Source organism: Marmota flaviventris, chromosome 8 (assembly GCF_047511675.1).
Source record: "Marmota flaviventris isolate mMarFla1 chromosome 8, mMarFla1.hap1, whole genome shotgun sequence".
In the NCBI taxonomy this organism is placed as follows: Eukaryota; Metazoa; Chordata; class Mammalia; order Rodentia; family Sciuridae; genus Marmota; species Marmota flaviventris.
This window is the reverse complement of record NC_092505.1, coordinates 9,399,135-9,542,915: the sequence shown is the minus strand read 5'-3', so window position 1 is coordinate 9,542,915 and position 143,781 is coordinate 9,399,135. Positions and strand designations below refer to the sequence as shown.

The 143,781-nt window shown below is 46.3% G+C and overlaps 5 protein-coding genes across 5 annotated transcripts; 2 read left to right on the top strand and 3 right to left on the bottom strand.

Annotated features, from left to right (window-relative positions):
* Nucleotides 1–82,497: 82,497 nt before the first annotated feature.
* Kcne2 (potassium voltage-gated channel subfamily E regulatory subunit 2) lies at nt 82,498–83,571 on the top strand. Its single transcript, XM_027929146.3, has one exon. It carries the CDS (start codon nt 82,505–82,507, stop codon nt 82,874–82,876), a length of 372 nt encoding a protein of 123 aa, XP_027784947.2. The 5' UTR covers nt 82,498–82,504; the 3' UTR covers nt 82,877–83,571.
* Nucleotides 83,572–85,688: 2,117 nt separating this feature from the next.
* On the top strand, nt 85,689–95,637 carry Smim11 (small integral membrane protein 11). Its single transcript, XM_027929144.2, has 4 exons — nt 85,689–85,796; nt 89,629–89,741; nt 94,565–94,742; nt 95,451–95,637. Exons 2-3 carry the CDS (start codon nt 89,730–89,732, stop codon nt 94,727–94,729), a joined length of 177 nt encoding a protein of 58 aa, XP_027784945.1. The 5' UTR covers nt 85,689–85,796; nt 89,629–89,729; the 3' UTR covers nt 94,730–94,742; nt 95,451–95,637.
* Nucleotides 95,638–103,422: 7,785 nt separating this feature from the next.
* Nucleotides 103,423–104,178, bottom strand: C8H21orf140 (chromosome 8 C21orf140 homolog). Its single transcript, XM_027929046.2, has one exon. It carries the CDS (start codon nt 104,176–104,178, stop codon nt 103,423–103,425), a length of 756 nt encoding a protein of 251 aa, XP_027784847.1.
* Nucleotides 104,179–118,584: 14,406 nt separating this feature from the next.
* Nucleotides 118,585–121,562, bottom strand: Smim34 (small integral membrane protein 34). The gene is made up of 2 exons (XM_071615770.1): nt 121,532–121,562; nt 118,585–118,970 (listed from the first exon to the last, which is right to left on the bottom strand). The coding sequence occupies exons 1-2, from the start codon at nt 121,560–121,562 to the stop codon at nt 118,585–118,587; spliced, it is 417 nt and encodes a 138-aa protein (XP_071471871.1).
* Nucleotides 121,563–143,368: 21,806 nt separating this feature from the next.
* Kcne1 (potassium voltage-gated channel subfamily E regulatory subunit 1) lies at nt 143,369–143,758 on the bottom strand. Its single transcript, XM_027929005.1, has one exon. The coding sequence runs from the start codon at nt 143,756–143,758 to the stop codon at nt 143,369–143,371; it is 390 nt and encodes a 129-aa protein (XP_027784806.1).
* Nucleotides 143,759–143,781: the final 23 nt, after the last annotated feature.

Genomic DNA, 143,781 nt, shown 5'->3' with positions numbered 1-143,781 from the left:
GTTAAGGTGGGGGGCAAGAGGATAAGATGCCACTGGAGATGGCAGCAGGGTAATGACGACAGATGGAACCCTGGTCAAGCAGGACACACCGAGGGGGTGGTAGATTTGGTCCCAGCACCCAAGGATAGGAAGGCCTATTTTTAAAAAAATTTTTAATTGATTTTTTAAAAAAATAAATGACAGTGGAATGCATTACAATTCTTATTACACATATAGAGCATAATTTTTCATACCTTTGATTGTATATAAAGTATGTTCACATCAGTTCGTGTCTTCATACATGTACTTTGGATAATGATGTCCATCACATAGGGAAGGTCTATTAGACACAGCAATAATAAGAATATAAATATTCTTACTATATGCTCTTCATGGCAGAAGTACATCTTTCCCAGTTATGCTCAATGAGAATTTTTGATCCTCTATCTAGTTCACTTTCGTTAATGAACTATTAAAAGAGGAAATTTTGAATTTCTCAATCTTTGAAAGCTGTACTTTTGATTAACACAAAAACATCACATTTTTTAAACATGATATTCAAGCTTCAGATTAAATTCTTTATAATCACACACACACACACACACACACACACACAGCATTGTTTTTAAACTATGGGTGCTTTCCTTTCTTCCAGCTCCAGTTGTAGGATTTAGTAAACTGAATGGTAGATAACAAACAGACCCCTCTAAAAGGCCAGGTAAAATGAAAGCCTAGGAAATTCAGGAAGTAACCGCTACACCTGCACTATCTATCACACACCTTCCTCTGGAAGCACGCGACTTGTACCTTCCACTCTGGGCACTGGTCTGTTTTCTACTCTCCCCACTTTGTTTCGTGATCATCTCTATCATTCTTCACTCCTACAGTGATCACTTCTTATGCCATGATATTAATAGAGCACCGTTTGTCAAACTCATTTCCTCCCAGTTGGGTGCTTGGGCTGTTTCCAATTATTCCTTTTAATATGTGGCGCAGGGCTCAAAACATCTTTTTACAAATATGTTTGTTTCCTTGGAATTATTCCTTGGGACATTTTCCCCCAGGAGGCCTTACTGGGTCACAGAGCAGGATAATTTTTGTGAGTTGTCACATATTGCAAAACCACTTTGAAAAGTATTTTTTTTTTGCCCAGTTCATGGTGTAAAATTTAGGGTGTCTGTTTCCCCAAAGCTCTGCCAACAAACGGTTTTGTCATATTTAGACATTTCTCCTGTAGTTTCCTGATTGCAGAACAATCCATGTAGCTAAGGAGATGAAATCAGGGGGAAAAAATAAAAACACTTCCCCTAATTAAAGCTTGGTGCAGTAATATGTGGGTGGTTTTAATACATATCATAAAGAGCTAAGAAACATTTTATCATTCAAGTAAGAAAATGAAAAAAAAAACAATGAGGGGACATGGATTGTTCTTTTAAAGAGTTAGAGACAAAAGAAAGAATAAATACAGAAGCCCACACCAGAGGGAAATGATGAGATGCATTGGAAAATAAAGCAGGAATATAAATATTCTTACTATATGCTCTTCATGAAGCAAAGAATTGCTGGAATTACTAAAATTTGGAAATAAACCTGTAGAGTAAGCTTTGTTTTTATTTCTGTTGAGTATGTTAAATTAAACACAATATGTGAGGTATTATCTTTCTACTTGGCTTGGGAACTGTTTTCTCTCTCAATAGACATTATACAAAATAAGAGCAATGAAAACGCAATTGAATTGGCTTTTGCACTTTTAGGAATGCTCACTATTTATGCAGTGGTCTCCAAAGGCTGCCTGTAGGCATCTCTGGTGTTGGTGACAGACAGTGGACATTACAGCACATTCCTTGAAGAAGACTGTTGTATTTGTACTGTATTATTTTTGGACATTTCAAAGACATCTCCTCTAAGGAGGCAGACTTGTGTTTTTAGGGTCTTCTCAGAGGAAACGACTGAATCAATATGGCCACCAGGTGATTTCACAGGGTGCCATTTCCTGTCCCTGGGGTACAACCATGTCTCCAAGGCTGCCTGGGTTGTCCGCCATCTCTGGTTTCTCATATCTCAGGTTTCACTTGTCACAGGACGATCTTCTAACCCACATTTACACTGACTTCGCAGGGGCCTCTCTCTGGGTCTACAAAAGCAAAGTGACTTGGAATATTGACCTGTTGAGGCCTGTTCCATCCAGTTTCCCAGGCCAGGAGAGGGATTTATTTCTCTTCATGGGGCAGAATTAAATTCCATTACTATTTCTCCTTCTTTCCAAGAAATAACTTGTTATTTTTTTTTTTTTCTATTTTAGGCTACTTATTATCTCTACTTCTTTTCCTTTGGAAACTGCCCATCTTAGTTCTGTGACCTTGATTCTCCCAGCTCTGCTTGAGGCTTCTCATCTGGAGTCTTCTGTGTCTTCTTTTCCTCCTCCCACCTTCGAGGTGATGGTGTGTGCCAAAGCTTCAGCCTTCTTTCCTGTGTATTTCTCCAGGGGGGCTCATTCATCTTAAGACTTCTTTCTCCAGCTCTGGACTGAAACTCTTGAATTGGTATTTTTTAAAAAAATATTTTTTTATTTTTTAGTTGTAGTTGGACACAATATCTTTATTTTATTTATTATTATTATTATTATTATTATTATTATTATTATTATTATTATTTGGTGCTGAGGATGGAACCCAGGGCCTTGCACGTGCTAGGCCAGCGCTCTACCACTGAGCCACAACTCCAGCCCTGAATTGGCATTTTCTATCCCGTTTCTCTCTCCCAAGCTCTGGCCCCACATCTCCCTATAGGAGATTTCCACTGACACCTCTCCCTGGCTGTGGGCTGCATCCTGCAGGTTCAAGAGGTCATCTTCCTTCCCCGTGAATTTAGGTCCACTCATTCTCTCAGCTTCAACTCTCTTCTCAGTCACCCGGATGGACCTTGTGCATCTTTGGTCCTTCTCCTGATATGCAAATTTGAGCACCAAGTTGTGCTGGATTTATTTCAAAATGCCTCCCACAGTCCTCTGCTTCCCTCTTCCCTACCTCCCAGTCTTGGAGTGAACATAACACAGTGGTCTCCCTCCTCAGACTTCCTGCCCCCTCACAGCAGCTGGCTCAAGTAGTCAGCTCTTCTCATGTCCACTGCATTCCATCTGGATCATGTCCCTTGTCTTTCCTGGTGTTTATAATCTGGTTCCATGAGGTGAGTTTACTTCCCTCTGTTCTCCATCATGAACAATCCCCATGGGCTTAGTCTCCCTGTTTTAGGTACATGCAGTAATAGTGTGCTGGAATGCTCTTGTATATGCTGGCAAGAGCCCATGCGAAATCTTCCGTAAGATTATGAGGTACTGTGAAACACAGTCATTATTTAAAAATAAATTATATCAACTTACAACTTAAAAAGTCATATTGAAAAAGTTAATAAATACTTAAAATTCATGGCTTCCTACTTATTTGACTCTTATCTGTGTTTCTGAGATCACTTGTCTGTGTCCCTGGTGGGAATATATCAGGGTGGCATTTGATGCCCAACACCCCATTCAGTGATGTCATTCTATTAATTTGAACCCATCATATTAGGACTATTTATATCATGGGAATTAGCAAATGCTACATATAGGGGCTTCCCTGTCCCCCAGGAGAAGGCTGATGAACATTTACCAGCGTACATTGTACCATACAAGCTCCTCACTTTATGAAAAAGTTTAAAAAAAAAACCCCATCATAAGTTGAAAATATCTTAAGTGAGATGTATCATACATTTAACTCCCAGACATCCCAACTTAGCCTCACCTAACTTAAATGAGCTTACATTGTTAACCTACGGTTGGGCAAAATCATCTAACCAAAGTCTTTTAAATAATAAAGAGTCAAATATATCATCTAAATTATTGAATACTGTACTGAAAGTGAAAAACAGCACCATGTTAAAGTTCAAAACTCAGAAACCGTAAGTCAAACCATCGTAAGTTGAGGACTCTCCGCATATTTCTCACCCTGATTCTTTGTTCTTTTCTCCCTACTACTAAGCGTATCTTCATCTTTTCCCTAAATATAAAATTTTTGCTGATCTATTAACAGCCAGTTAAGCTCTCATTCTCCAGGATATTTCCCCTAACAATATTCACTTTCATTGATTTTTTTTCCTACTCCTATGTTTTTTATTTTCTGAACCATAATAGAAAGTTTCCATTAATTAGTTTTAGACAGTTAATTCAGTCTCTCATTATTTCAGCATGTTCCTTCAGTGTCTATTGGATGCCATGCCCTCTGCCCAATTCTGGCCCAAATTCCATTGCTTTTCCATATATTTGTCTGGTTTCTGCCAATAGACTCATAGACAGTGGCAGCCATACATCTCTTTACTTTGACATCTCTTTGGACCCTAGTACAATGCTGAGTCTCTAACAGAGGACCAACATATTGGTAAATTGATACAACACCCATAAGCCCTGAGTTCTCAGGGAACAGAGATGGCGACTAGTGCTGAATTTCAGAAAAATGCCTTTATTGGAGGTGCATGAAATGTTTGTTTCATGTACTGGAAATTTCAATGCCAAATCTGGTACCACGGAGAGGAAGAAACTAGGAAATGCACAGGAGATTTGAGTCCAATCCCACGTGGCCAGGGCACACCATTCACCAGTTCCTTTCTGCAGTCTGCATAGGTGTGAGATGTGATTTGTCCTGTCCCACAACTTGGTAAATATGGAGATTAAGAGAGAAAAGGATATCAAGTGTTTGGCAAAGTGCCTTTCTAACTAACAGAGCAAGAACCCCAAAGCACTACCCTCCACCAGGTTTATACCACCTTCCTTCCTCTCATCATCTGAAAGCAAGAATGAAAGGACCAATTTAGATCTTTCGGATTGTACACAATCCTCACCCACTTTCTTTCCTGAGATAAGGAAGCAGAGAGGCCTGGATTGAGATCCAAAATGAGACTAGGAAAAGCAGGAACCTGGCCACTTTGCACTTATCGGATTGAGTAGTGACAGTGCTGCCTCTCAAGGGCTGTTGGTGTCCACAAATTCTTCCATAAATACAGCACACATAGATGCTTATATTTGATGTCTTCTACTATCCAGCAATTTCACTAGGGCAGATATGATTACTACTCCTATTTTATGGACAGGGAAACTAAGGTTGAGAGGCATCCTCCAACTTAATGACATCCTCCAACTCATGTGGCCACTCAGTGGCAGAGCAGGACAAGAACCCAGGCTCTTTGTCTCTCAGTCCAGCACACATCAGTAGAATCCATCGCCTCTTTCTAAACCATTCAGCAGAACCATTCAGCTTGCCACCTTTTGATGAAGCTTATGTACAACTACCTATTTTGATGCAGTGGAGAGAACCTGCTTGGGGAGACATCAAGATCTATTTGACGCAAATAACCTTGAGCTTTCTCAAACAAGTGCTTGGTGCCTGGAGGCTGCCGCATCTGTCAAAGGAGATGACTGCACTTACTGCACCTAGCTCACGGGCCTTTGAGAGGATAAAAGGACAGAGTAGATGAGATGGTCCTTTGAAAATTAAGTTGCCACATAAACGCAGGAACATCATTGAAAATAACAATAGTTCTGTCCTTGTTAAGTGGCTCCTAGAGAAGTCAGTGATAAAACCGTTCCCATGTAGCTTATCTCTGGTTTTCCCTGACTTTCCTGACTATATTCTCCACACAAAGGGTGTTGAGCAAGACACACGGTCACCTTCCCTCCTGTACAGTCCCTAAAGGAGTTGCAGCCATCAGTCTGGACATCTTTCCATCACGTGGCAAAAGAGACCAGCCCTAAGTTGGTAATGTTGCAGAAACATGAAGTCAACCTCTTCTGTCCATCTCTGACCTTGAAAAGAGATCAACTTGTCCCTGAGAGCCTGTCACAGCAGAAGTACCTGGTTTTCTTTGTTGTGGGAGCCTGTTGATGGCAATATGTCTGCTGCAGTGTCTTACTGGAGAGTCAGAGGAGCAAGAGAAAAAGCATTAGTGAATATCCAGCAAAGACAAGAGGCAGAAAGGTTTGGGGCCTCAAGTGGACCCATTCTTACCCCTCAAGTATTTTTGTGACTCTTCTGAGAACAAGAAGTACATAGGCGGAGGATGATTCTCAATCAATTTGACTGATTCTCAGTAATGGGTTTATGAATTGGGGATAGTTTAAAAAATTTTTTGTTTTCTTACGCAAGCTACTAATGTCCCTTTGCCTTGGCATTTTTGTGGGCAGAACTTCCTCCCAGTTCCTCTTCTGCAATTGGAGCCATCTGTTGCTCCTCAGGGGAAGGCTGGGAAAGAATTGGAGTTGTTATGTCAAGATGCAAAGGGAAAGGAAATTTCTCATAACCAAAATAGAATTTTGCAGTAAGGATAATAGACTAGCATAGAATAGAATAGAATAGAATTCTGCTCCAAGCCTTGAAATCCAGATTTGAAGGAGAAGAAGAGGGCTTAAAAATTCTTTAACATAATAAAATCTAAGGCTAGAGGGTTGAATTCCTAAATTTGTTCTTAATTATGGAAGAAATGGACTTCAACTAATGACAAGTATCCTTGAGGCTCGTTACTCCAGGGCAAAGGCAAGATACCAGAACTGGACCTGGAACTGTGGGTGCAGATAAAGAAAATATCTAGGTGGGATCAGGGATCTTGATCAGACATCTCTGTCCCATGGTGCCAACAGAAACACTCAGTCAGCAGGGGAAACTCAAGACATCAAAGCTGGGGTCATACTTCCCTGGAATTAGTAAAGGAGGCCCTCAGACCTCTGGAAGAAACCGTGCTCTTGGATACTTCCAAAATGGCGTGGGAAGATTGACAATGTGTTGACAGGAATATGGGAGGCAAGAGACCAAACTTCAGGACCAATATCCCTTCTTAGGGTCATGATCCCAAAGCTGATGGTGGTGGTGGTGGGAAACTGTTGGGAAAACTGAGGGAACACAGTTGAGGACTCGAGAGGAGACTGTTTCACCAGGCTGTCCCAGCACCAGCTTGGGCAAGACACAGAAACTCAGTGGGTCAGCCCTTGTCAGCTGTCTTCAACATCAGTTCAGCCATTAGATGCCCAGGAGGGGGCAGAAAGTATGGCTAGGGAAAAATATGCCCAGGGAGCTTTCCAGTAGGGGGCTCAGGGGTGCCTTTTCCTGCCCTTTCTTTTTTTTGCAGTACTGGAGATTGAACCCAGGACCTCATGCCTGCTAGGCAAGTGCTCTAACACGGAGCTACACCCCTAATCCACTGACTCTTTAAAAATGATGAATTTCCTACCTTTCCTTCAAGTACTTGGCTGCCATATTGAAAAGTAGCAAGGCAACAAAGGACAGAAATTTGAGCTGTTCTAAAGAGACTATTAGGATCTGAGCTACCCTAAAGGGAATTGAGCTTTGAATAAATCAACTGAATGTTTAAATTAAAAGGAGACAGTTTAAATTGGCAAAGTTTGAACTATTGTTAATTGACCAGCAGCCTGGGGGGTCTCATGTGAATATCAGATGAAGTTATGAAGAAAATAAAGAATAGTTCTTAGCATCTTTGAGTAGTAATGTGAATAAATTTGAGGCCTCAAATATTTGCATTTATGTTCCTTCTCCTCCAGCAAACATTTCAGATAGGGATTCTACCCTCCTGCAAACTTCTCTGAAAAGTGAAAAGTGACCCATGTTGTTTTTATGGTTGATGTTGTACCAGGATGAAGTGAGGCTATTGGTTAGTTACTGGCTCTATCTAAGGTTTCAATTTTCCTTTGTCTTCCAAAGGTTGGCCAGGGTGACTGAATTCCTCACTATGAGAGTCACACATTCCCTCAGGGGTAGAAGAGAGGTGATCTCAAAACCCCTTCACCATGGTTTCATTCAGTGGAGACTGCCATGAGCAAGCCCTTCTGCTCATCCTTTTATCATCTCTTCCCTGATTTGTTTGGTTAAGACTCAGGAGATTTGAGAGTCAACCTTTTACCAGCTGAGGACATTCCTTTGCCTGGGGGAGCCATGGTTCTATAAGGTCTATGGTTTCTTTACTTCCTGTTTCCCTAGGTACTTCCTGTTTCCTAGGGAAGCACTTCCTCTGGGAAGGTCTGCCATTCTCTTATGTCCTATCCCTACAGCTGGGTAGGTTTGACCAGGGGCCCCTCTTGGTCATGGACAACTGTTCTCTGGGGTTGGCAGTGGAAGTAACTAGGCTGAATGGCCCAGTTTTCAGGAGCATATCAGGAGTTTGACAATCTCTGGATTTAAGGGAGGGTAGGTATGACCCTGAAATCATATGAAGGAAGTCAGTTTTTCCCCATCAAGAACCTGTTGTTTTCCCTCACTGTGCTCTTCATGAGATGTAATTTATTATTTGCTTATTTGTTTAGTTATTTCCCATGTAAACTCTATGTGTGACGGACTTTGTTATCTATTTCATACTATGACCCAAGTGCCTCCCACAGTGGTAGTACCACAGTTGGTACTCAGTATAGATTGTTGAACTAATATATTGAGGAACAAATAGACTGACCGAGGGTACCAGGAAGTGGGGTGGAAGAGGGTGTTGATAGTAAAGACACACGCAGAGGAAGGGAAAAATGGGAGGCAATCCCTGAACTACAACTTCTCTTTGCATATTTCTAGCCAAGTTCTCTGATCTAGGGCAGGTTACCTCTCCAGTCCCCAGTGAGAAGAGGACACTCCTGTCATAGTATCTAACACATAACAGATATACACAAATGCATGTACAATAAACAGGGTTGACTGACGACTATGTAATAGTTTCCTTTCACCGGCCGGGGCACAGGCTGAGGGCACTCATGGTCTCATGGAGCTCCCCCTACTCCTGCATCCCAGCTGCTGTGCGTCTCCACACCCAGGGACTTCCTCATAAGCTACCGGAAAAGAAGAAATCAGGTGTGGTTCTTATTGCACTATTGGTGCCTCCCACCAATAGTGGGAGGTTACTTGGCCAAGGGATTTCTGGCAAGAGGGCTGATGGGGGTGTGGCAGGGGCAATGTGAAGATGGGATCACCCAGATCCTTTGAATCTGAGGCAGGTGAGTGTTTTGAGTCCTCGTCTGGTATCACCACGAGACTTCCTCAGAAGCCACTGTGGCATCCATGGAACCCCAGGTTAGAAGGCTGTGTGACTCCGCCCTGCTTCCAAGACTGGCACTTCAGTGACAGCTGGGAAGCAGGCCATGGGGACAGGTGAGAGGTGTCAGTCTAACTTGCCTTATGATGCCAGGAGGTGTCTGAGGGTGGGGAGAGGCAAACAGGTCTCCTGCTTGTGTGCTTTAGGTGCCAAGTTTCCATGGAAGATTCTGTTTGAAGATGGTTTCCTAGAATAAAACACAACTGACTTTCTAAAGCCCCAGATTCATGTCACCTTTAACATTCCTTCTGTCTTTGACATGGAATGGCTCTACAGTCCTCACACAACTCACACATCAGCCACAGGGGACAGGCAGACTTTCTGAAAACCATTACGGTGCCATCTAGGTCTTGTGGCAATGATGCTGCTCTCTGAGCTCCTAAGAGTTTTCTTACCGAATGACTTTTCTATTTCCCCAATGCTGCATGCCAGCTGTGGGGGAGGCTGTAACCCCAGGGCTGGCTAAACTAGAGCAAAGGCAGAGCAACCTGTCTACCCTCTCTCTTTCCTGGGCCCTGACTATACTTCTAGGAAGATCCAGGGTAATGTCTTGGCATGGTTGCTCACCATGAGCTCCAGAGGCAGCCGGCAATGCTCTGTGATGTGAAGGTGAGGGAAACGGAGTCCTGAACCAGCAGACAGCTACACACTGCAGGAAAGACTGGGGTTGGACAGTCTGGGTTTGGTCCTTAGACCTGGGATTGTCACCACAGTGTTCAGGGTGGAGTGATATTTCCATGGGGTCCCACAAGTTGAGCATCCAGAGTGACATGGAGTTTTAATGTTGGATTTTGAATTTTTTTTTTTTTTTTTTTGCCTCTGGTAAAATGGAAGTGTCTTTCAGATTTTGTGTATTAATGCATAAAAAACTTTTAGAACCTGACTTTCCCATAACTTTATAAATATTAGTAACATATATTTCAGCCTTAAAAGGTTTTTGCTTGGGTTGATGTAGTATGGTAGTGGATTGGTAAGCATCACTATTTACTTGTAAGGCCAAGTTGAAATGATTCCCAGGTACTGGCGACCACAGGCTTGAAGCACTTTCTTTATGATCAAACTATATTCCCTTTGGATGAATAAGTGGGAATTTGAGTAAATATTTAGTGTATAGATTAATTTATGTGAGGCAGGAGTCACTGAGTTGAGGAATAGCTTTAAATTATGGCCCTCAAGCAAATATTTTAGAAAGGGCCCCTTGCCCTTAATTCATGTCAAAATATATTCAGAAATGATCCAGCCCTGTCTCTTGCCAAAGTGCAGGGGCTGCTGTGAAAATATTTATGCCCCTTGGGAGTGTCTGCCAACGCGTGCAGTCGTCTCTGCCGGGCAGTGAGAATACCACAGCCCCTCCATGACGCCAGTTCTGGTAGAGACAGACGGGCCTGTCTTCTGCCTCGGAGACTCCTGGGTCTCAGCCAGAGCCTGGGGTGAGTTGGGGAGTGAGGGTGGGGTGGGGCGAGACTGCTTGGGGCTGGAAGATGAATGGTTTCATCAGTTTGACAGAGGAGGAGGGAGATGGGCCTTGGGGCTTGCAAAACATCACATCTTGGCAAAAATACTTTGAAAAACAGGAGATTCCTGGAAAGCAATAATGCTGACAGTGGAGAGTGAGTTTGGGGCCTGCCAAGATGCAGAGCAGGGCTTTGGTTCAGATGCAGAAGAGGTGCTGAGTCTGAGAACAGGCTGGCCTCTCGCGTTGTCTGTCTGTGGGGCTTTTCGGCCACAGGAACTAATTGCCTTTAGCATCCCCACATCTGTGTTTGGAAAACTTGCCTTTGCTTGGGTCAGCACAGGGTTTGGGCCTCAGCCTCTGAGCCCTGAGCACACCTGGCTCATACCTGACTCTGGTCCTTGAACAGGCTGAGTCCTCTACTCCTGAGATCCTCTCCACCTGCACTCAGGCCCAGCTCAATTACCACGTTCCCAAGTCTTTGTCATCCAAGCCTCTGGCCTGACCATCCTCTTAACTGTTGATCAAGGAGACAGACACCTTTAGGGGAAAATTCTTACATTATTCCACCTTCAAAATGTCCTTTCTTTTGTTTTAGCTAAAACTTTTTGGAGAAACTTATGAAAAATCAGCCATAATCTCTAAGATCACAAAGCTACTCTTTAAGTTTTCCTTTTAGGTTCCTAGAGAAAGCTTGGCTTATTATATCATTGAATTGAGCATGCTCAGAAACATTTATGTCTGTCATCTTCATGACCTTGAACTGAGCATGCCCAGAGTGGTCAGGCCTGCCTGTTTGCTATTTTACCACTTATTATGTGCTGTGTGATCTTCAGCTCTGTATGCCCAAGAATGTATCTGACGTCTTTCATTCTTGAAATGTAATCCTGAACTGAGCATGCTCAGAAATATACATTCTAAACAGCATGCTCAGGAGGGTTTCATGGTCTTAAAGTGAATGTGTTTAGGCTCCCAGAATAAAACACCCATGCTGGCTTTATTCAGGGAGAGCATCACCTTGCAGGTAAGTGCAGTGGTCTTCTTACCCATCTCAGGTAAACAAATCTCCATTCTTTTATCTTCTGTGGGCTCATTGGCTTTGCACTCTCTCGAAAAGAAGTGAACCCTTTGGTTCTGTTTCATAACCTGTAACACATTGCCCCAGCTTGCAGTACTTGCCACAAACTGCAGTTCTTCTGTTCCTCTGTTCCAGGTAGATGTAGTTGTCTTTTTCTTTTTAGAGTAGATTTTGTGAATTATTTTTCTTATCCATTGTAAAGATTGAGATCATTCTCTTCAAAAACCTGCATGAAGCCTCTAGCAGGTGCTGGTTGGTGCCTTGGCCTTTGTCCACCTGGGGCCCTCCAGGTGGCCTCCTCTTATCAGATGAAATCACAAGTGTTCAGAGCCAACCTGGAAGGAGTGTGTGGTGGCCCTCCAGTAACCAGACACCGCAGGCACTAAGTGACATCTGTTGCCTGGCATATGTGTGAATCCTCTGTGAAAGATCCTCCTTTAAAGTCTGGAGGCCATAGCTACAAACCAGAGTAGCCAGGGTGCACTTGGAGGGAAAGGTGTTTTTGTGACTCCTGTGAACAGGGAGATGGGACTCCAAATAGGTGAGATCACCAGCTGTTCACTTCCAATGCTGCCCTCCAAGGAGCTTTCTACCCAAACTATGAATCAGAAGCAACTGCCTTTATTAGACTCTCTCTGGTCTCCAACCCACTGCAGCTTGTGAGAAATGCGATAAGGGGCAGACTGATAAGCAGGCAAGGAGTAGGAGGGGTTGGACTTTGGTTGGGGACATGCTGTATGACTGTAAGGGCTGCATTGTGCTTCCCTCCAAATTCATACGTCAAAGCATTAACCCATTGTGCCTCAGAATATGACAGCACTCAGAAGCAGCATCTCTAAAGAGATGATTCGGGTGCAATAAGGCAGTTAGGGTATGCTCGAATCCAGTCTGACTGATGTCCCTTTAAGAAGAGCTTAGGATACAAACATATAAAAGGATGATGGCGTATAATTACCAGAAGATGCCATCTACTAGCCATGGAGAGTGCTCTCAGGATGAAACCCACCTGCTGACCCTTGATCTTGGACTTCCAGTCTGTAGAATTGTGAAACAATAACGTTTTGTCATTTAAGCTGCCCTGTGGTAGTTGGTTATGGTGGCCCTAGAGGCAGATGTGTATGTCAATATGAATCATCCTGAGTTGCCTTAAGTAATCACATCCTCAAAACCCTGTAAATGACACAAGTGCTTCTCACTAAACCTTGCTCTTTCTTCTCATTCTCTTGGGGGGTCTAGAGCTAGAAGAATTCTAAAAAGAAGCACACTGTCCATGATTTATGATCCAGCATGGGGAAACAAGGTCGACACAACCTCTTCCTGTGTGCCTAAGAACCCTTAGCAGGAATGGAGGCCCGGGTGGGCTTGGCCCTGGAGGGTGCTGTCCTCCAGAGGAGTTGAACTTGGTGGATGGGAGGGGAGGGGGTGTGTATGTAAAGACCTCAGTCTCAGGAGCTGGCTCCCCTAAGGCAGAGGGAAGGCCTCCTGCAGGTCTGGGGACTATTCCCAGGATTGTTTTCCTATAGCTTCTGCTGAGTTTCCTGGGGCTTAGGAAGACCAGGCATTGTGGCTTCCTTCAGAAGGTCAAAGGGGGCAGCTGTGAGCCTTGAAGGGATTTCTCTCCCCATCTGTTCCCTCTGAAGGATTCCAGCCTGGAGCTCGCTCAAGAGTGAACAGTTTGTGGCCCTAGTATGACACTGGCAGTTCTTGTACAATTTGCAAAGATTGAGGCAATTTATTTTAATTGAAAACCTCTAGATGCATTTCCGGCAGTGATGTTCCCCAGATGACCCTCCCGGGCAGACTAGAAGCTAAACAAGAAAATGTGTGTGTTTTAGAAAACCTGAGCTCCCCTCAGCCCTCCTGCCCCTCCCCAGTCCTGCATCTGCTAATGTGCAGATGAAAGGCTCTGAGAGACTTGGATCTACAGAAACTGTCAATGCTAAAAGGCTGCCTTTTGGTCTTAAAAGGTGTCCTTGAAATTGTTCCCAGGCTTTGGCCCCAACTGGCTTTGCAGGCAAATCTAATTGGCTGGGTTTAGAATGCAGCTGTGAGGATTTTGAAACTGCCTTTGAAAGTCAACTACTGGTGAGTGATCCCAACAAGGACATGCATGGAGACACCATCAGAGCACAAGAGTGATAATAATGGGGTGCCTCTGGAAAATGCTGTTTTGGGGTAGCTATAGTAGAACAGGACCCTGGAATTGATTCTTAGGTAGTGAGACTGGATCCATTAGTACCCTCCCCAGAGCTTCCTTCCTTTGTGTGACTAATGGCCTAATCTGCAGTTGGTTGTTGGGCGATGGGTGTCCTCTCTGTCCAGGAGCAGAGAAAGCTAATAGACTCCCAGAGGACCTGGCCCCTGGCCTGAGCCTCATTAGCGTCTTGAGGTTTTCAAATAAGCAAGTCTGTCATAGATGTGCACTGCCACATGGAGATTTGTAATGACATATCATTCCACATGCCCACTAGGCTGTCCTGTCACACCTCAGCTTCAAAGTGGCCAAATTCAAACATATATTCTCTCCCTGAACATTGCCTTTACTCCTGCCTCCTCTTTTCTGTCAGTGATGCCGTCGGCCCCCACCCTCTGCCATCTCTGTGCCTCCCTATTTGTGAAATCACTCACTCCAGTCTAGATCCACTCCCTCCCACTCATTCAGCCCTCAAATTTCCTTCCCTACCATTCTAGCGCATTCTGTCTCTATTTGGAGAAGATCTCTGCAATCTCCTAACTGGTTTTCTTATTTTTAGTTTCTCTTCCTGCTAATCTGCTGGGTCTTGAATTTCAGCAATTAAAAAGAAAAAATCTGAGATTCCTAAATTTAGTTGCAAGCATTGGAAGATGGAAGGAGGAAGACAGGGAAGTTAAAACGTTAACAGCTTCCGGGTAAAACGAAATGAAACAAAACACTGCTTCACGTTCCAAGATAGATGTCGACACTGATCTTAATCCCATCACGGCGAACCCCTAGGGACATTGTACCAGATTCCATATAAGCTTTTCAGACTGCTGCCCTCAACCAATTCAGAAGCAATAAGTTACTTCTCCTTAGGAACTTCCCACCAGTCCCAAAGCTTCCCCTGCTTGGGGTTATCCTGCCCCTCTTATCTATAGCTAATGTAGGTTCAATGTAAACAACTTAGGTTTTCCTTCCCCAGAGTTTATAAAAAAATGTTCTTAGCTCCAGGTCTGGCAGACATGTCCCCAACTGCTACCTAGCCTCGATGTTGGTAGTTTACAGAAACTTGTCCCAACACCTAGTCCTTTTACTGTCTACCATCTGTAGCAGCTCAATAAACCCTTTACAGTAGAGATATTTTGGTTTCAAGAGTTTGGGCCTAATGTCAGTGTACATTAAATCTGAAAAGTGGTTCAAACTGTAGATGCCCCTTTCCCAGAATTCCTGACTTTGGAGCTGGGGAATGGCCTGGGAATCTGTATTTTAACACTCCTGGGGTATCCGGCCCAGTCGTCAGGAGACCGACCACCTTTGGAGGAGTTTTGCTGTCATCATTCCTGACCCCTGTGGCCAAAGAAGCCTTCCCATGGCATAGAGGTAGTTGAGTCTCTCTTCCGTTTGAAAGTTACTGTTGGGCTCAGAGAAGGATAGCCCCAGATATGGCATGTTTTGGCGTGCCAAGCATTTGGCCCTAACAAACGCTTAGACTGTTTTTGTCCACTTTAGTGTAAAGAGAGACTCCGGAGTTCCCTTATCTCCCAGACTGCAGAAGGGACCACACATGCTCCATTGCCACCCTGACACCCATTCTCCATCTTGAGAAGACAGGAACCCAGCCACCCCAGGCCAGACTCCCAAGACAATGCCTGCCCCTTGGCTCCTTCAAATCCCAAAGAGACTGCCTCACAACCATGGCCATTTATTCTCCTAAGGGTCACTTACAAGCCCTCTGAAATGTCCCCATTCTCCCCTGTATAAGGGGGGGGGCATATTAGTTTCTGATATTGTTAAGAAGGTGGGTGTTCTGACTCCTGTGATCCCCTACTCTGCTCCCAGTGCTATGACATTTTCCCCTTTTGCATGTTAATAAATATGTATGCATTTTGTCCCATTTAATCCATGAGAGTTTGTTCCTCTGGACCCTTAGAGACTGGAGGGCGATTTTCTCTGTGCCTCTTCTAGGGCTTCTTGGTGCATGGAGTACACCAGCTGGGCCAAGTTTTGGTGCCTTGTGTGTGTCAAGCCCAAGAAACATTTCTAACTTCATTTCCTGACCTTCCTACTTGAAAGGCTAATCACGTAGCCCTATTTCTACAGTGCCTCTCACACTCAGGAGATAGGGTCGATTGAAGTAACCGTATCATTCATACAGGGTCTTATACTAAATTCTAGTTTAGATAAGTGGTTCCAGAGGCCAAAGCTTTTTTTAAATTGTATAGGGTACATATGTAAAATTAAGAAAGGTCAGTTATTTACTGTGGTTAGGAAAAGAGTAGTACTGACATTTTTCAATATTATGTGACTAAAGTGTGGTCCAGTTCTTGAGATACTGGGATTCAGGAGTTGTCTGGTTTGGGGCACGTGGTCTAATTGACCGTGGCTATGTGGTTGTGATGGGTGCCCAGAGTCAACAATATTTCCGAGAGTGTCTGCGAGGGATGAGATTACCATTTGAATCCATGACTTCAGATTATTCTCCCAAATCCTCTGAGGCAGAACAAATGGCAGAAGAATGGGGAAATTGACCCTTTTTGATGCTGCCTACCTACTTGAGCTGCGACAACTCTTCTCATCTCCTCTGACCCTTGGCCTGGGGTTTCCACCATCAGCTTCCCTGATCCTCAGGGTCACTTAATGAGTCTAGAGAGGGAGGCTAGTGGTTGGTAAGAGAGGGGTAATCAGCTGCCAGTCTCTGGTACATAACCAACTGGCAATGTGGAAAAGGTTTTAAAGGGACAGGCTACAGCAAGAGACCAGTTAGGAGACACATAGAGCCCCACCCTCGAGACCCTTGAGGTCAACCAAGATGGTGGTAATGAGCCAGGTAAGAGAGGAGGGCTTTGGAGAGAGGATTTAAACCATTCTTCCTCCTGTGAATGCTCAAATTATGGCAGGTCACTTAGTAGGTCACAGCTGTTAATGCAGAGGGAGTTCATGTCTCCTGATTGCCCCCTTAACTCCTATTCTCTCCTCCAGGTGGAATCTGTTCTTCACAAACCCTAAAGTGAACATTTTGTAGCACAAATCTCACGGCCAGGCTTTCCTGTGATCCCCTTCCTGGGGCAGCCCGTTGCCCACAGGATCACATCCTGTCCTGTTAGCTGGACCTGTATGAAGCCCTTTATGACCTGGCCCTCTAGCTCCCGCCCTGGCCATTTCTCTCACAAATGTCCTTCTCCTAAGCCACAGCCACACACAGCTACTTGTTCTGATCCTTTGATGCCTTCAGGATTCTGCACGTGCTTTTCCCCTCTGGAATGTCCTTCCTCCTTCTTTGCAAACTTCCTTTTATCCTTTAGAATGCAGCTGAAATCCCACCTTCTTTTAAATGGCTTTTCCTTTCCCTTCAGAGAAATTAAAATATTTCCTTTTGGCTCCCATGGTATTTCCTGGGTGCTTTTACTTAAGCACATCACAAAGTTCTGTAAACATCTATAGGTGCGTTGCTCCTGCCACGAGTTAAGGCCTCTTCAGCATTCAGGACTTAGCACAAGCACCATTTCTTCAAGTCTCCAAGTCTCAGTTCTAGCCTTTGCGATGCTCTTTCATAGAACTAAACCTTTCCTTCAGAGCTCTCATGTCACTTAAAATTGCACGTTAATGCCATGCGTGGTGGTGCACGCCTGTAATCCCACCGGCTTGGGAGGCTGAAGCAGGAGGATCACAAGTTTAAAGCCAGTCTAAACAATTTAGCAAGTCCCTAAGGAACTTAGCAAGAGAAGTAAAAGGGCTGGGGTTGTGGATCAATGGTTGAGCTCTTCTGGGATCAATCCCAGGTGCCAAAACAAAACAAAATTTCATGTCAATGAGTAAGATGATCTGACTAATGCCCCTCTCTCCATGAGGCTGTAAGCATGAAGGGCAAAGCCTAGAGTCATCATCAAATCCTCAATATCCAGCGCAGGATACATGCATGGCACATGATTGGGGTTCAGTAAGTATTCTTTGAATGAATGAATGGTTGGAAAAAACCCTCCTTTCAGGAGATAAGAAATCCTCTCTTTTGGAGCTATTGTCTTCATTAAATAGAGTTCTTTTGGTTGCATTAAAATTAAGTTTAAGAATAAGGGAATTTAATTGAATATGACTTGGTAATCATGTATTTCAGAGAAGAGTTGAACAACTCAACAGAGATAAATAACTGGGCTGCCTTAGTGATATCAACCTCAGGAGTTAATAAAGATTCCCTGTGGAAATTTGCTATTAATGTGGCTAGTTCTCCTTGGTGGTGGGTGTTGCTCTCATCCAAATTCCAACTTTCCAGAAGAGAGAAGCTCTTTAGGTCAGGGATTTACCCCAACTTCAGTCAGCCCTGGGGGTGGAGGGGAGCTTCATGCATTGAGGACCTGGCTGCTGGGAGCTCCTTCTTGTGGTTCACAGAGAGAAGGGAATCACCACCAGCAAAAGATGTGGAGTCACCAAGTGAGGTGTGCAGCTCCGTCTCTTGACTCCCATCTAAAATGCTTTCTTCTTCCTTTCTCTCCTACTCCTTTATAGAATATAGAATGGTGGAGTCCCCAGTGACCAGCAGGGAAGAGGTGACTGTTGGCCTGAAGGGAGGAACAATCACCTCTTGGAGCTTGGGAGCATTCTGAAAGTCTGCCTTTAGCATTATCCTCTGCACTAGTTAAGGTGACACAAGCTGAAAAAAACCAAACCAAAACAAAACAAAACCCAAACCAAGGATGAATCAGGCCTCAGGCACAACACACGTTTATCTCTTTTCCTCCTAAATCCCTGTATTCCTGTTCTCTCCTCCAAGAAGTGATTCAGGGATCCAGCCAACCTTCCAGGCTGGTTTTTTTTTTTCTGTATTCAATAACAGAAAGTGCCCAGGCTGCCACATCATGTGCATCATCTGCATAAAGTCTGTGAAGGGGGAAGAACAAAGGGCATCAGACCTGGAAGTGATTCTCAAAACTTCTGCTCACATGCCAAGTTGGATCTAAAGGAGGAAACGATGTGGAGTTCTTTTGTGAGCCCAGGAAGGAAAGGAGTCCATTAGGTCAACTGCTAGGCTGTCTGTGGACTGTCAGCTGGACATGCCGTTAGCCATTTCTCCTCGGCAGCAGGTGAATCCACTTGTGCCTGTTCTCTCTACTGTGTTCCCCAGAAGCATATCTGGGTGCACAGAAGGTTAGAGTGTGGGGGAGGCTGAGAGCGGGTCTTCTAGGGACTTGTTCAGCTGCATGATGGTTTCCCTTCTCTAGAAATTACCCACAAATCCATAAGATCAAGACCCCACAGGTATTCCTGATATTATATGACCTGCCCTGGCCATGCTGGGTTGGCAGAGGGTTGGACACCTGGTCGACCAATCAGATTCTCTCATCTTGGGGTTTGAAATTCAACGGGGAAGTCAGATGTTGGAGGTGGCTGCGGAGTCCTCTTCACAGCAGCCAGATGGATGAAGATCGAGACTTAGAGGAGCTATGGCTTTGGTCCTCCTGAGGCCAGTGGCTGCCTTCTTGGGGAATATGTACTACCAAATTATTTTAGTTTACATTGGTGGTTATTTCTTGCAACCCAAATAAATTTTAGGTTAATAAATAACAAGTTAATTGCTTGACCTTGGGCAAATCACTCTAACAGCCACAGATTTCTCTTTTATAAAGTGAAGATCATTTTCTCTACCCTGCCTACCTCTTGGGATGATTGCAAGAGTTAAACAGGATAAAGCACATGGAGTGCTTCAAAAACAGCAAAAAATCCATACAAAGTGGAGCAATTTATCTATAGCAAGGCAAGTTCTGAGAGTTTTCTCCAAGTCTGAAATAGGTTTTCTTTCTTTCTTTGTTACTTTAATTACTTGTGGTCAATCCCTCTCAAGTTCAGGAAGGCTCCAGAGTTAGAGGTTTACTTTCCTTTCCTTTTTCTTTTTTTGCTAGATATTTAATACTCTGATTATTTCTGACACCGAAATTACGCATCACGGTGTTGCCTTTGCCAAACCAAGACTAATTTTTGCATTATTACTGCTGTTAAGGCCTTTTTCAGCAGCTCTGTGGAGTGTCTGAATTGAGCAGTTGTTCTCAATCACATCGTACCCAAAGTCCTCTTTTGAAACAGATTTCACAACCCCTTACTTTTCTGGAATAAAATCATATTAGTTTTCTAGGGGTGCCATAAGAAAGTACCCCAGGCTGGGTGTCCTGTACAACACAAATGTATGGTCCCACAGTCCTGGAGGCCAGGTGTCCAAATTCAAGGTGTGGGCAGGGTTGATTTCTTCTGAGTGCTGTGGGGAGGATTTTGTGTCAGGCCCCTGTCCTTGGATTGCCAAAGGACCATTTGCATTTGCATTTGGGGCCACCATAATGACTTCATTTTAATTTGGTTACCTCTGCAAAGACCTTATGTTCAAATAATTATGTTCTGAGGGAGTGGTGGGTGGGTAGAAACTTCAACATCTCCTTTTTAGTGTACATGTTCAGTCCTTCACAAAAACTAATCATGTAATCTCCCTATATACATCATTATTTTAAAGGTCAACATAATTCTCTGACTTAAAAATAAGTAGAAATTAATGTATAATTAAGAACAATGTGTTTCCATGGAATGCCTAGGTAGAAGTGTGGTAGAAAATAGCACTACCAAGTTGGATATTTGGGCCACTATGCAGCCTCTGGGAAAGGAACACATACAAATGCAGTTGTGTTGGTGACTCAAACATTGTGGGGCACTGCTGTTGGTAGCTGGTGTCCCAAATGTTGGTCAGGTCTTGGTAAACACAACAATTTTCCCTCAATTTAATGGAAATCCTTTTAATGAAATTTCCTGGAAATGTCAAGATTTAAAAAAAAAAAAAAAAAAAACTTCCAAGAAGTACTTTGTGTTTATATGTAACAGAACAGAATTTTTACCTATGTGAAGCTCTGGTTGAATATTGGAAAAATAGACAAGATGTGGGATGACGAGTCTTTGCAGGGGACCATCCCAGGGATTGTGGGATGCCAAACTTCTTTACCCCACCAAATTAATATCATCAGGACACCCTTGATCATTGTGACAGAAATGCCACACAAATTTCTAAAATGGTTCTGGCCCATTGAGAACTGTGGGAAAAGAGAGGACTTCAAATAACTCCAAGGAGCAACTACAAATATAAGACCCTAGTGGAACCACCATGCTGAAGAGACCATGTCCACTCTTCAGCCAAACACTTGGTACCTCCCAGGTCAAGACAAGCAGACCAGGACACGGCCACTAGAGCTCTCCTGTCTGTCACACAATGTGGAAGCCCCAACTCTCCTCTCTCTAGGACAAAGCATACAGGCTGGTGCACAGTAGGCATCCAACAAGTGCTCTTTGGGTGCTGTTGAATGGCAGCCTCCAAGTGAGGCTGAAGGAGTGAAGGGGGGAGGTTCCTTCATTTCTTCATACACATACTCATCTGGATGATGAAGAGTTATGGAACCAGGAGTTGAAGATTGGGCTAACCTCTTGAAAAGCCCACCAGCAAGAGACAATCCTTGATTTCAAAGAGTATGCAGGTTAGTGATAGAGCGAGAAACACAAGCAGGTGGACCCTAATACTGTTCCGGTTAAGTGGTGGGTAATGTGGATGAGGAGCACTCCACTGAGCTGAGATGTAGGTGTAAAAAGGGAATGGTCAAATGTGGAGGGGTAACGGGTTGATGTTCTATTGCTCTTCTCAAAGGGGACAGAAGATAATATAAAACTGGGAGAATGCAAGGGGAACCCTAGTTCCATGGTTAGATGGAAGGATGTGGTCTAGGGAAGTACCCACTGGTACCCCATTCTTTATATCACTTGAACTCCAGCCAGACCCAGATTTCCCCAAGTCTCCTTGCCCAAGATACATTCCCATTTACCTTCTCCTGTTGTCGCCCTTCCTAACTCTGTCTTCTGGGTACATACTCGACCTTAATCAGTGAAGAGCAAATATTCAATATTCAAGGGTCACAGATCTTGGGGGCTTCATTTGACTTAAGCCTTGGAGAAGGTGAATACTCTTGGGAGTCAGCATGGACTACTGATTTCCTAGACCTTCCCCCAGATCCCTCTCCCTGGGTCTCTCATGCATGAAGATGCTGGTCTCATGTGCTGTGTCTCTGGCATCCTCCTTGGGCTTCCCTCTGCCTCCCATAAGTGCTTTCCCTGATGCACGTGTTTCCAGCTAGGCTCTCCATCATGGACATTTTCATCTATGTCCAACATTCTAACAAGGAGCTCTGGATTCTGGCCAGAATATGGGGACGGAGGCACGTTCTATACACTCCTGTTGTCAACAAGAAGAATCAAATTAAACCAAAAAGCTTCTGAGTGGGGTCCAGAGCTCCAAGAAACATCTTTGTTCTAAGGCTTGGAAGAAGACTTTGATGAAGGGAACAAATGGGGGAAATGTGGTCCTTGCTTACCCTCTGTGGAGGCAGCATAAACACTTCCAGGCATTATTCAAGCCAAGCAAAGAGACTGGGCACTTGTCTGGAGCCAAAGACTACCAGGAGTAATAAGAAAACTCTTTAAGTATGCTTTTCCCATCTGTTTAATTTCTTATGCTGAAAAAGGAGAAAAAAAACATAAATAAGTGATTCAGAGAAATGTCACATGCAATTACCTCCACTAGGGAAAAATAAACAAGGCTCCGCTTCATTAGGAAGATTCTCCTGTGGCTGGTGCCTTCTGGTGAGGTACCCATCCCGGCTGGAGGTCCTCAGCCTCGTGAGCTTCCAAGTTGAGTTGCTCAAGCTCAAATTAGTCTGAAACTTTGTTCTAGCACCCTGGCAGGGCCGACTCTTTGAGTAGCCCTCCCACAGGTCTCTCTGTCTCTCCTCAACCACATTGTATGGAGATGAAATTAGATTAAAGGAAGCATCTGCCTCCACCTCCATCTCCACCAGATGCCCACACCATCATCTTTCCAGAAAAAGCCAAGCCATGGAGGCAACCTCAACTTCTTATCGATGCATCATAGTTTTTTTTCCCTAGATCTTTTCTTCTGTTTTTCTTCATATTCTCTTTTATCTCAGAAGAAGGGGAGAGGGTCTTATCTTACAGATAAGACCCTAACCTACATATGTTTGGGTCTTGGTGTCATCTGGGCTTTTCTTGCTTTGATACACACACACACACACACACATGAGATTGATTGATATATATGTGTGTTTGTGTATATCCCATATATATCTTATAGATATATATGTTTTTGTTTGTTTTTGCCATGGTTTATCCCACTTCTTAAAATTTTCCCTCTCTCTCTCTCTCTCTCCTGCCTTCCTCAGCTTTGTCTGCAAATGTCTCTGGATTTCCCTTCATACCTGAAGCTTGGCTTACCTAAAAATGCTAATATGTTTTGCTTCACAAAACCATAATCCATCTTCCCAGGAAAAGAATGTTTGAAACGACTGAGACCAAACTTGGGAGTTATTTTTAATTTATCTGTCTTTCTTGCCTATCTCCTGCATTCAGCCCTCTTTTTGTTATCACAGCCACAAACCCAGCAGAGGTGCTTATCGTCTTACACTGGGAATATAAATGACAATAAGATTGTAAACACAGTGGGGTTTATTCACCAGGCACTCTGCCATGTGCTTTACACGCATTATCTCACTGTTCACATCAATCATGCTAAGGACCTTCTAACGTTATCCATCTTTTGCACAGGGAGGAACTGAGTTAAGAAACTCATCCAAGATTAGTCCTGTTGACAAACAGAAGAGCTGGGTTTCATAGGCAGATCAGCCAACCCCATAGCTTGAGCTTTAGACCTTCAACATGAGATGTAATACTATGGCTTCTCCCAAATCAGTCTCATCAACACAGGTCAAATTGTGCTCAGTCCACCTTCTTCCCTCTTGCCAAGGATCTCTATGAAGTACCACTGGGACTGTATCTTCCCATCCAAGTTTTCTCATTGGCTCTTGACTGCCTACAGGATGAAGTTCTAGTGCCTTAGCTTGCTACTCAAGGTTCTAGTTCCAACAGCAAGCTCATATCTCTTTGTTTGGAGAAGTCTCCTGCTTACTTCTGTCTATTGACTTCTCTCCTCCAAAGTTCATTGCCAATGTAGAACAATTGTTCTCTTTGCTTAAACTTCCATTGTGCTTAATTTGAGCTGCTCTCATGGTACTTGCATCTCTGGACTGATTGATAATGTGATCATTCACATACACATCAGTTATATTATTGAGATGAGGAATATGTCTGTTTATTTTTTCAGTCCTCAAAATATCTGTGAAAATGTCTTTCATAAAGAAAGTCTGTTAGTTAAGGGTAACATTAACTGCTATGACAAATGGACTCCCCAAATATTAGTGTCTTCACACAATGTGAATTTATTTCTCAGTTCAATTAGTGATAGAGGGGTGAGAATGGTGTTCTGCTCCGCATGGACATTCAGGGGCCCAAATAAATAGTGGCTCTGTCACCTTCAACATGTGGCTTCCAGTTTTGCTTTTGGCATTGACATGCACATAACAGATGTGGTTAAAAGGAAAAGGCAAAGGAAGATTTCATGACTGGGTCTGGGAGGGACACATTCCATTGACTGGAACTCAGTTTATGGCCTACAAGCCACAAGAAAGACTAAGAAATCTAGTCACTGTGGGGTAGGAAGGAGAAGAAATGGGTTAGGTGAAGAGCTGATTGGTCTGCATTTGAGGAATGAATAACTAGTACTTTGCTATTTATTTATCAGAGAGGTGGGCAGAGTAAGAAATAGTGGTCTCCTAAAGCCAGACTTAACGGTATACAAAGTGATCCACTGATAGCAGAAAAGGTATATTAGAATATCTTGTTTTACAAGGAAAAAGAAGAACTTCAGTGTTGCTGACAGTCACCTATGGAATGACACTGGTATCCGCATTTGGTCCTCATATCAGATGGTCTCCTGGCTCATCCAACCCATGAGTTATTCCAGGAAGAGTGGCCACCCCCAGTATGCAGGGGTTGATGGTGGCCCCTGCAGCCACTCATTTGCATTTAGAAAGTTATGAAAAATTTCAGATTATGTGAATTTAGATAAGTGGCTTGTAGTGTCTTGGTTGAATGAGAACAACCTCTGCGGAGTGGACAAGTGGTTTTCAGTGAACCTGTAAGGAGAGGGCTGGTTGCAGATGATACCAATAATGAAAGCAGCAGTGAATCCTTAGGAAGATGTCAGGGCTGACCTTCTCCTGATGCAAGCTTTTTCTTGGCCACACTCTGAGGCAAAACAGTGATGATCTAATCTGTCTGGCAGCAAGGTGCTCCCTCAAATTCAAATGACCAAAAAAAAAAAAAAAACCTGCTTGAAATATTAATTTACATTCTCTACCATTTATAACAATGAATCTCAAGTTGAATACATATTGCAGCTTGTGTTATCAACTAAGGCTTGTGCAAAGCCAACATTATTTGCAAAACATTTAGAATATATACAATATTTGAATGTTTGGAACCATCTATTACTCAATTCAGTACTTTACAGAAATCATAATAAATTTGACAAGAAACATTTGAAAGACTCTATTGAGATTTCTTACTTAATGGTGAATGGGAGCTGTATTTGGTGGCACACTTCTGTGATCCTAGCTACGGGCGGAGGCTTAGTAAGGAGGATCACAAATTCGAGGCCAACTTGGGTAACTTAATGAGACCCTATCTCAAAATTAAAAATAAAAAGGAGTTGGGATGTAGGTACTACTCAATCCCTAGTATTACCCACTCCCCCAAAAAAGTAAATGGGAAAAACTACAAATTATGGAGGAAATCTTTGTTGTTCCAATTGTGGTGACAACAATTGGAAAATAGTGCATGGAATACAAATTGGTAACTAAAATAAGATGTATTCCTTTGTCAGCAAATACTGTCAGACAGTGCCTTGAAAACATCACTGAAGACTTGAAGAAATAAGTACCAGGATAAATCAGATAGTGGGAGTTTTACTATATAGTTGGATTGAAGGACAGATGTTTCTAACATGTCTCATCTTATGGAATCTGCTAATTCTGCTCAGTTATGGAATACATCCAGGACTACTTTCCTTGTAAACCTCTGAAAGAAAGATCCTGGAGAAGATGTTTCTAATGCCAAGTGGCTTCTGTAATAAGAACAACATTTCATGAAAAAGCGATTCTAGTATAACCCTGATGTTGCAGACAATTTGACCAGAATATAAATGGAATCTCAGGATCCAGAGGTTGAATTGCAAGTACTACTCCTTTCACAGGCAAGCCATTATTAAGAAGAACTTGCCCCCACAGGGTACAGACTTTTAGAGGATGAGGGTGATGAGGTTAACTTTCAAGATAAAATAAAACAATAAAACAAACACAAAAAACTTTAATGTGTGCAAGAATATTTGCAGCATTCTGAATGCTGGAAGGGGAAGGCATCCTGAAGGTATTTTGTACTCCACAGAGGTTTGATGATTATCTGTTGCAAAATACTTAAATGGATTTGTCCAACTCACAGACCAGGTATCCAATTTCTATTACAACGACAGGACTAGTGTTGCAAATTCACAGACACTAACTGTGGTGTGAGGCTATCAGGAGTTTACCAGCTTGTCTGTATTTTTGATGTAATAAAATACTCTCATAATTTATAGAAGTAAAGGTGAGATTTTAACATTGAGTAAGAAAGTTACTTATTTTCAAGAGTAAATCATGCTATGGAGAAAGCATTTTGAAAGTAAATGGTTGGGAGTATTTCCAACCATTGTTGGTGAAAATTATGTGTCACCCATGAAAATTTATCATCTGCACATTATAAAATTTGGAAATTGGAATTGGAAACAATTTTTAACCCATTCAAAAAGCTTTCAGAGGAAGTATTATGGAAATTTTTAAATCTACACACTAAAAAATTCTAAAAGTTGATAACCTTTGACTCAATTTTCAAGAAAATTTTATTGAATCAAGGAAAGAGAAATTCACAATCCAATTTCAAGAAAAATTCATTGTGGATAAGGGATTAAGTAATGAATATTCTGATTCAATCAGGACACGTTGATACACATCTTCCCTTTGGGTCTCTTATTTTTGTCACAGTCAATTTTTTAGCCATAGCATCCAGTAAAAAACCACATCTCTGACTTTTGTTGTTTTACAAAGAATAAAACTAAGACTTGCAAAAATAATGAAATGTATTGAATTACCTCTCCCTGATTAAAGACTTTTAAAATTATTCTTGGATTATCAGCACATATTCTAGGAGAAGTGAGCGAGGATGCTTAGTCAGTTTATAAAACCCTTCCAAGCACATGACCACACATCTTCTTGGCATTTGTTCACAGTGGACTTGGTGTGGGGAGGGGAGTGTATTAGACTCTGAGTGCTGCTGTAACAAGTCATCACAGACTTTGCACTGAAAACAACACAAATATATTAACTCACAGTTCTGGGAGTCAGAAGACTGTGATCAGTTTCATCTGGATAGAAGTAAGGTGTTGGTAGGCTCTAGGGAAAAATGTGTTTCTTTGCCTTTTCTGATTTCTAGAGGGTCCCTGCATGCCTTGGCTTGTGGCCTCTTCCTCCTCCTTTAAAGAGCTTCACTCCAACTACTGCTGCCATCCTTCCGTCTTTTCTCTCCATGATCCCTCTGCCTCCTTCTTATAAAAAAAACCCTGGGGATTATGTTGGACTCACCATGATTATCCTGGAAATTTTCCCTAGTTCAAGATCCTTGATGTAATCAAATATGCAAAGTCCCATTTACCTGTAACGTGTTCATAATTTCCCAGGGTTAGGATGTGGACATCTTTGGCCATTATTCTGCTATCCACAAAAGTGGGGAAGGAGATTTGGTACTCTGAATCCTGGGTCCCCAAGCAGACATTTCAGACCCTTCCCATTTCCCATGGCTTTTCCAAACAGCTCAGTCTCCATGGGAAACATGCACCTTCAACAAAGGAGAGATGTCTTGGATGGGAATGGGACACTGCTGCGTGTTCCCTACTGCCATGGGAAGGTGACAACTTGCATCTCTGAGTGGATTGTGAACATTTCTTCCTCTTGCTCCTGTAATCTTGTGCCTCCCCACTGGAGAAAAATGCTTCATATATAGCAAATGCTGAGTTGTTCTTAAGTAAAAGACTTTAAAGAAATTAGTGTTTGAAACCAATGTAGTGAGAAAGTAATAACAAACCCCAAGGGATATTATTTTTTTAGGAGATAGTATGAATAAGAATTCAAAGACTCTAGATGTAGGATGGCCTTTCCATAAAACAGGAAGGAACAGAGAAGCACACAAATGCAGGAATGGCTGCCTGTTTTACCTCCTCTGGTTCCTGAACCTGGCCTAGGCTGGGCCTTGGAATCACTGGGAGATTATTTACAAAGAATCAGTGCCAGAGACCCTCGGCAGAGCAATTAGGTCAGAACCTCTGGGCATGGGGCCAGAGCAGGGCAATTATTTGTAAGCTCTCCTGAATTATGCTCATGCTCAGCCAGGCTGAGACACTGAAGCTGGTCAGTTTGTGTTCCATTTCCCAAGATGAACTCAACAGCTGAATTCCCAGTCCCCGGTGGTCACACCTCTAGGATGTCTATTGCCTGACCTAACCTGTGGGCAGACCCCCAGTCTGCTCCTGTCTTCTCCCCCATAACTTCTTCATCAATTGCCCTGGGGATGTAACAGTGCTTGAGAGAAAGTCTGGGGGAACTCAGGTTTATGAACGCGATGGTCTGGGTTTCAGCCCCAGAGAACAGAATCCTGGAGCAGCTGCCAAGGGCAGAACTTAGTAGTCTCCCATGGACAGGTCACTTGACAGCTGACCTCCCTGGTATCATGCAGAACCAGTATGCAGCTGCTTCCTGGCCAGGCCTGGTAGAGGGCAGCTCCTTACCCACCTTCAGCTCTCTCCTTACCCTGCCCCCCACACTGGCCATTCCCCCACCCCGACCCAGTGAGTAGTCACTGCATAAACCCTGGACTCCCCACAGCTGTCCCTAACTCCTCCTTAGACTAAACGCCTGTCTCAGATCACTGTTCTGGACTGGGGTTCCTGGTCTTCTGGTCTGGAGTCCCTAAGTGGAGGGAGACCTATGGCTTCCCTGACCCTGGACTCTGCCTGCCTTCTGGTTCCAGTTTTCTCCAACCTCCTCATTCCTCCTGCTGCCCAAGAGTTGCTCATGACAATCATTTTTCTCAATTGCCTCACTCAAGGTTTCCATGGGGAACCAAGTCTGGTCTGCATAAATGTGTGGTGAGCTTTAAACAAATACTCAGAGTGGTATTACAATAATGTCCACCAGATAAAGCCCCAAGGGAATGGGTGAAAACTCAGAGGAGATGAGAATGTGGTTTCTAGCATAAGTCTTTTAAGTGCATAAGTATCTTGGTGAGTGGTTAAAGAACCCCAACTGTTTATTTTGCTTCTCTCTCAACTCAAGTTGAAGACTTCTTGCCTTATAAACCATGAAGATGCAAATTGCTGTGGCCATTTTGTGGGCTTTCCTATTATAAAAACCACTTGTTTTCATGGTGGTTCAACATTATGCTATTTTGAAACTTTAGGTGAAGAACTTGATGAACTTCCAGCATTCCTCAGTGGAATTTTCCAAGCTTGGGGAACGGCAACCAATCCATCCACTTGAGGAAACTGTAGAGAATCCCCCTTGAGCATGTCCTCTTGTCCATGGTGGCATGCTTTTGTTGCCAGCCACTAGAGATGGTAGGATGTACCATCCTACCATGGTGGGATGTAGTGTGGTAGGATGTAGTGAGAAGACCCTCTGTTGGGTCCTGAATCTTGGACGGTGCTTTACATTCTTGCTAAACAAAATATTATTGGAGGATCAGCATCATCAACTTCACTTGGGAACTTGTTAGAACTGAGAAATCTCAGATTTCACCCAAATCAACTGAACCAGCATCAGCGAATTAAAGGATCCCCAGGTGACCTCTGAGCTAGTTTGCAGTTTGAGAAGGACCAGCTGCATTGGCATCACTCGGGAACTTGTTAAAAATGGCAACTTCTTGTCTTCTGAAAGGGTCTAATGCATGCTGATGTTTGAGAACCACTGCTCTTGACCATGACCTTTTTTTTGGTCCCTTCTTCCTTTCTCCTTGGATTTTGCTATTATCTATCAGAGAAGTGCTTGGTCCAAAGCATCTTTCACCTAAAAGCCAAAAAGATAACGATGACTTGGTGTCACCTGGTTCTCAGGTTGTGACCTTCTCTGCCAGGAGGATTACTCCTGCTTGGGTGCTTGTAGATGAGACTGACATCATGAAGAGGCATGTCTTTTACCAGAAGTCATTGTCATGAGGAATGAATGAGAAGAGGATGGCCTTCCTCCTCTAGTCCTCCACATCTGCAGGAACTTTAGTGTGCACATTCTCTCCCACTCGCCTCCATCTCATGCACCTACGCTGCTGAAGACTCTTTGGGCTGAGGTTTCTTAACCTATCAAATCTCAACCCCTTCTCAGTTCCATCATCCCTTGTTGGTGTAGTCAGGCATTACCAAAACCCTTCATCGTCTCAGGATTTTTTTTTATAAAGACACAGATTGTTCACAAAGCTCATTTCTCTACCCCTTCAAATGACTTGATATTTGGTTATTTCACCAATAATTGTTCATCTTCCAGGAAGGATATGAAAGGAAGTATGTTAGTCAGGCTTCACTACTGTGACCAAAATACCTGAGCAGAACAAGTCAGAGAAGGGAAAATTTATTTTGGGCTCATGGTTTCAGAGATTCAGTCCATGGTTGCCAGACTCCATCACTCTGGGCCTGAGGTGAAACAGAACATCCTATGAAAGGAGAAAAACTTCTCAGATCATGGCAGCCAAGAAGCAGAGAGAGAGGGAGGGAGGGAGAGAGAGAGAGAGAGAGAGAGAGAGAGAGAGAGAGAGAGAGAGAGCATAAAGAGCCAGGGACAAGATATAGCCCCCAATGGCACACCCCCAATAAACAACTTCCTCCAGCCATGCCCCACCTGCTTACAGTTACCACCCAGTGCGTCCATTCAAATTATTGATCCATCAGTTGGTTTAACTCATCAGATGGATTAATCACCAATGAGGTCAGAGTCCTCATAATCTAATCTTTTCACAGCTGAACATTGCTGATTACTTAACTCATGAACTTTTAGAAGGATGTTCCAGATTCAAACCATACCAGGAAGGGAAGGTTATGTCTTAACTTTGGCTTTTTAGGTGTTTCAAATAAGTTGGCAGAACAGTCCTGCCCAGACTGTTCTTATTTAGTCTTCATAACCAACAATACACGACATGGACAAAGTTTTAGGAATTTGTCAGATTGTCTCCATGTCCATTTCACTAAAAATAAAACCAGGGAGGTAGCAATGTGTAATGTCTCACCCCAGCGAAGACTGGACTCATATGGGGAGCGTTTTCAAAATGCCGATGCCCAGACCCCACTCTGCACCTACCAGGTGGGAATCTTTGGGAGCGAGACCAGGCAATCATGTTTTTTTAAAAGCTCCTCAGGAGAGCGTCATGGGGAACTGTTTAAACCAACAGAGGGTTGGAAACCTCTGGTTGTAAATTAGTCAAGATCAGAAGTTCTTTATTTTTCCAATATCTCAAATGTGACCATGCACCAGAGCCCTTCAGAAGGCGGGTAGCACTAGAGAAGCTGCCTTTTTAACAAGTTCCTGCTAAAGCTAAAGCTTCTGATTCTAATTCTGGGCCCAACCCTGAAAACCACTGGCCATGAAATCTGAGATAAAATTCTAGCAGTGCGAATCACCATAAATTTGAAAATTCACTTTGATCTTCTAGAATGGGGTAGACACACAGGTTTTATATGGGTCCATATAATAAATATGTTCAGCTTTGAAGGTCATAAGGTCTCTGTTTCAACTTCCTAACTCTGCTGCATAGCATGAATGAAGCCATCGACCACCCATAAGTAAATGGTGTGACTGTCCTCATAAAACTTCATTTAGGGTACAGGCAGGATTGGGCTCATTGGCCATAATTTGCTGATCCCTGTTCTATGATTTCAGATGTATCTAAAGTCTTCTGTTTACTATGTAATTTGATTTTCTTTGGGGTTTCTGAGTCTGAGATTGAGTAGCCTTCATCAGTTCTGAAACTCATGGTTATTAGCTCTTTAAACATTGTTTTTTTCCATGCTATTTCTATTATCTATTCATGAAACTCTGTTTGATAATATGTTTAACTGACTCACTGTGTCCTGCATGCCTCTGAACCATTTTTATATTTCCTACCTCCTTTTTTGCTGCATTCACATCTGTTTTTCATTTCTAGAAGTGCTTTTGGGATCCTTATCAAATCTGCTTGATGTACTTTCTATTATGTCTTCACCATCTAATTTAATCACCTCATTTTCTCTTGAAGTATTTTATGTATTCTGTGTTGATTTTTCCAATATCTGTGATCTCTGTGGGTCTGATTTTGCAGATTGTGATTTCTCTTGATTTGCACTTGTGGGGCTTATTTCTTCCTGAGTTTGGTGAATTTCAATTCTGAGAGCTTTATCTGTGATAAGGTTTTGAGGTCTAAGTTCAAATAAGGTGCAGCTTTTTTGTTGTTGTTGTTTTTCAGATGCTTGGAGGTACTTAGATAAATGTTTGGTTTTAGAGCTACCCAAATATGGATTTTTGCTTGCTATTAGAAATTCTCAAAGGATTTTTTTTTTTTCTTGCTCTGCTCAGAGTAAAGATGGAGACTCACAAGTTTCTTGGTTCCCTCTGAAGGGCAGGTCCACTTTCTCTGGACCATTTCTCTAGGGTGTTGTCCTTCAGTGGTCTTGTTTTATATGATGGGGCTCCCCGTCATTCCTCACTCAACCTGTCTCTGGTGCCTGAGTAACTCAATAAAACCTGGGCCAGGCCACCAAGATATGGCCATGCCCCTAGCAGTCCCTGGCTCTCACATGACTCCACTGTCTGGATCAAGGTTTTCTCAGAGTTTCTGATTTCCTAGCAACCCCTTGTTCTGATGCCAGTTCAGCTGTACTTTTAAAAATTAGTTTTTATTAAATATCATCCTTAGCATTTTAAAAGAGCCGATTTGGGAGCGATATCACCATATTGCCAGGAACAACAGTAATCAGCCACTTATTTCTGCTTGTCTCTAAATGGTAAAGCTCACAGAACCAGGGTTACATACTTAAAAAAAAAATGAATGGATCTGTAATTTTTATATCATCTCAGCATCCTTATTGTGATCCTGTCATTACAGTATTGTGCAATTTGAGAGACAGGCTAATAAGCTGAACCCTTTTCATAGATCTTTTAGAAAAGGTTCTGAATAGAATGCATGGACCTAAAGTTTTGACTTTCCCTGTGTGATTGAGGAGGCCCTCATTTTGCTGAAGGACTTATATGAACAAATAGATCCTGTAACTTGTACTGGGAACAAATCGCTGGCTTTATTAGCGTGCCTTACCTGCAACCCGGCATCCCCACCTCATTGCAGTCGGTTGAGCTCCTCTCCTTGACCACTACAAAGCAAGTCTTTAGAAATTATAAAGCAAGTAATTTTCATGCATGTGGAAAATGGTTTTCAACTAAAAACAACAAGTTTTGTGAAAGTGGAAAGGTCAGTTAGATTGTGGTGTGTGAGATACACAGGAAACATTTAACTCCCAATGGAAATGGGATTCGGGAAGTCGCCAGGAGCCTGAACACATTTCCCACATTCTTGAGTTGGGGAATTCTGGAAGAATCAAGAATGTCATCCCATGAGGACTTCAAGTGCCTACTGTGTATTACTGCACATTAATAAATAGCTTTGTGAAAAATAAAGTTAGGCAGAAATGCTAAATTTAAAACAAGTCTGCGCAGCTTGGCATTTTGTTACAAAGCTAAACATACTCTTATCATACAGCCCAGAAATTGTGCTTCTTAGTATTTACTGGGAGGAGCATAGAATTTAAATCCACACAAAAACCTGCACCCAGATGTTTATAGCAGCTTTATTCACAACTGCCAAAACTTGAAGACAACAAGATGTCCTTCAGCAGGTGGGTGGATAAATAAAGCATGGCTGGTCCTGAATTTTATTCAGGGATTAAAAAATGAGATCTTAAGCCATGAAAAGTCATGGAGGAATCATAAATGCCTGTTCCTGAGTGAAAGAAGCCAATCTGAAAAGGCCACATCATATGTGATTCCCACTGTGTGACATTCTGGAAAAGGCAGGACAGGGAGAAAGGGAGTAGATGGCAAAGGGTGGGAGGCGGGAGGAAGGAATGGAAGCAGGGTGGAGGGCGGACTTGTCAGGCACAGCAGTGTGTCTGTGTGGCACTGTAATGGTGCATACCTGCCATTACGCACTTGTCCCAACACAGAATGTCCAACAGCCAGAATGGCCCCAATGTAAGCCGTGGATTTTAAGTGAGAAGATACTGTAGGATCACTGATCGTCACACATGTACCACTCTAGAGGACAGTGCTGGCACATGTGCAGGGCTGAGGGCATATGGGAATTCTTTGTATCTGTCACTCAATTTTGCTGTGAAACTAAGTTGCTCAAAAAGGTCAAGTTTATTAGTTTTTTTGTTTGCTGTTTTTTTTTTAAAGCGTTCACAGAATGCAACGAGGTTGTACTTTAGCTGTTCTTAGGAGTAGCTATTACTCACTGAGAAAAACAACTTGCTTCAAGTCACACACAGGGCCTAGGCCAAGTGCCTGCTTTTGTGTGTCCCTGCCTGGCCAGGGACATGCTCCTAGGTCCTGGGATGGAGACAGGAGCAATATCCTGTTGAATTTTGGAGCGTGGTATAAAGTGAGGACCTTCTCCCTCAAGCCTGGAGCATCCTCACTGCTGAGGAGTGAGAAAGGAATTCAAACTGTTGGGCATTTCCTGCCTTCACAAGCATTCATGGGGCCTGGTGGAAAGGCTGGTGTTGGCCAGAAACATGGAACTCTGGGAATCTCAAAGACAGCTGGAAGAGGCTGGAAGGGCAACTGGAGTATCCCACACCAGGGACCTCTTCTTTGCAGACACACTAGCATATATGTGAGCAAACCCATAGACATGGAGTTGACAGGCCTGTATTGGTGCACACATGCCCACCACACACACGCACAATTATGTGTGTGCAAATTTGTAATTCATATCTGTTATAGATACACATGCAGATGAGCGAGGCATCTTGCCATTTTGGAAGCACAAGCAGTAGCTACCGATAAACATGCTCCTAGCCTGGGGAGTTAATTGTTCTAACATGGCCCCCTGGGAGTGCATCGCCTTCCAGAACAGCCAGCCCTCCCTCCTCCATCTCTCAGTCGCGCCTGGTAGAGCGCGTCTCTATTCTGAAGTTCCAATATGGTTTTTGGCAAACGTTCCCACGTGCTCTTCCCAGCCTGCCTGCAGGTGCCTTTCCCTCCCGCCATCTTCATTGCCCAAGGCAGGTTATAATTTAGTGCTGTCAGGTTACGACACTTTCCCCGCATGACTTAGGAGATGTTTGGTGCTGCCCACGGCCGCCTGAGAGGGTCCCCCACAGAAGCAGGGAAGGGACTGAACCATGCAGGACCCTAGGAGCAGGGGGGTCCCTATGTCCCCAACAGCTTTGCCCTTCTGACTTGGAGCCTGTCTCTCAGGGTTGCGTAAGCTGCTGGGGATATGGGGATAGGAAGTGGTTTTCAGCAGTTTGGGACACTTCTGCCTCGAGGCTGCACAGAGGGGAGGCTGGAACAGGCAGATGGAATCCAACTGAAAGTGGATAAAAGCTCAACAGCGGGCTCAGACCAAACAGAAAATTAACCAGAACAACACCTTTTAAGTTTAACAAGGACTTAAAGACTATTTTGCAAAACTTCTGGTTCTAATAGACAGCTTTTAAAAAATTAATTTAAAAGCCCTTCGGTTGAGTTTAAAAGCAAGAAGTCTTTCAATACTTCCCCTCTTTTCAAATGCTCTGCTTTTGAACATAATAAAATTATTTTCTTTAAAAATTATTTCACTGAACTATTTTGCCACTGTGGTGCACAGAATAATGGTTATCCAAAGAAGTTCACGACCGGATCCTTGGAACCTGTGAATGTTACCTGGCATGGCAAAAGGCCTTGGAGCGGAGATAGCGTTAAGGGCCTGTGATGGGGAGATGATGTCTCAGTGGTTCAGTGTCACCACCAGGGTCATTAACAATGGAAGAGGGAGGCGGCAGGACCAGAGAGACATGATACCATGGAAGAGAGGTCAGAAGGAGGCCCTGAGAAGACAGGAGGGGCCACAAGCCAAGGAGTGGAGGTTATCTTCTAGAACCTGGAGAAGGCAAGAAGCCAGATTCTCTTCCAGAGTCTACAGAAGGAACAGCTGTACCACACCTTGATTTTAGACCTTCAGAACTGCAAGAACATTTGTGTTGATTCAAGCCATGAAGTTTGTGGTGATCTGTTACAGGGACGATTGGAAACAAATAGAGCCCATTGTTATTGGGGCCCATGGCTTTTTTTCAAGTAAGAAAAAAAAGGTCTTACTTGAAAAAAAAGGTCTGATTTTCTGACAAATAGTGCCCCCTGGGCACCTTTGTAGGTTTCTTTGGCCGCCTTTTTCTGTGTGGCTCGACCTATGGTGTGAATTACTCACCCACTGCTACCTGTGCTAAGTGAAAAGTCCCCGCGGAGAGGTTCAGATCCAACTGTATCTGATTACAAGCTTTTTCATCCATCTTTTTTGGGGACAATCCTACTGTACTAGTTGTTCAGAAAATGTAAAAACTTCTTTGGCAAAAGATCAAAAAATGAAGTGGGAGACACATTAAATAGAATAGGAATTAGTGTTCAAGATGTGTAAGAAAAATAGAAGAAGAAAAGAATAAGTAATTTGCTAGAAGAGAAAATAATGAATGGCCAAGAAAAAACAAAAATATGTATAAGTTTAGGAAAAGCAAATATGAGACGGGGGGAGTAGAAACCATTTCCTATTAACTGTATAGGTAAAATTAAATAGTCAAGCTATCTCAAGGTTGCAGGGAAATGGTACTCTCACAGATGGTTTCTAGAACCTGGTTAAGACATCTTGAAGATAAATTTGGTTGTATTTAGGAAGATGGAAAGTGGGCCTACCATACGTTCTGGGACCTACACTGGAAGCCTGCTTATTTCCAAAACAATTGTCTACAAAATACTTTCTATTCCAGCATTGTGTGTAATAACAGGGGGAAAAAGGAGAGAATAATAGAAACAAACCTTTATATAGGAATAAATAAAATGTGATTTTTCCCGATGGTGAAATACTATATAGCAATTTAAAAACATAAAGTTGATATATGTCAGCATTAGTACATCTTAAAAACGAGATAAGATATAAAAATCAAGATGCAAATTGATGACGTTTATACAAATAATGTACTTGCAAGTTTTAAAAACAAAAGCATCCAATGCACATACATTTGTGTGTGTGTCTTTAAAATATATAAAAAATTTAACTGATAGATAAGAACATAAAAGTTGTACAGTTTAATTGTGCCAGGTAATGTTCAATACATGTACACATTGCTTAATGTTTTAATGAGATTAAACTGTCCCCTCCAACACTTATCATTTTTTTTATGGCAAAAACTTTCAAAATCCTTTCTTGTAGCTTTTGAAATGGGCAGTACATTTTGGTATCTGTAATCACCCTACTGTTCAATAGCACCTCAGAGCTTCTTGCTCCTGTGTAAGTGTAACTTAGACCCATTGGTCAGCCCCTCCCCATCTCCTGCCCCCTCCCCCCATGAGTGTTTGAATGGATGCATATCCCTCTAGAGAACACATGTTTTCAAGAAATGAAAGGATCCGTGTTTGTTTTAATCTCTAGGGATAGCTGAGAGGAATAGGTAGGGGTTGGTGGTTCAGAGAACTAGTTAATGTCTCCACAGACCTTACTTGACTCTCCCTCTGCCAGCCTTCCCTCTCCTCTTCCCTCCTGTCTTCCCTCCCTCTTTTCTTTCCTTCCTTCTTCCTAAAAATGAATAAGAAGCAGATATGACAAAGAGTTGACACCTATTAATTCCAGATTGTGGGAATACGGATGTTCAAGTTATTCCTTGTATTTTACTGTAACTTTTAATTTTCAGGAAGCAGAAACCAAACCAAACATAAAAACCTAATATTCAGACAAATAAAACCATAAACTCTAAAGCTCTTCTAAAGGAGGCAGAGGAAGACGTGAAGAAATGAAGGCAAGGAGTGTTTGGTGAGAGCTGGGCTCCAGAGAGCCACTTCCCAGTACCCACTGACCACCTGCCCGTAGGGGGAGCCCCTTGGTGTTGGCGACAGGAGGACCCACAGCAGTTACCCAGCTACTTCCTTTGAGTGGCCTCGGTCTCTTCAAGAACCCTGTTGGATCTCTTTTCAGTTCCCATGAGTGGCCCCACTGCCTCAAACAAATGGCTCCATTTTTTTTTTTTCAGCAGCTCAAACAACTAAGGAAAAATTCTCCCTTATTTTTGAGAGGGAATCCATTCCATAGATTCCACCCCTTGATTCTGTTTGTTTGTTTATTTTTCTGGAGCAACACGGATTCAATCCAGGACTCTTTGAACAGGAAGGTCCTTCAGAACTTGGAGACAGCTATCCTGTATTTCTACATTTTTCAATCTAAAAATATAGAGGGCTTTTTACCCAATGGCTATCAGGTGACGATCACATGGGGATGTCTCCAGAAAATGTCCAAACGGCTATAAATTTCAACCTGGAAAGTTCTCTTTGAAAATATAGGGCGCTGACCTGAGAACACAGAGGGCCAGCCAGTGCGTTTTTCTCTGGGCTTGGAGGTGAAGGAGGCTTCCCTGGGAGGGAGAATTCCATAATTGATGAGCAATGCTTATCAGGCTGGAAGACACAGAGATCCGAAGGGGAACCGGATGCCCTGCTAAAATCTGATACCTGGACAGACTTAAGAGGGAGCTACGCGATCCTCTTATCAATGATGTTGTATATTTTATAAGGGACTAGTGATACCTTGCCAATGCCCGTGTCAAGGAGGGCCCACCAGGGGATCCAAATGCCTTAAGTATGACTTACAGTCGACTTATCCCCCACTGGGAAGTGGCCCATAGACAGGAAAGGCTGCTGGCACCGAGTTCTAGAGAAGTTGTGGGTTGATTCGGTCCTGTGGTCCAAATTATCAGACATGTTAGGAATCACTGTGGGTAAAAGGGAAGGGGAGGGGAGGAAACATAAGCTCAAGTTCCCACTGCCAGTAGTGGAACGGGGATTCAAACTCAGCTGCCCAGGATGCAAACGACCCTTTTAAACCTCACAGTTCTCAAAGAGATTGTGAAGACATCAATAGCAATACTAAAAAGTCATTAAGCATTTAATGACTAGTGTCAACTGATCAAAATGGACTCTGGCGGTTTTGGTGTATATCTTGGTGGGATACCAGTCCTGCCCACAGCTATAACCAACCAGGTTCTGAGAGATGCTTTTGAAGGTAAAGTAGAGAGAGTGTTGCCAAAGTAAAGTTAGTTGCATGGGTTGTCTTCTTTGATAAAATGGCTTTGTTTCCCTTTAGATCTCTGTATTAGTCAGTTTTCCATTGCTAGGATGAAATGCCTGAGGCTGGGTACCTTTGAAGAAATGAAGTTTATTTGGTTCACAGTTTCAGAAGCTGGAAATTCTAACAGCACAGCACCAGCTCTGGGTGGGCCCCTGTGGATCTTCACCATGTGGGAATACCTGGGAGAGGGAGATCACATGACGGAACAGAAGCCAAAGTGCAGGAGGCAACTTGCTCTCTTGAGAGGAAATTCAGGATCCCACAAGAACTACTTCAATCCTTCTGAGGACAGTGTCCCCAATGACCTGAGCACCTCCCATCAGGCCCCACCCCTTAACTGTTGCTCACCATTTCCCAACACTCCCACCCTGAGGATCAAGTTCCCAACACATGAACCCTTGGGGCACACACTCAAACCATATCCCACACAGCAATCTCCCTCCAGTTTTGATCTATGCATTAAGTCACTGCTATTTATTTGTTTATTTTGGTCCTGGGGATTAAACCCAAGGGTGTTTTACCATCAAGCTACATCTGCAGCTGCTTTTTATTTTTTATTTTGAGACAGGGTCTTGCTAAGTTGCTGAGGCTGGCTTTGAACTTGTGATCCTCCAGTCTCAGCCTCCTGAGTCACTGGGATTACACACGTTTTACCACCAAGCCCAGCAGAGCCACTGCTTTTTAAAGTGTTTTGCTGGAGATCACTTCAATGGGACATTGAATGTAGAAGAAAGTAAGAAAGAAAGGATGCGGGGAAGGGATGGCTTACTTTTTCTATGTTTTGGGGTGACAGAAAAATCCTGTTCCTTCTCAAGAGTCCAGGGGTATCCAGGTGATGAAAGCCTCCTTGGCCACACTCTGTGCTGCCCATGGCTCCCTGGATGTCCCATCCCATTCCGCACCTGTTACCATTTTGCCCCCATACAACGTCTACTCTGGCTTCTGCTGCCCGGCCTTCCTCTCTGACCAGGTTCCCTCTGCCCCTCCTTCTAGCTGTGGACTCACTTCCTCACCCTGGCATCTCCCCAGGGGATGGCGACTTGCACTCCAGAGGCAGGTTCCAGGCAGAGCACCTGGGTTTGGGCGTGTCGGGCCCCCTGTGAGGAGAGCCATCCCTTCCCAACCTTCCCCCCACTGCGCCCCATCAAGTGCTGTGCGGTGTTTGTGAATTAGAGTCAGTTTCGTTTGGAGGATTTCACAACACTGCTGGACATTTTTGGAGATCTGATGGAGAGAAACGGAAGGCCGCCCGGGAGCCAGGGGCCTGCAGCATCGCACGTGTCTGGGGGCTTTTCCGCTTAGTTGTGCAACTGGTCCAGTGGGATCCAGACAGGAGAGAGGGCTATAGGGAAGCATTTTTTTCCCCTTCTGTTTGCCAAAGAGCAGTGGTGTGGGGTGGCTTGAGAGACCACAGAATTGCACTTCACCACTTAGCCCCGTGAAAAATGGTAACTGGAAAGCGCATCGCCGACTCCAACACCTGGCTTCACCCCAGCCAGGTTGCAGGAGGTTTCGCCCCGTCGCTAAGAAGTGATGGATTAACTTCCTGTGGGTAGTTTTCTGCAACTGCTGTCTCTCGATGCAACCGCACAATTGCCTGATTAGCCGTGGAGATTACCCGTCTCCTCGGTTCTTGGGCTGCTGGCCCTTGAACTTCCATTGTTTTACTCAAGGGAGAAATGAAGCCAGCCGAAGGGTTCGTTGGGGTTTCTGAGGACACAGCCTTGAGAGCCAGCCCCGACTCTGCCCTGGCACTTCAGGTGTGCGAGGATGGCTTCTTTCCCCAGCCTGGTGCCTACTTGGGGAGGTTGGTTCTCCAGAATGCAAACCTCAGTCATTATAAAAACTTATTGGAAGTGTTTTCAATACTTTGGAAACCGAAAATATGCCCATATATTTTAAACAACCCCAAAGGGATCAGGAATGAGGAATGGCCAGGTTGGACAAGAAGCAGCCAGAGCTGAAGGCCCGGGGGGCCTGGGGGGAGAGTGTGCCAATGTCAAGTTATTGGATGGGATTTCTGAGCAAGAATCAAATATTTTAGGCCTCCAGCATTTGTGGAAATCATTTTAGCAGGGAGTTGTGTGGCACTAAGACAATGATTTGTTTTCTCAAAGTCCAAATTAAGAAAGTGTGTGGCTTGATGTCTACCTTCTAATCAGGAAATGCACCTTTTCTTTAAAAGAATCTGCCTGAATTGTGGGGGTCCCAGAGACAGAGTTATATTTTAAAATGGAAGGGGTCTTGAGGACTCAAAGAATTACTGAGTAATTGATCAGTGACTTCCAGCCTGAAACGACTCCCACATATAAATCACAAGCCAGAGGCCACACTAAGGGGAAGAACAGAAGGGTTTGTTTGGAGAGTAACACAAATATTACAAGTTATGGGAACAGAGGGAAAAAATAAGTCATGTTGATTAGAAACATCAGGATGAATTGGCACTGATTTTGCTGTACAATAGAAAATTTGTTTCGTATTTGCTTCCAGCAGATGCATAGCGTGGTGAGTGAGGAATTGAATTTTATTCCAGTTTCAAATTTAAGTTTGGAAATGAAATTTGGGAAGGTATGCCTCATTGCACAGGAACTAAATAAGTTTCTGGATCTTCTTATATAAGGCATCCAACAGAAATCAATTTGATTTGATTACCCAGTATCTGTGGGCTCAGAAAAATTTTTTTTTTTTTACTCGGTTTTGAGTTTTAGTTTTTGTTCATTTATCAATGTGTTGTAACGTTCTTCCCTGTGAATCTTTGCATGGCTTCTGACGATCTGGTTCCCTCGCTGCTCATCTCTTTAAAAAACCAGGGTTTTCAATTGTGCCCTTGAGGGGAAAAAAAATTTGCTTGTTATATGGCTGCTGAATATTAGATGTGCACATTTGGCCCAGTCCAGCTGCTGCTGTTAATTTTTCTTCAGGTCCTTAATAAGTGGACCAAATAATAAAAGTCACATGAATATTTTATTTCTCCTTTTAAATGAAGAGTTGGATAACATCTTCAGTTTTCTACCACGTCCTGAGTGTGATTTGACTATTTGTGGAGCTGATATTTTTCTCAGAGCCCATATGATGAGGTAGACTTGTCCCCCGGCCAGCCAGGGGTAAGAGCCCAATGTTGGCTTGTGGTACAAGAGGCAGATGAGTCTGGCGTCTGGGCTCTGTCACAGATGTTTCCCTGGGCTTCTTGTGAGGGTCTGTCCTCTCCGTAGGCTCCACTATTCAAAGGCCACACACCTCACTCCAGTGGCCTTCCTTGGCCCTGATACTCATACATGGGGTCATCTTAACTTGTTCCCAAGCCTCAGAAAGGCCCTGCGTAGAGGTGCCTGTTTGCAAGGGCGTGTTCTGGAATTTCGGCAGGACTGATGGTCGAGCTCCCAGCCCGCAATGCCCATGGCAGCTACTCCTACTTTGGGCTCCCTTGGGCCCTCCAGGTTCTGACCACCTTGCACCTGACTCTCAGCAGGTACAAGGGCTTCCTAGAAGACAGGACAGTCTACTAGAAGGTACCATCATGGGGATCACGATGGGCTTACGTCCCCAGCGCCCAGACCTAGGCTGCACCGAGTGTTGTTCCAATCAGACAAACCCTCTGCATTGTCTCTGGCTCCCCCTCTCCTTCCTTCCAGAAAAGAAGACAGGGCCTCCCTCCCAGTGATCACGCCACCTGCCCCATCATTCTTTTTTCCTCTAGAACCCTGGTCCTTCCCTGTTCTCCCTCCAGAACCGTCATCATCGTCTTCCTCTTGCCCTCAGTACTGTCTCAAAGACACATGTTCTGTCTCAGCAGCTTCCCCCTTGTCCTGCCCAAAGCTGGAACTTGTCTTTGTCAGGATAAAGTTCTATCGCTTCAGGTAGGGTCGGCACCCCAGTGAGGAATAGGGCACACTAGGGAAGATGGTGCAATGGCTTGGAGGTGTTCCTAGGATGTTTGGATTTAGTATCTCTGACAATAAAAAAAGTTTTCAGAAAAAATATTAAGATTTTTGCAGGCTTCTGAAAATCAGGAGGTCTGCTGATGTCAGATTGACAATGTCAACAGCCACAAGAGGCTCGGGCTGTCCTCTCAGTAAGGCCTTGCATGGAAGACTCATGTGACACCTCTCACATCCTGCCACTCTTCTGCAATGGGACTGTCACTCTGCACTAAGAGACAGGGTCTGATCTCTCCATGCTTGAATCTGGACTAGCCTTGGTGATTTCCTCGTAACCCATAGAAGGCAGTAGATGAGGTAGGGGGTGACCTCTGAAGCTAGGAAAGGGGACACCTTGCACTTTCCTCTCATGCCCTTGGGGCACTCATTTTTTGGATGATCTCTCTTAGGCGCTCCCTCTGGGACTCAGCCTCCATGATGTGAGGAAGCCCAAGCCATGGAGAAAGGACATGTAGGTGCTCTTGTCACCAGTCCCAGCTGAGATCAGCCCTTGAGTCAGTCCAGTGCAGGTACAAGAAGATGCCTGCAGTGGATTCCAGCCTCCCCTCTCCCGGGCTGAACCTCAAGACCATCATGGATCAGGCAAACCACCACTGCTGAGCCCTGTCTGGAATTTCTTATGCACAGAATCCAGAGTATAATAAAATTATTGTTGTTAACCATTGAATTTTGCTGGAGGATGGAGGTTGTTGTATAGATAGAACTGGAACCTTCATGGTCTCCTAATATTTAGCATGGGGTTGTCAGCAGAGTGGTTACTCATTATTTTTAATTAATTGGATCTTAGTGAGTAGAGAAGTCACTTAAAGCGTTCACCTCTTTTATTGTTATTATTATTATTATTATTATTATTTTATTATTATTATTAAACAATCACATTTTAACCTCCAGGAATGCGAAAAACTGACAATCCACTACAGAGGAGAACTATTCCCATAGTTGGAATGTAGAAATACTATTTTTTTAAAAAATAACTTTATTTATTTATTTTCATGTGGTGCTGAGGATCGAACCCAGGGCCTTGCACGTGCAAGGCGAGCGCTCTACCGCTGAGCCATAGCCCCAGCCCTGAAATACTATTTTTTTAAAAAACTTTCTTTTATTAATTTTAGTTGTTGATGAACCTTTTATTCATTTGTAGTGCTGAGAATTGAACCAGCGCCTCACACATTCGAGGCAAGTGCCACACTGAGCCACAACCCAGCCCCTAGAAATACTGCTTTTTAAATTAGTTTTTAAAATTTTGTTTGTTTGCGAAGACATTGCCAACCACATATCACTCATGGACAGATACCCACTCTGGTCCTTATTTGAACAGCTGGAAATTTATGTGCTAGACTTGGGAAGCTGTTTGCCTTGCAGGTGGAGAGGGGAGAAGGAGCTACCACTGCCCTCTGTTTCCTCTGCCCTTCAATCAAGGACAACTACCTCCAGCGATTCTCACCCCTTCCCCACCAAGACATGCCAACCATGTGGATAAAACCCACTGAAAGTTCCCCAACATCCATCAAAGCCATGCTCTGAAAGATTCAGAGCCAGGCAGAAGAAAGAACCTTTGTCGATGGAAATGTTTACTGAGATATTTCCAGAGATTAATTGGCAACAGAATATGAAGAAGGACTGTGTACAAAACACCCTCTATAAAAATATATATTTAAAACCCTGATTCTAAACATAGTTCACATTCATTGCAGGAAAAAAAAAACATAAAGAAGCACAAAGAAGAAAATTTCAATGCTCTCTACCCTCAATTCCTAGAGAATAGCATTGTTAACACTTAGGCCACATCCTTCTTTATTTTTATTCATATAAGTAAAACAAATGATGTCCCAAGGATCAGATCTCATTGCAACCTCCTGTCCTGCATCATCATATTGCACAAATTTCCTCACGTCATGAAATATTCATCTGCAGCATAATTTTATGCATTGTGTTCTGCTGTGTGAATGTAACATAATTCATGTAATCATCTCCCATTGTCTGACACTTAGACTGCTCTCCAGTTTTCCCTTACTGTCCATAACACAGCAACCCACATCCATCCTTGCTCATCTTTTTTACATGTCTATGATTATTTCCTGGATAAACTCATAGAACTGGAGATGCTGAATCAAAGGTGTGATCTTTTCAAGGCTTTTGATACTTATTGGGCCAAATTGTGCCCCAGAATCCCATTCCCACCAGTGGCGAATAGGAATGCGTGTTTCACCAGACCCACACCAAGTGGAAAACCCTTCCGTGTGGTTTGGCAGACCTTGGATTCGACACTCACAACACACCAGTGGGAAACTCCACAGCCCTGAAGGTGGCTGAGAGAGCAAAGGAAATATCTGATAAGGTAGAGGGTGCCCAGGGAAATAAGGGCTTTCCCGGACATTCTACATAGTCGTGGGTGTCTCACGTTGGGCCTGGGTGTAGTCATTGGCGGGTCAACACAACAACCACATCTGGTCTCAGTGTCAGATCAGTCATCCTCAGTTGCCCTCGGCTTACCTGACCGCCCCTTTGTCTTCCCCTCTTAAAGCATCTTAGAGCATAAACTACAAAGGAGGACTATTCCCATTACATGAAATGTAGAAATACTGCTTTTTAATTATTTTAAAAATGGACAACTTCCCAGACTTAGACTTCCCCAAAATAGGCAACTTCTCAGACTGGTCCTGGTAGATCACAAAGTCTAGAAGTTCTTTAGGATCAGAAAAGCAAAATGCTCTTTGCTTTTAAACACATTTTCTGAGTCTGGTCAAACTTGTGGACAGTGGTCCATGGTCTGAGAGCGAGAGGGCAGCCCTGCTGAGGAAGAGGAGAGCCCCTTCAGCATCTCCCGGGTTCAAGATGCAGGAGGCCTGCAGACACAGGGCAGGGCCAAGTGGGGAGGAGCATGGGCTGTCAGTGTGCGTGGCCTCCGACCCTTCAAGGTCGTGCCTCGACCATCACAATGGACTTATCTAAAGTAGCTCACCCCGGTCCTCTAGAGGTTGCTGGTCCCACACCACCGCCCCGGCTTCTCTGACATCCTCTCTCTCTCCTGGTTTTTCTCCTACCTTCTCGTGTCTATTTCAGTGTCTCCAGTTTTTCCTTTTAGTCTTCAGTATGAGCAAAAGTCTCAGATCATGAACTCAGATGTGTTCATTATTTTAAGTTTTAAAATAACTGATTTTAGATTCGGTTTCAAGTCCTTATTTTTCCAGGTGGTGGGAACTAAAATGCCAGTGGACTCCAATCCTTCCCCACTGCCCTGTCCTCCGCCTCCCCTGGGATGCCTGAACCTTCTCAGGGGGGAGGGAGATGTGCATCTGGTTACCATCCATCTTCCACGCACACTGGCACACCCTGAGGCCTCTGTCACTCCTGTCAGATCCCTGTCCTCAGCAATGTATGTCACAGCAGTGTCCTCCCGAGCCCCTGAGCTCCTGTCAGAACTGGCCTCGCTATTGCTTCTGTATAGCTCTAGGGAACCTGGGGAACATCTGGCTGCTCTCAGCCCTGATTGGGGTGCAGAGAAGTTGTGACATCTGCCTGGACATGCCTCTTGGCTTTTGCTTCTTCAGTACTCATGCCAGACATGGTGGCACCTGCCAAGACTGGCCCCCTTTTAGGAATCCTTGGGAGAGGTAGGGTTGGTTCATCGTAGCCTCAAGCTCTGCACCCAGGGATTCCACCAATCATGCACCGAAAATATTTGGAGAAAAAAATCGCATCTCTACTGAGCACGTACAGACGTTCTGCTCATCATTGTATAAAGTATTATGAGTGAGCATGTGCATAGATAACATGCAGAGATCTCATGAGAGTGACTTGAGCATCCTCTGAGTTTGGCACCCATAGATACTAAGGGATGACTAGTTCTTCCTAAGAAGAGCAGTACCTTATCCTTGGATTCTTCGTGCCCCTTGGGTGTTTCTGTCATTCCTATCCCTGTTCCAGATCACTGCCATCTTGGCTGTATCAAACTTAAAAATCCTAACTTTGGGATAGCAATGAAGAGCATAGGAGAAGTGGCTGGGAAATAGAAAGCTACATTCAGAACTAAAAACACTAGTTTTGTTGCTGTTGTTTTTCATGGTGCTGAGATAGAACCTAGGGCCTCCCTCACGGAGGGCAAGTGCTCTACCACTGGGCATATCTCCAGCCCCTAAAAACAGTACTTTAAATACGTCACGTTCTTAGTGCTACTCAGGGAACTATCCTGAACCTGGACACTCTGAAATTCTTTCTGGACTGTAATCCTTCTGTTCTGTCCACCACGCCTCTGTAGAGTTCCGTCTTCCGTAGTGTGAGGGCCTAGGTAACACGGCCAGAACAGAAACCACTTCCTACCTCTCTTCTGTTCAGGTAGAACTCTGCAAATCCAGCCCCCAGAGTTCTACCCAACCCTTCTTTCATGGAGCTTTCTCTGGCCACTTTGTCCCTTGGCAGTAGGTGGCTTTTCAGGTGTGGTGGCACATCACTAAGCATGTGCTGCTTGGTATTGTTTTGTGACATACTGCCTGGATCGTGACCTCCTGAGGGGCAGGGACTCCACCTCCACTGCTGTGTCCCCAGGATCTGCCACGGAACATACTAGAAACTCACCAGTCAGTTTTTTCATGGATGAATTCTGTTAATCAATTTGAGGGCCGCCCCAAATAAGATTGTATCTTACACTTTGGAGAACTCCAGAGCCTAGAAAGTCCCTGGTGTTAAAAAGTCCCTTTGTGCCTAATGGTGACAAGGGAGTGAAAGGAGAAGAAAGGGGTCACCCTGGGTTGAGGGAAATCCCAATAAAACATTCTCATTACTAAATTCTCAGTGGGGCATACCTGAGTTCTCCATATTAACGCCTCTTGACAGAATTCTGAGTTAATGTATTAGGAGATCAGTAGCATAATACATGGCTAAATTCAAACAACCAAATAATGAGCAGAGCTGAGTATATGTCTAGCACTGGGCTTGGCAAAGAAATGGAAAATGGAAAGGAAATGAAGACTACTTAAGGAGAAGAGCTGGTTCCCCAAAGATTTTACAGCCTAGTCACATATATTCCAAATAACAATAGAAGAAAATTAGGCTCTGCAGTAGAGAACCCCTAGCAACTGAGGAATTTAGGGAGGAGAAATCCCTGGAGGGATCAGGGAAATCTTCAGAAACAAAATGAGGTTGCGTTGGGTCCCTACGTGACCAGGTCCCTGGGAATACGAGCACACGGTTGGGAATGCCGGAGGGCTTTGAGCATAGAGAGCTGAACTCAGTGCTAGGTATACTTAATTTATTGCACAACTTATTAATTTCATAATCTTATTAAATACTGCTCTTTTAAAATTTCAAATGCCACTTACCCAACTAATGAAATAAAACTTACAAATTTACAAGTTAAAACTTCCAATATTTAAACATTGATAACAAACTTCTTTAATCAAATTTTCTTAATGCAATTAAACTCACAAATCTAACATATTGGATTCTTTTACATGCTCCAAACCATTCAACTATGATCACAGTGGTAATGAAACTTTATTGCGATTTTGAAACAATTTTAAAAGTCTGAGTATTGGGGACCTGATTTTTCTTTAGCATCCTTTTATTCATTTTTGTTCTTGTTTGTTCCTGAGGTCATGATGACTATATAAGATAGTAATTTCTATACATTTCCAGGGCCAAAGATAATGTATCAGACCTACAGTAAAAGTAGCATCTCAGCCTAATCAAGGCAGAGAGCTCTAGGTTCTACACCAATTGACTCTTGCTTGGATGAAAGGATCAACGTACAAGGAAATTCAATTCTGAACTTCCCAGATGGATTCCTTCTTATAGCTGGATGATGATGATGATGATGATGATGATGATTTTAGTATTTATAGCAGCTTTATTCATAATTGCAAATAATGGAAGCAATCAAGATGACTTAATTGGTGAGTGGATAAACAAACTGGGATACATCCATACACTGGGATACAGTGCTATTCAGTGATGAAAAAGGACCCAGCTACCAAGCAACAAAAGACCTGGAGGAGCTTTAAATGCTTTTTTTTTTTTTTTAATATTCTTTTCTACACTTGTTGCTAGTGCCTTTCCCTCCTCTTATGTCCTCTCTGCACCGTGTCTGTTTGTTCGCTGTCCTGGGAGTCTGAGGTCTCTGCCTTCCTATTGGTGGCAGTTAGTGGATCCCCATCCTAGATCAGAGGCAGGCAGGGGTAGCGCCATGGTCTGACTCCCCTGGGCACTCCCTGTGGAGTGGTGTGTCTCTCAAGGCGGTCCACTCCCAGAGACCCTCACAGTCCATGTTCGGGACTCTCCTGCCCTTCAACTTGTCAGGATGGAGTATCTATGGCAGCACCAGCGTTGCTAGCCCTGGGGTCCAGTCCCCCCTTCTATGGGTCAGCTGGACCCAGTCCCATCTTTGCAGTAATTCCCCTCTAGAGTGATCCTTTTTTACCATGTCCCTGCTTCCTCTGGGGATCCAGCTAGCAAGGGCTTTGGTAGAGTCAGGGATGAACTTGGGTACTCTGGATGCCCAAGGGGATTAACTGCCTGGCCAGAAAGGGGCAGGGACAGGAAGGATGTCTCAGGATAAGCACACTGGCTTTGCAATAGTGCCCAGTTGGGTCGATTACAGTCCAGAGGGCTGAACTCAGGAACAGAACTCTCACAAGTGAGGATACAGGGGTCCTCCCAGGATGGGGAAAGACATCCAAGACACAGGGCTTGATTCAGAGACCAGGATGGTCCTCAACATGGGACTAACACCTTCCAGGATTGTTGTGGACACCCAGGGACACAAGCAACTGTGCATCAGACTTCTTGTCCAAAGAAGTCCTTGGATGCCAGTTGCCACAGCCTCATGCTCAACAAAGCCTCACTCTTCTTTAAATCTGTACCAACATTGCTGACCGTCTTGATTTTAAACATGTTCATCAGGTGAGTAGGTGACTTGCTGAGGTCACACCTTGGTAGGCCAACTGAGGACTAAGACAAGCGTGAAGATGACCCACGCAGGAGCCCGGGTGCTTTTTCTGTGATTCCCGGAGGAGACTGTTTCTCAGACGTCTTCAAGGGCATCTTCAGACAAAAACAACTTTGTTTTCTGGATGTTTGCCTCACTCTTTGGCCATGGGACTTTCACTCCGATGGAGAAGTGATATCCATCATGTTCTGGTCCGCGGGCCTGGGAAATCAATAAAAAGGGCATCGCGATCTGGCAGCAAGGGTTCCCATGAGCCTGGTAGAAACCCCGGAGCTGTCCCTGGACCTCGTGGCCTGGGCTGGCACGCTGCCCCTCCCCCGCTGCCTTCCTAGGCAGTGGCCATCACTGTGAGGCTTCCACCAGGCTAATTTAAACAGCATTGAACCGCCACTGCACCCATCCGACCAATTAAAACCTGGATTCTGTGCTGCTGAGAGGTGATCGGCTGCTTCAAGCAAACCAAAGCTTGTAGGGCTGTTCCGCCGGCTCTGCAGCATGGCAGGACTTGGCTCGGCTGCCTTCACCATGTGACGTAGAGGGTGCAATGAAGGGACCTTGGCCTTCCACGAGGCCTGGAAGTCTACTGTAGATCTATTTCTTTGGCTTTTCAAGTGTTTTGTGCCTTTGAGAGCCTCATATTAAAGTGCTCCCTCTGGGAGAGGAATATTTTCTGAGGGCCACACTAGCACAAATAAACATAGAAGTGCTGCTTTGGTGCTCAGGAGACCCCACTCTGCAGGTCCGTTTTATAGAAGCCAAGTCTGAGGCACAGAGAGGCTCAGTAACTTGCCCAAAGCCACAGTGAATAGAGGGGTGGACTAGGATTGAACCCGGGGAGTACACTTTGGAGTTCATGACTCAATTGCTCCTTTTTCTACCGCTTGGAGACAAAGTGGCTTCCTTTCAACAGGGGCAGTGGTATGCAGCACAGCTGGCTTGGGGGAGGGGGAGGGCATAGGGAGGCGCAGAATCCAGAGGGAGTGGAGGGGTCATGGGGCCTCAGCGATGAAGGTCAGGTCTTCTTCAGAACTGCTGGGGGCTCTCTAATGAGGGCATGTCCTTGTGGGCCAGGGCTGCCCAGGCAGGAGGAGCCTCCCTTGCTCAGGGACCATGCAGTCCAGCTGACATAGATAGCAAAAGGGGACCGATAAGGACCCAAGGCAGAGCTGGACTCCATGTGACCGAGATTTGGCTCTGTTGATTTTCAAAAGGGCAAGTATAGTCTATTCTCGGTGGACTCAGTTTCCTCCACTGTGAAATGGGAACAAGGACGGCACAGTCCCTGTCCTGCAGGGTGGTTGTGGGGACAGGACTTAGAGATGGCCTGGCCTGCCTGAAGTACACACTGATGCTCACCAGCAGAGCAGGCGATGGAGACTCTGACAGGTGGATCCTGGTCTCCCTCAGCCTGAGGCTCGGGGGAAGAGTTCTTGGAGGAGATGGAAATGAGTGGTGCAGGATACAGCTTTGGGTGAGGTGATTTGGGTGGTAGGAATCATGGGTCACAGAGACACAGGGAGGGGACGCCTGCTGCCTGCTGGTGATGGGTTCCTGGGTGCATCTGGCTGCCTGGCACTTTGCTGAGTGTGATTTCATCATTTCCCCCAAGGCTGAGTGTGTCAGCCAGGCCTGGCTTCTGATGCCTGTGCTCAACCCTGTGCTTCTTTTGCTCCCCTTCTTGGAGTGGGCTCCCCCCTCCTTTGGCCTTTGGGTTGAGAGTTTTGCTTGGCGGGCGCTGGATGGAATGGCTGTGGGCTCAGGGGAGGCGACTCTGTGATGTCAGATGCGTGATACCATGCATGTATCTTGGCATCAGCTTTTCCTGAGTGTTTGTTGAGCCCCATGTCATTTAAACAGGGAGAGGAAATCTGAACAGCAGCCATCAAGGCCAGGCCTAAGAGTTTACAGAAAGTTCCGTCCAAAACAAGAAACCCAGGCAGAGCATCTGTGGCCATCAAAGACAGAGGGCTAAGAGGGATCCTTCTTCTTAGTGATATTCAGGTAGAGAAATGGAATTTGGCAGGACCAGTGCCATCGTAGGCTAGGAGAGCTTTCAGGGAGATTCTAATTTATCAGACTGGAGGTTCAAACTCAAAGGTGGTCAATGTCCAGTATTTTCTGACACTAAATGTAGATTAATGGCCAGGACTGTTAGAGAAGGGTGTAACCCGTCATTAACATGTGGTCACACTGTCCCTGGAAGCCCTTCTGCCCAAGAGAAGCTTAGTGTGTGAGCCTCACTTCCACAGCCCATCACATGGTGGGGCAGGAGAGAGGACATGTTCACCGATTCTTAAATAGAAATGATTTCTCTGGGGGAAAGGAAAACAGATTATACAAGGTCAGAAACATGCCTGAGCAATTTATTAGGGCTCGCATGAAGGTGAGGAGCCTCGTGGATGTAATTTATGGGCTTCCAACGAAGCTTCATCTTGTCAATGGCTGCTATGAAACACTGACTTTCTATAAATATGGTGTTCCAATTTTTTTTTTTCTGTTGTGACCAATAGACATGACAAGAACAATTCTAGAGGAGGAAAAGTTTATTTGGTGCTCATGATTGTAGAGGTCTCAGTCCATAGATGCCAGGCTCCCTTGCTCTGTGCCCAAGGTGAAGCAGACATCATGGTAAAAGGGCTTGATGGAGGAAAGCAGCTCAGAACATGGCAAACGAGAGAGAGAGAGAGAGAGAGAGAGAGAGAGCGAGAGAGCGAGAGAGCGAGAGAGCGCTCCACTCACCAGGGACAAAATATATACCCCCAAAGCACACCCCCAATAACCTCCTCCTCCAGCCACACCCTGCCTGCCTCCAGTCACCACCCAGTTCCTCATCTCAGTGAATTAATGTGCTGATTAGGTTAAGGCTGTCATAACCCACTCATTGGCCTCTAAATCCTTTTGCATTGTCTCACCCACGAGCTTTTGGGAGACGCCTTACATCTAACTATAACAAGGAGGTTATAAAGTCACACAGAAGGAATTGGTTTAGGGACTACAATCCTGGGAATATGCCCCCTAAAGTTGTGCAACATGGTGGCAGAGATAGAGGAAACCTCTAGGGTTGCCAAAAACACTGCCTTCTTTGGTACTGAATCGTTAAATCATGGAAAGAGATTCTTGAAATGACATAAAAATCCATAGGCAACATATAAACGCTGATTGCTTGCTAATAACACCAACGGCAATTACAACAGTCACAATTATTTAGCCAGAGTTTGTTCTGGGCCAGACCCTGTGCCAGGTTCTCATGTTTGGTGACCCTAACCCTTACGAGAGACCTGAAAATTAGATAGAAATACTTCTGTTTCAAGGGCAAAGACCCTGAAGCTTGAGAGCACTCCAGAATCTCAGACCTCATGACAGTGTCTTAGTCTGTTGTGGCCTCCATAATGAAGTCTCACAGACTAGGTGACTTCAGTAACAGGCAACTCAGGGCCCTGGAGGCTGGAGTCCGAGATCAAGGGCCTTCAGGGTTGGCTTTCCCCAAGGCCTCTCTCCTTGTCCTGCAAGTGGCCATCTTCTCCTTGTGTCCCTGCACCGTGCTCCCCCTATGCATGTACATCCCTGGTATCTCTCTGTGTGTCCAGCTTTTAAAAGGACACCAGCCACATTAGATCAGAGCCCATTTAAATTTATCATTATTTAACAGCTTTATTTAAATTTCTTCACCGCTTTATAGTCACATTCTAATGGACCATATATAAATGGAGGGGGGTTACAATTCAGCAAGTAGATGAATTAAGGGGAAAATTGGGCCTCAAGTCTGGGTAGACTCCCCCTTGGGAGCAGGAAAGGTTTATATTCTCACTGGGGCCTGGGGGTGTGTGGGAGGGGGCTGTTTAAAGGTTGAGGACATCTGGAATTAGCCATAAGCAGAGTGAACTTCTCTCTCCTTCCTCCCTACACACCCTCCCTTCCACCCACAAATGAAATCCTAAATCTCTTCTATAGGTCAAAAGTATTGTGCTGTTCTCTTCATTTCTTTACCCTAGGATTTCAAATAGTCATAATGAGTGACCCGTGCGCTGCCTGCCCCACGCAGGGGCCAAAGCGGAGTTGGTGCGGAGCTGGTCCAAACACAACATCATTGCCCAGTGCATAGTTGAGGTGGAGAATGTGGAATGGGGCTGAGGTTACTCGGATTCTTTGGGAGGCTGAGACCTATGCAATCCTAGGCCCCAAATGCCCTCTCTCTGCATTCAATTTGTAGCAAAGTAAACAATTTGTAGCAAGTCAACAGGGTTTCCATTGTGGCCATGTTCTGTGGACTGGGCTTCAAAGAGGCCTTTTGTTCTTAAGTGATATTTTTAAATTCTTCATTTGCTATAAAAAGTCATTTTAAAAACTCTTTCCCAAACATCCAAATACCTTTCACATGAAAAAAGAAAAAAAAAAAAACCCTCAAATCCATAATACTTGTGAGTAACAAGGAATGGTCACTTTTGACCAGACTTCTAATCTGGTCAGCGGGTTTTAAGGAACACTATTAGGTGTGGAGACCCTTGGAGGCTTGGAGAGAGACGTTGTAGATCAAAGTGTGAGCTTCCTGCTGCCATGGTGATTGCTTGAGAAGGTTTGAGAAGCCCAGGTCCCTGCGTTGACCATTCTAGCGGCATCCTTCACCCTGAGAAAGCTCAGCCATTATTTATCTCAGCTGCAGTGTGAATGATATCCCCTCCCAGGGGATATGATATGATATGTCCACCCCCGTGGACCTGGGCTTGGGCCTGGGCTAGAAGAAGAGGCAGCTGGGCAGAGGGGACTGGGGACGCCTCCTGTGGAGTCAGGAATGTAGACTCAACGAGTTACCTCGGGGTAGTCCCCCCACACATACCCCCTAGTAGCCTCTTTTGGGACATGGGAAAGTCCCCAGCATGTGTACCACAGGCCATCACTGTGACTCCAGAATGATCCCAAGGGCACTGTAAGAGCCTGTGAGCAGCACCCTGTCCAGGGCCCAACAGGTCCCCACAGTTGCTTGGGACCTAAGGACTGGCTAGCTATGGAGTCTCTGCAGCTCCTTACATGCCCAGGTCCTCCTCAGGAGTTAGGGAGATGCTCCCCCAACCTGCTGCCCATGGACTGGTGGAGACTGACTATTAGAGTCGCCTAAGTCACGGCCCTCCTTCTACAGATGAAGAAACGGAGACAAAGATAGGGAGGTCAAGGCCCCACGGGAAGCTGGGACAGAGCTGGGAGGGTCTTTCTCCTCCAGAGCATCATAGGAAACAGTCTTTCCTCCTCCTGCTCCCAGCTAACTCCTCAGATTCCACAGAGAACTGGAACCTTAATATCTGAGAGTATTTATTTCCATTAACCTGTAAATATGAGCGTCCATATTTGAGGATGATCAGGACGAGGGTTGTTGTATCAGATCATTTCCTGGGGACAGATTTTGGTGGAGGGAAAAAGGACGACCCTAAGCTGTTCTTGGTGTGTGTGGGGTGGAGGTGGACCAGCCAGGAGATGGGCAAGAGGCTGGGGAGCGGAGCGCAGCCAAAGACAAGCTTGCGTCCTGTGCAGTATCCCTCCATCTGGCCTGGCTTGGCTGGTCAGAACGACTCTGATTAATCTAGAAGACTCGGGTTGCTGACCAAAGACTTCTCCAGATGCTCAGAAGTTGGCCTTCCGAGCCTAATGGTTGGCTGTCTGAGAACCACAAGTAATTGATGGCCCCCTGCCCCGGGCCTTCTCCACATCCCAGTTTGCCCAGCTCCTGGCCGTCAGCCCTGCCTGGTTATGGACCAGCCATTCTAGGTTTTGCGGTAATCTCAGACTTGACAGACACAGCATGGTCACATGCATCCATGGTCACCTGATGCACATTAGGGCCATCAGAGGGGGCCAGCGTCTGGCTTTGGGATGAGCAGTCCCTCCTTCACGTGGGCTTGATGCTCTGGGCAGCCTTTGGTTGTTTTCACGACGCTTCCGCGGACCCTGCCAGGCTGGCTCAACATTTTCCACATGACCGGTGGCACTCAAAGCTTTGCAGTCCCAGTAGGCACATTTCTCGCCTGGCTTTGTTTCTCGTTGGCTCAGGTGGAATAATAAGGCTGTTTCTGCCAGGAATGTCAATGTGGGGTTGGGAAGTTGGCATTTTTCTAAGAGCAGGCAGGGAAGCAGGTCATTAGGTGCCTGGGTGCCCAGTGTCCTTTCAGTGAGACGGAGATGATGTGCCTCAGGGCTGGGGAGCACGAGGGTCTTCCCAGGGTGGTCAGTGTCACACTCACCAGCCAGGTGGCTGCTAGGTCCTGCTTTGGTTCTTTCCTCAGGCCACCATGGGGCAGGGCTGGGCTGGGACAGGGGAGTTCTGGGATCCGTCTTCCACTGTGCAGCTGTGAGGATGCCTTGGCTTCTGCCAAAGTCTTTTGTCCCATTTTTTTTTTTCCTCTTGCTTCATTGGGACATTTCCGGAACCAAACAAAATTCAACTAGTCCTTCGCATCAGGAGCTAATTGAATATCCAAATGCTGGCCCTTTCATTGTCTGATGACCAGAACCAGCTGAAACACCCAATTGTGCAAAACATTAGGCTCTGGTCATTTCTCTAATTATCTCTTCCAATGATAATGTCTTCAAACCCTGTTCTCATTGAGGTGTTCGAAGCCCTCGTGCATTCTGAGAATTCTTAGGATAAATTCCATTCTTCATGCACCAGTCATTAGGCAAACTTGTTTTCTCTTTGGGCGTTTTGTTCTACTGTACTTTGACATGGATTCCAAAGTCTGCATCTTACCAAAGACGGGCTGTTGTTGTAATTATTATTTTGAAACGGACACATTGCTGAGCTCTTGGAATCGAGCCTAAAGATAAACACGAGTACTCAGGGGCCTTGAAATCCACACTCGGCCATTTGCTGATCCCTGCAGGCCTGTTAGGTCAGTGCCAGACTAAACAGCAAGCTGGCACCCCCCACCCTCAAGCCGGGACTTTGGGGCTTTGTCAACTGGGCAGGAGTGCAAGTCCTTGAAGACACTCTCCACAGAAAGCCTGCTTCTTTATGTCCCTTGGCTCAGACCTTGGCAAAAGTTGGCAAAGTGGCCTTGAGCTGCCTGGGGTGCCGTGACATTTCCTCATTTGGGCCTCTGGGGTCTTTGCTGCAGCTCAGCTGCATAGCTCAGGGGGCAGGAAGGAGGGGTGACCCGTGGTCTTATTTCTCTGCCTCTGGAATCAGGAAGAGGCTTTGGGATTGGGAAGATCAGTTTCTGATCAGACAGGTAGAGGGAATGGGAGAGGAGGGAGATGGCAAGCCAGCGGGGAGTGTGTTGGTTACCTTGCGTCTGCTGTCACTGGGAGCTATTGACACCTGGGAAAGGCACCTTCATGCCCAGGCAGGTGCCCCCAGACATGCCCACGCACCAGCTCTCAGACACATGTGGCGGTCAGAACCCTGCTTTGTCCAATAGGGTGGAATTTCAGCCTCTAGCACTGCATGCCAGTGTCCTGGGCGGCAGCCCTCCACAGCCCTTCCTGTGGGGCTGCCTCCTGTCCTGTCCACACTCTTCCAGCTGGACTCTCTTAAAGTTTTCCATGTCCTGATCTCTCCCCTTACCAGAAGGACACCAGAGAAGAAGGGGGAAGCACCCTTAGTCGGAGCCTTCTCTTTTAATTCGCTTTGGTTCTTCATCTTAACCCACCCCTGTCCCTCCTGGGTGGCACTGCTCTAAGGTGGTCTGCCTTTAGGGCCTGTTTCCCATTGTCTTTCATAAGCAAGATGAAGAGATGAGTTAAGATTCAAATATAGATGGGTACAGTGGCACAGGCCTGTAATCCCAGTGGCTCTGGGAGGTGGAGGCAGGAGGGTAGAGAGTTCAAAGCCAGTCTCAGCAAAAGCGAGGCACTAAGCAGCTCAGTGAAACCCTGTCTCTCAATAAAATACAAAATAGGGCTGGGGATGTGGCTCAAAGGTCAAGTGCCTCTGAGTTCAATCCCCAGTACCTACTCTACCAGAAAAAAAAAAAAAAAAAAAACTCAAATATAGGCCATGCTCCTCAAAATAAGGGAATCCCCACTTAGAAGAGAGTCTGGAGATGAGCCAGGGACAGGTGTGCGCAAGGAAGCCAAGTGACCCCTCTCTGAGCAACCCCAGCTCAATCACGGGAAATACCATTGGGGGTTGTCATGGAAATCAGTCTTTGGTATCAGGCCACCCAAGGAATTAGGGCCCCAGGGAGGCTGATGGAAGAAAGGTGCATGGTCTTTTCCTGACTCCTCACTTCTGAGAATCCACAGCCCAAAGAGCAAAGGCCCAGAGGCTGCCCACTGGCTCTTCCCGTGAAGGAGGCGCTCTGCCTTGTCCATCTTGCATTTCAGCGTAAGCACAGGCCCAAGCCCAAGGAAGACTCACAAGAGCCACTTGCTGGTCTGAAGGAGCCCAGGGTGGTCAGGGTGGGCGTGAGGGGCCGCGGGGCACTGGGTCGGGGGCCATGTGTGTTCGTAGAGGATAGGCTAAGAGGGTCCACAGACAAACAAGAATCATGAAAAACCATTCCAGTATTTACTCCATGTGCATAAAAATAACTAGTCCTCCTTTTCACCAAGTGAAGAGGTAACTGAAGAAGTCGGACCTCCCTCAGACTCCTTTCTCTCTCTCCCTCTATTATCAACAATTTTCTTGATGCTTACAATTGTGAGACTTCACAAGTTATGTCTAGGTGTGTGGTATTAACAAAATAATGCTGTCTGGGACTTGGGACTTTCAATCCACAGTCTTGCAGTTTGTGTTAGGTCATGGAAATTTCCTTTGGTTATTTGTTTGAACATCACTTGCTTCCATCTGTTCTCCCTTTGTCTGTGTCTGTCTCTGTCTCCCTCCCCCTCCCTCCCTCCCTCCCTGTCTCTCCCTCCCCCCCTCTCTCTGCCTCCCCCCACCCTGGCTTCTGGAACTCTTATTATTTGCAGGCGTCTCTCCCATCTCACAGGCTCCTCTTCTTTCCTCCTGGTTTCTGGCCTCTCGTTTTCTGTCATGAGCTCTTTCCCTGGATCTTCTGGGCTTCTAACTCCCTGCTCAATCGTGATCACCTTCTTTGCAGTTTAGTTTCAGTTTTGTTCAGGAAAGTTAGTTTTCCCTGGGCTCCAGGAAGTCCTCTCTCCCTCCCCTCGCAGCCCCTTGAGCCCCCACATCTCTGCTTCCAGTCCTGCTCCGACAGGGCCCACCTGGGCTGGAGGTTGGTCCTTCTCCCCCTGGACACAGAGGCCCTCAGTGCTAGTGACCTTGCCGTCTGATGGCAGGCAGGCCCCGGGCACGGCTACCCACAAGCTGCGGCAGGAGGCACAGAAATGTCTCCTCTTCGGCACCAGCAATCAAGCGACGGTCAATCATCACTCTGCAGATCTAAGTGTGGCGCCTTTTCTGCTTTGAGCGCTTCTCAGGATCAAGGTCTAGATCTTGAAGAAGATGAAAGGATAGAAATTATGAGCCAAGGTGGGAGAGTTAGCTCCAGATCAGGAGAGAATACACCTCCCCACCCTGCAGGACTGGATGGGGGTGACAAACGCAGACCCCACACGTTAGTCAGTTTGTAGGCGGGAAACTGGGAGAGTCTGTGGTCAAGGTGGAGAGGAGTTGCTTGGTGTCTCAGTTCATTTCATGCTTCTGTAACAGAATACCACAGACGGGTGATTTGTAAGAAACAGAAACGTCTTTGGTTCATGGTTCCGGAATCTGGGAAGTCCCAGGTCAGGGGCCATATCTAGTAGGGCCTTCTTGCTCTATCATAACCTGACAGAAGGCATCACAAGGTGAGAAGACCAAGAGAGATCAAGTCGAGGCCTGGGCCTTGTACATCTGCCTGCATCCCCTCAGGAGGGAGCCTCAGGACTTAGACGCCTTCCGTAGTCTCCACCTCCCAACACCCATGTTTTGGGGATTTTTTTCCAACACGTGGCCTTTGGGGGACACATTAGAGGAACATTTCCTCTAATTCAAAGAGAAATATCCCCAAAATATTGCTTTCAACCTCCTCGGGATTTAATTTCTAATCATGACACCAAGCCACCGATTGAGCTTCTTCTCTTTGTTTAACACCATGAGGGAGAATCAGAGGCAGAACTCCCACCTTGGTATTTTCTCCCCTCCCTTTCTGAATTCTCCTTCATCTGGGCCACCAGTCTGCTGTCATTCTGCTTGATCCATCTTTGGAGATTTGGGAGGATGCTACACACCTGCCCCAGCATGGGGTAACTACTAGTCTTGCAAACATGGTGGCCCAGAAAGACGGTCCCAAGACAGTGGTCTTCTTGAGCTGCCCTGGGTTTACCTGTGGTGAAAGCCAAAGGTCTGGTTGGGGACAGGGTGGGATATCTGCCCCCAGGGAAGTCACAGCCAGACCTCTAAGAAGAGCCCAAGTCACCAAAAGTGGGTGACCTCCGACCACCTAGAAGAGAAGACTGACCACAGAGCCACAATGACCTTTGGCCACCATCTTCACCAAGACAGGTCAGCTGGCAGAGGAGGACAGGACCCAGGAGTCCAGAAGGGGCAGAAGTCACCACACCAGGGATGCTGAGACATCCCCCCTGCCTTGCAAAACCACTGCCACCACATGTTTCCAGAAGTCGTGACCACCTTGGAGCCAGGGAAGAGCATTCTCAGAGATACTTAGACTTTGTGTTTATTTTTCCTAGAAAGTTTAAGCATAACTGGGAGGCTATTTAGATTTTAGAATCAAAGCTATAAAGCATATCAGGCTAAAAGTTAATCTCTTCCTTATTAACCAGCAGAGAAGACCCAGAAGAAAGGCAAGGATGTTTGAGATAAACTAAAGGAATATTTTTTAAACCTCCTGCACATGAAGATTTCACTGGGGCTTGAATAGGGCCACGCTGCCATGCACAGACACCTTCATATCTACTTTACTCTTGTTCTTGATCCCCATTGGCCAGTAGATGACTAAAATATAGAAAAAACAACAAAAAGATAAATAACCCAATTTAAGTATGAGCAAAAGAATTGTTATCTCCCCAAAGAAGATATTCAAATGGCCAACCAGCACACCAAAAGATGCTCCGTGTCACTAGCCATTATCAAAAACACAATGAAATACCACTTCACACCCGTTAGAATGACCATCATTTTAAAAAAAAATAAGAGAAAGTAATGTGTTGACAAGGACGTGGAAAAATTTAAAACCCTCACACATTGCTGGTAGGAATATAACATGGTGGATCCACTAAAACAGTTTGATGGTTTCTCAGTAAATGAAGCATAGAATTACCCTATAATCTGACAATTCCACTCCCAGGTATATACTCCAAAACACTGAAACTTCAAAACACTTTAAACAAAACATGTACACGAATGTGTAGCATCTCTGTTCACAATAGTCAAGAGGAGACAAGAACCCAAATATCTATTAACAGGTGAATAGCCACATCACGTGGAATATTATTTAGCCATAAAAAGGGAGAGAAATACTGATGTATCTTACAACAGGGGTGAACCTTGAAATCATGGTGTGAAGGGAAAGGAACCAAACATAAAAGCCCTCAAATTATCATCTGACTCCATATAAGATATCCCAAATAGGCAAATTCATGGTTTGCAGGGCCTGGGGGAAGGGAGGAATGTGGGGGGTGTGAATGGGTTCAGGGTTTACGCTGGGGTGGTGAACATTTTTTGGGGACTACCCAGCGGGATGGTGCATAACATTGTGAAGATGCTTAATGCTACTGAACATCGAAATTATAAATTCAATGCTGTGTGATTTTATCAGGGTTTTACAGCTTCATAGGAGAGAACACAGCTGAGAGATCTTGCGCCCATCAGAGTCGCGGCATGAGGAGGCCTTTGTGGTGACGGTCTCTTTTGGTCCTCGCACAATCCTAGGAAGTGACACCATCTCTCCCATTTTGCAGTTGAGGAAACAGAGCCAAGGTGACAGCCCAAGTCCCAGAGAGTGTGACTCGTGACCCTGAGCCTTCAGCCTGGGCACCATTCAGCCAGATGGAGGGAGGGGACTGCTGAGGTCTCCCGTCTTAGGTGACACCACGGCAGTGGCACCCAGCTTGGGATGCCCTGGGTGCTCCTCCTCAGCATCAGCCTGGCAGGTGGGAAACGCTCTTGTAATTGCTTCCAGCTTTTGTCTCCAAGGTATGGAAAACTAGGAGTGGGAAGGGGTCTGGGAGCCATCCTCCCAAAGCCACTGGAAGGGAGCCCAGGAGGACAAGGACGCTCAGGCAGGAGGGATTAGTTGGTGCTAAGTGAAACCTTCTCCTCTGTGAAGAATGCGGGCCTGGCCAAGAGAAGCCACCTCTTGGACAGTTCCCGGCCCTGGACCCTGGGACTCCCCCTCCCTAGCACTGACACCAACTTCCAACAAAGGAGTCCTGCTAAGAGAGAGGGTGGTGGGGAGACAGGGAGGAAGCCACCGCAGAGTGGGCCGGCTCCGTCCCGCTGTAGCAGATCAGCAGCGAGGCTTCCGACAGAAGCAACCATCAGAGCAGGCTGGGATGAGCAGAAAGGATGCGTCTGACACTGGCTGTCCCAGCCCTGGTCACCCTGCCTGGGACTCCCATGGGATCCCATCCAGCGGACCCCTCCCCAGAGGTCACCAGCAGAGGCCCACTCTTGGAAGAGTTGCAAAGACGACTCTCCCTCTGGCTGGGCCTGGCATCAATGCCCTGAACGTGGGCCTCTCTTTACTCCTCTCTCTGCAGAAACTTTCTGACGGTGTTATTCCTTGGCCTCCTCTGTGCTACCAAATCAAAGTGGCCATGTCCTTTCTGGCCCTCGTGCCGACTCCTGTCAGTTTGCTAGGGCTTCCTGGAGGAGCTCAGCACTGACTGAGCAGAGCTCTGAGTCCATGTCGGAGGCTCAGTAGAAGAGACGACCACTGCTGAGGACAGCTGCCCGCAACGGGGCACTCCCAGGAGCAGAGCAGGGGACGCGGCCGCCCCCTGCAGAGTGGGCCTTGGACCCTCTGAAGCTGTGGCTCACCTATGGCTTGGGATAAGCCTCCCTCTTGTCCCAGGTGCCCATGGGAGGGATGAGAAGGGCACTTGTGGCCTGGGGAGCCGCCCCAGGAAGATGCCCTTGGCGCAGGTCAGGCTGATCCCTGCTTTCCCCGGGGGTGGGGGGGGTGGGGGGGGTGGGCTGCTGTGGCTGGGAGGGGCGGCCCTCCCTCCAAGGCTGCTCTGGGCCCGTGTTTGCCAAGGGCAGCTGCAGCCACAGTTTGCTTCTGGTCATGGACAGCTGAAGCTTCTCAGAGCCCAAGCTAAATACTGGCCACCACGGAACATTCTAGTTTCTCCTTCATGGGCCCCTGGTGAATCGAAAGCCAGAGGCCAGAGGCCCACCTGCCAATTATTACAGTTAATTCAGTGCAGGCGGCGTCAGGCTCAGAGACGGAGTTCTGTCTGCTGCTGGGTGCGGGGCCAGCGGGGGGCGGGAAGGGGCTGGCTGTGGCCACGGGCTCTGAATGCCTCTGTGTGTGCCCTGGCTGGTCCTGGCAGCTGCGGTGGCCTCTTTTGCACCGTGAATCTGGCGCCCAAGTGGGACTTCCATGGGGCCCCTTTCTCCTCCAGCCTGTGTCTAAGATCAGGGTTTTGACCGTGGAGAACTTTCCTTCTTTCTGCCGTGCGCCACTGTCACCCACTTGTTTTGGGGACTCGGTGATGATCGATCACTTGTTTTTAGCCTCTCCTCAGACCCTGCTGCCTCACAGGATCCGGTGGCCATGGGCAGAAAACAGTCACCCTTTGTTTCTGGAAGCCCCTGGGTGAGGGTCCTGTCACCCTTCAGGTGACAGGGATCCTGATTGCTCAAGGTCTCCCTTCCTGGTTGCTCCTTGAGTGAGTTTGTGAGTTCCCTCGTCCCTAGGCACTGGGCATGCCCCTGACCAGAGGAGCGAGGCCCTCAAGCAGTACTGGCCTGTGCCCCCGGCTGTACGGAGAGGAGTCCATCTAGACCAGGGAGGCGGAGGCGCTGCCCCAGAAGTTGTCCTCCTAGTGTGGCATTTATGTGGAGCCCTGAGGGTGAGCTGGGTGAGACAAGGCAAGGGGCAGAGGTGGGACGGCAGGTTCAGGAGAGGAAACAGAGTGCAAGCACCAAGCACCAAGACGTAGGTCCAGCTGGCAAGTCCACCAGCTGCCAAGTCCAGGGTCAGGAAGACAGCGAGCTGGAGGTCCAGCACGGTTCAAGCTGCAGCGGGCAGGAGGTGGTCATGCTGGACCTTGGAGGCCATGATAAGAATGTTGGTCTTCTTCTTCAGGATGCGGGGATTGACGGGATGATTTGGCAACATGAACCACATGTTGAAAGGTGCCTTCTCTGAGTGGCCCAGGACGGGGAACCTCCTGCTTTGGTGGGTATGGCTTGAATGTGTTCCCCAAGGGTTCTTGTGGTGGAGGCTTGGTCCTCAGGTGGTAGAACCTTTAAAAAGTGGGTCCAGTTGGAGGTCATTACTGACCGCTCCCCATCTCTCTCTGGCTTCCTGTCTGGTGATATGATCTTCCCCTCTATCATGTGTTCCCATCATTGTGATGCCATCCACCATGAGGTCCTCACCAGAGCTGAGCTGATGCAGGCACCCTGCCCTTGAATCTTCAGAACTGTGAGCCAAATAACCTCTTTTCTTTATAACATTATCTAACCTCAGGAACTCCACACTAGTAATGGAAAATGGACTAATACAAGCATCCCAAGTTTGAGGTACATCACCTCTGCTTCTGTTTGTACTGTTGATATGATACCTGGCTCTTGGATGTTGTCTCCAATGACTAAGAAATGGAAGTCATTTAATGACATGGCTGCCCATGTCAGTACTACACCAGTGCAAAGATGGCAAATCATACTCCCTGACTTAGGTAACCCTGAGTGGAGTGAACAGACCCAGACTCAGTGAGTACCATGCCCAGAAGAGGAAGTCATGACTTATTCCAGATGGGTAGGGCTAGGGATGCATGGGGGGGAAATGCATTTGAGCTGCATCATGAAGAGTGCCTTGGAGAAAGGTCATCGAGGTCACAAGGCCAGAGGTCCAGAGGTGTGAAGGGCATGAGCTTGGGGCCAGGGCTCAGAGGGAATGTTTGATCACCCTATATGTCTCCTGACCCTAGAACATTTGAACCTCCTTAGTGACCCAGACAGTGGGCGGCCGATGAGATCCACATGTTGGGAGGCGTCTTCTCTGGGTGGTGCAGGAGGGGGGGCCTCATTCCAAGCACCATGCTCTGACCTTTGCTGCCCCCTGCTGGGAGGGCATGATGCTGCAGCTTGCTGGACATGTCCCTCTTGCATCAAGAACTAGCTCTGTCCTCTGTGACTGGCAGCATCAAGGGACGCTGGATTGTGGCTTCTAACAGCTTTCCCATGCATCTTCGACAGGCCTATCCTGGGAGATCTCTGAACCAGGAAACTAGTCTAAAAGAATCCCTACCTGCCCAGGGTTCCAGGGGATCCTGTGCCCTGTGCTCCCCTCTGGCTTTAGCAGCAGCAAATGTCTCCTCACAGGGACCCAAATCCCAGTAGTCACCTTAATCACATGGTGCAAGGGTCTATTTTAGTTACATAAACAGAGCTGTCTACATTTGGATTCCTGGGCTGGCTGCAGGAATCTGTAAACAGCGTGGTGTACGTGTTTCACAGAGAGTTGCCAGGACAGGCTTGCTTTCCCAGTGCTGTTGTCCAGTTTTTCCTTTTATAGCGAGTCCGGCTGGGAAAGGGAGACAGAGCTTATTTGGGAATGGAGGACAATCTGTCAGGCAGATCCCTCTCTCCCACCCCACTCACCACGACTCCTCTCCTGCAAGTTTGAGGTAAGACTGAACCTGGACAAGGACTCTCTCCTCAACGCTAGCTTCTTGGACATATAAATATAAACCTCAGGAAAACACAAATTTGGGTAGATTTTATTTCCAGAAGGGTAACTGGAAAGTTTGAAGTTTGAGGCCGATTCTAAAAACTGATGTCCCTATCTGAACCGAGACCCCCATATGTCGTCAGGATGTGCCAGTGGAGTCCCCTTTTCTGCTCCCTCCCGGGATCTCTCCCGAGCTTCAGGCAGGGGCTCCGGGCTCCAGGCTCCAGTACAATGACCGTGGTAGCCCAAAGGGAAAACAGACATTCATCTTGTTCCTTCATTGACCATGGATGAAGCATCTCTTGAGGTTGGATGCTGTATTCATCTCAGTGGGAGATACAAAGCACAATCTGTTGGCATCAAAACACTTCATTGAAAGGTGTAGTTATTAAGAGTCACTTAGATGGATTTTGGATGGCAGAGAAAATTGACTTTAACTTGATGTATGTTTGCTAAATGAATGATTGAATAAATGATCTGGCTTTGAGAATGAAGCCTACTACAGTGGTTCAAGTTGAATCTTAATCTCAAATCAACGCAGTTTAACTTTTGCTTCAACTTAAAGCTAGGGTTTCCAAATATAGGGCTTTGCTTAGGACCATGGGACTCTTCAGGGCTCAGGATGGACAGACACCAAGTTGAAATTCAAAGAAAAGAGAACTAGGAAGAAAGATTCCTGTATAGAAAATATGCAAATTGGGAAAAATAACCACAAGAGATCATTGGATCTGAGGATGTACAAACCATTTGTTTTCTCCTTTCACATTTTAGTGTGGGAGAACAAAGCAGCAGAAAACAACACATCCACACAGAAAGAAATGGGGAAATCATCTGGCTATGAGGAATTAGGCATTGTCGCCCAAACAAAAGGATTTCAGTTCTTAAACATACTCAAACAAACTTAATATTAAACGAAGTCACTGATATGTTTTAACTTCAACTACACAAAGAACTGCAAAGAAATGTATGGCTTTTAAATCGCTCAAAATGCATAAGGCTTTGGGACACATCTATTTTTCAGAAACACCCACATTCAGAAAGGTTGAAGTTGGAATAAGCAGAAGTTGATACCAATTGAGGTTTAGTGGAAACATTTCTTTATTATACTTCAATGTGGTGTTTCTTTGCTTTTTACTGAAAGTAAAAAGTGCCCATTTTAGAAAGACGTGCAGATACTAATAGTGGTTTTTAACAGCGCATAGATGCCTGCTATTTTGGTGCAGAGCTCAATGTTCTAGAAACGCCAGCCTTGAGTTGGAAGCATGCAGTGCAGCAGAAGGGTCTTGGCGTGTCTCACTGATCTAGAGGAGGGCGAAAGCTCTTCTCTGGCGCCACCTGGTGGTCAATACCCAAACCATTTTGCACGTTTAAAACCTGAAAACCCCAAACATTGTTGAACGTATTTTGTACCATGAGGAGTTACTCAAAGGAATGACCTAGACCTGATTCCTTTATTCCAAAACTTTTTAGTCAGAGATTGTGATGATTTTTTTAAGAGCCATTTCCCCCGTCATCTGTCAGATGGGGGCCCTGTAACCACCATGTGGAGTCCCAGATCCCAGAGCCCTGCAACATTACTGTGTCAACTACAGGACTGCTGACAGTATTGGCAGGCAGGTGGGGTGAACCCCAGAGAGCTGGCTGCGGGCTGTCGTTTCAAATTGCATTTGAACCTGGTGCCATTAGTAATTTCCTGAGAGTAGATAATGCAGCACTGCTTTAAGGGTCGAGCCCTGTGAGAATCTGAAAGTGCAGCCGGAGCTGGTCTCTCTAATGGCAGCAAAGCACAAGGTCACATTTCATGGGCCAGACTTTTCCCAGCGGCTTGAACAGAACTCTTATGTGGATGTTATAAAGAGGAGGCATTTCTGCCTGGGGCTGGGCAAACAGAGGGAGATGAGAGTAACACAAGATTTAAATTCAGAGGAGGTGCTGGCCAAGACTTCTCAGTGTCTGGCCTCCTTGCTCTGGGAGCAACCAACTGGACTGGGTCCTCTTGAAGGCCCCATGTGTCCGAACATTCTGGAAACTTGGGAGGTCATAACCAAGGGGTACAAACCACAACCTTGCTGGAGAGAACAGGAGGGTTCGCAGCAGCTCTACTGGTAACAGCAAGACACTGGGAACAACTCAGACATCGCTCAACAGGACACCTGAATGGGGAAGCATCTGTACACTGGAATGCTACTTGGCAATGAAAAGAGAGCAGTTGTTGATGTTTTCAATGACAGGGTGGGGGCGTGGATCTTGAGGGCATTAGACAGACTGAAAAAAGCTAATCTCAAAAAGTCACCTAGTGTATGTTCTTATTTCTATAACATTCTCAAAATGACAGATTTATAGAGGGACACCTGACCTGATTAGTGGAGATGCAGGGCTAGGGATGGGAGAGAGGGGTCCACAATCAAGGAGCAACATGAAGGGGTTCCTTAAGGGTGCAGGAGCAGTTCTGACCTTGGTTATGGTGCTGGTCCCCAGACCTGTCAATCAGGCAGGTGCACACCCAATTGAGTGTATCTGAAAACAGTGAAATCTGAATGTCGTCTGTGGTCTAGCTATCAGTGTTACATCAACGTCAATCACCTGCTATTGATGGTCACACTATGGTTACTTCTAATATTGCCACCGGGAGAAACTGGATGAAGGGTACACAGGACTCACATACTTTTGAAATTTCCTATGAGTCCCTAATTATTTTTGTAAAATGTTGAAATGTATGGAAATGTAAAACAACAACAAAAAATCTTCCCCTGGGCCACCTCCTTTCTCATTTCATTTCTTTTAAGGTTTTCTTTTCAGATTATCTATAGTTAAGATGTCCACCACAATGTTTGGACACACCTACAGAGTGAAGTAATTAGTACAGCTAATCTATTGCGTCCATCACTTTCTAAAAAAGACCCAGCCCTGCCCTCTGGCGCTGCGTGCTGCAGTTAGAGCGGCCGAGAGCTGCCCGTCCAGAGCCTGGCAAGGCTCGCTTTATTGTCTGCAGAGGTGGAACCTCTGGACCTCCAGTTTCATGAGCCTTGCATCTTGACAGCACTGTGGGGACACAGTGTGGCAGATTGGAACACCACAGCCTCCGAGGAGCTTTTCTTCCTCCAGCCCCAGCAGGGGAAGCAGCCTGTCCTGAACACCCTGTGCAGCCAGGCTTGAGACAAGGAACCTGAGCAGGGACCCCGGGAATTCTGCAGACAGGACAGCAGGTCCCTCCAGGCTGCCCTTTCCTGGATGCTCATTTGGTGATGCTGTCCCCCGGGGGCTGCTAATCAGAGGCGAATTCTTAAAACCACTCCCCTTTGGAATCTGGGAGATGCCTGGATTAATTTTAAGCTCTTTTAATTTTTATAAGATTCTCTTCTTTTTATTGTCTGGCAGGGTGAAATGACTACCAGAGGCAACCAAGTCAGCACACCACTGCCCACATCCACCGGCACGTTTACATGATCCGTCAAGGTGCCATGCGCAGGCTGGGAGAGGAGCCTCCCTGGGGCCGGGGAGGAACTGCTGGCCGGTTCTAAATTTCCAACGAGGCAGATTCCTTTCAAAAACTTTTCTTAAGGGAGCAGGTGCTTGGCTGCAGAGGATGTCACCAGTGACACTGAGTCTGAGTGCCTCTGGAGAGCAGGAGGGCAGGGTGACAGGGTGTTTCCCACCCTGGACACTCTGTCCTTGGCTTCTGTCTTTGAATGAGAAACAGAAGGTCCAGAAAACAACAACAACAACAAAACATTAAAAATTCTGCCCAAACAAAGCAGAATAAGGAAAGATATCATCAAGAATACATATATCTGTCTCAAAAATGGCACAGCATTCAATGAATATTGAATAGAAACATTAAATATTTTATTCTCAAATAAAATAGTTTAGACTTATACAGAACTAGAATAATTTCTACAATATATGTCCTCATCATTCCTCCATATTTCTTTAAATTTATAAGACTCTCTTTTTCATTGTCTGTAAGGTGTACAACATAATATGTATGGAGAGAGAGAAATCATTACTACGGCCAAGCCAATAACATCTATTTCACATCATCTACTAACATGTCTACGGTGTTCGCACACAGGTGGGAAGAAAGCACCTAAAATCTACTTTCCTGGCAAACTTCCAGGGACAGTGCTTACAGTTGCTTGATCAAACAACACAAGACCACACACCTGGAAAGGTCTTCTGGGGGCCCTTAGAGGAACCTGGGTTCCCAGCAGAGGTAAAGAGGGCAGGGATTCTCGGCAAAACGGGGAGCGGACGGAGTTGGCTCTTAGGCCCCTCCTGTGCCCCTTGTTTATGTTGATCTGCTTTTTCTTACAGGAGCCCCCAGGCCTCGCACAGCTGAGGGGCTAAGGAAAGGTCCCTCCAGCCCTGGGAAGGTTCTCATTAAGTCAGCGGAGACAAAGTAGCAACAGGCAGACCAACAGGAGAAGAAGCTTAGCGCTGACCAACCTGCAGGTGGACAGTCTGAAACCAAGGGCCAGGAAGGACTGAAGCCCCAATAGGGTTCTGAGCTCCAGAGTCCTGGGGGCCTCTGGTGGAGGTGGAGGGAGGAGAGGCATGATGAACAAGGTGGTCCCTCGGATGGGCAAGGAGGGCTGGGGGGAAGGTCCGGAGGGCTGGGGGGAGGTCCGGAGGGCTAGGGAGGTCAGGAGACCTGGGGTCTGAGGCTGCTTTCTGGTTCATGCTTTTTCATGGCTTAGGAAAAAAAAACAAAAAACTGTAGTGATTCCTCAGTCAAAAGGTGTTTCCACTCCAGAATGATTGTCGCCTCTTCTAATATTGTGAAGTGGGGCCCAGAGAAAGCAGAAGCTGAGGGTTCAGCTGTAGGAATCTACCGCTCTTTCTTAGCACCGCTATTTCCAGTTTTTCAGAAAACCGTGACACTCACACGAATATCATCAAAGAAAACCCGTTTCCTGAGTCCCATTTAGAAACGTCAGGTTTTGTTCACGCGTTTCAAAAAGTGAAAAGTTTCTTTTTTCCAGCATCTATTTGATTGAAAGATTGATTTTGGTGCCTTCTTGATTGGGTTGTTGATTTCATCACAGGTAGAATCTAGACTTGTCCCCATCCGTTGGGGGTACTTTGGGACAGTTTGTTTAAACAGACACAGACTGCACAGCACAGACAAGGTCCCTGTTGTCATGGAGTTTAAGTTCTGGTTAAAGACAGGGAAAGGAAAAAGGATCCATTAAGCTGGATAACTTTAGAGTTCAAAGGTGCACTGCGCAGCTGCGCAGGATGTGCACACACCACTCACACTGTATCCAAGTGAATGCTGTCCTCTGGGCTGTGCAGTGCCCAGCCTGTGCAACAGTATGGGGCAGCCCTGTGCACTTCAGATAATACAAAATACTCCCAGGAAAATAAAAATGGTGTTTGGCGACTGGGTGGGAGTCAGTGGTACAGATGGGTGGTGAAGGAAAAGCCTGACTGAGATTTGAACTGGAGATGGGATGAGCTGCTCAAAGACCTGTGGGAAAGGACCAGTGCGATGACACTGTGGCAGACTGGATGAGAGACCCTCCACGACCTCCCTCTGCCCCTGAGGCCTGGGCACGTGCTGCCTGAGGTGGTGGAGGGACCCTGGGGCTGATCAGGAGGAATCCTGGGATGAGAAGGTGATGCAGGGTGGCCCAGGGGAACCAGACGGGATCCTAAGGGACCTCGTGAGAGGGAGGCAGGCGGGTTAGAGTGGGTGGCAGGGGACGTTCAGAGGGGCTCCCTGTGCAGAAACGGAACCAACAAGGCTCAGGGCAAAGGGCCAAGGACAAAGGGCAGGAAGAAAGGCCAGCTCTGAGGACAGGTGTCCGCTTGGCTCCTGAGACGGCGGAAGCTGTTCTTTGCACTGGTCCATGGCACCATAGCCCACGTGCTTCCCAGGGAGACTGGGGTGACCATCGAGTTTATGAAGGTTCTGGGGGTCAGTGCCCCCCCCCCCCAGCCGGTGGACAGATTCACACCCTGTGCCCAAGACGCGCAGAGGCTTTTCTTTAACGAGAGGCAGAGCCAACAGTATTTCTAGTAGATTGGGTGCAGGCGATGAGCAAGAGGAAGGAACCAGAGCTGATTCTCAGGTTTGGGCTGATGTAACTGAAGGGGGGGGAACTGAAGAAGCAAATTTCCTGGGGACTAAGAGTTCTGTTCGGATATTTGAGGTTGAGAGGCCCGTTAGACACTCAAGTGGGAACATCAAGTAAGATTTTGGACATGTGAACCTGAAGTAAACAGGAGAACCCTAGACAGGGGACAACATCTCCAAGGGACCTGCATACCCGTGGATTTTTAAGAAATTGACAATAAAGTAGCGTGATTTACATAAATTTGCACATATCCACTTTAAATGTACAGTTCGAGGAGTTTTGACAAACGGATTCACCTAAATAACTACGACCACTGTGAAGACACAGGACAGGACAATCACCCCAGGGTCCTCTCTCCACCCTTTGCAGTCAGTCTTCCCCTGGTCTCCTTTCTATCATTGTAGATTATAGTTTGCCCACTCTGGAACTTCTAGAAATGGGATCATACAGTGTAACTTCTTTTGTGTCTGCTTTCTTTTCCTCTGATGGTGATTTGGAGATTCATCTGATGGTGTTTTTGCATGTATTACAAGTTTGTTCTTTTTTATTGTTGAGCAATATTCCATTGAATGGATATACCACAATTTGTTTACCCACTTATCCGATGGGGAATACTTGGATTGTTCTGGTTTTAGTTCTCATGAACAAAGCTGCTCTGCATATTCATGTATAGGTTTTTGTGTGTGGGGGGGGGGCATACATTTTTTATTTCTCTTGGGTAAATATCTAGAGGTTGGGGCCATATGGTAACTTTCTAAGAAACTGCCAAACTGTTTCAAAGTAGTTGTCATGATTTACATTCCTACCAGTAATATATGGAGCCTCCAGTTACCAACACTTGGTTTTGCCAGTCTTTTTACATTTACCATTTTAGTGGGGTATGTAGTCGTATCTCCTGTCGTTGTACGTTATGTCTGGGTTAATCAGCTTTTTACCACTGTGACCAAAGTGCCTTTCAAGAACAACTTAGATGAGAAAAAGTTTACTTTGGCTTGTGGTCAGAGGTCCCAGTCCATGGTTGGCTGGTCCCAAGGCAGAAACATCCTGGCAGAGGAAGGTCTCAACTCACTGCAGCCAGGAAAGAGACAGACAGACAGACACGGGGGTGGGGTGGGGAGAGAGTGAGTACAGAAAGAGGCCAGGGACAGATACAGTCCCCAGGCCATGCCCTCAGTGACCCATCCTCCAGCCATACCCCAGCTACCTGTGGTCACCACCCTATAGTCCATTCAGGTTGTTAATCCATCAAACGGGGGTCCAGCCCTCACTGTCCTGAGCCAACACTTCACCTCTGAACTTCGCATTACCTGACACATGAGCTTTAGGGGAACAAACCACAAGTTCCAAGGATGTCGAGAATTCATATGCTTATCATCACAGACGTTGTTTTTGGTCATGTGTCCGTTAAAATCTTTTGTGCATTTACATTGAGTCATTTGTTTTAAAATCATTAGTTCAGTAATGTTTAGATCACGAGAGCCGTGACCTCAGAGGTCCATTCTAGGTTGAATGGACTGACTGGGTGGTCACTGTAGGTAGGTAGCGTGGGGCTGGAGGAGGTGGGTCACTAGCGCACACCCTGCTTCCTGACCCCGTCCTGAGGTGAGCAGCCTTCTTTCACTGGGCCCTTCCCCCTGATCTGTCACCTCATCGTTGGATCTGCAACGCATGGGTCATTTTAAAGACTTGAGGAACTGCCACTGTAAGCTGGGCCCAGAGGTGCACGCCTGTCATCCCAGCTACTCAGGAGGCTGAGGTAGGAGGATGGCCAGGTGGAGGCCAGCCTAGGTAAAGCAGCAAGACCCTGTCTAAATAAATAAACAAACAGGACTGGGGATGTCCTTCAGAGGTACACACCCCTGGACTCAAACCCAGCACCAAGGAAAAGCAAACCAACAGTAACCTCCCCAAACAAACAAAAGAGACCTCCTACTGTGAAGACACTTCCTGAACACCGACAGGAAGGGACTTGCTTCTTTAGAATATGCTCAGGCTGTGCATTCGGCTAGACTTCAGCAGCTGCCTTGTTAAACTGCCTCTACCAAACCACATCTGTCTCTGCACTGTCAGCTAGTTCTGAGGAACTTCATTAAAACAAACAAACAAACAAAGAGGTCTGGTTTCAATGGGCAGAGCTATCCCGGCTCCTCTTAAAAGAGGAAAGGACGTTTCCCAGCCGAGGAGAGAGGTAACGAGGCTTCCCAGGATGTTGGAAGGGGAACCCTGCAAGGGACAGCTCTGTGGCAGGCCAGGGGTGACCAGGGCAGGGCAGGGAAGAGGGGGCGCCTCTGGGGAGGCCTTGAGGATAAGTGAACAGATTATGGGCAGGTCAGACCTGCAGAAAAACCCATGGGGACAAGTGACGCAGCCAGTGAGCAGGAGGAGGGCAAAGACATCCAAGTTAAGGTTTAAAACATAGAATAATCATTAACGTCAAGAAAAACAATGCACACAGGAGAGATGCAACTTCAGTTCAGGGGTTGGCTTACCAAAGGATAATATCTGTTTTTTCAAACAATAACAGTGCAAACCATAAAGTTGGAGTTAACCCTGAATTGTGATGCGATTTTTTTTATTAGCTACACATGACAGTACAATGATCTTGGCAATTCATACATTTGAATCAAATGGGGTATAATTTCTCATTTTTCTGATGGTACAGATTGCAGAAGTGATGCGATTTTTTAATGCTAAATTGTGAGTGCTGTTGGGAGGATGGGAAGGAGGGAAGAGGGTGTGGCCATAGCAGGAAGTCAACAGATCCTAAAATGATAGGACTCACAGAAGCAAGAGAGAAGGGTGGCCACCATGACAATAAGTGCTGGCGAGGATGTGGGGCAAAGGCACACTCACACGTTGCTGGTGACTGCAAATTGGTGTGACCACTCTGGAAAGCAGTATGGAGATTCCTCAGAAAACTTGGAATGGAACCACCATCTGACCGTTATCCTACTCTTTGGGATATACCCAAAGGACTTAAAATCAGCATATTACAGTGACATGACCACGTCCCTGTTTACAGCAGCTCAATTCACAAAGCCAAAATGTGGAACCAACCTAGGTGCCCGTCAACACATGAATGGATAAAGAAACTGTGGTACATATACACAATGGAATATTACTCAGCCATAAGAAGAATGAAATTATGGCATTTGCCAGTAAATGGATGGAGCTGGAGACTATCATGCTAAGTGAAGTAAGCCAGTCCCCCCAAAACCAGAGGCTGAATATTCTCTTTGATACGCAGGTGGGAGTGGGGTGGGGAAAATAGAAGATCATTGGATCAGACAAAGAGGAAGGAAGGGAAATAAGGGGGGATGGGAATAGGAAAGACAGTAGAATGAAGCGGACATCACTTTCCCACGTTCATATATGAATACGCTGTCAGGCAACCCACACATGCACCACAAGAATGGCAAGTCATTCTCCATGCAGGTATCATATGTCCAAACACATTCTACTGTCATGTGGAACTAAAAATAAAAATTTTTTAAATGATTAAAAAAAAATCAGGGTGGTACCCGAGGCTGGAGAGATGAGGGAGAGGGAGGACATAGTTAAAGTGCACAGAACCTCAGTTAGACGGAGAAATAAGTTTGATTTTTTTTTCTTTTTAGATCTATGGCACATCAAGATGATCGCAGTAATTGTAGGTGCAGTACATTTCAATATTGCTAAGAAAGTAAATCTCAAATATTCTTATCACAAACAAGTCATGTATTTGAGGTGATGGGTTGGTAATTAGCTTGATGTACCCATCCTACATGGTGTGCAAGAATCACAACCTCACCGTGTCCTTCACACCTCTATAAACTAGGATTTGGTGACATACAATGAAAACACAGCCAATATGAGGTATTTTCCAGCAAGTCTGGTTTGAGACCGAGAGACACCAATGGATTTCAAAGATCCCCAAAGAAAAGGACCCCCCTCTCTCCATGCCAGTTATTTGTCCTTAGCCATCGTGGGAGTTCCTGGGAGCACTCCTGTTGCTCTGTGGGGTTGTGTCAGTGGAAGTAGCCCAAGAACAACCCTGGTGGCTCGAGAGGCAGATTTGATGAGAAACAAAGCCTCCTACAGCTCTGCTCTTCTGAAAGAGTCTTGGTTGTCGTCGGTGCTGGAGGTGGGGCTGAATAACATCCAATAAAGAAACTGAGGTATGTACACAATGGAATATTACTCAGCCATAAGAAGAATGAAATTATAGCATTTGCCAGTAAATGGATGGAGCTGGAGACTATCATGCTAAGTGAAATAAGCCAGTCCCCAAAAAACCAGAGGCAGAATATTCTCTTTGATACGCAGGTGGGAGTGGGGTGGGGAAAATAGAAGATCATTGGATCAGACAAAGAGGAAGGAAGGGAAATAAGGGGGGATGGGAACCACCTGGATTTCAAAACCATATGCCCTCTGCAGGCAGAAGAGCCCTGTAAAGATGTGGGCTATGGTTTGGTTTTCAAAGAGAAGATTTGCTTTTCTGTATCCTGTTTTCTGGGCAGATACCATTTGACTCTCTCGTTGGAGGCAATGCCGAGCAGATCAATTGGGAGCCGGCAGCAGATATCCAGGAGCAGGAGAAGCCTGGCAGGGGAGGCATGGGCACCTCTCTGCCCTCCATCTTCTCCAGCCTCTACTGAAGGCTGGGTCATATTTACACTCTGTTCTGCATCCACCTCTCACTCCAGGTCTTCATTCCCCTCCCCACCTTTTGTTATGGCACTGGGGATCCAACCAAGGGCATCACATGGGCTAGGTGAGCTCTCTACCACTGAGCTATGTCCTAAGCCCTTTTTGTTATCTTTATTTTCAGTCTGCCCAAGCTGGCCTTGAACTTGAGATCCTCCTGCCTCAGCCTCCCAAGTAGCTGGGACTACAGGTGTGTGCCACCATGTCCCATTCATTCCAGATTCTCCATCTCAGTTTTGTGTATTGTGTTGTGGAATATAGGTAAGAACTAGCTAAGAGTAAACAATTAAGAAGCTGCTTTTCACCTGGTGCTAGAACTTTCTATTCTACGTTAAGAGCTGGCCAAGCTCTACTTTTCTCTGGCATGTCTTCCTGCTTATTTTTCTTAAACATCATAGCGAAAGCAAAACATGTAGGACACTTACTACATGCCGAGTTGCATACCAAGTATTGTAGTTCCAACATCTCATCTGATCACAGCCTAATGTAGTAGGAACTTCTATCTCCATCTTGTGATTGCAGAAACCAAAGACCAGGATCGCTAATCAATCCTCTCCCCTGGCTTGTCAACCTCCAGCGCCAAGCTCTTAAACTCTGTTCTGCCTTCAGTGACCAGAGTGTGGCCTTGCACTTTGCTCGGCCCCACCTGGGCGGGAGTGAAGTTAGGCCACCAGGGCTGCTTCAGCAGGGACTGGACTCTGTTCCTCCAGTCCACCAGCAGGGGGCACCACCACCCAGTGGAATCCTCACTCCTGCAGGGCTAGCAGGACCTGCAGGGCAGCTCCGTTGGACCTTCCAACATTTCCTTTCTGGTTGGCTTTGCCTCGTCTTGTTCAGTGGGGCCAACCCTGAGGGCAAACAGTGTACTGAGAAGCTGGTGCAAGTACAGGTTCTTTAGAACACACCTGATATGTACACTAACTTCACCTTTCTTCACCACCCAGCGTGCTTCAGACCACCTTTTAATGAGAAAAGCAGAGGACCATTTAATGAGAAAATCCACTTGTGAAATAAAGTTCACTTCCTTTTACACGGCCACAGCCCAAGTCACAGAGTCACTAGAGTCATCCGCCTGAGTCTCAAGGGATCTCGGGTGAGTGTGACCTCTAGCCAGCACTGGGACTGGGCCCTAATTCTGGCTATGCATCTCCACCCTCTGACCTCCTGCCTTCTCTGTTCCTGGATTCCTCGGCTGTCAAGTTCATCCTGCTTTACACATTGGGCTGCAGTAAGGTTCATGAAATTAATATAACAAACATTTGAGGGAAGAACCTGGCATCCGGTATGTATTCATTCCTAACAGCTCTTATGATGTCCCACTCTGTCCAATTCCCACCACGACAGAAAAGGACCTTTGGGTAATTAGAGTTTGTTTGGCTCTTCGTGGGTCTTTAAACACTTTGTTGGACTTGCTTTCGTTTCTCTATATAGTTAATACCTTTGTGACCAGTTTCTATTTTACAAGACAGCAATGTTGCTATGAAGTCGATTGGAAATGGTCCCAGAGAGGGTATTGAAATAAAATTCAGCACATGGGGAGGTCTTCAGAACATCAGCACTTGTCTGGAGTCATGCTGCCTTCTCGCCAGTGCTCAGCGTCCACTGGGAGATGGCCCATTCACCTCATCCTCCTAGGACCCCTGACTCCTGCACATGTCTGGCCCGGAACCGTGGTCCACTGAGGCACATTGCTGAGAAGAGATTCACTATGCCCAGGTACCTCCCTGGCCAAAGATGGCATCATGGGGCCCAAAGAGGGAACTTGGGCCACTCTGCCCAAAGCCAGGCTCCACACAGGCACACCCCATCAGGCACCAAGGTTAATTCCAGCCGCCCGCCAGTGTTTAACTTTCCACAGAAGATTAGATTAAACATTCGGGTTCGTAAAAGCCTAGGATTGCAGGCTGCAGTTAGCAAGGGCTTAGCTGGTCATAAGCTGAAGGTGCTCAGCGGCCTGAGATGTAGGCACAGTCCTGAAGAGCTCCTAACGCCACCAAGGAGGCTCGGAGCAGCCGGGCTCAGCCAAGGCCGTTCGTGTTGCTCACACACTGCCTACGTAAGTTCTATGGAAAATTGAAAAGTCTTTATATTTTGAGGAATTAAGTAACAAATTTATCTCCTTTCTGTTTCTCAAACACTGTAAAATAAATGATTTTTCTGGCATGTGGCCTGGCCCACCTGCCCAGCTCCCTCCCTCTCTCCTTTCCTTCTGTCTTTCCTTCCTTCCTTGCCTCCTATTTTCTTTGCTCATTTCTCCAGCAATTGCCTTTGGATGAAAATTCTGGAAGATGTTTTCTTTTGAAATGGGAGATTTGTGGTAAATGTATGACTCTCTTCTCAGCAATGTGCCTCAGTGGACCATGGTTCCGGGCCAGACATGTGCAGGAGTCAGGGGTCCTAGGAGGATGAGGAGAATGTGGCCATCTCCCAGTGGACGCTGAGCACTGGGGAGAAGGCAGCACGACTCCAGACAAGTGCTGAAAAATGTGATTACATTTTTCCTATTCTTGATATAAAAATAAAAGATTTTGCTGCCCTTTGTAGGCCCAAGTGATTCCAGGGATCCGTCGTCTTTCAAGACAAGAGAACTTTGGGTTTGGGGGTCAAATGAATGTTACTTTCCTGATAGTGTCCAGATGCCATTGTCATGAATTACATATTTAGGACAGGGAGAACTGGAATTATGGATCATCCTATCGTCTGGAGACAAGGCACAGTGAATTGATGTATGGAAGCTCAAACCAAGGTCTTATTAGTCTTTTATTTTTTACCCAAGTGAGCTGGCCAGCCACAGGCCTTGGAGTCAGGCAGCTATTGGAATGTGTGACCTCTGTGAGGACAGAGAGAGCGCGGGCACTGATGTGGGTCACTCGGGTTCTAGTCTGGTCACTGTGGTCAACTTGAGAGCCCTGTGATCTCAGGCAAGTGATTTCAGCTCTCTAGGCTATAATCATGCCACCTCCCAAAGACTAAGCCAGTCTAAATAACCTCTAGGGGCCCATCTTGTTCTGTGTGATGCGGTAAGAACTGTTAATTGGAAATGTAATTTCCATTAGGTTGAACTACATAAAACTGCCGATATTTGACCATTTAAACCTAGATAAGTGGCAATTTCATATGATTCAAGAGAACACATTAATATCTGAGTTGGTATTAACAACGTAAACGCCTATTACAGTGTTTACGGTAGGATAAGAATGGTTGATGCCTGTGAGTTCAACAGTTATTCTGGGAGTCAGAACTTCAAATCAACTCACCACTTGAATATGTTTTAGCATAATGCCCATCAATGAAACCACTTTCATACACCACAATTTGGATTTTTCCTGTGGTCATGCACATCTTGTGCATCGGTATTCAGACTCGCTGTGGACCCCAGTTTCTCAACCTGGCTGAAGGTCAGCACTTAGATACTTAATCCCACAGGCCCTTTACAGCCCTCTGATCAGGTCTGAACAAGAAGCACTCCTGCTTTGCTTAGCAGTGAACCTCTGTCCATGTGAGGAGAGCTGAACAAATAACTGGGGTACCTGCCTCTCACTCTCAAGGGCTGGCAAAGGCTGAATCCATGACTCCAGAGCAACTTGGCACTCAGGGTTCTCATCTCACGTGCAGACTTCTCTCAGCACACCTGAGGATCTTTAGCTTAGCAACGTGGCTCTTTTGTATCTTTTTTCAGTTGTTTCTGTGTTCCACTGTTTTTCCAATTTGACTTCTCAAATGGAAACTGAATTCTCTCGAGAACAAGGCAGAGGGGATAGAAAAGGTGGGGAAATCACAACATTCTTTTTGGGTGAAGTCATCCTGCCGCACCACATTTCCAGGGTTCACCTTGGTGTGGGCAGAGGGTGGGGAGTTGGCCCTTGAGAGAGGACGCTGGTGTGAACTCACCTGTCTCCTCCAGGGTGAAAGACACAGAGAGCTGTGTTACTTAACTGTCTGGTGGTGGGGGATCTGTGAAATGGATCTTAGAGCTTTTTGAAAATAGAACTTAAAATGTCAGATGGAGAAAGATATATTCATTACACTGATTTCCAATGAGGAAATCTGGGAAGACCTGCTCCGTGGAAGAAATACTTAGAAGCTTTTCTTTGCTTCTTTCCCAGATGATAAGACCTGAAACATCTCTTTTCCTGAAGGAATGACATATATTCAAGAGAGGTAGCAATTGAGCTGACACCTAACGAACAAAGAGGCAGCAGGTGGAAGAGTAGAGGTGATAGAATGTGCAAAGATCCTGAGACAGAAGAGTTCACTGACTTGGAGGAACAAAATCGGGTGGGATCAAATCTTTAAGAACAGGGGGTCATTGCAGAGGTGGGTCAGGAGCTAGCTCAGATCAAGTGGGGTAAGCCCTGTTAAGAAATTGGATTTTATTTTTTAAACAACAGGAAGCTATTGCACCATTTTAAAAGTGAGGGGATAGCATGATTCTGTTTCCCTCTTGGAAAGAGCACATTGCTGTACAGAACGGAGAGGGCAAAACCCCCAAGGTGATGATTTCGGGGAGAGCTGTATTGTACTGTATCTCCTGTATCTCCCAGGGAGAGATGTTGGTGGCTGGATGGTGGCAGTGGGGATGATCAGGACAGACCTAAGATGAGGGACTGCTCAGGGTATTTCTTGGCATCACCTACTCACGATGTTCTTGAAAGTACAGATGTACATACTCATTTCTTTGGGACAAGGCACTGCCTACACCTACTAGATGGAACAAATTGGAAAGCCTGTCCATGCCTCTTTTGCCTGAATACTGTGTCTTCATTGCCTTCATCCCCATAACTCATAAGTGAGCGTTGCTTCAGTCAAGTGATTTTTGTTGAATGCTTATTTTGAATGCAGCAATTTACTGGCTGTTGTGAGGTTACTAATCTTTGTAAGTAATGCAAGAGCACTAGTGAAAATCTGGAACATGAGAAAAGCATAAAGATATATATATTATATATATATATACACACACACACATACATACACACAGACACACATACACACACACACACATACACACACAGTGGTACACAGGTAAGTGTACCACTCAGTATTAACATTTTGACCTATTAACTTCATCTTTCCCTCATTTTCATATGTATACATTTATGTACAAATGTGTATATCAAAATGTATATATGTGTCATTTAGTCGCCATGAAGATTTTCTGTAAAGTAGTTATGCATGCAAACAATGAATACAATGTATATGATCAGTTCAAAGACTAACAAGATGTGCCTGCAGACGCTAGGCAGGTTAAGGAGGAACATCACAGCAAAACATGATGAACAAAAAGTACAGCATCACACAGAGAGAGAAAGCTAAAGTCACTGAAAAAAATGTCATGTTTGGCTGTGATGTTACACAGGCCGGTCTGTATGTAGTTTTAATGTTACCTGTGACAAAATGTGTTTCAGAAGATTTTCCAGAAAGCATTTTAAATGAAGCGGTATATACCCTTAAAGGCTAAAATTCTGTATATTAGATCACTCTTAAACAAAAAAAAACAGCTGCGGCTTTTATGTGTGTACACATGACATACAAATAGGCAGAGAACTTTAAAGATTAAAAAAAAAAAAAAAAAAAAAACCACCACCACCACCACCCTGGGCTTGTTAATGTGGCAAAATGCTGTATAAAAGCTGAAACCTGTTCATTCCGTGCCATTGTAGTTGACATGAAGTGATTATACTGCCTTTGATTTCTCTCTGGTTTATTAAAAGGCTGACTGTAACAAAACAAAACAAAACAAAAAAAAAGAAAAAAGAGGAGGAGAAAATATCACTCTCCCTCTGTATCCCTCCCTCCTCTCGAAAATGCTGAAAGGATCTGTTTCCTCAACCTCGTTCATCTATTTTATTATTTAAATCACAGCAGGAGGGAAGCATGCCTTCGTTACTCAATTTGACCCAGACGCTGGAAGATGTCTTCCGAAGGATTTTTATCACATACATGGACAACTGGCGCAGGAACACCACAGAGGAGCAGGCGGCACTCCAGGCCAAGGTGGATGCTGAGAACTTCTACTATGTCATCCTGTACCTCATGGTGATGATAGGAATGTTCTCCTTCATCGTTGTGGCCATCCTGGTGAGCACTGTGAAATCCAAGAGGCGAGAGCACTCCCAGGACCCCTACCACCAGTACATTGTGGAGGACTGGCAGGAAAAGTACAAGAGTCAAATTCTGCATCCAGAGGAATCAAAGGCCACCATCCATGAGAACGTGGGTGCAGCGGGGTTCAAAATGTCTCCTTGATAAGGCAGAAAGAGACAAAGCCAACCTCTGACATCCAGGTGTGAGGAGGTGCCTGCGCTCCCAAGCAGATCCAGATTGTCATTGTATAAAGAGATCGAGTTCCTCTCCCTGTTGAGACCTTTCATGGAGGTGATGTGCTGGCCAACTGAGATGGAAGACATTTCAATCTCAGTGACTTATGCTTGCCTATTGGAGTGACATTTTGAGCATTTTCTATGCAATATAAATGTCATTTAAATCAATGTCAATAGTAAGAATAAAGCCAAATTTCAAGCCAAGGACCTGGACAGGGGCAGTGGGAATAGAAAAGAGAGTTAGAAATCATTAAACCTTCTTTCTCATGAAATATTAGGCTGGATGTGAAAAATTCAATTGATAAATACCCCAGATGTATTATTCAGAAGCCAAGGTTCAAAATTGATCACTTGCTGACTGGACTGACATAGGAACACTCACTTATTAATTTATGAGTGCTGAGTCTGAAGGGATGAATAAACAGAACCAGGAGGTTACTTTACATTTATGGTTATCCTAGTATTTGACTTGTTGGAAGTCTGAAGACAGAACAAACATTGCAAAGGGCAAACAAACCATACCAGAGAAGTCAAACACTTAGGAAACTTATAGCTCAACAGAGATACATTTTTAAACTAATAGTTAATGTTTTGCAGAAAACAAACTTTTAAAAGTTCTCATTACTTAAGGAAAAAATAATAAAAAGTTGACATGTCTTCATAAACAACCTTATGCTTACTTGATTTTTATTTTCTTTTACTTATAATCACTTATTTTCAACTTATGTTTGAAGAGACTAAAGGTACAGGAAGAGGGCAAGTTGCCAATGTCAGGTTCAACATGCACAGCCGGATGGTGACTGCTTTGACTGCTGGTCAAAGGATACACAATTTCAGGTAAATAGGTGGAATATGTTCAAGAATCTACTGCATAGCCTGGGGACAGCAGTTAATAAACATACTGAGTAAACCTTAAGTGTCTGTTCTCACGATAGAAATGATAAGCATGTGAGATAATGCATATGGTAATTGGCTCGATTTAGTCATTCCACAATGTGCATATACTTTTAAACATTGTTATACATGACACATATGTACAATTTTATCTCTCAATTTAAAAGAAAATAAATATTTTGCACCTGTGATGTTTTAGGAAGTCAAACCTGGAAGGTACCTTGGAGATGGTTTTGTTCTTGCCAGGCTGCTCCATTTGCAGGTGAGGAATCTGCGGTGCTCTGAGATGAGATGCTGCCATTCACCAATTCCACTGGGCAATGTTTCCACTTGGGTTACTGCCTCAGCTCCTCTAAACAGGAGTTTAGAGATGAACGAGACTCCCTGAGCTGCAGGAGCACCCAGGAGAGAGGGAGTCAGACAGTTCATAGGAGATGAATCCACAACAATCCAACAAAGCCCAGAGGACAAAGCCCAAGCAGGGCAGGAGGGTAGTCCTAACTTGGGTTCATGTCTCCCTTCTCAGTGCAGCTGAGTAGGAAGTAAAGGGCAAGAGAGAACTGTGTGGGGCTTCAGGCCTCATCTCCTTCCCCCTCCTCAGCCAGGGCACAAGGATCCAGTAGGAACTCAACTCTTAAGGTATGAAGTTAAAAAAAAAAAAAAGAGCTCTTATTCGAAGTGTGGTTATATAACTCCTTGCATAAACTGCCTTAATCTGTTTTCTGTTGCTATCACAGAATATCTGAGACTGGGCATTATTTTGGCTTATGGTTCTGGAAGCTGGGACGCTGTGCATTTTCAAAATACCTGACACACACAACTTAGAGGAGGAGAGATTTATGATGGCTCACGGTTTCAGAGGGTTCAGTCCGTGGGGAGCAGGCTCCATTGCTGTGGGCCTGATCATGGCATAAGGGCGTGGTGCAGTAAAGATGTCAACTACTGGCAGGCAGAAGGGGGGGGGGAAGGGGCCAGGGATAAGAAAAAGTCCCCAAGACAATGACCCCAAGGACCCACTCCCCTCACCACCTCTTATTGGTCTATTCAATTATCAATGGATAAAACCATTGATGAGGTCAGAGCCCTCATGATCCAGTCACTTCCCCAAAGCCCCACCTCAGGACACTGCTGCATTGGGGGATCATGCCTTCAACACATGAGCCTCTGGGGGGAAAGTCGGATCCAAACCATAATAGAAGTCCCAAAGCCTGGCACCCGCATCTGGGCAGCTTCCGGGAGGGCTGCATGCGGCTTCAACTCCCAACTCGGCAGAAAGTGAAATAGCCCCATAGGAGCTGCCCAACACCAGAGGCGACCTCCTTACCTGCGCCCTGGGTAGCTAATTCGGTCCCATCTGAGCTAGAACAAACTCACTGCCGCAGATGGCATCAATCCCCTCATGAGGGCGGATTCCTCATGACCCAAGGGCCTCTTAAAACATCTCACCACTCCCAACACACTGGGACAGCCCCAAGGCAAGCTGTCGTGGGGACAAACCATATTCAAACCACAGCACCAACGACAAGACCTGCCCCTTACAGTTACAGATTCCGCTACACACAAAATACCCGTTTTCTGTAACAGACTTGCAACTGAGGCAGGAGTCTAGGGTTAAGAGTTGGCAAAGGTAAACAGAAGGCGCTACTCAATGGCAGAGAAAGGAGTGTTAGCAAGTCAGGCTCCTCCGAGCCATCTTTTTCCCTAGGCCCCAACCTTGGCCTAGAAAAACCGGAGGCCCTTGCTACCAATGAGGTCACCCTTCCAGTATCCAAACTGCCGCAACCCGACGGAGACCCGCTGCGCCTGCGCACGGAGCGCGCGGCGCCAGGTCATCTCGGGCCCACTGCGCCTGCGCGGAGCGGTGCGTTTCGGGACGTGTAGTTTCCCGGGCTGGGTCGCGCGAGTCCCGGTTTGTGTCCAGCCAGGGGCTGGGGACTCCGCCGCCGCGAACTGTAAGTGCGTGACATCCGGGGTAGCTGCAAGTTCCTCTTTGGGGACCCGGGATCTGGCGGCCAGCTCTGCGTTTGCGTTTGTCTCCGGATAAACGCCTGCGCCCGCTCCCCGGCTGGGGACCAGGAGGGTGACAGCAGCCCTGTCCCCACCCGCCCAGCGCGGATTGCGTGTTTAGGCTGGCACGCGGTCCCGCAGGCCCAGAGTTGGTTTGGTCAGAGGGCGTTGCGCTCCGGAGATCTGGGGACGGCTGTTCTGTGCAAGGGAGGGGGAAGCGATGACAGCCCTTGGCCCTTATCCCCGGGTCCTAGTGGACCAGGGGCGTGGAGAAAGGACTTAGCTTTGACCTCCGAGTTCCTGAGGAGGAGCTGATGCCCTGAGGGTCCTCTTACTCTCCCAATCTTGCCCCGGAGTTACAGGCACCAACCTCTCCCGCTAGAGCGTGGGGTTCGGGAAAGTAGAGGTGCAGACCCCCGCCCTCGTTCCTCAGCGGATCCCCAAAACAACATGTGGAGTCTGAGCACCCTACTGGGTCTGGTTTCCTGAGGTCAGGCCCCTGTACCGAGGAGAGAGGGCCTTCTCCAGACCTCCTCTTACTTCAAGTGACTGGGTGAAGAGCTAGGGCGAAAGTGACAGAAACTGGGGAAGGGGACAACTTCAGAAGTTAAAGGGCACTGCTGAGTGGTCAGCGGAGCCATTTACACATGGAGAAATAAACTGGCCCTTGAGCGTATTAGGGGTGCTGCCCAGAAAAGGGAGCTCGTGAACAAGACATTGTCTACACTGTTTTAATTGGCCTAGGAAAAATGAGTGAATAGTTTTTCATTTGTTTCTAGAAGAAACCTGGCCCAAGAAAAAATAAGGATGCTTTTACAGAAAGAAAATGGAAATATCTAAGCCGTTTGTTATTTTTGAGTTTTAAGCTGACTGGTGGAGGTGTCAAATTCCTTGCACACCATAGATTTTAGGCCCCACAAAACTGCCCCTGTTTTCGTGGCATTTTGCAGTCCAGCCGGCAGATGCCACTGCCCCTTGTTTCTAATATTGAATCAGGTGCACATATGATATTGGAGCAAACCTGTGGCTAATATTTTTAGCTTTCTTAGTCGTTCTCATTTGCAGAAGGCCTGCAAAGTGCTATGAAAATGGCTACTGGGCATGTCATTTAAGAGAGGTGGGGAAACTAGTGTTTCAGAGTCAATAGGTGGGACTGGGCAGGAGGACTGATGTGGGTGCTGTACCCTCTTTTCCTCCACTCTTACCTTACCCCTCCCACTAGTAATGCAAATCGACTTTGTTTCTTTGTTTCTTTCTTTTTTTGGTACCCAGGATTGAACCCAGGGGTGCTTAGCCACTGAGCTACATCCCCATCCCCCTTTTAATATTTTATTTAGAGACAAGGTCTCACTAAGTTGCTTTAGGGTCTCCTTAAATTGAGGCTGACTTTGAACTTGCAATCTTCCTGCCTCAGCCTCCCAAACTGCTGCGATTACAGACGTGAGCCACCGTGCCTGGCTGTTTCTTTCTTAAAGAGCTTGAATCTTATCAGTGTAGAAAGTTGAGGCAGCTGCCAGTATATTTTTGCAGTTAAGTACTTGATATCAGAGAGGATGGTGAATTGTGAGTTCCAGAATTACGGAATCATTCTTTGGGTTCTGACTTTGCAAATGAGAACTCTTTGGTTAATTTTTTTTTTTTTAACCTTTTTCAGAAGGTTAATGACTTACCCCAGGTCATATGCCTTGCCCCCAGGAATTGAGTCCAGAACTCTAGTTCTCCTTGTCCTCATTATTGTTCTTTATTCCAAGCCCTGCTGTCCTGCAGTGGCTGCATTTTACCCTCGATGCCACTTATTTGCATCTTCAGCTTGATATCCATTAGTGGGAGAGATTTATCATAGCAATAATGGTTGACATTGATTTAGTGCTTTCTACATGTTGAGCTTGGTGTTTAGTGTTTACAGTGCAATTTCTGAAGGAGAATTTACAGATGAGGAAGTCTAGGCTTAGAGAGGCTGAGTGTCTTGTCCAAGGTCAGTCTGCTAGTAAATATAACACATGTTCACCAGAAGGCCAGAACACCAAAGGTTCTTTTTCATTTATTTCCTCCTGAAAGCTTTAGGGATCTATTTATTGCCCTTGACCTTAGGAGTTGATACACTGCATACATCAATTCATGGAGTGTGGCAATTTGTGTGAAACAGCTACATTACTGTATTGTGTTTGTACACAACTCCCATCAAGCAGGAACTTTAAAAATTTAATTTAAAATAAAAATTTAAAATTTAAAAATAAAATTTAAAAGAACTTGAAATATTTGCTTTAGTACACAATACGGCTAATCCCTAAGATGACCAGAGATTGCTCAGAATGAAAATTCTAACAGCAGTTTATAACCTAGGAACACATTTCTCCAGGGCAGTCAAAGTCTGCTGCTACTTAGAGGCAAGTGAGTGGTTTCCACATGAAGGTAATGAACACCTTCCATCATATCGTTACCTTTAAACAGGTAGGGTTGAAATTCCTATTGTTAGCTTATCTGACTTTGCAAGTCACGGGAAAAACTTGCTTATCTTGTGCCAACAACTAGCTGGTTTTTCAAGCACTATAACCTTGGAAAGATGAGGTATGAACTTTTTAAAGCATCTTCCCCGAGGTTTGTCTTCTCTCCCTTCTGAAGGCCCGTGAAATTTTCTGTTGCTTTTCTTCATTCTTTTTGTCAGTACATTTAAAGAAAAGTGTCCCTGTAGATCTGGGGGTGTGGCTTAGTGTAGAACGCCGGTCTAGCTTGCTGAAGGCCCAGGATCCATCCCCAGCATGGCAAAAAACAAACAAACAAACAATCAGGACAAAAAGTGTCCCCATGGTTTTTGAGCGCAGAGCCTCAGGATAGCAGGTGGAGGCTCTGGAGCCAGACCTGACGGGTTCAAGTCTTAGGCCCACCCGGGAACCTTGGATGTGTTTCTTGAGCTTTGTTTCGTTGTCTGTAAAGTGGAGATAATGAACTGCACCTCATCGGGCACTTACAAACCCTACATGAACGACTTCATCTAAGTGATTTAACAGCCTGGCACACCAAAGTTAAGCTGTCGTTATTATGCAGGAAGTCATCAAATTTCAGAAAAAGAAGGGACTCAAGAGATCCTCTGGTTGGCACTTCCTTTTTTCGCTTATAGATGCCCCCGAGGCCCCAGAGTGTAGGGTCTTTATCCAGAGCTTACGTCTTCTGGCTCTTGGGGTATGTGTATTCTAAGAATAGTGGCCTCTGAGGGCCCAGCACAAGTCCAGTGTCCCTCCTTGTCACCTCCAGCTTCCCCTTCCAGCGAGTCTCCCTCATGCCTGACAGGGAATTTTCTATACGAATTGCTTTCTCAGGCAATTTTTTCTCTATCATTTATTCCCTTCCCTCCAATAATTCTTTGAAAACCAAGATGAGCTCAGTTAGTGCTCAGAGGACCTGAGAACAAAGGAATCCATCCCCAGCTTGTGTTCAGGGCAGGAATGGGGTGGAAGGACAGCTCTGGGGTGCAGGCTCTTAGGTCTACAGGTGAATGAGTCGGGGCTCATGTCCCTCAGGGGCCACGCTGCCTCTTCTGTTGGGAGCTGTGGAGAGCTGCTGAGGAGAGTATTGCTCAGGAAGAACCAGGCCTGGCTTAGCCCTCATGTCGCCCTTCTGCTTCCAACAGGCTCTGGGTGACCTTGTTCAGGACACTTAACCTGCCTCTGCACAGCTTACTCTATTTGCTCACATGACCCTCCACATAAGAGGCCCATCTTCCTTAAGTGGTCTGCCCTGGAAACTTCAAGTTGATCTGTTTCTTTTCTTCCCTGCCAGATCAGACCTTTGAACTCCCAGGACTTGACCTTTCAGCCCCCTCTCATGCACTTGTCTGGGGGAACTACACTGATCAGGAGTGAACTCAGAGTTGGCCCACCATGAACTTGAAGGTGAGACAGTTTTAAACATTTATGATATGCTTTTTTTTTTTCTCCCTTTTCTTTTCTTCTTGTATTAGTTGGCTTTTACTCACTATAACTAAATACCTGAGATAATTGACATAAGAAAAAAGGTTTATTAAGCTCATTCCAGTCCAAAATTGGGTGGCCCCATTTTTTGGGCCTGTGGTAGGGGTGCTGGATGGCAATGGTGGGAGCACACAGTGGAGAAAAGAAACAAAAAAGAGGAAGAGACTAGGCTTCCACCTAGGAAACGCCCCTAATGACCTAAAGACCTCCCACTAGTCCCCACCTCCCAAAGGGCCATGACACCTCCCAACTGTACCACCCTGGGAACCAAGCCTTAAACACAGGGACCTATGGAGGACAGTCACAACCAAACCATGGCACTCCTAACTGTAAAAATAAAGAGTAACAGTTCTGTAGAAGTAGATTAATGTAGGTGCTGGGGCTGTAACTCAGTGGTAGGGCACTTGCCTAGCATGTGTGAGGCACAGGGTTAGATCTCCAGCACCCCATAAAAGTAAATAAACAAAATAAAGGTATTATGCCCATCTATAACTAAAAATATTTTTTAAAAAGATTAATGTATGGGCTGGGGATGTGGCTCAAGCAGTAGCGCGCTCGCCTGGCATGCGTGCATTCGATCCTCAGCACCACATACAAACAAAGATGTTGTGTCCACTGAAAACTAAAAAATAAATATTAAAAATTCTCTCTCTCTCTCTCTCTCTCTCTCTCTCCTCTCTCTTTAAAAAAAAAAAAATATTAATGTAGCCAAAAGAGAGAGCATAGTCATACTTAATGCTTTAAGTTAAAACATAAATATACATTATTCCCAACCTCTGAAGGAAGGCCAGCCTTTCTTTTAATCCACTGACTTCAGGTCTGCCTCACTTTTCTTGCAAAACCATGCCTTAAAGCTTTGCCCACAACTTCACATTTTGGTGTCTTTAAAGTAGATGGGCTGGGCTGGACGTTTGTGTCCCCAGGCTTATTAGTTGCAACTCTAATCCCAATTTTACGGTACTAGGAGGTGGGGCCTGGGGGAGGGTGCTGTTAGGTCAGTGGGTAGAGCCATCATGGATGGGGTCAGTGCTCTCAGGAAAGGGTTCCCAGAGAGCTCCCCTCTCGCCCTCTTTCTGCCATGTGAGGATACAAGAGTCTGTAGTCTGCAACCCGGAAGGGGACCCTCATCCGGGCCCAGCAATGCCAAATCTTAGACTTCCATCCTCCAGAACACTGAGAAATGAATCCACTGTTTATAGCCAGCTATGGGACTTTGTTATAATAGCCCAAATTGTCCTAAGACAGTGGATTAAAATCTTATGGAGCAATCCACATACAAAATTGTTCCATGTTTTGTAATCCTCTTCCCTAATCTTGCAACAGCATTTTTTTTTTTCCCCCTAGTCAAACTTGAGTCTTTCAAAGCATTTGACTTAGTTTTCCTGGGGACAATCCTCTTTATAAGTCATAAATAAATTACCTACTGTAGCAGCTTGAACAGGCTGGGAGTAAACACAACTGACCCCTATAAAATGTTAGGTTAGCTGGTGGGAGCAGAAGTTCAAGGACAACCAGAGGGTGGCCTGCTGGCTGTCTGCATCAGTGGGCAGTGGGCAACAGCAGTGTCACAGAGGGAAAGGAAAATACCAGTTTACACCCCTGAAGCCAGGAAGGTGAGGAGGAGGTTAAGAAAGCAGCCGCTAAAATAAATGTTTAATGTAGCAGGATAAAGTCAAATAAAAATCATGCATCATCTCATTATCCAGACGTGGCTACTCTTAACAATTTTGGTGTATTTTTTTTTTTGCAGTATTTTCTTCCCTTATATTAAGTGTGGTGTGTATTTTCAAATGTAGGATCTTATGGTATGTAGCTTTTCATTTATTATAAGCACTTCTGTGTTCAGAATATCCAGTGGCAAGGAGAACTAGAAAGGTCTGGAAGCAGGATCAGGGAGCCAGGAGAATACAGGCCCCCGGTTCCCCCAGCAATGTGGGGCAGGGGGTGGGCGGTGGCCTGCAGGCCTGCTGAGGGCCTCTTGTCCAGGGAGAGCCTGGTTGAAGGTGCAGGAGGGTTTGTTTAGCATGCTTAGCTGGAGCTCCCAGTGGAGGGGGAGGAAGGAAAGTCGATGCAGTAAAGGATGATGGGAAAGGGTAGAAGCAGAGAGCATGGTGAGCTCACCCTCTGCAGTGGCTGAGTCAACAGGAAGAGAGTCAAAGAGTCGTGGTTAATGCTGCACGGCATGGGGCTCCACGTCCCCACATCTCAACCACCTTGAAACTGCAGGATTGTCCCCTCCGACCCCAGGGGCTTCTGATTGGGTAGGTCTGGATGGGCCTGAGAGTTTGCATTTAGCAAGTTCCCAGGTGATGCTGATATTGAGAGTCTAAGGCAACAGCATGGAGCTTTTCTCCTTAGTTATGAAGTGACATCAACCCTCGTGGCCACCAAGGCCAATCCTGCCTGCGACGAGGGGAGTCCTTTCCTGTGTCAGGAGTAGAATCTTCCCCGCCTTCCCAGCTCCAGGCAGTCTCAAGCATAAGGGCCCCCAGAGAGCAGCCACGAGTTTCAAACAGGCCCCTTCCTCCTAGTGTGACTCTCCTCAAACCCGGATTGCAGAGAGCCCAGGGAGGTGACGGGATTCTGCAACCCCAGTACACTGCGGTCTTCCTTACTGGCTCCGTGGGCCTTGGCTGGCAGCAGCAGTCTACACTGCCTGCATAATAGTAGCACGTGTGGCCTCGCTGTTTAAAAAGTTAACTATTCCTATGTCACAGGTATGGGGCTTTGTTTTTAAAAATTAACGTTGATCCAGGCCACACCAACAAGAGCCGTTTTCCCCGTAGAAGGTCTGCATGTTTTGAGAGATGAAAGCGGTTTGTTGGAAAGAAACCAGAAGAGGAGATTGAACTCAGTTGAAGCTTAGTGTCTGGGTTGGGGCAGGAAAGGGGGCCTGGAGCCCTTGCTTTAGCCCTTAGTGTCCTTGATCTTTGCGGCCCTCACCCTGTTTCCCTCTCAGGCCTGCAACTTCTGCCCCTTGACCCCTCCTCTCTACACCCCACAAAAAGAAAGTAAATACTGAAACCACTTACCTGGTCCTTTAGTTGGCATTTCCCCCTCGTGGGCTTTCTAACCTCTGCTGGAGCTGGGTTTTGGATTCAGGTCACAGAGACCCATGGGTTGTCACATGGACTCCAGGGGCTCATCCACAGAGATGTGGAAACCTGGATGCGAGGAACAGCACGAGTCGTGCCTCAGACAGCCTAGAACATTCTAACAAACACAAAAGCCTCATATCACAACATTAAACCTTCTCCTCCAGCTGGGTTCTATACATGGAGTCAGATCTTCACTCAGCAGGTGAACCTTCCAGGGCTAGCCCTGGGGCTGAGGGAGGAAGGCCTGGTAGCCAATCACCATTTCAAGCTGTTGATGTTTCCCAAGGTGAATGGAAGAGAAACTGCACTTCCCTCACCCTAGTGTTCTATGCTGTTGTCAGAGTCGTTGTTCAAAAGTGCACGTGTTGCGTCTTCTTTACTGTTAAAGGATTTAGTGGCTGAAGTCTTATTTACTGAGTTTTCCTTATTGAGTGTTTGGGTTCTCCCTGCCCCCATGAAATCCGTTATGTTCTTCTTCTGTGCCATTGCGACCTTCCTCAGGTCCATACATGGCTGGTTAAATAACCTCAGGGCTGTGGAGCCCAGTTGCCTTTTGTAAATATGGTAGCCAAGCCAGTGTTGATTCGCATAATTTAGTTATGAAGTTGATGGACGTGGGGAGAGCGTGCTCTGGAGAACCAGGGAGTGCGGGGATGAGGTTCGGAGCAGTCGGAGCGGGCCCTTCCTCACTGAATTCCCACGCTGTTGTCCAGCTCTTGGCTCAGGACCGTCTGTGTTCCCCATGAGGCTATAGTGAGGATGAAAGAAAAAGTCCCTGGGAGGCTCTTGGGGCCCAGGGAGTCCTTGCTCAATGGCAGGTGATGCTACATCTTCTAACCCTGAAATACACAGCCGAATCATAGACAGCTGAGATAATTTCCATTTCATTCATTCCATTTCATTGGAAGTCTGCAGTCAGAGGGAGGGAGATGACCAAGGGGTTGCAACGCTCTGTTCCGACTCCGGCTCCTGAGAAGGAGTCAGGCCCAAGGGTGGTTTTTACCCACTGGTTTTGGATCCACCTCAGGTAAACTATTAGAGGGAGGCTCACTACTCCCTGTAGCTGAACTCATCTTACTGGTATTACATATAATCAGTGGTGTTTGGCAATTTAACCTAATGATTTCATTGGGCTAAATTCTGCCTAGTCCTAGAAAGTAATGATTATTCAACAAAACATAATAAGTTTAATATTTTGAGTTTACTGTACTTTGTTTTACCCTTAAGTACTAGTGTTCATGAGTCCCCCAAATCAAGAGGAAATCGTAGTGTACCAAAGCTGGAGAATCCAGAGGAAGGACTGGTCCAGCTCACTCTGCAGGTGAAGACGCAGAAACTCAGGCAGGTCCTGTGACTGACCCAGGCTTTCAGCCTCCGGCTCCTTTTATTGGGCCAAGCTCTGCCTCATAAGTAGGAGCCTGGGTGATCAGCAAATCCCATGAAATCGAAAAGACTAGAGTTCTTATGTATGAGAAGAGAATGATGCAGGGCAGAGCCAACAGAGACAGGGACCATGTCTGCTTGGTCCCCAGCACCTAGCTTCATGCTCATGACATAATAGGTGCTGAGTAAGTACTTGTTGACCAAAGAAACACAACCGTGCATATCACTGATGGAACAATTAGAATGGTTTCTTTCTTCATTAAGGTTCTTGAACACGTGCCCCTGCTGCTGTATATCTTGGCAGCAAAGACACTGATTCTCTGCCTGGCATTTGCGGGAGTGAAAATATACCAAAGGAAAAGACTGGAAGCCAAACAGCAAAGTCTAGAGGCTGAAAAGAAGAAGCAATCAGAGAAGAAAGCTAACTGAAGGGAAACGGAAGGTACTTGGGCTCTGCAAATGCAAAATATCCAGTGGGTTGGGGAGGCCAATCAGTGGGTGTGATCCTGGCGAGAAGCCACATCCCTGGGTCTGAAGGACCGTGTGACGGCATGCAGCCCCTGTCCTAGAGTAGACCTGCTCCCTGAGGGACAGCGTGCAGAGGCTGACGCTGGGTCCGCTGGGTCCCTCTGCTGCTGAGCCACAGTGCACAGAGGATTCTTCTCCTCTAAAGCTGCAGTGATTCTTAGTGGGAGGAGCCTCAGGACTCTGAAACTCTGGAGCAGGTACCAGGGCCAGGAAAGAAGACACACTCACAGGTTGAAAAGGGTGAGGGAAGGCAGTTTTAGCTGAAATGTTATTGGTTGGGTTCATATTCCAGACAGAGTCATCCTTATATGAGTTAAGCTGAGGGTGGCAAGACTAGGTGTGAGAGATCAGGAAGCCTCTTCCCTCCCACCGACGTCTCCAAAGGTGACGAATCAGTGACACAGAGGCTGCTTGCACAGCCCTGCTCAGAACTGAGGGAATTTGCCCTCCCCAAGCCTGGCACTGTGTCCAAGACTGCAGCCTTGCTTTAATCCGAAGGGTTTTCAGAGGGAGGGAAGCTGGAGCCAGAGTGCATTCGCTAACAGATGAGCACAGCGCTGACACTGAGCGTCAACAGTGTCCCCTTCACCACGCCCTCTTCTCCCTGCCTCCTCCTTTCTAGGTTTTGCCATTTAGGTGTCAGCTTGGGTGGACTCCAGCAGAAGAAGAAGGAAGACTTAGTTACCAAGTGATGAGTCAGAAGATAAATTGCCAACCTCTACCTTTAACTTCAAATATTGTGAATTTTTATATGCTTTTGAAAGAATCGGTATTTTGTTACTAAAATAAAACACCTCTGTAAAAAAGGGCTTAGTCTTTGGAATAAGTTGGAGTGTGTGTGTGTCTTTCTCTCTCTCTCTCACATACACACACACACACACACACACACACACACCCATGTGCAAAGGAGTTTTGCAGCCCCCTCCTGTCGCGCCTCCCAGCTGTAGGTAGCGGGTCTTAGGTGCCTGTGCAGAGGCCTGGATCCTACAGGTGGCCCCTCTTGTGGGGATGGGATCCCAGGCGCAGGAAGCCCACCAGCTCCCCCCCAGGCCCTTCTGCCCTCCTGCACACCCCTACAAGTGTGGTTCATTTTGGTGGTTTTGGTGGGGTGGAGGGAGGCTTGTGCAGACCATCCAGGAGAGCTGGCCGCTGTGCTGACCCCTAGGGATCTCCGTGGGGAGGAGTTGCAGAGTGTGACCCATGGGCCATGCTGGGCACTGAGTCTCGGAAGAACTCACTCCCAGAGTCCTGTCATCAGAGAACAAGAGGGGCCCAGGGGTGTGCTTTGTCCTCTGTCCCTCACCCAGTTTGCCTGCTGGGATGAAGGGAGGGCCATCCCAGGAGACTCTCTGATTGGGAGAAGAGGACTGGCCAGCTTTTTCATTCAGCAGCTGACAGCCCTTCTCTTCTCCCAAGATAGCAGAATGGAGGGGTGTGAGGCCAGAGCCGTAAGCATGGGGGCTGCGTGGTCCCATTGCTGGTGGCTGCATGGGGACCGTGCATGAGTGTGTTAGCAGACACGTGCCCCACCTTGGCCCGGCTGGGTGGAACGTGAGAAGTTAAGGAATTACATCTTTCTTAAATTGGGCTGGGATTGCTGGATACTCCTAACCACTTCTGTGTGCAAAATGGACCCTGAGGCTACAAGCTGTAAATCTCAAAATAGTCAAAAAGTGACTCTCACTTAACCTGGTACCTCAGCCCTGGTAGGCAGCTGCTCCAGCCATCTTTGGGAGCCCTAGAGACGACCATTCTGACTAGCCTCCATGTCCTGGGGACCTGTGGGAGCATGACAGAGGAGCACAGGTGTGAGGCCCTTGGATTCCATGGTCTGCCAGACAGGACCCAGAAGTAGGGCCCTGGCCTCCCCTCCCACCCTGCTGCAACCAGGTGAAGGGTCTCACCCCCACTGGTCCAGAAGCCTGCTCCAGGCCTTGGCCTCTGCTTGCTGCCCACCCTGCAAGGCTTGGGCATTGCCCAGTCTCAGCATGCCTGGCCTCAGACCCAGACTCTGGGCACATTTCCTTCCATACATACCTACCCTGTGCCTCCTAAATCCAAGACACATTCTGGGAATCAAAATCAGTCTGGCCAGTAGGTATTCTTATTTGTTTTAAATACAGATGTCTTTCTAGGCTTTGAGATTTGAAGCTCAGCTTTGGAATTTGTGGAAGGTCTGTCCATTTTCTTGGAAAATTTAGTAGAAGATGACCTAAGGGTCAATGCTGACAGCAGCGGTGGCTTTTCTGTTAAGTGTTTTGGGTTGTGGTTTCTTTTTCAGTTACTTCCTATACACTCCTCTACCACTAGGGGGAGATGATCCGTCACTCATCAGAGTGAGTGATACTGCATTCCAAAATGAAGTCCGGAGACTCCGAGTTTGATATTAAATAATTGGTTGAATGCATGCATGCGTGGCTGGACACATGTAGGAAGATAAGTTGGTAAAGCCACAGCCTGGACCCCCATTGGGACCACAGCTATCCAGCAGCTCTCTGGACCATAAGTGAGAATGCATATGTAAAAAATAGACAACCGTCCCGGGCAGCTGAAAGATGTGCCAAAGAGCATAAACAAATCCATGTTCTCTGCCTCAGGAGGTCTCCAGGAGCCTTCATGCAGATCTCACCGATAACACACATCCCCTACACATCTATTTGATGTCCAAGCTTGCAACACATTAGAAGCAGAAAAGAAAAAAAGCAGTTGGCATCAGAAATGCCTTCAAGCAAGAAAGACAAGCGGCCAGGCCTGAGGACTCACTAACTCCATGTGCCAGACGGTGTGCCTGGGGAGCTCGTATTTCATTGCAAGAAACACCCAAATGGTCAAGGGGGGCGGTTCTTCCTGCCATGCCTGAGACATCTCTCCTTGGTGAAATCTCTCCTCTGTTCCAGAGTGAAGCCAGGCGAGGGACGTGGGAGAGTCTGGAAGGAAGAGAATAGAGGAGAGTTTCCTGGGCTGGTCCAGCCCCACCGCCTCAGATCCTGGGGGCGAGAGGCCAGGAATCTGTGGGTTGAGCATTCCCAGGTGATTCTCGGTGAGGCGCTCCTTGCCCCTCCTTTGAGATGGGTTCTTTAAGCTGTGGGCGGAGGGAGAGCTGGTAGCTGAGCTGGGTCCCTTGATTGGCAGGAGAGAGGAAGGGAGTGAGCCCAGCTCAGCCCTTCCTCCTCCCCCAGCTTTATTCACACCTGTTGCCTCAGGACAGATTCGCAGAGGGTGATGTCAGCATCGTCCAGAAAACCGAGGCTCAGAGAGGCTCGTGGCCCTCTCTAAAGCCCCTCAGCTGGTGGGAGGGAGGCAGAGACAGGATTTAGGCTTGTGGTTGTCCCTGCTGTGCTACTGGGTCTGGGTCATGTGAAAGGAGGACAGGTGAGAGTCGAGTCATAAAATCTTTGACAGATGGTACCAGTGACATGACAGGGACCAATTCCAGGCTGTGGTGACTGAGGTGAGGCAGTAATGGTGCAGCGTGTGCCTTGGTGAATCCGCGATGAGTCCCCACTGTCACTCTGTTCTTGGCTCCTGTGTCACCTCTGCCAGTAGCATCCTCCATGGCACCCCAGCAGCAGGTCCTGGGCTCCAAACCCTCTCTGCACTGACCGAGAGGAGCCGCCCCAACCTGGAGGGTCCAGGCTGATGTTCCTTGGTTCCCTGCCCTGGCATGCACTGCCAGGCACACAGAAGGCACTGGAAAATGTGATAAGCACATGGCTGGTCCCACCCTTTGGAACCAGAAGAGGGCAGGGAGCATGGCCAAGACCACTGGTCACCTCCATCAACACGCCCCCTCCCTAGGAATAATCATGAATTTTACCTGGCCATATGGCTCCAAAATGAAGGCTGCGTTTCAATCATGTTTAAGTATTGTGTTGAATCTTCCCGGAAGGCTCAAAAGGGACAGGTGAGCCCTCTCCTCCTTTCTGCTTCTCTGCTGCCTGGGATGCTAATGCAATGGCTTGTCCAGCAGCAACTTTGGACTCTGTAACTAGGTGATTCTGAGGCCTAGTTACAGATCTAGGTAATGGAGGGTAATGGAGACCTAGGTAAATCTAGGGTAATGGAGTAGAAATACAGGCTCTTGATGACCAGGGGTCCATCATGTCACCCCTGAACTGCCACATTGACACTGCTTATTTTTGGTGGTAATTGTGGGGTACCGATTGTGTCTTTGGGCTACTCAGAGTCCAGCCTAATCTCAGCTGGCACATGGTGTCAGTTCAAGATAGGTCCCAGGGCTTCCTGGTAGGAAGACTTGATTTCTGGTTCTGAGTTCCCATCACTGCTGGTGTGGATGTGTCTAGACGAATGAGTCACTGTCCCGACCTGGTTTTGTTTATATGTGTTTTTCTTTTTCTTAATGAGCTCAAGGATCACCATCCTGTCTCCTGTACATGGTCGGTGGTTGAACGGAATGAGGCCGAGGTAAAAGACAGTATGCATGTGGCAAAACCATCACACGTAGAAGGAATGTGTACTTCCTGGGTGGCAGCCTCGCCCCTTGGTTGGCCAGTGGGGCTCCGTCCATCCTGAATTCCCAGAGTTCATTTGCTCATGCATGCCTGGGCTTGTTCTGAGGATAGCTCTGTTTTCTAAAGCATCACCTCCTTCAGGTCTCCTTGGTGCATGCCAAGGGAGTAGGGATGTGGTCGTTGATGATGAGAAAGGCCAGAGAGGACAGGATGTTTCATCAGCCACCACTCAGAAGCATAGCGCCATTAACATCAGAGACTGGTCCAGGGGACTTGTCTACAGGTGTGCAGCTAAGCCCAGCGTGGCTATGTACTGTCACCCCCTGTTAATTTCATGCAATGCAGGAAATGTGGCAATTTCTAGAGATTCTGGGCTGGACTCACCAGCCGTACCAGAAGAAACCTCTTATTATTAATTCCCTAACCTATTGCAGATGGTCTTAAAAGAAATGCCAGGGAACAAAGTTTCCTTTGATCAAAGTATCTTAAGATGTGTCTACTCTTACATCCTGGTGATAAAAGAAAGCAAAAATTTTCCTCAGAATAAAAGGGAAATGAGGGCAGCTGCATTAGTCTAATTGTGGACACATTTGCTATGACCTCAGCCTGAACTGTATCGTTTTTTGAGCGCTCAGTATGTGGCAGACAATGCAGTGGCTTGGCACATATGACACTATTTTAAAGCCCTCAACCTATTTCACTAATGAGTTAATTGAGCCTCAGGGAAGTAAAGCAACTTGTCCAGAGGGTCATAGCTAATAAACTGCAAACTTGAGATCCCAACGAGGTCCATCCGATTCCCAGAGCACAACTTTCTGCTGGAAGTTTCCATGCTAACTACAAACCAACATTTCTTAATTATGAATGCAACCTTATGTAACTAAATTGCACATTGTAGGTGGCCCCTTTGATCTCTCTGTTTATACTGATGTCCTCTTTCCTCTGCTTGCTTTTCTAACGATTAAGCAAGGCCTCAAAGGAATGGAATTCTAAACCCATTTTATTAAATTGTTTTGGTTCTCAAACAAAAACAGCTCCTGTTGGTTTATCTTGTTCATCTGATAGCCTAAACACATGCAATTATTTTTCTCACTGCAAAATAATGTATCTTTCAAAGGTATTTTGCCTCCTCCTCAATTTTGCATGGAAATGCACTTTTGTTCTGATGTCCAGCTGGAGATGGTCATTTTGCCAGCTGATATCTGATGTGACAAGAAAATCTGGGCTTCAACAACCAAGCTCAGCCTGGTGGTTAGGAGCACGGGCTGGAGAATCTGACTGTCCTCGTGACTTGCCCATGTCTCTGTTTCCTCCCCTGAGAAGTGGGAGAGATGAGCACCACCTGGTGGGGTTGTCTTGAGGTTGGGATGAGTTTCTCCTTGGGAAGAGGCAGCTCTGGCCACGGACGAGCTCTGGATTGGAATCTTAGTCCTCTGAGAGGCAGCGAGCTACACAATCTCTGTGCCTCAGGTTTTCCTGCTGATAAAATTTACAGATAATAGTCATTCCTATATCTCTGGCTGCCTCAGTCTGGCTGGACACAAATAACCGAGCCGCCATAAAGCCTTGTAGGTTCAAACAGCAACTCTTTATTCCCCAACTCTCACCGGCACTGCACACACACTACTCGGGAACACACTCCTTCCACCGGGCTCCGCGTGCCCAATCTCCCTCCACCAGGCTGCGCACGCACACTCACTCTAGGAATCCCAGGAGAACTCAACGGGAATTCCAAAGTAGCGGGCGCCCGAGGCAGCAAGAGCCGCCCTATACCGCCCTATACCGGACAGTAAAGGTCTAATATACAATTGAATCAATCCAGCATCATCTTAATGGCTCACCTCTCAACCATTACTTCTGGCAAAGTGCCAGGGGCCATTCCGACTCGGCTGTGGCTCTCAACATCTGGCCATTGGGATCAAATGTAAACTCACTTAGTTAAATGAGTAACTGACTCACCCAGAGACGTGCAGGAATAGTGACAGGAGGTTTGGGAGCAGAATCCAATCTTCCTGTCAGGAAGCCCTCGCATCATACGTGTGTGATAAGTGTGGTGTTGAGGCAAAGCCCACTCATATCCCAAAACTCAGGCCACTTACATGTGGACCTGCACAGTGATAGCATGATGAAGTGACCAAGGAAGTCTGAATACTATTAACTTTCCCTCAAGGAATTTAAATCCTAAAACCTAAGTGACAGAGAAAAAGGCTATGCAAATACTCTGCAAAGAAGAGTTGTCTCGCCAGGCTAGTTGCCAAGGAGAAATGCAGAATTTCGTTAGCAGCAGGACTTGACTGAATAATGGTCCCCAAATGGATCCCAGTCCTAATTCCCAGAGCCAGGAGGATTACAGGGAAAAGGGTCCTTTTGTAGCCAGTCAAGTTAAGGATTTTAGGATGTGAAGATGATTTTGGACTATTCCTGTGGGCCCTAAATACAGAGATGAGAGTAAGAGGGAGGCAGAGGGAGATTTGCACAGAGGAGGAGAAGGTGGTAAGGCTACAAGGAACTCTGGTGGCCATCTGAGGCTGGAAGAAGCAGAGAACATGTCCCCCAAACTTCAGAGGGGTGATGCCCTGTTAATACCTTCATTTTAGCTCACTGGAATTGTTTTCTGACTTCTGGCCCCAGAACCCGGGGAGAGTAAATTCCCATTATTTTTAACCACCACATTTGTGGTAATTTGTTACAGCAGCCACAGCAAACTGATTCAGTGCCATTGGCCCCAAAGTAGCATCTGCAGCAACTCGGCTTCATAGTTCTGAGTGGCTGGCTCTTTGGGGTAAGCTGAACCCCCAGTTAAAATGCATACTAGGATTCCCTTCTCAACAACAAAAGCTGTACTAATTAGTTGCCAAAGAGCATCAAATGTCAATTTTCATCTGGTGAAGCCTTTCTGAATAATATCAGGAGGTTCAGGAGGGAACGCAGACAAGCAAAGAAAATGATGGTTTCTGCACTCTGCTGTCAGGAACCTGGTCTCACGAACTTCTACACAGTTCAGTCTTTCAGGAATTGAAGAGAAACTTTTCTAAGTTATTTCTAAATAGACTTAATTTTTTGAGCTGTATTTTAGGCTCACAGCAACACTGAGCAAAAAGCACAAAATTCCCATGTACCCCCACCTTTCTTATTATCCCACGTGAGTTACTTTTCACACACCTCAGGGTGATTACTTGTATTGTAAAATTACTGCTTGCACACACGTAAACAGGCGTGAATTTTATGATGCGTTTAATGGGGGTCAGGAATTTTTTTCTATAACTATAAAAATACAACCACAAATCCTTACAACCTACATTAGGGGTGGCCCCAAACTTGGATGTGGGGTTGTTATACCAATCAGGTGTCTCAGCTACAGGGTCCTGATGAAGTTCCATGGCAAACTCTAGTGACTCCCTGCTGGGGTTCTTGGAGTTGGATGGAGGGTTGGTTGGACAAATGGGTTCCACAGACCTCATTTATGGCACTTATTCACCCAAGTCCCACCTGACTCATCCCTGCCATCTCTTCCCAAGCCCCTTGTAGGGGCCACCAACTTGCCTCAGAGGGTCTGGATGGGGTTCCATATCCTCCAACGCCTCCCACTCACCCTCCACCTCCTTGCTGATGAGGACAGAGGGATAATAGGAAAGACAGCATCCTGCTTGGCCACCATTTGGACAATGTCTCTTGCAGATGACAAGGGGCTCCCTGGACATTGTTTTGGTGGCCTGAAACTGGTCGCTATACTACTTACTTTTGACTTCTTTGTAACTGCAGACTCACTTGGTTCTCTGTTTTTTCTAAGGTCTACATGTGACCACACATGCTTTAGCTCTGCCCACCCTTGTAGGCCACCAAACTTTGGGTTGGTTGGCCCTAATCCTCCCATTGACCCAACCCTCAAAATCACCATAACAAGATGAGAGTGGAGACGCCTAAATTACTAACAAGCTTTAATGAAGCCTCCAGTAAACTCAGGACCTTCTGACATCCTTGGGAACTTCTCTGGCCTCCCCGGGCCCTGTGCGGTTGCTGTTGAAATGTCTTTGGGGCAATAGTCCAGAATCAAGCTTGACAGCATTGGAGGTAAAGACCATATGTGTAGCGGGGCCTCACATCGTGTTGGAGGAATTGCCCTTAAGAAAATTTCCCAAGATAGTAATTTTCCCATCTGCGAACTTTGTTGGTTAGTGTTTTCCACTTGCTTAGGTTTATCCTTTCAATCCCTTTGCTGATTAAATCACTTAGTAGGATGTACTGGTAGGAGTAGACGCTGTCGATGGACTGCAGACAGAACTCCCTCCTGTTATTGATGATAAACCACTTCAGAGAACACCAGGCTGAGTCTAAAGGGTTCAGGTAGTTGTAATGGGAGGGCAGACAGAGCAGTTTATGGCCGTAGGACTTGGCCACCTCTGGGCAGCACACTATGCTTGTCAAGTTAATGACTGTTGGGAGGTTGGCCTGGACCTCGGCCTCTCTGTGTTCCTGGGGCCTCGTCTCATCCTGCTGCCTCCTCCCTTTGACCACGATGGCACACTTCCCATAGTTCTTCTTCACCACATCACAGAACTCGAAGAAGAGGTGGTCTTCCTGCTTGGTGCACAGCTCATCTCTTAGAAACGTCCGGTATTTCCACGGCACCCATCCTTGACTGCCTCCTGCGTGCACGATACACCAAGTTGGAGTTTGCACGAAATATCCATTACCAAGTTCTTCCCCGGTCACGAGACTTTCTGGGATATCAGTTTCCCCAAAATACACGGTCTGAAACCCATCGTGCTGCAGCGCTCTCAGGCCTTTCAGATACTGGAGGCATTGCTTCCTCCTGACGCCATCAAACTGACCTCTGCTAATGATGCTTTTTAGAAGAGAGTTGGCAAGGCGAGGCATTGTGAGGCCTCAAGGGCTTGACGTGTCTCTCTCTGGGGAGATCTGGCAAGGGTGACATGATGACCTCATAAAGAGCTTTCTCAGAGCTGTGCCAGGCCCTAGCTACACTTCAGATTCAAAGCATCACGGGACACAGACTGACAACACCTTCCTTCTGGGCTGTGGATTATGGGAATGGAAAATGCTACTTCGATATCACTTCTGGAATATGTCCAGAACAGAGACTGGAAAGCATTTTACAGGGACAAACCAAGTTTGTGCCTTTTACCCATTTGATTCATTAAAATGGAAAAACTTATTCACATTCATGGGTCCATTCCAGAAATGTTTACTGAGCACCTACTATGAACCAGGCATGGTTCCATGCACTGTGTAATAGTTGTGACATGTCCAGGGAGCCTGGGGTTTTGGGGTGCAAGTGTGTGTGTGTGTGTGTGTGTGCGCGCGCGTGCGTGTGTGTGGTTTGTGTCAGCTGCCTGCCCACTTGCACAATCAAGAGTGGATTTTTTTGTGTGTGGGGGGGTAGAGGGAGATATAGCAAAGAACAAAAGAAACTCAGTGTATATGTGGGAGACCAACCTTACATGTGACTGAGCCACAATCCCCGGCTGGGTGCTGAGGCACTCAGTCACAGAAATGTGGTAGAGCTTTCCCCACCCTTCTTGGGTTTGAGGGTCGGTGTCTCGTGCATGGGTGTGTCTTGCTACAGTCCTATGGGTAAAGTTATGCTCACCTGTTCCTTTGTAATATAACCCCTTAACCCCTTGCCCTGTTTAGGATAGAATCTTCCATGGAAGTGCCTTGTGTATGTCCCCTCCTCTTACTGTGCCCTTTGGTGTGGCCTACCCAGATGTCAGTCAACCTGAGGACAGGGGACATCATGAAGATAGACTCAGCCCCCTGATCCTGACCCCTTGCCTCATTTGAATAGCTTCTCCTCAATAAAAGGGGTCAGCGCGTGCTCTCGCTCTCTCTCTTCCTGCGGACCCTTAAGGTCAGAGGAGCCGTCACTGCGACCCCAAAGAAAAAGGTATTTGTGTCTCTTGTGTGGTTATTTTGCTCAGCCCAGTCAGCCCAGTTCAACTGGAGTGACCCCTGAGCCTTTTAGTCATGACCCGTTAGTTGGTGCACACCCATCTTTCATTGGGACTGCCAATTTTGAGGTGATTTAATGCCATATCTGGAGGGCATTTTTAATTTTATATACTCAGGGTGAAATGACAGTTTGCTTCGAGCTCTAGCAACCTCTTCAATTTCCTTTGTATTTTCTTATCTCTTTAATCTGAGACATTTCACAAATGTGTGTAGGAACTCCCTCCATAAGGGCGTCTTGACAGGGATGGACAAGGCCTTCCCCTTCTCCTCCACCTGGGTTTTCTTGGGACTGAAGATCAGGCCACCCCAGAAAGGGAGCCCACCCCATCCCAGCAGCTGCATGAAGCCTGTGGCCTGCAAGCAGCTGCAGGCTTCGGCTGGATGTTGGCATGTGGTCATTTTCTCTTAGGATTTTCCCTTCAGTTAGTGGAAACCACTTTTCCAACCAAATTTGATGTGTATGTCAAATGTGTAGAACAGAAGTGTGGCTGCTCTGGCTGAGGGTGATGGTGGTCCCCGCATGCCCTGCTCAGCCACCCCGGCCTCCCCGCCCTACCCCAAGGGAACTAATGGCCTGGGATGCGGGTGAGGGGGACCTACCAAGGCAACAAAGTCACCCCAGGGCAATGGCCCGGCCTCACTCACCCAGATTTCAGTTATGAGTGTGGGAGACTCACTCAGAAGCATAGGAAGACGTATGTGAAGAATGGTCATTATACATGGTGCAGCCTGCACACATGCGCATATTTGCCTGTTTTTACATAGAAACAACAGGATGATAAAGCAAATGTTAATTAAAATTGCCATCGTCTGAGAGGGGGGAGAATGGGAGTGAGGAAAGAAAGAACTCTAGACTTCTCTGAATGTCTCTTGTTTTATGGTTTTAACTCTAGAAAATAAACATTTTATACTTATAAAACAAAATCAAAGGGAAACATAAAACAAAATGATCTCTAAAAATACCCATAAAACAGAAATCAACTAACTAAGCTGTCTATCACGTCAGCAACAAAATCACAGACCTTCATTTACTTCAAATGACTCTGTAACAGTATTTTTATTTTACACTCTCTGGTGGCAGGTATGTTGAAGACCAAGAAAAACCCATGAAATCTCGCCCTGTACTCATTCATCTTACTGTTAGTAATAATACTGGTGCTATTGTTTTGAAACTTATGTCCCTTCTTAAAGTACATAAAGTGATTTCAGACAAATGAGTAATAGTGTTGTTAGTACTAGTACCCGAGATTTTCAGTCTAACATTCCAATAGGAAGGTGCTGAAGATAGCAGCATGAATTCATGGTTAATTTTTCTCTTTGAAAACAAATTTACATTTCCTAGCTCTCCCTGCTGAAAAGACCTACAAGTAAAAACATCCCAGTAGCAATGTCTATTTCTACCCCCACGTTCTGGTCTCTAAATATCATTTCCTAGGAATAAGGGCGCCTTTGATTACAGGTCTGAAGAGGCAAATGTGCAGGGTGAAGTGACACATCTTGTTTAGCCTGAAGGCACAGAGACCGATGATCTGATCATCAGTTTCTCATTGATAAACAAAATGCCTGAGAAAAACAACTTAAAGGAGCATAGGTTTATTCTGACTCACTGTTTCGGAGATTTCAATCCGTGTTTGGCCATCTCTGTTGCTTTGGGCTTGAGGTAAGGCAGGACATCAAGGCGACAGGACATGGCAGGAAGCTCCTCAGTCCATTCTACCTCGAAGCAGGGAGAGGAGAAAGGGCCAGGGACAAGATATGGTCCCCAAGAGTAGACCCCCCAGGACCCACTCCCTCTAATGAGGTGCCACCTCCTATAGTCTCTACCACCTCCCTCAACCCATCTAGTTCTGAATCCCTCAATGGATTAATCCACTGATGAGGTCAGAGCCCTCATGATCCAATCACTTCCCCCAACCCCCATCTCTGGACTTTGCTGCATTGGGGACCAAGCCCTCATTCAGCACATGAGCCTGAGGGGGACATTCCTGATCCAAACCATAACAGAAGCCATCAGAGATACCAGGTTCTGCAAAAGGATCCAAGAGTCAATGAAAAGAATGGCCAAAGATGGAGGAATTTGAACGATGAAAATCAAACAACGACTGCAATAGATTCAAGTGCAATGATTCTATAAAAATCTATGGATTCATAGTGATACAAAAAATAAACAACATGCACCATAAAAACTACTTAAAAAATTAGTCACTAGTGGGGGTAACTTTGAAGGGCACCATTGCATTATTCTGCCAGTTAATTAGCAGAAGAATCCAGCATTCGTCTTGCTGTCCTTTTGTGGAGTTTTTCAGAGAGGGAAATGCCAGGATGGAGGGTCCAAGCGGACGTCAGGCCGAGGTGGTGGGTGTGTGCCTGACCCCCCTGGGCAGTGTGGTGAAGGAGAGGCAATCTGAGTATGGTAGTGAGCAAAGGCTGTGGTTCCAGATAAATCAGGGCCAAATCTCAGTCACACTCCTCACCAGCTGGACTTACCAGTCTTTCATATAGGGAGAACACCTATCTTCAAGCGCTGAGTTGCTGTCTACAAGAAAACAGCCTATATAATTTGCTTGCACAGAGCTTAATAAATGGCTGCCATTATTGTAGAGACGGATTGGCTGGGTCAACAGACTCTGAGAGAGTCTGGCAGTGACTGCAGAGAAAAGGAAAAGAGATGAGCCAGAAGAGCCATAAGCAAAATAACACTAAAATAAAACACAACAAACTGAGCAATGATGAAATAAAATCAACCCTCCTCCTTATGGTAAAAATGGGAAGTGTTCCCTTCCCTCCATCCTTCCTCTTTCTTTCTCTACTTCATCAATGAATCTTGTGCACCTCCATGTTCCTGGCTCTGCGTGAAATCTTGGAATGGCTGCAGCCTCTGCCCTCAAGGGTGCTGTCGTCTTGTGGGAGAGAAGGCAGATGGAGAGTCTCAACCCAGGAGATGGGCCCTGGAGGGGTGGGAGCTCCAGGAATGGGACTGGGGAGGGAGACCCTGCTGAGAGAAGGCCAGGGAGCCCATGTGGCTGGGGGCTTCCACAGGAGGAAATGAATGGAGTGGATCCCAGCTGAGATCTGTCTTCACTGCCTGGACCCCATATCCGGCTCCACAGTCTCCCCATTAAATCAAGTCTTCCTTACTGTGCTGCATAAAAAGTGCTAGGACAGCTTTTCCTCTAATGCTCTACTGGCCCCTGGAGAACGTGCAGCTGATGGTGGTTCTGGGGGGACTGCAGTCACCATCTCTGGAGATCTCCCTGTTGAGTGGTGGGTGGGCTGGACAGAGACACAGAGAAGAGACCACACATCAGGTGTCTGTGTGAGAGGTCACTGGGCGAGGTCACCGGGCCACTCAGTGTTTATGTGCTGTCTTCCTGTTGGCTAAGTGGACTCTGCACTAGGGTTCCTGAGCAGTGAGAGGACTTATGGTGTTGCAGGTACCCCCACTGCTGTGGCTTGGATCTACAATGTCCCACGAAGGCCCACATGTTAAAGGCTTGGCCACTCGCCTGTGGTGCTTTTGGGAGAGACTGTAGGAATTGGGACTTGGGGGGAAGAAGCAATTGGGGACTTGAAAGCAATATAAAAACCCTGGCCCTTTATATCCCCTTGAAGGGGATCTGAAGACCTGGCCCTTCTTCTCTTTCTTTTATTTCCCAGCCACCATGAGGTGAAGAGCCTCCTGCAGCCCACCGTCCTGCCATGACGTTCTGTGCAGCCGCAGGCCCGAAGCAACAGGATCAAACAACCATGGACTGGAAGCTCTGAAACAATCCGCCCAAATAAACCTTTCCTTCTTTTTAAACTGTTTACCTAAGGCAATTTATGTAGTGATGAAAAGATGACTAACACAGCCAATGTCCAAAATAAATAAGTTAATGAAAGAATTGGAAGTTTATTAGGTTGAGACAACTATAGCACCCGGGGCTCTAATGCAAGCCAACCAAAGCTCAACTCAACAGAAACAGTAACACAAAGCTGAAATGTAGCCAATCAGAAACAACCACGCTGTTAATTGTAACCAATCAAAAGGGACCACACTAACCCTTCACTGAGGCCTTTCCACTTTAACCCATCAAAAACAGATATTCGGACTTAGGATCTTTTAATGGCAATGGTGTGAGAAACTGTACTTTGAATTTGGTGTTGGATCTTTCCCCAGGCTGGCAATGTGTGGTAAGATGATCTTGGTGTTGCGCAGCAGCAGAGAGCTGCAGTTCCCAGTCGGCCACAAGATCAAGAGAAGAAGCCACCTGGACTCTACAGTGAGCTGTGTTGTTAAGTTACAACGTTTGGCAGGTTAGGTGGACCGAATGCATTGTTTGGACTTAGGGCATTTTTAACTCATGGTGGATTTATCAAGATGCAACCCCATCCTCAGTAAGGGGTGTCTGTGTATTTCCTCTGCCTTGCCTCCCCTCTGTGGAGCACTGGTCCCATGGCAGCCTAATGCTGCCCGATTCATGGATTCTGAATGCTCAGATAAGCCCATCACCATTTTACTATGCTCAAGTTTATCCTTTATCCTCAGGAGGGCTGCAGAAGAGGAGGGTGGGCAGAGGGGAAAGGGGATCAGAACTGAAATTTAAAGGAAACCTTTTCACTCCCTTTGAAGTGATAAACACGGTGCATCAGCCCTGTAAATAATGTTCAGACCACTTTACTGTTCTTCCTCTGTCTGTCTGCTCCACTCACCAGAGGGAACCACTGTTGGAATGTGTTCTGTGTTTTTCTGCTTGGATATTCAGTGTAGGTAAACATTCATAAGAGGTTTGATTTAAAAAAAAAACAAAACTAAATATGTATCATAGTCTATACCTTGTTTTGTAATTCTAAGGATGCGGAGAGAGGTAACAGAATGGGAGAGCAGTGTCTGGGATTGGGGTCTCTGATGGCCTCATGGCTGTGGCATGCCTGGTGCCTGGGAATGTTCCTGTGCAAGGGCACAGGATGCCTAACTGCTGTGGTAATGCCCTGCATGAGGAGGATCTGCGCAAGAGTCTTACCAGCCTCCACCTTGATCTCAGGCACACAGCTCCTGGGAATAGAGGAACTCTCTTGCTAGACAACCACAATGTTTCACCAGCTCTGTTAGTCCTGAGCCTGCCCACTTAACAGTAACTTAACACAATGGACTTTCTTGAGTGCTACACAAAGCTCCTAACATTGCAACTGTGGATCGCAACTGTGGAAAAGCTACATAGATGTTTCTACTTCTGTAACTTTTCCAAGTTCAAAGAACAATGAATGCATAGTCTTTAACCTGATAATGAGACATATGTAAATAAAGATTGCTGATGTAACTCTTTAGCTCTACTTCTCAATCAGAGAGCAGTGCTCCACCTGACCCCAGCTTTGTCTTCAAAATCTATATGTGTGAGTCTTCATTTTTCTTATCCCCCTTTGCCCCTCACTGAAACCTGCAAGTTTGGCCGCACTGGCCACAGTATAAGGATCCGTCACGGACATTTTCCTATGTCAAGACCTGAAAAATCTCATTTTTAAAAATAGGTATATTGGGCTGGGGATGTGGCTCAAGCGGAAACGTGCTTGCCTGGTATGCGCGGGGTGCTGGGTTCAATCCTCAGCACCACATAAAATAAAATAAAGATGTTGTGTCCACCAAAAATTGAAAAATAAATATTAAAAAATTCTCTCTCTCTCTTTTTTGAGTGGATGGGCAGATGCACAGACATAGACGGCTGAGGAATGAGGGGCCAACAGTCACATGTGAGCTAAATGTTTGTGCTAATTTGATATAAAGCACACATTCAGATGCCCTTGAGGACCATTTTAGAGCAAGCACAGTGGTTTGGAGGACACCAGCCAGAGGAGGACTCAGGGGATCCTGGAAGCCATAGACCGAGGTTCTCTCAGAGGAAGAGCACTTACAGGTCTCAGCCTAGGGCAGCAAGGTGGCACACAGTGGGGAGAGGTCCCAGAGTCTAGGGGCTGGCAGAGAAGGCTCTGCAGGGACTCCTTCAGTGCCCCACCCTCATCCGCCCAGGAAGAGGCCAGGCTGGAGTCTGGCAGGAAGTGCTCTTGCATAGGAACGGAAGTAGCTGCCCTGGACTCAAGCAAACCATGGTGAGATGGATGGCCAGCTCCACTCAGAACCTCCCTGCATGTGCCGTCGCTGTCACTCTCCCTGCAGCCTCCTGAGCCAAGTGTCCAGCCTCTCCGACTCTCCTCCTCCACTTCTCTTGTTGACAAGCCGCTCTTCAGAGCCTGGGAGAGAGCAGAGCTTGGTTGTGTGTGCATACATGAAATGTGTGTATGCACACATGTATCCGAGAGTGTGCATCATTTGTGTGTGTGTGCGTGCATGCATGTGTGCACTGGAAATACCTGGCCCTGCTGGGGTGCACCCAGGTCCAGATGTGCTTCCTGCTTTCTCACCAGCTGAGGAGCCATGAGAAATGGGCTCACTGCTGGTGCTGAGTGACAGCACTGCCCCCAGTAGCCCTCCCAGAGCCCTCTTCCCAGGGTCCTCTTCCCAGGGTCAGCCCCGCTCCCCACCACCAGGAAGAAGCTGGAATCATTAGAATAATCACCTGATTCTCTTCAACCTCCTTGTTTGGCTGAGGCAAAACTCCCACCTCTGGCTTCTCCTGGACCCTCACCTGGGAGAGAAGATGGCAGTCACAGAGCTTCCTCAGGGCCCTACTGGAACAGTGGTGCTCAGCTGGGCACTTGGAGATGTGGCCTGGGGTTTTACAGAATTGCTATGTCTGGGCCCCAAGGCTAGAGTTGTCATGGACTGGTCTGTCTTGAGTCGAGGTTTTTACAGGCTTCCAAGGGAAGCCAAGGTGAGAACCCTCCTCATCTAGCTGTTTCCAGCGTGGAGAGTTTGGAGTGTCTGGTTTTCACTGCTAACAGAGCCCATGGAGATCTGTACAGAGTCCTAAGTCACATAGATGAGGAGAGGCTCCCGGGCCCTTGATTCTAACAAAGCCATCATCTAGGAAGGACAAAGGTGTGGGCTTGTCACACCCCATTCAGTCACTCAACAAGTCAGGCACTAGTCCAGAGTAATACCTCAGCCACCCTTCCATGTGAAGGGCTGGAGGAACTTCCTGTCACAGGCAGGAAGTGACAAAGCTAAGACACACATTGGTCTACTGACCCAAGTTCAGCACTGAGCCTCTGGCTACCCTATGACCCAAAACAGCAGCTTTCTCACTCAACTTGAATGAAAAGGAAAGTGTCTCTAGACAAAGACTTAATGGAAACATCACAGAGTTTGGGAGTCTGATAGATTTAGCTTTGAACTACTTCCTGGCTGTGTGGTGATATACAAGTTTCTTAGCTTCTCTGAGCCTTAGTCCCCTAGTAATAATACTCCCGTTCCTGGAGTTTATAAAAGAAACACCAGGTCAGGTGTAAGCAAAGGCACTTGGCACTTGGTAGTAGTCATGACATCAGTTTTCTTCTCTTCCATTGGCACCTTTGTTGGGCACATGTTTACTCTCCCAGCTTCCATTCCCCTGCTCCCCTTTCTGACAGTACCCCGTCTAGCTGAGGTGTTCATCTGCCTCCCATGAAGCACAGGTTCTTTGGAGGAGGCCATACCAACTTCTGCTCAGGCTTAGGCCAGCCAGCACCTTCCACTCCTGGCCCAGGGCTGGTTCCAGGGTGTGCTGTCACCTGGGCGCCCAGGTCTGGTGATTCTTGCTTGGCCTGGGCATGCAGGCTCTGAAGGGGCCTGGAACACTGTCCTGCATTTCCTTCATGAGATGTCCTTCATCTTTCATGTAAAAATCGTCGACACTGTTCAGACATTTCCAACCCAGTAGGACTCAAGTTGGGACCCACTTTGTCTTCTCCATTCAACTTCCTAATATGCTCCATGCAAAGAGGGCCTGGAGGGAGCGGGTGTGGGATAAGAAGCCCAGCCTGGATTGGAGTGGCACCTCCCTGCTCTTCTATGTACTAAGAAAGACACACACAAGACAGTGCCTGTCTGGGCCTTGAGAGCAGCTTAGGGAAGAAGACATGTGACAATTGGGGTTTTCAACAACCCAGGAAGAGAGCTCAGCACTATCCTGACAAATAATAATGCTCTCCCAAAGAACTTTAGGGTCTGCATGCACGTGAAAGAATCTATGTCATTGAAGTGATGTGGCTTGGGCTGGAGACAGAGCTCAGTGGCAGAGCACTTGCCTAGCAGGCATGAGGCTTTGGGTTCAACCCATAGCACCCCCAAAGTGGGGGAAATCATGCGGCTTTACGTGACATTGCAACACTTAAGAGTGACTCAACCGTAATCTGACTGATGAGATTTACTCTATTACATTTTCCAGTGTGTCTAATTATGTTGCTCAGTTGACGATGAACAACCTCTTTCTCTGCCCTGTCCTAGGGTTTATCGATCATCTTTGCTTTTAGCAACCTGCACTGTCATGGTGCCTTGACACTGTCTTCTCCAGGGGACTATGTTTCTTTGTGTTCCTGACCCCAGCACAGCGCCTGAATCTTTTCAGGCTTATAAGAAGCATCTGGCCAGTCACATGATGTCAAGACAAGAACATTTTTCCAATTATGTGTAATGTGCCATCAAAAATGTGTCACTCTAATTGGGCTACTTCCAGAAATGAGGGCAGATTGTCGCACAGGCTCACCATGCACCACTACAAGCCCAGAGGAGGGCTCTAATACCTCGCCCATGGCACACCCCCATATCCACTCTCATGCAAGAGTACAGTGCAAGGGCAGGGTGGAGCTCAGTGGTAGAGGCACTTGCCTGGCATATGCCAGCCCAAGGTTGGATCCCCACACTGCAATCAATCAATAAAACCATGGTAAAGTGAAGCTAAGCACCTTTATTACGCAGGCAGCAAGAAGGGACAGCCTTAGATCCATGGCACAGGGTCCCCAGGGCTTGGGAAGGTGATTCAGGACAGGTGCAGTCTTGTGTGTGCATGGCCCGCCCTGCAGCCCAGCTAAGGGTTCCAAAGCACACTTCCCCTGGCTTTGAGCCTGGTGGTCACAGAACTCACTGGGCTAAATGTTGTGGGATGTCTTGCTCTGGTGGGGCTGGTATAAAGGGACTGGATTTCAGGTGCCTCCTACAAACACACACCTCCACCCCTCCCAGTCCCCATTCTACGAAGAGTTGGTTAAATCTCATCTTGGTGTCAATTTTACAGCCTCACCAAGCTTTTCTTTCTTCCCGAGAGTTTTGCTTCAGCTAAACTGAGCTGGCCTACCCTGGATTAAGGAAGGCATTTCTGTCTCTGGTACCTCAAATCGGCCTGCTGCTGCTATTCCAGTGGTATCTGTCTGGACCCCTCATTGAATCTGTCTGATGATTTCCACTCACTCCGGCATCTAATTCCTCGAGACTCATAAGATTGTAGAAGATCAGGGCTGGGGGCCCTGGTGGCTGGACAGTCACAGAGAAGACATTGCTCCATGCGTCCTCTACCCTGCAGATCCCTAGGTGTGCTGGGCTGTATAAACGCTAGCAGATGTCAACTCTCTCAATTCTTTTAAAGATCTTTTTCCAAAATGTGATAATTACATCACACCAGAAAATCAAATAATCATGCAATTGATCTGGCTCGGATTTCATTTAGAATAGATGGGGACACTCCAGTAAACTTGATTTGGTTTGGCACAAGCCCTGATACTATCAGCTGCAGACCCCCAGAGGAAGTTATTCTGCATTGATTTTAAATAATTTCCATTTCAGAGGAGGCATTTATCTGACCTGATTCCCCAAATCTTGGGAAAAATTAACATAAGGACAAAGAAAAATTAGGGGCTGGGAATGTTGGGAGTCAGAGGTCTCTGTTCCCACCTCCACTGGGAAGGCAGCGCTCACAGGTCTTCCCCACTCTCTGAACTGAATGCTAGTGCTGTGGCGCTCACACCTTGCTGATCCATCTGGGCACCTGGAGTTTATCAGGACAGTGATGAAATGCCCTGACCCTTAGCATTTTTTAGACTTAAGGAATTGTGCACAAAATGTCCAAAATACAGTGGTACATCACATAACAATGTTTCTATCAGCATGGTTCACACACACACAGCAGGGGTCCCATAAGATTCTAACGGAGCTGAAAAATTCCTATCGGCTAGTGATATTGTAGCCCTTGCAACCTCATGGCACAGCATGTCGCCCACCTGTTTGTGGTGATGCCGGTGCAAACAAACCTCATGCGTTTCCCGTTGTATAAAAATACAGCAATACAATTATGTACAGCATGTGATGCTTGACACTGATAATAAATGACTACGTGACAGGTTTACTTATTACGCGATACTTTTGTTGCTGTTGTAGAGTACGTTCTTCCTACTTGTTAAAAACAGCACTGTGTTATGCTGGGAGGACCCTTGTCCATCTCAGGCCCACTTTTCTCCTGTGTCAAGTGGTGACATGCAATGACTGGCCTGCACACCTAGGTTGGAGGGAACACACTCTATGAAGTTCGAGCAATGATGACGTCACCTAATTGTGTATACCTCAGAAGATGTCCCTGTCATTAAGTGACACAAGTGTACATGAAGTAGCTTCCTACTAGTAAATTAAAGTGGAGCCTACGCAGACCAAGTTCCCATCCAAGAGCACATGTTCAGTGCAGGCTCGGACCAGCTCCCCAGAAAGTGGGTGAATTTGGATTGAGCAGCAGTGATGCAGCCTGGGAAAACATCCTTGGATGTCATGTGACTGTATTCCGGCAGGAAGATGGTGGCTCTTGCCCAATAATGTTGGAGCCAGTCTCTGACTGCAGATCTACCATGACAGGCCTTCCCTGGGGGCTTCCAAGGAAGTTTATTAACAAGAGTCAGGAGCCAAGGGTTAAATGGGTCAGCATCTCACTGAGTGCTGTTTGAGAGGTCAAGCAACCAGAAATCGTACAAATGATCGTTTAACTAAAAGAGGAAGTATGAAAAGCTATCTTTTCCTTACAAATGCAAAACTGTCTCTAAATACAAAAAATCTTGGTGAAAGAAATGATTCTCTTCTCCTTTCAAATTCTTCTCCAAGGCCCACATCATTCAGGAAACTGTATCCAAAGGTATCATTTAGGATATTTTGGGGTGGTGGAGAACAAAAACCCTGCCTCTAATAAACTTTAAAAGGGAATGTACTGGCCCACAGAGTGAAGAATTCCAGGGGTGAACTGAGACTTTGAGCGTACTTGGTCAGGGCCCGTCTGAGCCTGGTCTCCTCTCTATATTATTTTTTTTTACCATGAAGTTAGCTTTCCTTATGGCAAATGGAAGCAACTATTTCAGGCTCCGATCTGCATTTAACCCAATGCAAAGCGAGGGAGGGTTTCTGGGTTTTAGAATCCCCATTAGATTCCTCTGACCATGCTCATGGGTCAGCACACTTAGGTCTGTGTGTCCACCCTGGACTCAATCAGTGAGTCCAAGAGATGGAATGCGGGGACTGGATTGACCTGGGTCTCTCCTTCTGATACTTGAATTGGGGGTAAGTGCAGCTTTCCTAGAGGCCTGTGCATCCACAAATGCAAACGAGGGGCAACTGGTTGAGGAAGGCGAAGGTGCAGGCCCAGAGGCACAGGCAAGGGAGGACTGCCAATCATCTCTGGCTAGCCTTGAGTGCTCTTCCACTCCGGCCCTTCGCTCCCGTCCTGATGCATTCTGCATCCTCCTCACTGTGGGTCACATTGTCTTGGTCCATCTGTTTTCTTCTGTTTTGTCATCCTCTGTAGTGTCTCAAACACAAGTTAACACTTTCCAACATGTGGAAAGACAGTGGTGAGGATGATGAAAAATAGTAAAGAAGAAATATACTCAAAAGTATATCTCACCCCCTCAATGCAAAAGATTGAGGTTTAATTTTAACCTTTATGAGGTTATAGGGATGACTGCAAGACTACATTCTGCAAATAATATATATATATATATATATATATATATATATATATATATATATATATAATATTTATATGATCTGAAGAAAAATCAGAGCACAGGAAAAAAAAAAATTTTTTTCTCTAGCTCTGGGACATCTCCAAAAGCCAAGCTGGATGATCTTCCTGGGACAGAATAGAGTTGTTCTCATTGACTGCTGAAAGTCACTTAGAGAAATTCAGCTAATCACAGCTCCCTAAATGAAGCACGATCTTATTTCTTGGAAAACTTTGTAAGCAAGAGATAGATATTTGTAAAACATTCGAGTGAATCACATGATGTGTAAAGTAACTAAACTCCAAGGTCTCTGCTCCATCTACCAGTGAAACCTGAATCTCATGGACTCTCACACCCTTGCTGTGAGGGTGGCCAGATGCTAGGCAGACGGGCTTTCCTATAGAACAAGCTCATACAGCCATGCAGAGACACTGACTGCCAGTGGATTAGTCATTTCCTGTTCCACAATGTACCCCCCCACAAGTACCCCCAGTCTACATCACCACCACCGTTATCTCTCGGACCCCTAACCTCCACCACCAACATCACCATCTCCATCACGCACAGCATCCACCGCCATCGGCATCAACCAGACACCAACATCAACCATGAACATCATCATCAACACCAGCCTTTACCACCACCACCAATGCCAACCACTACTAACACCACCACCATCAGACCATCTGTCACCACCACAGTCACCACTGCCACTATGAGTCTTATGTTTTTATTCCCAGTTTGCTTTTCAAAATACCTTTCCAGGTCTCATTAGATACATCTCATGGTCTCATTAGATCTCATGATTGGGTTGGCAGCTCTGGCCTCATTCTCAATTTATCTGTGAATTAAGTTCCAGAGAGGTGAAGTGGTTTGTGCCTGGACACCAAAGTGGTCTGTCTGATTCTAAAGTTAATGCTTTCTTCAATGTAACACACTCTCCGTGAGACTGAAGAATTCCTAAATTCTGATGTGAACAGCTTTGGTCCTAAGTTTAATGGGACCATCTATCTCAACTCCCATATATTGCAGGTGTGCAACTAATCACTCAAAGTTTATGTGACTCCACAGAAGGTTAATCCCGCACATTTGTTCCAAATTCAGTCTTTTTCTCATGACAAGAAACTATTGATTTGCATGTACCCTGGAGTCTCCTGGATTCCTCTGGGAACACTGAAGCCCACGCCCTTCCTTGGAGCACAGAATTTGCTAGCAAAGGGGCAAATGGCCTTCTTCTGCCCACTGTCTGTTCTTCAATCATCAGAAAGCCCGAGATGGACATAGGCTGCTGGCTTCCAGTCACAGAGCCATCATCCAGCAGGCTCAGCTCAGTGATGCCTTTCTTGGTCCCAAGAACAAGGGTGTGACCTCTCTGTTAAAGTTCCAGGTAAATCCGAAGCTGATCCCTTCAGTCTTCTGCCTTCTCTCTCAGTGGATTCCCTGGGTTCCAATTTGAGGTCCACTCTTTGCACACTTTGACCCTAGGCTGGCCTGGCTGGGCTGCAGGACATCTGTGTTGCTAAGGGTCAGCGAGGAACATTTGGCCACCTTGCTCTCGAATGTTTTCTTTTTGAGCTCATACGTCAAATTTGAATAATAAATATCTTCAAAGGACTTATCATTCTTCTTGAGGATGTTGCTGGCTAACCGGAAGAAGATGATCACCCCATAGATGCCGACGATGGTGAGGATGTACCAGGCAGCACTTGTCCCCTCGGGCAGCCGCAGGAACCTGGTGGAGTTGGTGCCATTCCTCTCTTCCATGGGGTCACTCGGGAGAGAGCTGGCCTGAGTCTGGGGTGTCCTCGTGATCACTGAGAAACAAAGAGGTCCAGATGAGCATCCTGGGCTGAGGCCCACCTGGCTGAGCCACGCCAGTGAGAGTGCTACTGTCCCCTGCAGCTGCTGAAAGGGGTGTTCTCTACAACATGGATGGGAGCCCAGAAACATGTGCGTCAATAAAGTTTTAAAAATCAAGAGTTCTCAACACCAAGTTCTTGAATAGGAGACATGAGATCATTTCTACTGTCCCCCAAAAAGTGCAGTAAAAATATCAGTAGGATTTCTTTGTGAATAGGTAAACTATTTGTATGGAAAAAAAATTGTCAAAACTAACTAGGAAAAATCTGGGAGAAAAAAGTGATGAGTGAATTAACCCAACCAGAAATTTAAAACTAGCCACCCAGAAAGTATAACTTATGTGTATAAGATCATGGCCCAGCTGCGCTTTGCACGGTGCAAAGGGGGAGGGATCCAATTCTCCCTGCAAAATCTCCCAGTGAGACTACAATAGCTAAAACAAGGTATTGTTGATACATAAGCAAAAGACCAATGGAGCAGAGTGAAGGCACCCCCCACAGGCGAGGAACTGGGCTGAGGTAGATAATCAAGGAGTGTTTCTGATCAGGAGGGGGAAAAATGGGCTCTTCAATAAGTAGCGTTGGAGCAATAAGCTTTGGACCCACATCTCTCATCATGGGTACCAGGACAGTCCAGATAAATCAAAGAATTTCACATAAAAAAATGAAACAATGTAAAGTCTTAGGAAAAAAAAAACACAACAGATTTTTTTCCCCTTATCATCTCAGACTGGGATATCCTATCTAAGTATAACAGAAAAATGCAGAAGAGAGAAAGAAAAAGTTAAATTCAACTACATTTAATTTTTTTAAAATTATTGCATAATATAAACTAAAAGACAAATGACAAATCAGAATTCATAGCACTAATTTTCTTAATGGTTCTCGGTTTGTAAGAAAAAGTCTGCAACCCTCTAGAAAAATGTGCAAAAGGGCGGACAAAGAGATCCTAGGGGAAAAGGAACCTTCAACACAATGAAAAGCTCGATATCACTCATCTACTAAAACTACAAGTTACAACCATGAGATGACGTTCTGTTACCCGTCAGGTTTGTAACTAGTGATATTTCAAAATCCACCGTGTGGATACATTGTGGGGCAATGAGGCCCCTGTGTAACCGCTGGCCTCAGCATAAAATCATGGTGTATGCAAGGCCCACCAAGGTCTACTGATATTCAAATGCATTTACCTTTGACCCAGCAATTCCACCTCTAGCAATTAATCCTAAAGGTGCTCTGGAACATGGCTGATGGAACAGTGCAGTCAGCCCACTGTACCCAGGGGTTCTGCATCCGGGGGTTCAGAGGGTCACAGATCAAAATATTCAGAAAGAAAAAACTGCACCAGCACTGAGCATGTATGGATTTAAAAAAAATTCTTTAAACAACACAATATGACAATGATTTATATAGCATTCACATTGTACTAGGTATTATAATTAATTTGGAGAGAACTTAAATTATACGCAAATATTATGCCCTTAAAGGATTTAAGCATATGCAGATTTTGGTGTCTGTTGGGGCTCTGGAAAAGTCCCCCATGGAGAGAGAGCAATGACTAGATGCTTAACATAAATCACTGCAGCCTGGTTTGTGATGACTAATGAATGATTGGGAACAGCCAGATTAGTATCCACTGAGGAATGGTTAAATTCATTTTGGAAATTCCGTGCAATGGAACCCTGTACATTCATAAAAAGGAAGATTTTAAATATTTAAATATTGATAAGTAAAAAAAAAATAAGCTAAAGCCCATATAGTAAGCAATCAAGAGGGGAGGGGATGCATATTTTTATTTGCCCGCAGTTTATGTGCTGTGTGTTTGCTTTCTGTTGCTGTAACAGATACCTGAGATAAGTAAACTTATAAAGAAGCAAAGTCGATGAAGGAGAAAGATTAGTTTTAGCTCGCAGTTTCAGAGGTTTCCAGTTCATGGTCTCTTGGCCCCACTGTTTTGGGGTCTATGGCAAGCCACCACGTCATGGTGGGGACATGTGGAAGAGGAGGCAGGACCCCAAAATCTCCTTTAGGGCTCACCCCCAATGACCCAAAGTCCTTCTGCAAGCCTGCACTTCCTAAATATTCCACACTCCCCAATAATACCACAGGCTGGCGACCAAGACTCTGGGGTCACTTACCTAAACCACAGCAGTACAGAGTATCTCATGGAGAAAACTCAAGAAGCCGGTACCTGTGGTTGCCTCCGGGGAAGAGAACTAACTGGAGGAAGAAGATGTACTTTTCACTGTCTGCTCTTCTGTACAGTTTGTACCATGTCCATTTATTTTAAAAAATAAATAAATCTAAAAACGAAAAAGTACAAGTGGGTGCTTTTCTGGTCTCCTTGGTAAAGTGCCCCTGGGTAAAGACATCATGTGCCCTTGTCAGATGGGAAGATTAAGATCTCAATTGCTGTTTAATTCAAAACTGTGTTCTCTACGAGGGGAGCCAGTAAACAAAAGAGAACAATGAGAACCTCAGAAATCACACATGATCCTTGGCTCACTGGCTCAGACCCCAATTCTTGCCCTCCACGATCACAGACATATTCGGAAATGTTGTAGGCTAAATCTCAACCTCTTGGGAGACCAAAGGTGCTCCATAAGTGCCTCCTAATTGGTATCTGTTTGTTGCTCATTCATTTTTCAAACGCAAGACTCAGAGATATCAGTATTTTTATGCATAGCTAGTTGTCGGGATGTGTCCATTTTTTTACACAAAAGAAACTCATTATATTAACGATTGCAATATAAAATGAGCGTAACCTTTTTCTTATAAAGAGCTAGGAGGCATCTCAGGGGATGAACACATCCTGTAGAAGAGCTGTATTATTTTGCACTTGTAATTTAAGGACATGAATAAGGAAGCAGTTCTGGAGCTGCCCAGCCTTGCATTGTAACGGGACACTCACCTTCTCACGGGTTCCTGCCCTTGACTCTCCCGGAGGTGAGTTCAAATGGCCGCCGTGGGAAGCCAGAAGAAAGGCAGTCCTCCCTGCTAACCATCACAGTCCCCCGGGTGGGCAGCATGGCGTTCCTGGGCAGGGAGTAGCATGGGGGCCCAGGAGGCCGGGCAGTACCTGCAGGAAATGAGCAAGGGCGTAGATTTTCTCTTTTCAATTAACCGGAGGTTCCCGTCCGTCTGTCTTCTGTTGGCCCAGAAGGAAAGGCTCTTCCTGGCTTTGACTCATCAAAAAGGTCTAAGTCAGGATAATTTTCAAAAACTACCACAGAGGTCCTAGGTAGTCCCCGGCACTTCCAGGGCCCGTGGAGGCCTGCGGTGACAGGGAGCTGTCCTTGAGACTGGCTTGCCGCTCAGAGCCAGGGTGTCCCCTGAACCTCCCCGTCTGCACTGGCTGTAGGTGTGGCCTGTGGCCTCATCACAGGCAGGAAACTCCAGGGCGCAGTCACCAGCTTTCTCTTGGACAGTCTCCTGCTGAGGACACCCAGCAGGAGGAAGCAGGCCCCGGGGACACACTAAGGGGACAGTGGGCAGAGGGTTCATGGGCCAGACTGAGAGGCACGGCTGTCCTCTTCCTAGACCCCATAGTCACAGGCCATGTTGGATTTGGGGTAGACTTGACTGGAAAGTGCTAGAACAGGAGTCCAGGGCGGAAGTTCCCAGGAAATGGGGAGGTGACCTCAGAAGACTGCAGTTCCAATGCAGCCATGGTGTCAGCCCCCTGCCCCCCGAATCTTCACTTGAGGACCATGCCCTGACGTAGCTGTGAGATTGTTGTTTTTTTAAGATGTTATTTGATTAAATGAAAATGTAATCATCTTAAAGGTAACCCAAATGTCTATCAACTGATAAACAGATAAATAAAATGTGGCATTTCCAATGCTATTATTCAGCGTTAAAAAGGGGCGAGGTACTAACGCACACTACAAAGTGAACATACCTTGGCCACATGGGGAAAGAATCTGGTCAGGAAGGACCACATATTATGTGATACTATTTATATATGAAATGTCCAGAATTGTCAAATCTACGCAACAGAAAACACACCCGTGGCTGCCTGGGGTATAGGGTTTAGGGGGTAATAACAACGGGGGACAGGATTTCTTTTGAGAGCAATGAAACTTCTAAAATTGTGATACTAGTTGCACAACTCTCATTATACTAAACACCTTTCAATCTTTATTTTAAATAGGTGAATATTACAGTATGTGAATTATATCTCAATAAAACTGTTAAAAGTTATCATATAGATATACAGTAGAATACTATGCAATTATGAAAAAGAGTGGGGAAGCTGTTTGTGCACTGATGAGTAAAGACCTCCAGGGTAGATCATTAAAAGAATAAGAGCAGAGAATGATGTTGTCCCATATGTTCAACAAATGCAGAGAAATGCACATGTATCTGATTTTGCTTGTGGGCATTGAAAAACCATGGAGAGAAAGCCCAAGAAATGAAGTTCAGAGTTACCTGGGGGAGGAGAGAACAGTGGACAGACAGCAGGGGTGGGAGAGAGTTCTCACTGTATATTCTTTATGCTTCAAAGAATTTTAAATGTGCTTGTGCATGCAAGCTCGTGTGTGTGTGTGTGTGTGTGTGTGTGTGTGTGTGTTCCCTATTCAATAGCAAATACACCCAGATGTAACCAAATTAAACTTTTCTTTCGCCTCCTGCTGTCTCTTGCTCTGGGTGGACCATGTCGTTCCTGCTGTGCCCTGGGGACAGGGACTTCTGACACTGCCAAGGTGAGGTGGAAGGTTCAGAGCCCTGTGGCCCCGGATAATAAAGGGAAGATGGCAGTGACCAGGGCTGGGGGGTCAGGGGTCTCACCCCGGCTGTGCCCTTGCTGTCTGACCCTGGGCCAGTCCCCACCTCTGTAAGCCACAGTTTCATAGAGTGGAGCCTCAGCAGGATCCCACGTCCCCCTGAGGAAGGCCTGGGCTGTCTGTGGAAAAGGCCACTCCTTGAGTAGGTGTCTGAATCCACAGGGGGCGTGGGGTTAGGAGGGGGCATCCGAGCCTGGTGTGCAAGAGATGGAGGTGGAAAGAGTGTCATTGGTGGGTTTTGGCTTTCAGCTCAGAAGGTTTTCATGGGAAGTGGGGAGTGGGGCGTTCCAGAAAAATGGAGGACCCACTGGGAAAGCGGCCTTTGTGAAGCAACCAGAAAGAGGCCTTTGCGAGTCCTCCCAGCCCACACTGCGGGGACCACCAACATTGAGGAAGGTCCCATGTCAGGCACTGCCCAGCTGTCTAACGGGCACCTTCTAGAATCCTGTGAAGCAGGGGTATTATCTCTGCTTAAAGAGGGGACCCGCAGGCTCAGGGAGGTGACTGGCCTAGTGTCACATACTTCATAGATGCCAGAGGCAGGTTTCCTGACACCAAAGTCCTCCTTCCACCTCCTGAATGTCACCTTCCAGACAGACCAGAGCTTCGCACTGTGGCCTGCAGGACGAACTGTGGACGGTCTCTGGGGGTCATGCTCATACTGGTCTTGGAGACGAGAATCGGTCCTCCTCCCCCTGCCCTGTGTTGAAGAATAAACACTGCGAAACATTGTGGCAAATGTAGAAAGAAAGTTTTATTTAAGAAATGGACAGAGACACACTTCTCCAGAGAAAGTGGGGCCCCGAGCTGGACGCCCACGGGAATGGGCATGTCTTGCTCTTTTATAGACCCTCAGAATCTCACCACTTCCTCTTTCTTCTCTATGTGTGTGCGCCCAAGGGCAGGAAGGCATTGCTGTGTTGGGAAGTGCTGTCCCCAGTCCCAGGAGGTCAGCTGTTAAGAACCCAGGTCCTCATCCTCTCAACCCCCATCATTCATTAGCTACACGGACTGCCAGGACTTCCATCCCTGCCTCAGTTTGTTGAGGAATGTGGCGTTTCCTGACCCCTCAGGCCAGATGGGCTGCAGGCAGATGGCTTTTGGGCCAAGAAAGCGTGTGGGGAGTAGGTACAGTGGGCTCCTTTAATCCTCTTAGCCTCACGTCCCCACCATCTTCCATTTGTTCCCTTACAATACGCATAACCTTAGATCTCTCCCTGTTGGCCAAAACTAACCCATGAGGTTAAAAGTACGGACAATGGACAGCCTTCAGGTGAGGGTGACGGTCTGGGGGAACTCAGTCCTGGTTAAGTTCTGCACAGGATCAACCCTCAGAGCTGCTCGTCTGTGCTGTGAGCACTTTTCTGTACCCATTTATGCTTCAGTGTGAACCTCTTCCCGCTGTTTGGAAAGCCCTGATCGTCGGTGGGAACAAAGCTTAAGGTCCATAAGGAAAATGCAAATGCTATTTTCAACTGGGACTTTCCATCTGGACAGGGCCACATGGTGCCTGGTCTGGGTGGGGGTAAAGATTCCAAATCATGGTCAGCGCAGGGGCTGGGCAGCCACCTGCTTCTCATGCAGCACGGGTGACACCAACTCCTTGTCCTTCACCAGTGCTTACATAACAGTGAGTGGAGCCACCTGTACCCCCAGGAGGGCCAAGAATTTTCTTCTGACCTGTGTACCTCCGGCTCAACACACTGAGACAAACATTGAGCTAAACATAATCAAGCAGAGATACTCACCAGGAAATTCTTGTCTGACTGCTGTTCTGGGAGAGAGAATTCCAGTGTCCCTTGTACTTTTGACATTAGAGACCAAATTCTCCCACAGGGCCTGGGGTTTTTTCCCTTCCCCTGTCTGCCGAAGATCCAACCCCCTTACAAAATGCTTAAATTGGGAGCGAAGGTGGCAATGATGTGGATTTGACTCTCCAAAAATTTTTAAAAAGAAAATAAACAAGTGCTTTTGCATTTTAGGATGTGGGAACTGGAATTTTTTTTTTTTTTCAGTCAACCAGTAAATCCTCATATGTACTCTGCCCTTTCTCAGGAGAATGTCATGGGAGGCAGAGCCCACCAGCCAGCCCCAGTGTCCCCCAGTGCAAAAGGACATTTGAAAAAGACATTGAAGGAGCCCTGTGGATTGCAACCAAGATGCTTCCCTACCCTCCTCCTCCAGAAAAAGGACTCCTGAAGGTTCCAGATGTTTCTGCCTGAGGGGAGGGGGGATCTTCCAGAAGACGTTTTAGGACATGCTTTGCAGATTCCTAAGATCTTTAATTGATATGTGACTTTTGCCTGTCCTTCCAACGTCACCCTTCTCTTCTCCAGCCTTTAGGGACACTGAATGTCACTCTTCATCACTGGCAAGGGCACAGGAAGGCCCAGGGTCTTTAGAACTGGAAGACCCACTGATAGGCTGGCCTTTCCCACTGATTCTGTGGGACTCTGGTCAAGTCACTTCAGCTGTATAAAAAAGTGACAAGTTGTGACATGAATGATTCCACAGAGTCAACAGGGCAAACGCCATCACACCTCGCTTCTTCTCCTAGTTAATTACTTGCATTGCCACCTGCCCGGTGGCAGAACCTCCTGTGCTTCCCTCCCTCTGAAGGCCTTCTGGTTGACCAGGTCTCCCTGGCTTGGTGCGGGGTGAGCAGGGTGGCTAGTCTGGCTGCCCAACCAAGCCAAGTGGAGTCACCCTCTGCTGCTGTGGCTTCCAACTGCTCCCCAGGGACCTCTGCTGAACACCGGCCTCATGTAGTTGGCCCAGATGCTGAACATGTCTCCAGACTTCAGTGGTGTCCCCCAGGGACACTCTGGCTCGGGGTACTCTCTGCATCAAGCACACAGCAGAACAGGACGCCTCTGCTCCTCCCCCACTCCGCCCTGGGGAAGGAAGGGCCACCAGGCCACCCCACTTCCCAGCTCCCTCCACCGCTGCAGCTGCCACTGAGCAGAGCCTCAACCAAAATCCAGTCCAGACTTTTGGCTGTGACACAAGACGGCACATTAAGACTGTTCCCAGCCTAAGATGGCCGGGGCAGGGAGAGATCACACCACTCAGTGTGAAGGGCCCACAGAACAGGTGTAAGGAGCCGTGAGAGCAAAGATAAAGCTGCGTTGCTATCAAACCCACAGGGCTTGTCTGTAAGGATGTGGTCACCCTGGAGACGCCCTGGGATGCTGAGCCCCTTTTCAAGAGTGAATCAAAAGGGAGTGTCTATTGGTTCCCAGGAGCAAGGAGCAAGAAGGGCAGAGCCGACCTGAGGGGCAGATCCAGGAGCACCCGGGCTCTCCTTCTCCATCTCTGCCTTGATTGCCTCCTGCTGCAGGTGCCCAGACTCACCCTCAACAGTTCCACCACCAGCAGGGAGGGCAATTCCAGGGTGTGGCTCTGACAGGCCTGAGTCAGGAGACCGCTGCGATGACCACTATAGAACTGGGATGCTGGTCAGAGATGGAGCCTCTCTGTAGCCCACGCTCAAGACAGAAGCTAACCTGTCCTAAGCCACTGACCGCACCATGGAGCATGGATTGAAAAGGGACAGAAATTGGGGGCATAAGCCAGGCAGGAGCTGAGGGCGTCTGAAAGACAGTAGAGGGAGAAGTCTGGAGAGAAGACGATGGACAAAGAGATTTTAGAAGACAGACTGTACAGAGCTTGATTAGTTGGTGTGGTGGGTTGAATGGCGTGTCCCTAAGAGATACGTCCACTTGGGACCTGAGAATGTGACCTTATTTGGAACAAGGGCTCTTGCATAAGTAAGTTAAGGATTCTGAAATGACAGCATCCTGGATTAGGGTGAACCCTAAATCCAATGACAAGTATCCTTATCAGAGACAGAAAAGGAGGGGACACATGGGGAAGGAGACCCAGCCAGGACAAAGGCAGACTGGAGTGATAGGGACACAAACCAAGGAATCCTGAAATCACCTGAAGTCTCAAGAGGAAAATTCCCCCCAGAATAAGTGTAGCTATGCTGGCACATGTAAGTGGACCCCAGGACTTCAGGAGAATAAGCTTCTGAAGGTTTAAGCCAACAACCATGTGCTAATTTGTTGCAGCAGCTCTTAAGAACTAATACATTTGGATCTAAATGTAAGCTATACATCCATCATATAGGAGAGTCATTCTGAATAAAATCAGACTTGTATTGGTTCATTTATTCAAATATTCATTAAAAATGATTTATTAAGCACCTATTATGTGCCCATAAGACAGAAGTAAGTGCTGGGGATACAGAGGAGAGCAAGGTCGATTTCCTGCCTTCAGGGAGCTTCTCTCTAGTGGAAAGAGAGACAAAAAACCAAGTAAGTAAGCAAGGAAATAAACAAAAGTAATAAAAAAATGGACTTAAACCATAGGGAAACAAATGAGCTGCTAAAGTAGGGAATGAAGAGATGGAAGAGGAGATCTTTCTTTAGGAAGAATCATCAGAAAACGTGGTCAGTCTAAGCAGGAAAGCTAGTAGCTTTCTAATTTTATGTTATCTTAGATTAAGTAGCCAATAGATATGGCCTGAGAAACAGAGAATTAACTACATACAAAAAGGTATGGTTAAAAATAACCACTGCAACAAAAACCCAGCAAGTGTGGGAGAAGGTGACCAGCTTCATTAGCAGTTAGAGAAACACAAATTGCACTACACTCAGGGAGGACTCAAGGAGAAGAGGTGTCGGGGAGGCCTGGGACAGGGTGCAGCTGCTCTGGTAAGGAATACGGAGGTTTCCAAGACAGTCAGTCCTAGAAACCCAGAGTGGTTCTGCAAACGCTCTCCAGATACCCACTTCTTGGAATCTACCCAAGAGAATTTGGAACAGCCATTCAAACAAGTACTTGCACACGAATGTTCAAAGCATCATTCACAACAGCCAAGAGGTGGGAATAACACCTGCGTTTGGGTGAAGGGAGAGATGTGAAGAGAACGTGGCGCCCTGCGCACAGTGGACAGCTGTCCGGCCATAAGAAGGCATGAAGCACTGACCGGCTGCCACATCCATCACGGAGACACACAGGTGAAGTGAGCCAGACGCAAAAGGCCACACGGAATGGCTCTATTTGCATGAAACGTCCAGAATGGATAGATCCACGGAGACAGGAAGCAGAGTCCAATGGCCAGGGAAGGGGACGGGGGAGTAGCTGCTCCATAGCGGGAGCTTAGTTTCCTTTTGGTATGATAAAAACGTTTGGATCTAGACAGAGGTGATGGTTGCCCAACATTGTGAATGTACCAAGTGTCACTAAATTACACACCCTAAAAAGGTAGATTTTATGTAATGTGACCTTCACTTAGTAAGAAGACAAACAGCCCAATAAAAAGTAGGGCAAGGAATTGAAATGATACCACCCAAGAAGATGCACCAGTGTCCAGTAAGCACGTGAAAGGACACTCAACCTCACAGTCATCAGGGAACGGCAATCCAAACCACAGTGACACATCACCCCACACCCACTAACGTGTTTATCATCCTAACAATGGACCAGGGAGAGTGCCAGCCAGGCTGTAGGAAAACAGGAACCCTCACCTCTTGCTGGTGGGAATGCGAAATGCTATGGCTACCCTGGAAAATAATTTGGCCATTTCTCAGGAGCTAAATAAATCCCTTATGACTGAGCAATTCCACTCCTGTTCATTTACCCAAGAAAGATGTACATCTACGTCCACACTGGTACATAATGTTCACATCAGTACTATTTATAATGTCCCCAACTCAGAAGGAATCCAGATGTCCACCCACTGGCAAATGGAAATCCAGAATGTGGCGGATCCTTAGGAAGAAATACTTTTCAGAAACGAACGTGCATCAGCCTTCAAAGCATTGCAAGGAGTGAGAAAAAAAAAAAAAACAGACCCAAAGACCATACATCCCATGGTGAAATTTACATGAGATTTCTAGAAAAGGCAGAAAACAGATAAGTAGGGAGCAAGGGCTAAGGTGGGAGCAGGGATTGATGTGAAGAGGCAGGTGGTAACTTTTGGGGTTGCTGGAAATATTCTAAAACTGGATTGTGCTGATGTGCACAGTTGTATATATTTACTAAAAATCATCCACTGTATCCTTAAAATGCGTGGATTCTATGGTACGTATTATGTCTCAGTAAAGCTGATTTAAGATTTTCCATTAAGCACTAATTCCAGATGTTTAGGAGAAAACAACAAAAATAAATCTAAAGAAAGCAGGTCAAAAAAATAATTAAAAAGGATAAGAGCAGAATTTAGAAGCCAAAAATAAAACCGTAGAACAAATAACACATCTAAGAGCTGATTCCCTGGGGGCAGGGAAATGAAATAAAATGGTAAACAATTAGCTGCCCTAATAAGAAATGAAGGAGAAAAAACAAATACACAAAATGAGAATCGCAAATGGAGTAGCCATAGATGTGAAGGGAACCAGATAAATGATTCTTCAATTCTTCTGTTAAGTTCTCTAAATAGATTTCAAAGTAGACCAAATGAGTGCATTTCCAGGAAAATATAAATGACCAAAAAATGAACTCAAGAGATTTTGTAAAAATCAGAAGATATTGGTGAAATGGAAAATTAAAAAAAAAAAACAAAACTTTATCCAAAAAAAAAAAAAAAATTATTCACCCAGAGAGCCAGAGCTTGTGGTTCCAATGGTGAATCCTAAAGAACCTTATTGGTTGGAGAGGTCTAGAGGTCTAAAGAGCATGGAGAAAGGAGAAATCTGGCCTATCAATGACAACCTGATATAGTCAGCATACTACAAGAAAACACGGACCAACTTAACTGATGGATTAGATGTAAATATTTTAAATGCAATATCGGCCAACCGATCCAACAGTGTGGAATTAGGGAAAGAATTAGGGAAGAGTTGGTCAACATTCAGAAACCCATTACTGTGATGTACCATAGAAAGGCTTTTCAATAAAGTATGTTGGGAGATGCTATATAGTTATCAGTTAAATTACAATTGCCTCCTGGTTTTTAAAATCTTGATAATTAGGAAGATGAATACTTCCCCAATATGCTTACTTAAACATATCTCAAGTCAGAAATCACAATCCCCTTTTTTATAGTACTGGGGATTGAACCCAGGGCCTCACACATGCTAGGAAAGTGCTCTACCACTAAGCTATATCCCTAGTCCTTTGTATAATTTTATTTTGAGACAGGGTCATGCTAAGATGCTGAAGCTGGCCTCAAATTTGTGATCCTCCTGCCTCTGCCTCCCAAGTTGCTAGGACTATAAGCTTGTGCCACAGAACCCAGCTTAGACTTAAGTTTACTGGGGAAAGATTGGAAACACCCCAGTAAAATCCAGAATAATACACAATTACCCACTGTTACCACTGTCGTCTAGAATTGCATTAAGGAATTATCTGAAAGAAATAGACCAGAATGAGGGAAGAGGTATAAAAACTAGAAAGAGGCAACAATTATCATGGAAAAATGAAGAGAATCAGTTACAAAACTGTCAGCAAAGGTAGGCTAATTCAGTAAACTCAGTGGGCACAGAAACATGTTTAGACACTAACGTGCAAGAATCTATATTAACAGCAATAACTGCAAGTATAATTGAAGATTTCATTTACAACAGAAGAAAAAAGAGAGAAAACACCCAGGAGGCACAAATGTATGAAATTCATACAAAGAAAATCTGAAAAGTAGGGATGTGAGGGAAGATTGGCTAAAGGCAAATATTTCCTATTTTTGGATAAAGAGACTCACTTAGATAAAGATGATCGTTCTTCCCAAATTAACCTATAAATTTAGCCTAATCTCAATGAAAATGCCAAGAGAGGCTTTATTTATTTGTTGTGTGGTTTTGGTTCCCAGAACTAAACTGAAGGTCAAATACACCTGAGCCCATGTGTCCCTTGTTAAGGGCCCCCACCCCTTGATTTTTGATGATATATTTTGTGTTTTCAGGCCCACCTTTCTCTCAGTGCCAATGAACAGAATTCCAGCTTTTAAACTTGAAAAATTACAGCAATATTGCAACAAAATCAAAAGGAGAGGCTTCTTCCCCTGCCGCTGCAGAGAGAGTAGATAGGATCCTGCCTCACGAACACTCCTCTCTGTAGTCGTCCTAGCAGAGGAAGGGGCCGCTCACTGAATGCCAGAGGTTGCCCGCTGCACCCTGGGAGAAGGAATCTTCACTTCCCCCATGGCCAGCTCCAGACTGCTCAGCCCCAGCAGAAATATTTAAATTGATTCCTCTGTTTTTTTCCAAATATAAGCATTAGTAACTTTGTGTTGGTTCCCTCTTTTCTCACAGAAGCATGAAAAAACAACCTGGATTTCTTATTTAAATGAAGCATTTGAGGATCTTGCCTCATTCAAATTATCATAGACGAGTTGATGCTAAAATTTATATGGACAATCAAGTACAGGAGAATAGCAAAGAAAATTCCATGAAAAACAGCAACCAAAGAAAACATTGCTAGGGAATACAAAAACAATATTGTAAAACCACAGAAATTAAGAGTCATTGATTCCGGCAAATAGGTAGACACATCAATGGAACAGAATAAAGTCCAGAGATAGACCCAGGAAAATAATATAAAATAAAGGGAATGTTTGAAATCAGTAGAGAAAAGATGGGTTATCTCAGAAGTGGATGGGAAAGCGAGTAGATCACTACTCACACTAAAATAAATTCCAGGTGGCACTAGACATGCAGAAGATCCAACAGTGCATACATAACAAAAGCCAAGGAAGAACTAAAACATGAAAGATTTATTTTTATAGCTCCAGAGTATGGTAATTTTTCCGAGCATGACACAAAAATCAAAAATCTTTTAAAAAGTGATAAACCCAACATAAAATGTCTCTATGGAAAAAACAAAATACTATCAAAAGAGTCAAGAAAGAAACGATAAACTGAAGGAAAGCATTGACAACACGTGATAAACAATCTCAAATGTGTTAATATTCAAAAGGCTCTTAAAATTAAGAAATAGACTAGCCATTCAGAAGGTCTGTGTGCTATCGATTTTAATAATGCTAATCATCCTTGATAATGATAAGAATAGTAACTGACTCCTAGGAGTTGTGACAATGTGTCCAACACCATCCTGCTTTGGATGTTTGAATGAACCTGTGGAGAATCAAGAGACAACTAAGTAAACAGTATTGAATTTAAAAAAGACCGTTTGAAATGCAGTAATTCAATTTCCTTCTGATTCTGATCTCCCACACCATCAGTGACACTGTCTCTGGAAACACTCTCTGTGGGGCTCCTGAAGTCAAAGATCGGGACCAGGGAGAGTTTCTTGCACCATAAGGGTATATAGTACCCATGGAAGCTCTGCCCCCATGTGGCGAGAGGCTGTTATAACAACCAGGACACAGCCACTGAGTTGACGCAAGGAATTCCCTGGGAGTCAGGCCCAGGGATGTTTTTTATAGAGGGCGCTGTTGAGACAGCTGGGGGCGCTGTGTGTGTTTCAGCATAAGAATGGTTAATGTGGCGGGGGAGGGGGGGGATGCTGGGATTATGGCTCAGCAGCAAAAGCGCTCTCCTAGCATGTGTGAGGCCCTGGGTTCGATCTTCAGCACCACATGTAAATAAATAAAATAAAGGTATTGTGTCCAAAAAAAGGATGGTTAATGTGGATTTTACACATGCACATACAAAAGCAATTACACAAAAGCAGTACAAAAATTGAAATGCCTAATTCTGGGCTAATGATAGTTATTGGTTAAATCTTAAAAAAGAAAAATCCCAAATTCTGGAAAATTCCTTCAAACAATGGTGAGGTGTCAGCCAGAGCCTGTGTCTGTGAACAAGTGAATTTCCACCTTGCCAATCATTCGTGGCTCCCATGATTGCCCAAGGCCACTATGGGTTCAAAAGTCCCAAGTTTGGTTAGGTAGTCCAAAAATTCAGGGAGGCTCCTGAACAGGAGTTACCATACTTTTTGTCTATAAGGGGCCAAATAAGAAATATTTTTAAATTTTTAGTTCATATGATTTTTGTTTGAAGGACTCAAATCTGCCTTTGTAATATGAATGCAGCCTTAAACTATATGTAAAAGATTAGGTGAGTCTGTGTCCCAATAAAATCTTATTTACAAAAATATGGGGCAGGGCTGGGGTTTGTGGATCAGTGGTAGAATGCTCAACTGGTGCGTGTGAGGCACTGAATTTGATCCTCAGCACCACATAAAAATAAATAAATAAAATAAATGTACTGTGCCCATCTACAACTAAAAACAAAACAAAAAAATGGGGCAGGCTACATATCTGTCTGATTAATCAAAATCCAGAATGCTGACAACACTAAATACTGGCAAAGCTGTGGAGCCACAGGAACTCCCATTCATTGCTGGTGGGAACACACAAGGGTACAGACTCGTAGGAAGACAGTGTGGCGGGTTCTTACAAATTTAAAGATCTTCTTTCCATATGATCCAGCATTTGGTATTTACCTAAAGGAGTTAAAAACTTAGATTCATATGAAAACCTACATATGGATGTTTATACAACTTTATTCACAATTGTGGCAACTTAGAAGCAACCAAAATATCCTTCCAAGTAGGTGAACGGATAAATAAAGGGTGGTGCATTCAACTGATGGAATATTATTCAGCTTTAAAAAAGAAAAGAGCTTTCAAGAATGACGGGATATGGAGGAAATCTAAATGCACTTCACTCAGCGAAAGAAGTCAAAAAAAGCTGCATAAAAGCTGCATTCTGTGTAGTTCTGGCCACATGACATTCTGGAAAGGGGGAAACTTTTGAGATAGTAGAGATCTGTGGCTGAGAAAGTTCAGGGACAGTAGACAGGGTTGGATGGGTGGAGCACAGGGTATTTTTAGGGCAGAGAAACTACTCTGAATGATATTGTAAAGGTGGATACACATATTGTACATTTGTCTAAACCCATACGATGTCCAACACCAAGAGTGAGCCCTAATGTAAACTAAGCACGTCGGTGATTACGATGTCAGCGTGGCTTATCAGAGGTAACAAAGGTCCACTCTGGTGGCAGATGCTGATAAGGGGAGAAGTGATGTCTGTGGTGGGATGGGCCTATGGGGAATCTCTGTGCCTTCCTTTAAATTTCACTGTGAGCCTAAAACAGCTTTTTAAAAAGTATTTTAAAAGACAAGAAAAAAAAAAAAAAAACCTAAGCCAGTTTGTGTGCCAGATTTGATCTGCTGCTGGAGTCTGTCAGGCTGTGGTCAGGAATGTGCATCCTGCCTCCTCTATTCAATGAGAGGGTGGTTGTTGGCAGTGTCACATTTTCAGCTTCTGTCCCTGCACTTGAGGGCAGTTCATCCATGGGACGTGCGCAGAGTCCAAGTTGCTGTGTGCTCAGTCAGTGTCCAGATACCTTGTGACATCAGCACATGTGTAACCTCCAGGAGTGTGTGTGTGTGCGTGTGTGTGTGTGTGTGTACATGTGCAGGACCAGCATAAGGCCCCAAAGCCTTGACCCAAGGTATCTGCTCAGAAAGTTGTCATCAAATAATCTCATCTTCCTCCAACTGCATTGAAACATGTTGCCTGCTACGTACTTACCAGAATGGCCAAGTCACAGAAAATGTGATATTTCAGTGCACGTACGTGATGTACATGATACCTAAGAATCACATGAGATGTTGGTGACGAATATCTAAAAACCAGAAACATAAACACAGACAAAAGGACCTCACTTCTTTCTCCCAAAGATCCCGTGAAGGCACACAGAGAAAACATATCCCCCGCCTGGTTTCCTCGGTGGCTCTGTGGGGACCTCCCTCCTTCCTTTTGACTGGTCTCTGTGGTGATGCTCTTGCTACTGGTTGAAAGTCTCTGCAGATTCCTGCCCTGAAGCCCCATCCCAAGGAGGCAGCGTGAGCGGGTGATGAGGTCATCAAGGCCGAGGCTCCTGATGGGCATCAGTGCCATAGAGAGGACTTCCACCTGGGGAGGACGAGAAGATGACCGTGACCAGGGAGCGGCCTCTCCATCCCACTGGGGCAAAGCCTGCTAGTGCATTGACCTTGGGCCTCCAGCTCCCACAGGTGTGCATAAGCCACCAGGCCACCGCAGTATGTGACAGCAGAACAAGCGGGGAAGGCAGTCTTCTTTCCTGCTCCCTGACTGTGTTTTAATGCAGGGTCAGATGGAGCCTGTCCTCAGCGCCTGCACCCATCCCCACTCTCCTGCCTGGAGGGGTTCAGTTTCGCCAGCTCTGGGGACCTGCCTAACAGCAAAAACGTCTGAGATTTTTTTCTTTATCTTCACCTCCCCACCGCCATCCCCCAGATATCAGAAAGGTTTAGAATGTGCTCAGCAGACAGCCTCTGGCCTGCAGAGAAACCCCCCAGGGTTGGCTCCAGAGTCCAGCCCCACATTTGCCGCTCAGGTGCCCGCCCTGCTGCAGGCAGCCCACTTAAAGATTTCTAGGGCAGCCGGTGACAAGACCCCACTTTCCCCCCTCGGTCCTGTTAGCTGAATTCTCTGTGGTCAGCAGCTCTTCTTGGAGGTTCTTCAACACACCTGCTTAGCTGGTTCTTCCCCACTCACTTTTCTCTTACAATAAAGAGCGGTGCTTCTGGGGCTGGGGTTGTGGCTCAGCCATAGAACATTCGTCCAGCAAGAGCGAGGCACTGGGTTCCATCCTCAGTACCACATAAAAATAAATAAATAAATGTCCAACTACAACTAAAAAAAAACAATTGAGAGAAAAAGAGGAGCTTCTGTTTTCCTGATTCCACCCAGACATTTCACAACCAAGTGACATGGCAGGTGTGTGGCAGGGGTGAGAATACACGTTGGCAACCTCACTTGAGAAAAGCTACAGTTGGGTTCATAGTAGCAACTTTCATTGGGTGAAAACAGGTCATCTCAACACTTATTAAGTGATTGTTTTGTGCCAAACACTGTCCTGATCCCTTGGCCTGTGATCACTGTAGTAATAGCAGGGAAATAATGTCACCCTCACCTCTAATTCATCTCATCCAGACCCTCAGGACGTGGCCTCATTTGGAAATAAGTTCATTTCAGGTGGGTTAATCTGGGTAAGGATCAAGATGAGATGGCCCTGGATTATTGGACCTAAACTCAATGACAAGTATTATAAGAGATAGAAAGCTAAGCATGGCGGCCCACACCTGTGATCCCAGCTGCTTGGAAGGCTGAGGCAGGAGGATAGCAAGTTCAAGGCGATGCTGGGCCACTGAGCAAGGCTCCTTCGGAGTCACCGGAGGCAGCGTGGCCCTGCCTGCCGACAACTTGATTTTTGAATTTCTGGCCTCCAGAACTGGGAGAAAATAAATTTTTGTTGTTTCAAGTCATGGATTTTGTGGTAATTTGTTATGGCAGCCCTAGAAACGGATATCATTTAATTCTTATAGAAAAAATCCGTGTTTAAAGAGGAGTTTGGAAGCCTGGGTTCTTCTCTCTGGGTCTTCCAAGTGTCCCCCACGTTGTGTGCACTGTGGGCTTCATGCTGCCTCAGGCCGTCCATTTTCAAGTGACCTCAGTCCCCTTCCCTGGTCCTGGGGAGCTGCCCGACCCATGGGGCATGGAACTGGCCCCAGTTTGCCTGCCTGTCTCACCCCCCTTGAGCTCTGTGTTTGAAATGCGTCAACGCGTAACTTTGAGGATGAAGTCTCCTCGTGAGTTTTGGATGATAAGCACTGCACTTGCCAAGCCCCTGAAGGGAGCCCCAGGAGACATAGCCCCTGCTGCTCACTCTCTGCCCTGTTCTCCTGACTCCTGGGGAGGCCCTGAGGCCACTGTGCTTGCTGGACAGTTCCATTTGTGATTGGGTTGCTGAGCACGGCCCACACCCAGGTGGCTGTGTGAAGAACAGAGGAATAGGAGTCGGGGTAGGTGGGAGAGCTCTCCAAGCCCACATGGGGTCCTCTGTACATGGTCATCTAAGCCTTTCTTACCATGGGACCAGGCACAGCTCTTGCTTGTCCTTGAGTGGTGGGCTTCAGTCCCTTGCCAATCAGTGGAATTATTCCAGTACCCTACTGTGGGGGCCAAGGATCCTCCTGTCAGTAGGAGGCCTGCCTCCCACCACCCTGCCACTCACTCTGCTCCCAGATATTTTTGGAAATATCTGATATACTTCACCGCTGCTTTACTGACCGCAGGTGGACATACCCAGTGAATTGAGGACCAATGGCTCTAAATCTGTGTCTTTTTGCATCTTCCCTTTACAAGGGAGGAGGGTTCTCCAGTTGGCCACAGCATGCCATATGCTCCTCCTGGGCTGTGAGTGTATGTGACTTATCACCGTGGGTCTCCTCTGTCCAGTGTCGGGCATCTTATACACTTGGCCAGTTCCAGAATCTTACCTAGGCAAGGAACCGCTCCCTTGCTAAGGGCGTGAATAGGAGGCGAGAAGAATACTCCCCTGTCCTGCAGTTATTGGAGGAATGTGGAATTCATTCCCCACTCACAGCATGAGTGTCACAGGCCTGGAAGTGCAGGGGATTTAGGTCTGGGTGGAAGATTATTTTCCAGGGGCTGGGAAGGATGGTGAAGTCATTCCTGGAAAGGGGAGGGGTCTGAGCAGGTTCTAGCACAGAAAGAGGGAGAAGGGGTCTCAGAAACCTTCCCAAAAATCTGCCTTGTGACTCCAGGGCCCCTGCTCAGAGGTGGTGCTCCTGCTGATCTTGGAGAAGAGTTCTTCTCTCTGGGTCTCCATCCTCCCCTTTCATAGTAGTGTGAAGGGTTGCATGTCTCCTTGAACTTCATGGTTGAACAGAAGTTCAGCCTCCAAGCCACTCAGCTCCTGGCCCAGCCCCTGGCTGGCACCTGCCTGATTACCACCTGCTCAGAGTTCACCGTGCGTTGAAAAATATCCTCAATGTGGCCGCCAGGGGGCAGCCACACCCAGAAGTCCTCCTATGCACAGGTACAGGGACATACAAAATCCAGCATTTTTGGAAATAATCTGATATATTCGGCTACTGCTTTACTGACCTCAGATCTACACACTGACCAATGCACTGAGGGCCCAATTGCTCTAAATCTTTCTCGTATTTAGATTTGCTTTATATATCCAATGACTGCATGCTTAAAGAATTTACCAGTCCTTTCCAATCTATTTGGCCAGTGTACTTTCCTTGGTTCTCAAGCCCTCTTAGATTTTGCTTATCTCCCTCAGCCTGATTTACAATTTGTGCCTTACGTGTGCCCAAAGAGAAGCCACCCGCTGATGTGGGTTTAAGATAGCACTCACATGGCTTTGCCTAGTGATTCAAAGATTATGGAATCCGTAACATTCCTCTTGGCCAGCTGATCTCTAACTCTTATAGTGGCTCATATCGAATTGTGAGTGTTCTGAGGGGACCTAAGCTCAAAGGTAAGGCCAGAGGCAGCATTTCAAATCACATCCTTTCTACTTGTAACTGCTTCTTTGTGGCTCCATCTGCTCCTCCAGTTTTTGAGTGACTTGGTTCACATGTTAGATTACTCTGTCTCTAAACAGACACCTGGATGTGCAGCACAGATGATTTTAGGATCATTTTTGAGAATAAACTGCCTGATATCTCATTTAAAATTTATTGGCTTGAATAAAGTCAACAAACTCAAGTCTCTTTCCCTGTAACGTTCACAAGTCTTTGCTCTTGCGGCCAAGAGCGATTAGCTTTCCATGCACTGTCCTGCCGGTCCTTTCTGCACCCAGGAGTCCTTGGCTGATGAGGCACGTGGAGGAGGGTGAGGGCTGGAATTAAGGAAGCAGAGAGTAAGCCAGCTTTCTGCTTAAAGCAACCAGTGACCTTGGATGTGTCCTTGAACCTTGCCCAGCATCTGTTTTCCCCACCAGTGTTTGGCTGACCTTCACAGAGCTCTTCAAAGCCAGCTCTCCAGGGAATTGCAGGCCACATATCTATTCTAGAGAAGTTTAAAGCCGCTCCTGCAGTCAGGCCACGGTGCCCCAGCAGAGGGGGGAGAGGTGTTCTTCTTGATGGCTAGTTCATGCCAATCCATGGCAGTCCTGGCTCCCGTGGGAAGGCCAGAAACCCAATTCATCTGCATACAGAGTGGACCCACCTCTTCAGGACCGATTCCAGATGAGACTCTACAGGAGCAAAATCAGAGTCGTAATGTCCTCACCTATGGTGACAACGAGGGGCCTGATATCTGAATGAGAGACTCTCATGGTATCAGATGAGGACAACCTGATAAGGGATTTCATTAGGGGGCTGTGACCAGAGGTCCCTGGCCAAAGACATGCTTGGGGAAGTGCCTACTACCACCATGGCTGGGCAGGGTCCCTTCTCTGATTCTGCTCTTGTTTTCTGTATTAGTCTGTTTTCTGTTGCTATAACAAAATACCTGAAGTTGGGTAACATAAGAGACTTATGTAACTCAGTTTTGGAGGCTGAAAGTCCCAAGATCAAGTGGCCTCCTCTGTGTGGCTTCTGGTGGAGGACCCCTTGGCTGTGTCACCTGGTGGGTGGCATTATGCCAGTAGTGCAGTACAGCAGGAGAGATCACCCACCAATCTTGGTCCTTTGTAACATGCCTTCTTGTGGGAACTAACTAGTTCCCCTGAGAACTACATCAGTCCTTCTGAAGACAGTGTCTCCAGTGAGCTAACCAACCCTCTTCTTCACCAACCACCACACCGAGGACATGGCTTCCAACACTCCAACACTTGGAGGAAACATCACCTCCAAACCACAGCACTTTTTACCTGGAGGGCCCCAGGGCTGGCTGGGTGCTGTTCTTTCTCTTTGAAACACATCATTAATCAGCAATTTAGGGGCAGAATTTAGGTTAAGGTCATTTTTTCTTTTTTGGCTCACATGGTTTTAAAAATTAACTGCCAATAGGTAAAAATCAGATTTCATAGCCTCCCTTACAAAATGGGCACTCTCCCGTTGGCCATGGTCCCCTCTGGGGCTTAACTTCTGTGCCTTCTATCTGCAGGCACACCTCGAGGGGGGACGTTTCTCTGTGTGCTGTGGACAGAGTGTTCTACCCACAGGTGACCTCAAGACTTTGGGGCTACTCTCTCAGAGCCCCCCAAGAACTGTTACCATCTTCTAAAAGCATCAGACAGATATTAAAAGAACACACAGAAGATCATGATGAAAGACTTTAATTTCTTTTTCAAAATCGTATTAATACAGCACATCCTATCCAATGGACCCGTGAAATATTACATGCAAAATAGTCATTGAGATTTCATTAAAATCACTCAGAACAGCACCTAGCACACGGCAAGCACTTGATGTACGTGAATACAAATTTAAAATGTAAGCATTTGAAATGTGGCTCAATTCACCCCTGCCCCCCCCCCACCTTTCCCCCTCCCTGTGTAAGCTCAGCGGGGAGAGGAGGGAGACGGAGTTAAGGGGTGTGTGGTCAGGGGAGTGGGTGTGCTGCCTGGAAGAACTAAAGCCCCCAGGTCTCCCCTGTCTTGAAAGGCCCAGGAATCCCAGTGGGGACGTGAACTGGTGACACGGAGCGTCTGTACGTCTGTACTATCAAGGGCTCACGCTGCCAGTCACAAGTGTTCTGGGACCCTCTCCAAACTCCGTTCCTTCTGTCTGGGCAACACGAATCCATCTGAACCAGGGTCTGGCTCACACAGGGGCCATGAGCTGCCAGCAGCCGTAGCTGGGCTCCAGTGGCCCAGAGCCCCCAGAGGACAGCAGGCCAAATGTCGCGTCCCTGTGCGTTTGGGGTTGGGGAGGATCCTGGCTTCACTCAGGATTCTGAAAGACTCTGGGACCCAAAGATTCACACATCCAAGGACGGTAGTAACTCAGACTGACCCAGGACAGGGTTCTGCCCCCGGGGGTGGGGGGGTGCCCCAGGCACTCACAGGGGAGTCCTGTTGATTATGTGCCACAAGGACTGGAACTAGGCAGGGCCACATGTGTCTGAGGATGGTCGCTCATGCTTATGTGCTGCTTCTCGTTTGTTACATCCAGGTTTTTTAAAATTATGTTTTACTTAAATGTTCCCTAGTCTCCAGGAAAGCCGAGGCAGGGGAGACTTCAGGATGTCACAGGGCAGAGGACCCCATGCTACAGCTGGAGAAGGCTGACCCCCAGGACACTGCTTCCTCTGTGACTTTCTGAGGAAGATGGCACTAGTGGAGGCCTAGCAGGTACACCCCCTCCATCCATCCCTACCCCAGCTCTTGTCTGCAAGGAAGGGTGTGAGGGTGGCCCTGTCCCTGGGGAGGGGAGGGAGGCGCAGCCCGAGTTGCCCAGGGCTGCAATAACCAAGTGCCCCAAGCTGGGGGCTGGACAGACAGGCAGGGTCTACCTCAAGCTCTGGAAGATTGAAATTGAAGTGTGGGCAGGGCCGGGCGTCCAGTGACACCTGTAGGGGGGGGGGGTTCTTCCTTGTCCCTCCCCAGCTCTGTCAAGGCCATCCATCCTTGGTGGTCCTTGGCCTTTAGCTGCACGGTTCCAATCTCTGCCTCTGTCACCCCATGGCATTCTCACTGGGTCTATCCAGGTTTCCCTCTTCTGAGAACTCCAGTCATATTGGATTAGGACCCACTCCAATGACCTCATCTTTCCAAAGGTCACCTTCACAGGTGGGGGGGGGGAGTAGGACACCAGTATATCTTTTGGGAGGCCACAAAACAGTCAGTTCATCACCAATGATCCTGCCACCTCCGCCCACGTGTTGCAATGCCCACACCCACTCCTCCCCCCTAGGCTCCTCGGGGTGGGGGACACCTCTCCATCCAACTGAGCACCTTCCCCTTGGTATATATTCTGAAGGGGGCATTTTTTCTCCTCTCTCTCAGTCCTATAGGAAGCAGGTTTCCTTCCAGACTGAGACATGTGCATGGGAAATGTGTGTCTGCGTCTGTGACACTGTGTGCTGTGTCTGTGTTTTGGGGAGGGGCACTTGGAGGGCGGATGGGTGGAGGGGAGAAGTGGGAGATGAGAGGGTCATAGGAGGATAGAGCCACAGTCGTGAGCCCAAAAGTGACAGAAACAGAAGGAAACTGAGCTGTGACAAACACAGGAACATGGCGCCCTTGGCGGCAGCCCTGTGAGGTGGGGCATGAGGGGGACACTGACTCTGTGCTTCAACAGAGACCCACGTGGCCCTGGCTGAAGGGGGAGTAGAGTTAAGTTCTTTTCGATGAACACCGATTAGAGGGTGGCTCAGGAGGGTGCGAGCTCCTGCTTCAGGGCCAGGCCCAGGCCCCAGACCCTTCTTCCGCCCTCTGAGAGTAGCCTGTTCTTCCCAGACAAAGCTGCTCAACACCTGTCCATGTCCCAGTTGCTGAGAAGGGAGACAAGGACAGTGGAGGGCATGTCTTTCCTTTCCAAGAATTACCTGGAAACTGCACGCGTCACCTCCCCTTCTCCAGGCCAGACGGAGTCATGTGACCTTGCCAGCAGCCTGGGCCTGTGGGACCGGCCGCCCACACCCCTGGAAGGCCGCCGTGTCAGGGATTCTGCAGGATTCGACAAGGCAGCCAGGATTCTGGGGAATAATTGACGGTCTATTTCGATTTTAGAAAAAAGAGTGTCATTAATCCACCCTGCACCCCTAAAAGAGCAAAAGAAATCCAATGGCACCCAGACAAAAAGGAATATGAGAAAACTCAGATTGTCGTGGGGGCTTGTCCCGCGCTAATGAGGCTGTGGGGCTCACGGGGAAGGCGGCAGCCCAGGCAGGTGTGCGTTGGGCTGCTCCACGGCCAGCTGGTTCTCGACGACGTAACACGCTCTGCAGCTCTCCAGAACCCGGGCCTGGAAGAGGGCCTTGTCCTTCTCCTGCCAGGAGTCCGACTCGATGTACACGTTGAACGGGTCGTGTGAGTGCTCCAGTTTCTTGGAGCGGATGTAGCTCAGCATGATGCCCAGGGTGAAGAAGCCGAAGAAGCCCAGCACCATGAGGATGTAGAGCGCGGCCAGCTGGCTGTCGTCGCGGGCGGGAGCCCTGCGGGCCAGGCTGGACGCGTTGATGCCCTGTTGAACTAGCTCCCGCCACAGCGTGGTCAGATAGGGCATCACCACCGTGGAATTAGACAGGATCATCTGAGCTTCCAGGTTCCACTGCT

Excerpts from the sequence above, each read along its gene's own strand:
- C8H21orf140 (XM_027929046.2), bottom strand. The coding sequence starts at position 104,178 with ATGCCTCGCCTTGCCAACTCTCTTCTAAAAAGCATCATTAGCAGAGGT.
- Smim34 (XM_071615770.1), bottom strand. The coding sequence starts at position 121,562 with ATGTCTGTGATCGTGGAGGGCAAGAATTGGG. Across the intron at positions 118,971-121,531 it reads CGTGGAGGGCAAGAATTGGG|TGATCACGAGGACACCCCAG; the intron begins GTCTGAGCCAGT and ends TTTGTTTCTCAG.
- Kcne1 (XM_027929005.1), bottom strand. The coding sequence starts at position 143,758 with ATGATCCTGTCTAATTCCACGGTGGTGATGCCCTATCTGACCACGCTG.
- Kcne2 (XM_027929146.3), top strand. The coding sequence starts at position 82,505 with ATGCCTTCGTTACTCAATTTGACCCAGACGCTGGAAGATGTCTTCCGA.